Below are 101,061 nucleotides of genomic sequence, written 5' to 3' on the forward strand. Positions count from 1 at the left end.
TGAAAATGAGGAAGAAGGCCTGGGTCATCCAAGGGAGGAGTATTGCCCAAAAAGTAGTAGAGAACTGCCTTTTCTGCAAAAAGTCAAGAGCAAGAAGGTGCAAACAAGTAATGGCTGACTTACCTCCTGAAAGAGCCACTCCTGCAGCCCCGTTCGAGTTTACTATAGTCGACCTCTTTGGACCGTATCTTGTCAAAGATGATATCAAGAAACGGGTCTCAATGAAAGTGTGGGGTGTCATCTTCAGCTGTATGGCCAGCAGGGCAATCCATGCAGACTTGGTCAACGCAATGTCGACAAAGAGCTTCTTGATGGCTTACCAACGCTTTACTGCAATAAGAGGGCACCCAAGAAAGATCTGGTCCGACCCGGGGACAAACTTCATCAGCGCCAAACCTGTCCTAAGAGAGCTGTATCAGTTCCTGGATGCTCAGAATAGAACTTCAATAGAAGAGATGTCTGCTCAAAAAGGTACCAAATGGGAGTGGACAATTCATCCTGCTGACTCACCTCACCGAAATGGGGCTGCTGAAGCCGCTGTCCGTGTTCTCAAGAAGGCACTCCAGAGCCTGGGGAACAACACTGGCCTCAGCTACAGCGAGCTTCAGACAACACTACAACTTGCTGCAAACCTTGCCAACGAACGCCCAATAGACGCCAGGGTGCAGAGCCATGAAGAAAGCGTGCAGTATGTGTCACCCAACACACTTCTCCTGGGCCGAGCCTCTCCAAGCGGTGAGATCAGAACATTTGATTTTGCAAACTACCCTTATAAGAGACTCAGAGAGATGCAGAACCCGGTCAACAAGTTCTGGAGGTCTTGGAGCCAGCTTGCCGGCCCAAACTTATTTCTGAGAAGTAAATGGCACACTCTGCATCGCAATGTTGCTATCGGAGATATTGTCTGGTTGTGCAACGAAAATGCAGTAAGGGGTCAATTCAAGCTTGGACGGGTGGTGAGCGTAAACCCAGATGCTAAGGGCATTGTTCGAGATTTGAACATCAAAGTGGTCCAAAGCTCCTGCCTTCCTGTCACAAAACCCACACTAAACCGGCCGTCGGCCAAAGTCCTGAAAGAAGCTAGCCAAACCACGGTTCTGCACAGAGATGTTTGACGCCTGGTTGTCTTGCTACCAGTTGAGGACCAAACTCAGAGCTGACCGGCAGTGAGCAGGTGCTGATTTAAGATCTTTCCATCGGTTCCCGTGGGAAGATCGAGTGGGAAGTGTGGCTGACAAACTGCCTGGGAGCTCCTCCCATTCAATCAGTGGTGAACCAGGTGGAACAAATCTTCCAGGCAATCTGGGTGTGCCAGTAAATGTAAAGTAAATGTGCTGTATTTATATAGCGCTTTTCCAGTCTTAACAACTTTACATCTACAGGAAACATTCACCAATCACACACATTCATACACTGAGCTGGCCGGGGCTGTCGTACAAGGTGCCACCTGCTCATCAGATAAACATTCACACACACTCACACTCCGATGCATAGCACCGGGGGCAACTCGGGGTTCAGTGTCTTGCCCAAGGACACTTCGGCAATGACTGCAGGGGCGGGGATCGAACCACCAACCTTCCGATTGGCAGGCAACCTCTCTACCACTGAGCCACAGCCGCCCACAGTACCTGGCTCTGTTGTTGTCTTCAAACCACAGTGGAAGGAGCATTGATAGCACTCACAAGACCAAGGAAATGTCATCTTTGTGAACAAGGTGATTGTGCAAGACCAAGCCCTCCACAAAACTGTGAAGGACAGCCGGTAAGCGCCATATTGGCCATGTTTGGCTAGATTGATTTAAGCAGTGCAGTGCTAATGATGCTCTGGAAAAACACAGACTTTTACTTTTGTTGACTTTGATAGGACTTTTTTGAAGTGGTATTTGCAACTTTAAATGTTGTTTGGTTTTATCAAACAAGTGGGGTATAAAAGAAAATTAAGGAAGCCAAATTAATTGTTTGAGAAAGAATGTGTTTGAAAAGGTTAAAAGTAATTTAAACGTTGTGGACATCTTAACAATAAAAATAAAGGTATTTGGTAAAAGATACTTGGTTAAAAGACAAGAAAACATACAGTTTGAAAATTAAAATACCAACAGATGTTTGTTTTGGTACAACATATCTAGTTGTGTGGCTACAATGATACCTGATAATGATTCTTCACTAGAACAATACGGCTTAAAACTAATGATTAGGGATTAAATTTGAAATTGAATTTTGTACTATTAAAGAATATTTTGTATTGCATTTGGCTATGAATTTGGCTAAAAATACACTGACTCTTATCATTTAATTTAAAATGATGGGTATTTATTTTGATTACATTTGTTTAAAATTGTTTATCTGAGTTAAACGAGTTAATTTTGTTTATTTAATTTGGCTGTCAACTCAAATAATAATTTGTATTTGTCGTCTCTTTTTTCAGGTTTTTCACCTGTTTACTGCTCACCAAGGAATGGTTAATAAAAGAAAAAAACAATGATCCCATGGCTGTTATGAGTGAAATCCAGTTAAACTCTTCATGTGGAGGGACTGTCCTTTCAAGTGGGGAATTGCACAAGGAATACATCAGAACTTGACGTTGGAAGGGGCCCCTGGCTAACAGTGGGAAAATCCATTTGAGAGTGGCATCAAGGAGATTAAATATGCTTTTAAACCCGCCTTAAAAAATGTCAACATAGCTTACTTTTAAGCCTTAATTTTAAAACAGTACATCGGAATGCTCTGAAATTCCCTGAGAGACACAGTGGATAGGTGATGTCCCCCCAGACTTGGAAGAAACTGGAATAACGTCAGGATTCTTTTTAGACAAGCCTGAAAAAGAGTCAAATATGCCTTTAACAGCCTGAAAAAAATTTAAATTATCCCAAATTTACTAGACATTCAGGCTTTAATTTAAAATCCTACATCAGAATGGTCCTAAATGACCCGAGTGCCCCAAATGGACATGTAGTGTCTAACCCATAGTTGGAAGGCCCTGGCCTAACAGTAGGAATCCTTTTTTTTAAAAGTGGCATCAAGGACACTTAAATATGCCTTTAACAGCCTTAAAAAATGCCCAACATAGCTTTATTTTTAAGCCCTTATTTTAAAAACAGTATATATATACTAAGGGGAGACTTGCCAACAGCCCGATCCGGTTGGGAAGATTTTGGGCCCGACCGGGCGGAGTTCTTACCGTTCCTTTGGTTTTGTTGTAATAATATTTTTAGACAGCTGGGGCCTTTTTTTGATACACTGAGCCCCTCTAGCCATATCTTTCCATCTTTTCATTTATGTGCATCCATGTCCCAGAAAGGCTTTGTTACAAACCCTAGCTCTGGGGAGTTCTTTCCCCCGGAGCCCTTATGTTCTTTTTTCCCCTGCATTTTCCCCTTGGTCAGAGAGGCTCCAAAATCAGGGTAGAGATGTCGCCATGGTCCCGCTCATGTTCGTGATGCCATGTTCAACTGCTACACTGCAGTGCCCTGCTACGCCCTGCAACATCCTGCTGTGCCTTGTAATGCCGCACAGCGTCCTGCTATGCCATGAACTACTACAAAAAAACTGCTACAAACTACTAATTTTTTCTATTTTTGTTATTGCCCTCTTCATTAACCCCAACCGGCCCGTCAGACACCGCCTACCAAGAGCCGGGTCGACCGAGGTTCTGCCTAAAAGGAATTTTTTCCTCGCCACTGTCGCACGGTTGCTTGCTCTGGAGGAAACTACTAGAACTGTTGGGTCCTTGTAAAATTTTGGAGTGTGGTCTATCTGTATAGTTTTCTTGAGATAATTCTTGTTATGAATTGATACTATCAATAAATTGAATTGGAATTAAAATTTAGAATGCTCTGAATTACATGAAAGACCATACTGGATAGGGGAGGCTTCCACTAGAATTGGAATGAAGCTGGAATATCGTCAGGACTCTATTTTAGAGTACCCTGAAAAAGAGTAAAATATACCCATTTATTAGACATTCAAGGCTTTAATTTTAAAATCCTACATCAGAATCATCCTAAATTACCTGAGTGACCCAATGGACATGTAGTGTCTAACCCATAGTTGGAATGACCCTGGCCAACAGCAGGAATCCATTTAGAGTGGCATTGACGACACTTAAAAATGCCTTTACAGCCTTAAAAAATGTCAACATGCTTTTATTTTAAGCCCTTAATTTTAAAACAGTACATCAGAATGCTCTGAAAATTACTGAGAGACATACGGATAGGTGATGTCTCCAAAGACTTGGAATGAAGCTGGAATAACGTCAGGATTCTTTTTTAGATTACCTGAAAAAGGAAAAAAAAGCATTTAACAGCCTGAAAAAGATTTAAATTATACCATTTATTAGACAAATTTAAGGGTTTAATTTTAAAATCCCACATCAGAATGGTCCTAAATTACCCGAGTTTACCCAATGGGGAAAGTAGTGTCTAACCCATATTTGGGAAGACCCTGGCCTAACAGTAGGAAACCATTTTAGAGTGGCATCAAGGACACTTAAAATATGCCTTTAAAAGCCTTAAAAAATGTCAACTAGCTTTACTTTTAAGCCCTGTTGTGGAAGTTTCGTTTAGGAGGGAGGAATTTGTGAATGAAGAGGAGAGACCTTGTTGAAACAAAAATAAAACACAGGCTGTGACTGGATTAAAAAATTTGGATATTCGGTGAAAGAGTTTAGTTATTTTTTCGAGAGAACAATCAAAAAATGAGAGAATGGCCGTTCCCCAATGAAACAGAGTAACAAGTTTACACACCAAAATTCGGTGTCTGTGTAACACTAGACAAAAACTTATATCTCTCCTGCCCCAAAAGAAAACCCTATCATGTTTGGAAAAAAACACCCTTTTATCCTAAACAAAAACCCCTTCCCTCCATTCTTTTTAGACTTTAAAGGAGCCAATTTCTGTCCCTTACATTGGTTTTCCCCTTTAAAAGATGCCCAGGTTGGAAATTTTAACCTTAGAAAATTCAGGATTTATCTTTTCCCCCGATTAAGGGGCCGTTTCCCGGGCCTAGGTTTTGGCACGTGACCCGTTCCCCACCTCCCGGGGCGGCCCTTTTTTTCCCTGTGTTTTGGCCCTTTTTTAATTTCCCGGGGAAAAAAGGGTCACACTGTTTCTTTTCCCTAGAAGGGGGGCCCTGCAAAAAGGAGGTGGGCGTGGGGGGCAGGGAAAAATTGGGTTTTTAAACAAGGGTTTAAAAGGGAAACAAATGTTTTTGAAACCCAAAGTGGGGGTTAAAACCCAAAAAACGATTTGGGTTTTACAAGTAAAAAAAACTAATAAGCACAGAAAACAGTCCTTGCCTATGTAAAATCTTTTCTAGGGATCTTCCCCTCCCCCCTTCCCCCCTTTGATTTCCCAAAACCTTTAAAATCATCCCTTTTAAATTACCAAAAGCAACATGCAAAAAAAAGAAAAAGGGAAAACACTTTTCTGTGAGGGGTTTAAGCCTCGGGGGACAAGCTACCACTACATCTAGTCTAAAAGGAAAAATAGGAGTCAAAGGATTCTATGAAAACAGGAACTACTCAAAGTCAAGCTTTAGTCCGGTTTCCAAAAGCCCCAAAGGGAAGAGGGCAAATGAAAAAAAATTTTGGGCCATCATCTTTGAGGGTTTTAAGGCTTGATACTGAATTTTTTCCCAAAAAAACAAAAAAAAAAAAATTCATATTAATGGGTAATACAACAAAAAGGGTCAAAAAAGAAACAATCACGAATTTCTGGGAAACCCAATATTCCCCAAACCAATTTCCAAACCCCCCCCCAAAACCCAAAACGCCCCAATCCCCCCCCCAATTGTGTTAGGGACATCTTGAGCCCCAAGGGTAATGGCAGGGATTTGTGAAGGGCCCGGTTTTCCCGTGAGGTTTCCCTTTAATGTCTGGGGTGAATGTGCACAGACACCTAAAAAACAGAGCCCCCTCGACTGCTAACATTTAAAAACCCAGACCCATTGGTTTGAATTTAAAATTTTTATGCAAGTCGGAGGTTTTAGGAAAATCGCTGAACCCCCCAAAACATGGGGCGGGCGGTCAGATTTTCCAAACTTTCATGATTTCAAATATAAAGTGCTTTTTAACTAAACCCTCCCCCGGGAAGGGTTCCCGAAAAATTTTCTACTGTAATCATCATTTTCCCTTAAACTCTTTAAGAGAGTGCACAGGCACAAATGTTTAAATTTGGGTTTTTTAAGGGGGTGGTTTTATGGGGTGAAGGGCCCTTTTTGGTGGGGGAAACAATTAATCCTTAACAAAATTAATCATTTATTTCCCAAAACGCGTTTTAAATTTTCTGGGTTGAACCCCGTCATAAAGGGGTTTTTTAAAAGGAAGCGTTGTCTTTGTCAGAAAAAAACCCCATTATTTGCACAATGTAATCCTTTAAATTTTTTTGTCATTTTCGGACGGAAAATAATCGCATGGTTTTCCAAAAGAAAGGTAGTTTTTATTCATTAAAAACTACTACCATAAATCTGTTTTCCTAAGGTTATAGCTTTGTTTATTTTTTTTTGTACCCCGGGTTTTAAAACCCGTCCCAAGAGACAGGTGAAGAGCGCTTTACTTTTTAACCCCCTTTTTGATGATAAAAAGTGTGGTTGTTTTTACCCTGAATCTGGTAAATTTTAAAAGGGGAGAAGGGGGTGTTGAATAAAGGGTGTCAGATTTATCTCTATCCTATCGTTAACAACAAAAAAAGCTCCCCCCCCAAAAAACGCGGGGCAAGAGGGAAAAAGAATACATTTTGAACCCCCCCCAAAATTTTTTTCGGGTACCACGTCTGTCTTTCTTGTGCCCTTCCACGTTGCAAAAATCTGTGCTTCGGGGGGTTGGCGTGTGGGGGGACTGGGGGTAAGTGAGGCCAAAGGGCAGGCCCGTCCACCCGGCTGTCTGCTTCGGGCCGGGGGGAAATTTTTCTGGGTCAGAAAGGTTTGTCCACTAGACTGGCAAACCCCGGCGGAGGCAGTCCTTCCCACTGCCTCATTTTGGGTGTGGCTTTTTGCAACGTTGGTGCCACAGGGAAACCCCTTTTTGTCGGCCAAAGGATTTCCGGGTGTCTGGCGGGGGGTGGCTTTTCCCCTGGTCCCGGAAACCCCCTTTTCGGTGGTTCGTGGACCCGGGGGCCCCCTCAGCAACCTTCACGCGTTGGGGGCCCAAAACCGGGAAAGGGCCTTTCCCGCGTTTTTATTGCCATTTTTTTTCCTGGAGTTTTGTTACGACCCCGAAAACTCCTGGCTGCAGCGTTTTGGAGCTCCCCCAGCGGGGGGGGCAGGGCAGCAGAAACCCGGTTTTTTTGGCAGAGAGAGCGAAGACCCTTGTACCATACCTAAAAAATTTATGCTCACACAGAGCCCGATGAGGGAAGGGGTGCTCTGAATCTTCTAACCCCCACCACTGCGGGTTGTCTGCCAAAAGAATCTCAACACCGGACTGAGTTTACTGCGCGTTTCTACCCTCATTCACATGTCCAGAGTTTTGTGTCTTAACGTGCCGTTATCACTTTACAACCGCTTGATGTTATTAATACTATTCATTAATAATTTCTGTCCATTTAGAGCTTTTGCTAACACGAGCAGTTTGTTTTGGAAAGCGTGAAACACCTCCACGCCATTTTGGATCCAACCCCTCACCAAACAACCCTTTTTTTTCACCTGTGACGGGGTGAAATCTACAAATTTCATCATGATATGTTCAATGCCTGCTTTACAAAATTTTCTTTTCTGCAAATGATGGTGAAGCCCTTTGGTACCATGTTTTTCTTTAACAATAATAGCATCTCCGCCCCTTTGACACATGGGCCCATGGGCCCATGTGCAACCTTTATTTGAAAATGTGTGACAATGGTGGTTAAAGTGTGGTTGTTAAAGTTGCACGGCAGCCTGCTCTTTTCCACGTTTCTGCAGCTTTACTGATTCTGTCAGTGAAAGTCAGTCAGCTGCACTGTGTGTGTGCAGAACATTTGTATTAGCCTAGCTAAGATGGAAAATAAGACACTGATTCAATTGGTGATGCAAAAGGGCTTACCATAAGACTTCAGGAAGTGTCGGTGTTTTCCACCATGCCCCAAATCATGTACAAACCCCAAAAGGCGTACCTGTGAGTCTTGTAGTTTGTAACAGAACGAACCTCAGCCAGGTTTACATGCTTCCATGAGAGCAATGATTCCGCAGCCTGCATAGGCAGTGTTTTGGGGAAAGGTTAGCATTAAGGTTTCTGAATCTGATACTACAGCAAACCCTACCTGTCCCTGTCCGGTTCAGGGCAGCGTAGGCGACCATCCACCTACAAACCCAATCTGAGTTTTTGGCACCGGTGGGTGTCAGATTCAGATCTGGGGCCGCAATGAGAGCACAGGTGTGTTGCAACTCAGCCAACATCATGCTGCTTTCCCTTCCCTGGCACAGGCCTAAGATAACATGTTAAGCACTGTAAAATTTTTACAGTGACATTAGGCATATCAAGCAGACATTGTTTAACCATAGATAACATGCTGCAGATAAGTGTGAATATTTGTTGCTCCAACAGGTTAGAGAAACGACATGTGGCACTAACAATGTTCATGAATGCAAAATAGGCCACAGGCCCCGAGCCGGTCCCGTGAGGCTGCAGGAGACAAATTTCATGCAGACCCAAATGTTCACAAGGGGCCCTGGCTGGGTGAATGAAGTTTTGGGTTTGGCACCCTAAGGTTGAGGCTTGAAAGCCCCTTTTTTTCAAATTTTACAAAAACGCCTGGTCGCTTCGATCGTCCACGTGACGCGTCCCATGTGCAGATAGATTTTTGCCATTTATTATGTCGCTACAGGTTTACTACTGAGCAGAATTTGGATTAAAACACAACAATATGATACATCCCTAAATTGAAATAATTAGGTTCTTTGTTTCAAGTTTGTTGGGAGAAAAAACTAGTTCGCAATTTGAGATGCGGACATGTTTTCCCTGACGCTGAATGTCATGACCCAACAAAAAAAACTGCCTTCTTTTTTTTTCACAAATGCAGTTTGGCTAAACTAGCTTTGTGCCCTTCGCTCAAGTGGCATCAACAGTGCAATAGTGTAATCGTTAACTTTCAACGGCTCTCTCTTCAGTGCAATTCGTTTAGACAGTTGGGCTTGTCATAAAAAATCCTTATCCTAAACTGTGAAATGTGTCTGCCTTACCATCACATCAAGAAGGCAACCCAGAAGGCGTCTTTGTTTTGCACTGGACAACTGACAACTAAGCGTTCTTACAATAACACCGAAAAAATATTGTTGCCCCCCCTGGAATTCCTTGAATTTAGTGTACGGTTTTTGGCACATTGGGACACGTGGGCGTGGACCACTGCTTACTGCTTTGAGGTCCTGAACAAACCTCCGTCGACCCGGTTTTCCCTTATCAACGACTTTTTTTGCCAGGAAATAGCGTGCGAACAGGTGAATCAGGACTTGGACAATAACTCCTGCCTTTTTAATAGAGATTTAAAGACCGCCTGATTCCTTAATCACTTCTTGTTTCAGTGGGTACTGAGGTTTTTTGGGCCTGAAGTCATGGGCGCGGTGTGATGACCTATGCTGACATGTTTTTATGATACCCACGTCATAGTTATCGCTGCCCACAGGTGAGTCGGGCACTTGGGACAGCACGGAAGAGATATCTGAGGGTGAAACATCACCGAATTAATTCAAAAACGTGTGTGTGTTGTGTTTTTCATCTTCTTCTGCTGGAACACGCTGCTGTAGCTGTCACTCGATATGTGTGGTGGTGCACTCATTGTGCTGAGTTTGGATGTACACTCCCGGGAGGGAGGAGTTGTACACGTTTCCCTTCACGGTTATCAGTCCGTTAGTCCAGCTGGTCACAGTCTAGGACAACATTGTCCCAAGTTTTCTCCACTGATCTGTGTGCGATTTGGACAAGAGAGAAGAGCCTGAGGGCTGGCTTCGTGAACATTCTCTTCTTATAGGTGTACTTCTACTGCACATCTATATTCATGCCAGTATATGTAAGCACCTCAAGCCATCTGTATCGTCTTTGAAAAAAAAAAATCCTTCAACAAACATGCATCTTTTCCTGTAAGCCAACTAAGTGCCATGTAGGTTTAGTTTCTGACGTGAAGTCAGCAGGGTTAAATCACATATCTGCCTCATGCAGCAGCCTGCAGCCTGACCCGATAGAGAATATACCACTGAAACAATCAGTTCTGAGAATGTGTTTTTGTGTGGAAAAAAACCAATGCGTCAGGCTGGCTGTGACTTCTAATTCACAACCTGGAGACCTGTAGAGTTTGAGAAACTACCTATGGCCGAAACATTAGATCCCTACCTAACAAATTCCACAGACACAGGAGAAGCAAAACCGACATGTTTCCCTTCTCTCTGCTCCGAATTCATTTAGAGTCATCCCCATATAACCCAAATCTGAGTGTGTGAAACATCTTTCTGGGACAGACGGAGAGCAGTGCTCCCTGCACTCCTGCACAGACACATTCACCAGAAAGCTTTTGCTGTTCAATAAGTTTTTGAAGCACATAATTTGTTGCACCTAAAAACCCAACTACATACACTCTACACACAAACCCAAACCACAGATTATGCCTCTAAAACCAACTCTACATCCTGCTTCCATGCCCTTTTAAAATTGTATGCAGCATTTATACACTCAGAATAAAACCATTACATCAGTAGGCATACCTTCTAAATGTTTTCTGTTCTAGGTGCAATATTGCGTCTAGAATTATTCCCTATCGTGCTTGGAAGAGTGTGATGTTTATTGGCTGTAGCGTGTGAAACATTTACTTCTTGCAAAGCTGTTAGTTTGTGTGTTGTTTTGATTTTACTTCCCTTCCTGTGCAGACTGGCTCGACTCTCCACCACTCCCCGTTCCCCCTCCCCCCTGTCCTCCACCCGTTGCTGGCTGAGGTGCTGGTCCCCAGCTGGGGGGGACCCCTCTTTTGTCGTCTCCCTTACTGTATTTCGGGATGGCATTCGTCTGCCCAGTGACCTCTTTCCTCCGCAGTTGAAACATTGTCTCGGTTCCTGCGGGCCCCGCCCTCCACCTCTTCCTCATCTTCTGGCCTCCCCTGTTCCAGCCACGTTGACCACTGTCAAAGTTATTTTCTTCGTTTCTCGTCTTGTCGCTTGTCAGCTGACTTGTAGGCATGGGATGACGGTACCCCGATCCCTGTTATTGTCAGATTATAGGGGGGGAGAGGCCGTGGCGCTTTGTAGAGAGAGAGCTTTCAGCGAGGTGGGGGCTGTGTGGGATCTGGTCCGCTCCTGGTGCTTGCTTCTGGGGAGACACAGACGGGGTTTCTCCCTTCGGCCTGGATGTTGGAGGAGGGTAGGGTGGTGGTTTGAGCAGCTGATCGCCATCTTTAAGACTCGGATAGAGGAAAATGCATTAGTGACAGTGTTCATTTCTCCTTTCTGTGTTTCAACAGCATTGTCTGTTCCCTCCTTAGTTACTAGTTTTTTCATCTGTTTTCTTTCCCTACAAGTGGCTTCTTCCATCCACTGACTAAAACATTCTTTGTTTTACTCTATTTGAATTAAATCCTGGGTGCTAATTGTTTTACCCCCTCTCAATAATTTTTCTTCTTCTTCTAAATCCTGTTTTAGCGTTCTAAGTTTCCCTGTGCTCAAAGAGCCATTTTCAGGGAAGCCATGCTTAGTGGTCCAATAAACCAAACAATCTAAAGTTTGCGGACCATATTTTTTCACCATCTCATGAACCACCGGGCCTGAAGGAACGTGTGACTTTGTGCCCTTATTTCCCATTTCTAAAAGTGAAATGAACAAGTAATTGAAGTACTTATTTTTCGTATAATCGTCACTATACGGCCCAGTTTAGTCTCTCGGTAAACTTTGCGAAAAAACCTGAAAACAGCTGTAACTTAATTTAAGCTACAATGACTGTTTATCTGTGATAGATTTTTGCTCGATGAAAATCCAGATAGGCAGCTACGATGACTGTTTATCTGTATGATTTTAAAATCTATCCGTCACCCCGTCCTACTCCCGTGTTATAGTATAGTATAGTATAAAATTAATTAAATAATAATGCCAGTATATGTAAGCACACTCAAGCTCATCTGTATCTTCTTTGAAAAAAAAAAAAATCTTCAACAAACATGTCATCTTTTCCTGATAAGACAAAATAAGTGCCATGTAGGTTTATGGCATAATAAAATTAAATAATATATAATTTTAAAACTGTACATCAGAATGCTCTGAAAATGCGTGAGACACACTGGATAGGTGATGTCTCCCTCAGACTTGGAATGAAGCTGGAATAACGTCAGGATTCGTTTTTAGAGTAGCCTGAAAAAGAGTAAAATATGCCTTTAACAGCCTGAAAAAGATTTAAATTATACCATTTATTAGACATTCAAGGCTTTAATTTTAAAATCCTATATCAGAATGGTCCTAAATTACCCGAGTGACCCAATGGACATGTAGTGTCTAACCCATAGTTGGAATGACCCTGGCCTAACAGTAGGAATCCATTTTAGAGTGGCATCAAGGAGACTTAAATATGCCTTTAACAGCCTGAAAAAATGTCAATATAACTTTACTTTTAAGCCCGTAATTTTAAAACCGTACAACGGAATGCCCTGACATTACCAGAGAGACACACTGGATAGGTGATGCTTCCACTAGACTTGGAATGAAGCTGGAATATTGTCAGGACTCTATTTTAGAGTACCCTGAAAAAGAGTAAAATATGCCTTTAACAGCCTGAAAAAGATTTAAATTATACCATTTATTAGACATTCAAGGCTTTAATTTTAAAATCCTACATCAGAATCTTCCTAAATTACCCGAGTGACCCAATGGACATGTAGTGTCTAACCCATAGTTGGAATGACCCTGGCCTAACCTTAGGAATCCATTTTAGAGTGGCATCAAGGAGAGTTAAATATGCCTTTAACAGCCTTAAAAAATGTCAACATAGCTTAACTTTTAAGCCCTTGATTTTAAAACTGTACATCAGAATGCTCTGAAAATACGTGAGACACACTGGATAGGTGATGTCTCCCTCAGACTTGGAATGAAGCTGGAATAACGTCAGGATTCGTTTTTAGAGTAGCCTGAAAAAGAGTAAAATATGCCATTAACAGCCTGAAAAAGATTTAAATTATACCATTTATTAGACATTCAAGGCTTTAATTTTAAAATCCTATATCAGAATGGTCCTAAATTACCCGAGTGACCCAATGGACATGTAGTGTCTAACCCATAGTTGGAATGACCATGGCCTAACAGTAGGAATCCATTTTAGAGTGGCATCAAGGACACTTAAATATGCCTTTAACAGCCTGAAAAAATGTCAATATAACTTTACTTTTAAGCCCTTAATTGTAAAACCGTACATCGGAATGCTCTGACATTAACAGAGAGACACAATGGATAGGTGATGTCTCCCCCAGACTTGGAATGAAGCTGGAATATCGTCAGGATTCTTTTTTAGAGGACCCTGAAAAAGAGTAAAATATGCCTTTAACAGCCTGAAAAAGATTTAAAATATACCATTTATTAGACATTCAAGGTTTTGATTTTAAAATCCTACAACAGAATGGTCCTAAATTACCCGAGTGACCCAATGGACATGTAATGTCTAACCCATAGTTGGAATGACCCTGGCCTAACAGTAGGAATCCATTTTAGAGTGGCATCAAGGAGACTTAAATATGCCTTTAACAGCCTGAAAAAATTTCAATATAACTTTACTTTTAAGCCCATAATTTTAAAACCGTACATCGGAATGCTCTTACATTACCAGAGACACACTGGATAGGTGATGTCTCCGTCACACTTGGAATGTAGCTGGAATATCGTCAGGATTCTTTTTTAGAGTACATTGAAAAAGAGTAAAATATGCCTTTAACAGCCTGAAAAATATTTAAAATATACCATTTATTAGACATTCAAGGCTTTAATTTTAAAATCCTACATCAGAATGGTCCTAAATTACCCGAGTGACCCAATGGACATGTAGTGTCTAACCCATAGTTGGAATGACCCTGGCCTAACAGTAGGAATCCTTTTTAGAGTGGCATCAAGGACACTTAAAAATGCCTTTAACAACCTGAAAAAGATTTAAATTATACCATTTATTAGACATTCAAGGCTTTCATTTTAAAATCCTAAATCACAATGGTCCTAAATTACTCGAGTGACCCAATGGACATGTAGTGTCTAACACATAGTTGGAATGACCCTGGCCTAACAGTAGGAATCCATTTTAGAGTGGCATCAAGGACACTTAAATATGCCTTTAACAGCCTTAAAAAATGTCAACATAGCTTTACTTTTAAGCCCTTAATTTTAAAACTGTACATCAGAATGCTCTGAAAATACATGAGACACACTGGATAGGTGATGTCTCCCTCAGACTTGGAATGAAGCTGGAATAACGTCAGGATTCGTTTTTGGAGTAGCCTGAAAAAGAGTAAAATATGCCTTCAACAGCCTGAAAATGATTTAAATTATACCATTTATTAGACATTCAAGGCTTTAATTTTAAAATCCTATATCAGAATGGTCCTAAATTACCCGAGTGACCCAATGGACATGTAGTGTCTAACCCATAGTTGGAATGACCCTGGCCTAACAGTAGGAATCCATTTTAGAGTGGCATCAAGGAGACTTAAAAATGCCTTTAACAGCCTGAAAAAAATGTCAATATAGCTTTACTTTTAAGCCCGTAATTTTAAAACCGTACATCGGAATGCTCTGACATTACCAGAGAGACACACTGGATAGTTGATGTCTCCCCCAGACTTGGAGTGAAGCTGGAATATCGTCAAGACTCTATTTTAGAGTACCCTGAAAAAGAGTAAAATATGCCTTTAACAGCCTGAAAAAGATTTAAATTATACCATTTATTAGACATTCAAGGCTTTAATTTTAAAATCCTACATCAGAATCTTCCTAAATTACCCGAGTGACCCAATGGACATGTAGTGTCTAACCCATAGTTGGAATGACCCTGGCCTAACAGTAGGAATCCATTTTAGAGTGGCATCAAGGAGAGTTAAATATGCCTTTAACAGCCTTAAAAAATGTCAACATAGCTTAACTTTTAAGCCCTTCATTTTAAAACTGTACATCAGAATGCTCTGAAAATACGTGAGACACACTGGATAGGTGATGTTTCCCTCAGACTTGGAATGAAGTTGGAATAACGTCAGGATTCGTTTTTAGAGTAGCCTGAAAAAGAGTAAAATATGCCTTTAACAGCCTGAAAAAGATTTAAATTATACCATTTATTAGACATTCAAGGCTTTAATTTTAAAATCCTACATCAGAATGGTCCTAAATTACCCGAGTGACCCAATGGACATGTAGTGTCTAACCCATAGTTTGGAATGACCCTGGCCTAACAGTAGGAACCATTTTAGAGTGGCATCAAGGAGAGTTAAATATGCCTTTAACAACCTGAAAAAGATTTAAAATATACCATTTATTAGACATTCAAGGCTTTAATTTTAAAATCCTACATCAGAATGGTCCTAAATCACCCGAGTGACCCAATGGACATGTAGTGTCTAACCCATAGTTGGAATGACCTTGGCCTAACAGTAGGAATCCATTTTAGAGTGGCATCAAGGAGACTTAAATATGCCTTTAACAGCTTTAAAAAATGTCAACATAGCTTTACCTTTAAGCCCTTAATTTTAAAACAGTACATCAGAATGCTCTGAAATTACCTGAGAGACACACTGGATAGGTGATGTCTCCCCCCGAATTGGAATGAAGCTGGAATAACGTCAGGATTCGTTTTTAGAGTAGCCTGAAAAAGATTAAAATATGCCTTTGACACTCTGAAAAAGATTTAAATTATACCATTTATTAGACATTCAAGGCTTTAATTTTAAAATCCTACATCAGAATGGTCCTAAATTACCCGAGTAACCCAAAGGATATGTAGTGTCTAACCCATCGTTGGAATGACCCTGGCCTAACAGTAGGAATAAATTTTAGAGTGGCATCAAGGAGAGTTAAATATGCCTTTAACAACCTGAAAAAGATTTAAATTATACCATTTATTAGACATTCAAGGCTTTAATTTTAAAATCCTACATCAGAATGGTCCTAAATTACCCGAGTGACCCAATGGACATGTAGTGTCTAACCCATAGTTGGAATGACCCTGGCCTAACAGTAGGAATCCATTTTAGAGTGGCATCAAGGAGACTTAAATATGCCTTTAACAGCCTGAAAAAATGTCAATATAACTTTACTTTTAAGCCCTTAATTTTAAAACCGTACATCGGAATGCTCTGACATTACCAGAGAGACACACTGGATAGGTGATGCTTCCACTAGACTTGGAATGAAGCTGGAATATTGTCAGGACTCTATTTTAGAGTACCCTGAAAAAGAGTAAAATATGCCTTTAACAGCCTGAAAAAGATTTAAAATATACCATTTTATTAGACATTCAAGGCTTTAATTTTAAAATCCTACATCAGAATGGTCCTAAATTACTCGAGTGACCCAATGGACATGTACTGTCTAACCCATAGTTGGAATGACCCTGGCCTAACAGTAGGAATCCATTTTTAGAGTGGCATCAAGGAGACTTAAATATGCCTTTAACAGCCTGAAAAAATTTCAATATAACTTTACTTTTAAGCCCATAATTTTAAAACCGTACATCGGAATGCTCTGACATTACCAGAGACACACTGGATAGGTGATGTCTCCGTCAGACTTGGAAAGTAGCTGGAATATCGTCAGGATTCTTTTTTAGAGTACATTGAAAAAGAGTAAAATATGCCTTTAACAGCCTGAAAAATATTTAAAATATACCATTTATTAGACATTCAAGGCTTTAATTTTAAAATCCTACATCAGAATGGTCCTAAATTACCCGAGAGACCCAATGGACATGTATTGTCTAACCCATAGTTGGAATGACCCTGGCCTAACAGTAGGAATCCTTTTTAGAGTGGCATCAAGGACACTTAAATATGCCTTTAACAACATGAAAAAGATTTAAATTATACCATTTATTAGACATTCAAGGCTTTAATATTAAAATCCTACATCACAATGGTCCTAAATTACCTGAGTTACCCAATGGATATGTAGTGTCTAACCCATAGTTGGAATGACCCTGGCCTAACAGTAGGAATCCATTTTAAAGTGGCATCAAGGACACTTAAATATGCCTTTAAAGGCCTTAAAAAATGTCAACATAGCTTTACTTTTAAGCCCTTAATTTTAAAACAGTACATCAGAATGCTCTGAAATTAACTGAGAGACACACTGGATAGGTGATGTCTCCCCCAGACTTGGAATGAAGCTGGAATGACGTCAGGATTCCTTTTTAGATTACCCTGAAAAAGAGAAAAATAAGCATTTAACAGCCTGAAAAAGATTTAAATTATACCATTTATTAGACATTCAAGGCTTTAATTTTAAAATCCTACATCACAATGGTCCTAAATTACCCGAGTGACCCAATGGACATGTAGTGTCTAACCCATAGTTGGAATGACCCTGGCCTAACAGTAGGAATCCATTTTAGAGTGGCATCAAGGAGACTTAAATATGCCTTTAACAGCCTTAAAAAATGTCAACATAGCTTTACTTTTAAGCCCTTAATTATAAAACCGTACATCAGAATGCTCTGAAATTACCTAAAGGACACACTGGATAGGTGATGTCTCCCCCAGACTTGGAATGAAGCTGGAATAACGTCAGGATTCCTTTTTAGATTACCCTGAAAAAGAGAAAAATAAGCATTTAACAGCCTGAAAAAGATTTAAATTATACCATTTATTAGACATTCAAGGCTTTAATTTTAGAATCCTACATCACAATGGTCCTAAATTATCCGAGTGACCCAATGGACATAAAGTGTCTAACCCATAGTTGGAAAGACCATGGCCTAACAGTAGGAATCCATTTTAGAGTGGCATCAAGGACACTTAAATATGCCTTTAACAGCCTTAAAAAATGTCAACATAGCTTTACTTTTAAGCCCTTAATTTTAAAACAGTACACCAGAATGCTCTGAAATTACCTGAGAGACACACTGGATAGATGATGTCTCCCCCAGACTTGGAATGAAGCTGGAATAACGTCGGGATTTGTTTTTAGAGTAGCCTGAAAAAGAGTAAAATATGTCTTTAACAGCCTGAAAAAGATTTAAATTATACCATTTATTAGACATTCAAGGCTTTAATTTTAAAATCCTACATCAGAATGGTCCTAAATTACCCGAGTGACACAATGGACATGTAGTGTCTAACCAATAGTTGGAATGACCCTGGCCTAAAAGTAGGAATCCATTTTAGAGTAGCATCAAGGTGAGTTAAATATGCCTTTAACAACATGAAAAAGATTTAAATCAGACCATTTATTAGACATTCAAGTCTTTAATGTTAAAATCCTACATCACAATGGTCCTAAATTACCTGAGTGACCCAATGGATATGTAGTGTCTAACCCATAGTTGGAATGACCCTGGCCTAACAGTAGGAATCCATTTTAGAGTGGCATCAAGGACACTTAAATAGGCCTTTAACAGCCTTAAAAAATGTCAATATAGCTTTACTTTTAAGCCCTCAATTTTAAAACAGTACATCAGAATGCTTTGAAATTACCTGAGTGACACACTGGATAGGTGATGTCTCCCCCAGACTTGGAATGAAGCTGGAATAACGTCAGGATTCTTTTTTAGATTACCCTGAAAAAGAGAAAAATATGCCTTTAACAGCCTGAAAAAGATTTAAATTATACCATTTATTAGACATTCAAGGCTTTAATTTTAAAATCCCACATCAGAATGGTCCTAAATTACCCGAGTGACCCAATGGACATGTAGTGTCTAACCCATAGTTGGAATGACCCTGGCCTAACAGTAGGAATCCATTTTAGAGTGGCATCAAGGACACTTAAATACGCCTTTAACAGCCTTAAAAAATGTCAACATAGCTTTACTTTTAAGCCCTTAATTTTAAAACCGTACATCAGAATAATCTGAAATTACCTGAGAGACACACTGGATAGGTGATGTCCCCCCCAGACTTGGAATGAAGCTGGAATAACGTCAGGATTCGATTTTAGAATTGCATCAAGGAGAGTTAAATATGCCTTTAACAACCTGAAAAAGATTTAAATCATACCATCTATTAGACATTCAAGGCTTTAATTTTAATATCCTACATCAGAATGGTCCTAAATTACCCGAGTGACCCAATGGACATGTAGTGTCTAACCCATATTTGGAATGACCCTGGCCTAACAGTAGGAATCCATTTTAGAGTGGCATCAAGGAGACTTAAATATGCCTTTAACAGCCTTAAAAAATGTCATTATAGCTTTAATTTAAAAGATATGTAGTGTCTAACCCATAGTTGGAATGACCCTAGCCAAGAAAAAATAAAACACACTGTCAGAGGATCCCTGAAGAAATTTCATAAAACCTGGGGCCCATTCCTTTCTTATGCAAACCATCTATCCTGAGCCAATGGAAGTCCCCCCCCCCCATTTTTAATTTTTAATTTTTTTAATATACATATATTTTATGTATATTTATATATTTTTTTTTTTTCCTCTTCTCCTTCTTGAGGGAGGGAGATGGGATGGGCAAGTTTGACGAATGGAAGATACATGTTCAGTATCTGGTTAAAGGGTGGTGGAGGGAGGGAATGGGTGGGAATGTATGTGTTTTTGTTCTGTTTTAAAAAGCAAGAAAAATGTCAAACCCGCTACCTTTGTTATTCCCAATACAGCCTGTAATTATTTATGAGGATTGAGCAATAAACATTCTTTCGAAGAAAAAAAGATAATGGAACAGTGACTATGAATAGTAGTAGTAGTAATAGTAGTAGTAGTTCATGTCATAGCAGGGCATTGCAGGGCATACAGGGCGTAGCGTGGCATAGCAGAGCATAGGTGGACATAGCAGGATGCAGCAGGGTTCAGCCGGACACAACAGGACACTGCAGGACACTGCAGGGCATTGTAGAAAATAGCAGGGTATAGCTGGGGGTGTAGCAGGACCACGGCGACAGATAAGACATTTTATCATGCAGACAGGAGTTGGTGGGGACTGAACTGTCAACCTTGTGGTTAAAGGAAAACATGTAATAGTACAATAGTAAAGGAACAACCATTTCATAGTATTGTTAGTTGAAAATAGTCATAGTATTGTAAATCAGAAACAAGCAATAATATAGTATTTTGAAAAAAGTCATAAAAACTCATAGAATAGTATGTCAAAAAAAGTCATAGTATAGTATGTTGCAAATAGTCATAAAAAATCACAGCATAATGTCGATACAGTCAAAAGTTACAGTGTAGTGTGTCCAAAAAGACATAAAAGCCATAGTATGAAAAATATGGGATATTCAGTATATGTTTCTAATTGGTGCTTTTATGGTTCTGAGAGGTGTTTAGTGTTTTGCTGGAAGACACTTTATCATGAAACTAGGAGGAAGTGGGGATCGATCTCTCAACTTGGGTTATAGGAAAACATGCCATTTTTCCTGAGCCATATCAGCACTATGTTCAACCCCAGAACTAATTGTAAAACATGTAAAGGCATAATCATTTTACAGTATCATATGTAGAAAATAGTCATAGTAAAGTAAGCTAGAAACAGGTGCTAAATATACAAGTGAGTATAGCATGTTGAAAGAAATCTTTAAAAAAGTCCTGGAATATGTTGAAAAAAGTCATAGTATAGTATGCTAAAAAATGTCACGGTATGGTATGCCATAAAATAATTGTATAAAAAGTCATAGCATAGTACAGTCTGTCAAAGTCACATGGGACATGAATGCATACAGATGGAAAGAGAGAGGAGAGACGAGCTCAGTGTCAAACGTAGTCCGCCGGTAGTCTAGACCTATAAAAGCATACATAAGAGCTGGTCCAAGGCAAACCGATGACTATGAAGAGAAGCAAAGAAGAGAACGGGTGCTGTGTCTAAAGCTATACACCCCCCACCATAAAAGTCAGTATAGTCATGAAAGGTATAGTATGTCATAAAAAAGTCACATGACAGTATAGCATGTCACAAAAAGTCACAGTATAGTATGTCATAAGAAAATTATAAAAAGTAATTATAAAAGTCATAGTATAGTATGCCATACAAAATTCATAGTATAGTATGCCTTAAAAATTTATAAAAAGTCATAGTATATGTCATAGAAAGTCATACTATAGTAAAAAGTAATATAGTATGTCATACAGAAGTCAAAGGATTGTATGTAATAAAGAAGTCAGTGTAGTATGTCGTAAATATAAAAAGTTATAGTATGTTATCAAAAGGTTATGTAGTATGTCAAAACATACAGTATGCCATAAAAAGTCACTTCATAAACAAAGTCATAGTATGCTATTTAATGTAATAGTCTATTTGGTCATAAAAAGCCATACTGCAGTTTGTCAAAAAAGTCATAGTATTTCGTAACAGCATAATTCATAGTATGTCACAAGTGATAAAAAGGCACAGTACTTTTTAAAGTCAAAAAAGCTTAAAGTATGCCATAAAACAGAATGCCATAAAAAAAAAAGAATGCATGCTGTCATCTTTGTAGATCCATGACTAAAACTGTATGTACACTCAAAACCGCCTGCTGCATAATAACAGCATACTGCGTTCAGAGATGATGCTCACCCTGTATAAAAACATTAATTTTGTAGTAAGCTAGGTCAAGCTTGGCTTAGGTTTTGTCAAGCGTAAGTAAATGCTTTACATTGTGGGACACAATGGACAAGGTAGTTCTTATACATCCATGGGTCGTGTATGAGTAGATTGGTCCGATGCATACTGGAGAATTTGTGCGAATCAGTAAGACATCCGGGTTAGCTTTTACTATTGTTTACACAGACCTGGCCAAATCAATACGTACTGCTTTGCTGATGTAGTAAGAAGGTGAATGGTTTACGGAATATTCCAGTTAAATTTTATCAACAATCTGGCCACGGTACACTTAATGGTTGTATTACAAAAACGTAAAAGGACAAAGACAGAAGGTTTGAATGGAACAGCTAACCAATCATGGTTTAAAGCTTATGATTACATTTTATATATTACAATGCCCCATATCATCTGAAAAGGTTAAGATAATCTTTGTCCCACCTAGGGGCTAGTAACAGTTTAACCTCAAAAAGAGGCTCCACAGACCTTTTACATGCCAGTCAGTTTACCAATCATTGGGTTGTAGAGACACGGCAAGCTTTCTAAATTATATGAAAGCCTGGAGACAGGGTAGGTTCACTACAGAGCAAAGATACTATTGAGTTGCATGAGAAATAGTCATTTTAAAACTTGACCCATAATTATCAGCGTGAGATTTCCTTACTTCATTAAAACAACCTTTAAAGAGATATGTCATTGGTTGATAAAAGCGCCTTTTGAGACCAGAAATTCACATCTAAGCGAACAATTTTTTTGTTTGTTTCTGTAACCAAAGGAGACCATCCTGAAAGATTCATAGCAACAATTGTGGGAAGCCCTTTGGGCTACTTTACAGCACAGAGCCAAAAACAAATTTTATGTTCACACTCAGTGTGAATTACATATTAGCCAAGACGTGTATTTTTTTTTTTTTTAAAGCTCTCGGTCAGTACTCTGACAGAAAGTACCACATTGTAGTACTCAGACATTTAAAAATTCCTCTTTTAAGCACAAAGTTAGTTTGCAGTCCCATGTCTGTCGATGTTGAGGAAATGACTGGAATTTCAAAACTTCCAGTACAAATACATTCACAATTAACTGATTCATTGATACTTAAGATTAATGAAACGTCAATTAAACAGTCCATACATGTCCATTAATGCTTAAACACCTTTATTGTGCCCAATCTGAACATACTCCACAACTGCAAGTAGCAGCAAACTTGGCAGACCACAATGAGGTAGACTTTCAAAACTCTAAAAAGCAGCTGGGCTAAGGGACAACAAGCTCAGCATGACAAACTTAATGGATAAAGAAAAGACACTTTGTCTTTGGCACACAGCTTATGAGTTTATGTCCAACTGGAACAGGAAGGCAAAAATGGGATTAAGAAAGCGTGGAATCATTTACTGGGGTCTACTCAAGCTCTGATAGATTAAGTTTATCGTTAGCCAAGTGGAAGTTCTTACATTCAACAGGAAACAAGCAGCTGTTCAAACATAGGCGTGTCCCCGTGCTGATGTACAAAAGTGATTAAAAACCACTGCCACCTCTCCACACGTGCAAATTAAAAAGTGCAAAAATCAAAACTTAGTACAATCAAATGTTCATTTACTCTCAACAGGATCCATCAAGTGCTTGAGAAATGGATTGCCCAGTGTAAACGTACAATTGTTACACACAATATAACTGGACCAACAAAGCAAGTTAAAGTAGTACTTCCAACATTTTGTGCCCACTTAGCTGAAATTTGGAAGGGCAAATTAAAAAGAAAAGCCACAAAAGAAACTTATGAGAAAACTGAAAAAATAAAAAAGGGGAGGAGTTTTCCCATAAACAGCCGCCTGGTAGATCTGTTCAAAATGTTCATGTTATGACTTAAAACCGTTTGTGTACAAATTAGTAAAAAACTGCATAAAAATGTCTGAAATGCGACTGGTTAAATGAAGCCCAACATTCAACTCCCAAAAGTAAGAAACACCAGTTGGCTTGCACAGGAAAAACAGATGCCAACTGGGGGGGGTGGGGGGGGGGGGGGGGGGGGGGGGGGGGGAGGAAAATAAAAATTTAAAGGCACTGTATGGCATTTGCCAATGAACGGCAATGAGACTTGCGTGATTGCTCTTCACTATGCAACACAAGTAAACAAAACGAAAAAAAGAATTGGCCTTTTCATCCACTTTTTAACCTTAGGCTGACTCGCATCTTTTCATCGTCCGCAAGTCTGTGAAAATGCATAAGTGTGAAGGGCCCCTTGTCTTTCCCAACAAGGTCACTGTGCATAGTGCCACTGTGAACAGCAAAAATGTAGCAAGTGCAAAAGTGAACATTTTCTACAGTGATATCCCCAGTGCCTGGTGGAGTGCCAGGTGTCCTCATACCGAGGGACATCTGGCACACGTGCTCTCCTTGGCGGGCAGCCACACCCCTTCGAGAGGGGCTCTTCCTCTGGCCCTTGAGTGTTTGGCGCCATCTGCTTTAGCTTGAGTCTCTGTTCTTCTGGTTGCGCATGAGGGGCCGGTGGTTGCTCAAAATGTCCATGGAGTGCTGCCAGTGCCAGCAAGAGCGGCAGTAGTACTTAAAGCAGGCCTGTGTGTTGACAGTTGGAAAATTCATTTTGACAAGCAGACAAGACAGGGAAAAAAGAAAGCAAAGTTTTAAGAAATATTAAGAAAGGCTGCAAATTTGATTTTAGCGGTAGGATACAATCAAGGTTGATTCTTAAGTTTAGATACACTCAGGAGTTGAACATTTTATACTCCGGACCAAGAATACCAAACTTAATGGCAATCTAAGCGCAAGAAACAACCACTGCTAGCAGGACAGATTTGTTGAAGCACAAGTTCCCACTGACCTGGTCTCTGCAGAAAAAAGGCCCAGGTTGGCGAAGGCAAATTTGACACATGGAGTCTTCCAGGTACGGGTCAATCTGCACCTGAGGGAGAAACCAAAGCCATCTTACCAAGTTCACAGCAGTCACAGTAAGTGTAAAAGTAGATTTATAAAGAAAAAAAAAAAAAAATTAAATTTAAATTAAGTGAGACCTTTAAGTGAATCTTTAAAACTTGAGGCATTTCACAAGCAGATTTTTGTGTTTTTTCGCTTTCACTGGCATTTTAAACACTTAAATAGTCACTCCAAAGCTCTACAACAGGGATGAATTGTGTCATTTGTCACATTGTTTCCTCACACAGCCCTATCCTGGTTAGGATGGTAGAATTAACATGCTACGAGGACCAGAGGCTAACCCACGGCGCCACCTACTGCATCCGAATGAGACGTCTAGGCGGCGTGAGAGGAAATTTAAAAACGCAACAGACAAGCCGGTACTTTAGCCTTCTGCTAACTGTAGCCAAAGGGTCACAAGCCAACCAATTCATGTTTCCGTTGCAAGCTAGAACCTTGAATCACAGTACGCATTGGGCCATACAATCATTCTCAGAATTGCCGCTATGACATTTGGGATAAAAACTTAATGACTAGTACTCTTAAATGTTATTGTATGAAGCCAGTGCATGCCCATGCTCATCTGATGGGATGGGCTGGACAAAGGGTTGAGCTGCAGAAGGAGGTCTCACTCTACTTCAGTTTTATTTTGCCTCCTCAGCTTTTGTTTAAATCACTTTGTTGGAAGTGGGGCTATATTAAAACTACTTTATCTGTACACTGTTGGGTAGTTTATAATTTATTAAATTCTAAGAAAGTCTGGAAAGTAGGGCTGCACGATTATGGCCAAAATGATAATCAAGATTATTTTGATCGCGATTATTCTCACGATTTGTTGATTTTAACCAAAACAAATGTTAACGTCACAGAGGCATTTATAACTGCGAGAGGGAGTGTGATGGACGCTACTCACCGAGAGACTGCTGACTCATGAACGGGTCCAGCACGGGTCAAATGACGAGAACACACGTCGTATGTATGAAACGTCTGTATCGTCACTGCACTGCATTTTTATGAACTATGATATTCTGGCCATGGGTCACATCTCTGGCCCAGGTCCAAGTCCAGCAGCTCCGTCTCACGCCATTACTCTACGAACTGAAGTTAGTTGCATTCAATAACTTCTATGTTCTTCGCCGTGGCAGCCGCGATAGCAGTTACCAGCGGAAACACTGGTACAAACACAGGTTTGCCCCTCATATTTAACAATCTACAGCTGTGTTAATAAAAAATTAAAACTGTAGACAAAACAGAAGCGTGGACCAGCGGCCGCTTTGTGGCCGGGCTGCGCGGAGAGTAAGAGGAGAGATCCCACACGGGCACGGCTTTACAGACGAAATGGGTAATGTTACACAAAATTAAACCATATCCATATAAACATTGCAGCGGATGCGAGGACATTAGCACCGGTGCGTCCTAGAGGAGCTAACAGCTAACAGACGCTACTAGCACTGCTGTTGTCTGAAAAACAACAGACGGGACAAATGTTGCGTTTACTGGTAAACTGGTAAACCTTGAGACGGACTTATAACCGACTGCTTTCTGTTGAGTTTTCCTCCCGTTACTCTGTCCTCTGTGACCGTCTACATCTAGAAACTAAGCTGCACGGGGTGCAGGGAACTACTCTGACTGGCTCATGATCAGACGGGTTGACGGAGCGGTAGATTGGCTTTGCAAAAAACCCGGAGCGTTCTATGAAATGACGTTTTTAAAAACATTAATCGCTCGATCACGCAAATTTGATCGTGGGAAGTCAAAATCGTGATTAAAATTGATTAATTGTGCAGCCCTACTTCAAAGTACCTAAAGTTTAATAAATGCAGTGGGGCATTTCCCTCTGAAATTTGGTGCCGTATGTAGCATAACACTGACACACAGACGGGTTGAAACTGGACAATATTAATTATCATCATCAACATTGTAAAACATGTAAATACCGTACATATCCACACTCCTTATATTCATTTATATTTCTACTCTGATACTTCTAGTTGTGCAACTGCAACACAGAGTTTCTCTTCGGGGATCAATGAAGTATTTCTTATTAGTACCTCAAACATTGTACTAATACAGTACCTGTGTAAATGTACTTGTTCTTTCTATAAATAGGTGGTGAAAAGTAAATTTGCTACGGGAGTAAATTACTACCTTCTTTGTAAACTTTGGAGTTTTGATCTCCACAAACGCTGCGCACACAGCCTTCAGGTAACTGCGCTGATTGTTAAAAGTGACACGTCCAGAGCCTGCAAACAAGAAAGGTCAGGTAACACATGGCAAAAATATGCACAGTAGGTTTTTATAAAAACAGATATTTGATAGCTTCCTGTGTCATCAATAGTCAGCAGTGCAGTTTATTTATTTATTTATTTTTTATTATTTTTTTTTTTTTTTTTAAACTTAGTCATTAGTATGCCCTTAGTAGCTTACAAGATATCTACAAACTGTGCATATACAATTTTTTTACCTTTAGCATTTCCCACTTAAAAAAAAAAAAATGGAAAAAGTAAACCACCCGCAGTCTCACCAATGGGGTACTTGTGCTTGTCCGTGTCAATGCCAGCATACATGACACCTCCAAAAAGGTCGTTCATGATGCTGGCCAGGGCCTCAGCGTTCAGCATTCCATGGAGTGCACCAACAAACACAGTCTTACTGGGGTCCAAACGCTGGGCGGGGCAGCGCACGTAGTTACTGTCAGAGATCACCCAGGGGATCACCTGCACCTGAAAACAGAAAGGGGACAAGTCACAAGAGGTACTTTATATTCCTCAGACAAAAACCTTACCTGAAGAAGTCTAAAACTTTGTTTTAATTAAAAACAAAACTTTCAGATTTATTGTTGCAACAATTACTTCAATTCAAAAAAAATTGTATTGTTAGTTGGAGAAAACATTCAATTTACAATGACAAAAGCAGAAAAACTCCCTCGAGATGCAGCAACCAGTAAATGTTTGGTATGACTTGAATTAAATGGATTATAAATGATGCCAGAAATTCTCAGCTCAAATGTGATTAGAGAATCAGTTCACAAATCTGATCAGCTTGGTTCTTGGTCCTACAGTTAAGTCACATTCGTCTGTTCAAAGAAGCATTTAATTATAATAACTAGTTTTACTGTAAGGAGAGTCGCATGTGACAAACCAGCAATTCATTAATTTAGCTGTAGTACAATTTGAACCGGTTTGGGTTTCTGCATCTACAGCAAACTTCAGATTTTAGATATTCTCACCAAGCTACCAGTATGTTACATCCATCTACAATAATACATTAGAAGCTCACTCTTTGTTGAGACCATCTACAAGGTACGGTAATAAAGTGCAACTACACAATTCATTATACTAAAATTTGTAATATTTTGGGGTGGGTAAAGTATTAATTGCAAGGCTGTGAGCATTGATTGCAGAACTGTAGATATTGTAGTACCTAATAAAATTGGCAACTCCATAGATAGCTGTTTTCCAATAATTTTGTCAATCGTTTCAAATGTTTTTACATACCATTTGGTAGTTAAAATTTATAACAAGCTTTTCATCTTTTTGTTTGCAAAAAGATGAATTTGTAAGCATGTCAGATAAATGTAGTGGTAAAAGTAGTAAGTGGCATGAAAAGACTTGCATCTCAAATTTTCTACAAGTACAGGAAGTGTTTAGTTCCATACCACTGGCTGCCGAGAGCATGATTGGGCCTTGCATGTTCTACTTACATCCTTGCATCGCATTCTGCGGCTGGACATCTTAAAGTAGTACTCTCGGTTGTCCTCTGGGTGAAACGGGTCTTGGGAGCAGGCATGGAGCAATGCCCTCACAGACTTCTCGTTCTCGAACACCAGATAAACGTAGCCTTAACATACAGAATACTTTTAGGCTATTGAAACGTGTGTGCCCCCCCCAGTATTGAGAATTCAGACTTTGGGTAATGACTTAATATACAGGCAGCAACTACTAAAAAAAAAAAAAAAAAAAAATTAACAAACTTAACATGAACCACAGATCTAAAGCATCTTTTTTGTCTACATCTTGCATCTACCACCATGTTTTAGACTACACTTAAGCCCCAGCATCACCATTCAAAGTAGCCCTAAAAGCCAACAGCCAAACTCACCAGCATGCCATTTGCTCACCACAGTGCCACCCTGAAGTGGGAAGAAAAAAAATATTGTTTTGCCTACCAGCTTGTTGTTACCTTTAGCAACATTACCTTTGGGAGGACAGCGAGGGTGCTTTCCATCCTTACCAGGCCATTCTACAGTCAAAGGGCCATATCCACTGAAGGTGTTGATCAGGCCAGCTGAAATAAGATGAGTGATAATCCATTATGTATTGCAAAATAGAACCAGTATTTCAATGAGTCTTGCTCTTCCATCAAGGTATTACATTTCTAGTTTTAATGGGTGAAAAAAAAAAAAAAAAAAAAAAAAAAAGGTATGTTTATATCATGGTTCATTTGATAGGAACTTTTCAAAGGTTGAAATTTATGGCTAGCCACACAAAGCTTCCTGTAAACTTCTGGCGGTACAAGTTCTGCCAAATTAAGAGGAATTCAGGAAGCAATTCAGTCACAAATTAACATGTTTTACAGTAGTTGTCAATGTGATGGCCCATCTTTGACTTTTTGAATTTGTCCGATTTAAAAAAATTAAGGTTGTAGACAAATATTCTAAAATTTAAATATACATCACATTCTCACAAAAGCCAGCGTGTTAATAGCCATGAACTGCCTATGCTGCAGTGACAAAGCCAGTTGAAAATCTGCAAAGTTTCACTTTAAGACACGTTTTGGTTTAAATATAGCTATATTAGGTAGTCGTGTTCGTTTGCCCACTCTGATATATTTTGCAAAACTGGATCCAATCCACAAGTGTGCTAAACCTGCATTCTTTATGACTTCCAGCAGGGGGCTACACTACTGGTTCATTTTTATGGTCCCATTTGTTTTTAATAGAACATAAAGCAGTGCAAAAAACAAACCCAAAAAACCTTTGTATTGCAATTCAAGCTCTACAGATTCAAAATCATTTTAAAATATATAATATATTTCTAATATTTTGTAATGGCATGTATACTATCACATGGGGAAAGGAACTACATTTATAAATATATTTATTGATCCCAATGGGGAAATTACAATTTACACTCTGTTAGTACACACACCCCACACACCACACACACTAATGGAGAGATGTCAGAGTGAGTGGGCTGCCAGCTGAGCCGGCGCCCTGGGGAGGGGGGGGGGGGTACGGTGCCTTGCTCAACAGCACCTGGCAGTGCCCAGGAGGTGAAGTGGCATCTCTCCAATCCACACTCCGTACTTTTTGGTCCTTAACGGGGACTTGAACCAGTAACCCTCCAGTTCCCAACCCAACTCCCTATGGACTGAGCTACTGCCACCCCATTTACACACCCCACACATTTACATACTGAAGTTTATTTAAAATTGAGAATTGTTTTTGAATCAAATCTTGAGCCTGTAAAGCGATCTCAAATTGTGAAATTTTCTGACTCGTGCACCCCTATGCTCTAGGGCAGCGTTTCTCAAATGGAGGTAGGCATACCCCTGGGGTACTTTGGAGTAGGTGATCTTTTTGCAAAAATGCTCCTTTAAAAATAAGTCATGCATAATTCCTAAGACAACTATACTACAATGAATTAAGTGATGGATTCTGAACATTTGAAATATAGTATTTAAATGTTTCAGTTATAAGGTTGTTTCTTAGTAAATCTATTACTGCCAACACTATTGTTCCTGTTTATATAGATGTAAAAATGTTTTGCTCTCTGGTCAGAGGGTACTTTGCTTTTAAAAAAAAAAAAAGGTGGTACATTGAAAGTTTCTGTACCCCTGCTCTAGGACGTGGCTACACACCAACGGGTCAAACATGGCAGAAGCTTCACAATGCTAACCCTGGCAAAATCCACTGTGTGTGGCGATTTTAAAGAGATTCAAACATCATTTGGCGAATTTTGACAGCCTTGCATTGTCATTTGTGACACATCAGCAGGGACCGCTTGTGTTACATCCAGCTGCAACTTTACACCCAAACCAGAATTATGGAGATATAAGGCACATTAAGGGCTGCTCACTTGTTGCCATGTAAGCATTCATAAAATCAAGTAGATAGACACTAAAATTAAAATTAAAGCAGCAGTTACCTTCTGTGATGTCCCAGGGCACACCACCAAGAAACACCTTGCAGGAGTACAGAGGATCCTTGTTATTTCTGGGAGGCAGCTGACCGCTCCAGGTGAACGTTGCCTCATTCACAGCTGACGAAGTCCAGAAAACGGGGGTAAGACAAAATTCAGAGGTCAGTTCTATCCACAAAGCCACCACAACAACCATTTATACCATTAAAGTTGAGATATAGGTGATGTGATAAGTCAAATGAACTTTAGACCCACCTGCAGCCTGTCTGTGCAGGCGGGCCTCCCTCTCAATACTGAATGTATCATCCGACTGGTCAAGCATCTCTGCACCAGGCCAGGGAGAACCGGTACGCCAGCGGCGGGAAATGGCTGAGGCTGGGCTGGCACTGGGAGGTGGGGTCAGAGGAGAGCTGGAGTCCTGTGGGTCCAGACGGGAGCCCAGTCGCAACAGATCCTTCTGCATGTTTGACGTCAGATAAGGCAGGGGAGGGGAAATCCGCAAAGTTGACTGGACAAAAAGACATGTCCAGACAATTGACCTTAATATGGTTCTACAGAGTGCTTATAATTACTACAAATTCTCAAATAAAGACGGCAAACAAAGACAATTTTGCTGAACAAGGTCAGATAAAACAATGAGTGGAATCTAATACAATGTTACTCACATTATATACTCCTTGGGTTGCAACGGAAATGAAACTTTTACAATCATGGGAGGTGTACTAAAGCGGTTGATGCTCAGTTCAGTTTTGCTGCACGCTTTCCACTGATAACGCTTTACTGACAGTTGCGGTTACTGATGCCAGCAGCACTGCTGCCTTTGTACATTTCAGAAAGCCACATCTCCTACCTCGCATTAACCTGCAGGCTCAGACTCTTTTCTTAAGAGCCGGCGCTTAGTGTTGTCTTAAGGGGAACAATAAAGGTCTAAGCTTGGACTCAAAAATATTCTACATTCACATAGGTCAGTCTACATCAGCTAGGTGACTGAAATTCCATTGTCTTGTGCCTTTTTGTAGACTATTGTAAGTTCCTTTCAGCAAGACTCAAGACTTCCTCACATTAAAAGCCTAGCCCTTAGAGATGCTTTAAAGGATGAAATCTGTGTAGGAATAGTTGAGTTTTGTTGACAGGGAGGAAAAAAAAAAAAAAAAAACATGGTAGGGCTGGATAATATATTGCCCTCACAATATGAAACTAGATAGTCGATAGTTTTGGGATACATTGGAATATGGTAAGTGTTGTCTTTACAGGCTGCATTACAGTAAAGGGATGTCATTTTCTGACCTTAGACAGTTCTGTTATTTACCTTTACACACCAAGTCATTAAATCATTTCTGGAGAATATTTATCAAAAACCTCATTGTGTAAGTAACATTTTGTTAGAGCGCCAATATTCAACCACACATTGTGGCAATATACACATTATGGTATTTGGTCAAAAATATCCTGATACTAAATTCTCTAAACTGCCGAGCCACCAAACATTTCTGTAAGCAAAACTCAGCCCAACACAGTAGTGATTATGGCGTAACCGTATGTAGTTCATGTATTGTAGTGATAAAGTTAGTGCTGTAGAAATGTGCATTATCCAGAATTTATCAAGAAAACTGGTAAACACAGAAGTGCATTTGAATTAAAACTGGATCAGAAAAGAGCAACATTTTTGACTAAAATATACTTGCAAGGCGAGTTAGGAATACAGGGCCATCTATAGTAAAAGCCTGTTTTAAATCAAAGGCCCAAGCCTTAATTTTTTAAATATTTATGGCATATACAGGTTAGCATGCTGTGACCTGGCTTTCTAGTCAATGATGCCTCAATTTGTTTTATCATTATCATCATCATCATCATCATCATCATCTTCTTCTTCTAGGTTTGCAACATTTCCCAAATGACTGATTCTCCTCTCCTCCCTTCAACAACCTTAATCATAAAACAGAAGATTAATGGAAGTATATGCCTTACCAGCATGTCACAGAGGTGGTCTGAGCCAGAGCTGAACCCACTGGTCTCTGAGTCCTCAGGACTGCTGGAGCGAGAATCCAAAAAGGAACTTGAGTCCAGACGGTTTGAGATGCGAGCCATGCTGGGGAACTTCTCCAGGAAGTCAGCAGTCATGCTCATGGACTCAGGGGGCATGTAGCCTGGGGGCTTTCCAAGGATGCTACTGAAGGGGCTGTTCAGTATACCTAGCACTGGAGAAAAGGACAATTACATCATTTACAGTGTTTGTTAGACGATTCAGCCATTTCAGAGTGATCTGTACAAGTAACCATGGTGATAGTATCCCTTAGCTTGTTTGATGTAGTTGGTTTTGTAAGTGGATGAGCAAACTGAAGCTGAGATGTGTGCTGAATCTACAGAGCCATATCGATTAGTCAGCAGGCATTGCAAATTTCTACCCATCTTTGCTCATTCAGTTGCAAAACCGGTTCCCATAAAAGAACAAAGTGAAGACTGGTTTGTGTGCTGAATCTACAGAACCATACTGGTTTGAGAGAGCTCTCCCAAATATGTAGAAGAGGATACTGGATAAGCAAGCTAGCTGCCAAGAGGAAGAAAAAATGCTTAAGTCAATGCTTGAAGCATTTTCAATTTTTAGTTTCAGTTTATAACTTGGCTGCAACTAACCTGAAACACAATATTCTCAAATAAGCTCAACACCTTTCTCTTCAGCAAACTGGAGGCCAATTCACCTGACACCTTTCCCAAAGAAAAGTATAGTGACTGTTTAGCAGCAATTGCTTAATTGCCAGCAGCTTCCTTTCTCTGATAACGAAAGAGTCAGGTGGCAGCTGACAGACATGTACTGCATGGCCTGAAACTGAACATCAGGCTCTGAAGGGATTATTCAGCTGTAGGCCACATTCAAAGCTCTGTACCACTTTGTTGTGGGCCCAGTTTGGAGAGCTCTAAATTAAGTTATGCCTGGTTGGTTTGGAACTAGAGCACTACAAATGGGTCAGGCCAACTTACGGCCTGAGACACCTGTCCAAAGACAAACACTAATCTCAGAACTGTCCTACAGCTTCAACGTCAGGATTTACGTCATTATTATGCATGTTAAGCTGCTAACTGGAACAGTTTGTCTGGTTTGTATCCTAGCTAAACCTATGCACTCAGCCTGAACAATGTCAGTTATATCAACAGGTACTTAAATATTTAGAAAATTACTTCTAAAATAAATCTTACGTGCTATAGCTGTGGGTGAAAGAAATGTAGCTTCACTAAATTGTGTGTGCCTGCTGTAGTGCTAGAGATGCAGCAAAGCAAAACTGCCACATCATCCTCCCTAGTGACACTACAGCCAATGCTCCCACACAGACTGCTGTTAATGACAACCACAACATACTTCAATACAAATGAGGGCGACAAACTGCCAAGGCACACAACCTTAAAGGTTACAATATCCATAACTAAAAAAAAAAAAAAAAAAAAAAAAAAAGTAATGAGAGCTAATAAAGTCCAGGAAAAAAAAAAAAAAAACATCAACCTCACTCTGGGACATTATGTTGTATTAGACATACAAGATCGAGTTGCAGGTTTTGTAGTTATTCTTAAATACATTTTTGGTAAACCTCATATTTTGGTACTTACTGGAAGGTGAGCTGGTCTGAACCTTTGAGGGAGACGTGTGGTTGTCTGTCTCCTGGCTGCTCCAAGGTCTGTCCCAGCCGGACAGCCGGAGAGACTGGAGGCCAAGGCCCAGGTCTGTGACACCCGGTGGGCCCCTGGACGAAGGAATTTCCTGGGAGCCGGGTATGCCACCACAGTTGGGGAATAGCATCCTCCTGCTGCCCACTGCAGCCAGCTCCGACTCTTTCGATCCAAGATCCAGTTCAGGGATTTAGAAGAGAGGGGAGAGTAAGTGTTAAGACAGCTAAAGAGGACTGTTAGTCTGCGTTGCATAGAAAAGGGCAGGGAGAGACTAGTCACACAAAACTGTAAAGAAAAATCTCATTTAAAAACAAACTTCCTTGATCACCACCACATGTCCCCCTACTCTGGTTGACAGGGGAGCTAACCTGCTGCCTCTGTGCCCGGTGCAACTGCCATGCATCTCCGTCTGCATCACTGACCCACCTAGCAGCATGTGACATGGCTGCTGATGCACTCGCACACCCCTGCTAATGACATCAGCTTTCCCCCACCTCCCTGCTTCCTTGCCTAACAACTGTGTAATGAAAAATTCCTGTCGGAACTATTGGCTTGTTGATTGAAGTACTTCCCTCTCTGGTAGGCACAGCACGTCTCGAATCGTTAGAAAAGGACAGCTGCTGCTGCCACCGTTACTGCTGCTTACTCGGTCTAGCCTTGTATCCTGAGCTGACAGAGGTGGGAGGGAGAGAGGGGGAAGCAAGGGGCAGAGCTACAGCGGCATGGTGGGAGGCTGTAGGGAGATGAGAGCGAATGACTCAGCAGACTGGATTTAAAAATGAACAGAGGGTTGAGGATGCTTAATAAGCCATCATAAAAACAATTTAAATAACTTAAACCGCACCCATTGATTGTTTTTTTCTCCCCCCCCCCTTTTTTTTTTTTTTTTTAACACAAAACAGTGAACAAACACTTATGCAGAGGCACTCTGTAGCAGCTCACTGATCAAAGGACAGAGCAATTTTCACCTCCAGCTCCTCTTCCCCTCTCCAGGCCTGGAAAGCATCCAGCTGCAGCCCTGATTCAGCAACACCAGTGGTGGGGCAGTGAGGCCACAGCAGAAGCTCAGTTTGCATCAGGATAAAATTCACTTTTGTATCTCTAAAAACCTACAGAACATGAGTGTCGTATTGCAGCTTATGTCAAGCTGAGTGAACCCTATATTATCTGAAACAAGAATGCTGAGCAAATGTACAATTCAAGGAAACTACACTGAGTTAAATCTTGGCAAATCTCACGCTTGAGCTATTTATATATTTTTTTTTAAACTTCAAAGTACTGCAATGCTGCAGACTGTCTGTTGATGCAGCATGAATCAGCTGTTGGCACCCAAATGATAATGACAAGGTAAAGGCAGTCGGCAATTCTGGTTGAGAAAGTAAAGTAGCTTATTCTTTAACTAGTGGTATTGCAACTAATAATAATCTTATGGGTTTCTAGTCAATGGTAGATGTGTAGCTACAAACATGCAATTCAGAAAACCGCTGCAGGAAAATCCAACATCAGATTCAAAAGCTACTACTGAAGACACTAAGGTTGTGTGCTTTATTAAAGTCCTTAGGAAACTGGGAAGAATTTACATTCACAAATGAAACTTGCACATGTAGATATTTTAAGGCGGAGTCAAGCATTTTTAGAATTTGAAACATAAAAATGTAGCCCTTTTACTACACCTGAACTGTTACTCTACTGAAAAGTAATTTAAGATATGTTGTGGTTTTTGGACTGCTGGTCTGACAATGCAGAAACTTGTGCAGAAGTAACCTGGGTCCTCCAGTAGTGTGACCTTTGTGACATTTTTTAGGGGCTAAATGATTAATCCATTAAACATAGTTAGCTTTGGACCAAGAGTAAATACATGAAGGACTTCATTTCGTGGATCAACAATAAAAACTGTATTCCTGGCTTTGAAAAAGCAGAAAACACTACTTTCCCAATGAAAAGACAAAATAAGATACCAACATTTTTTTTAACATCTGCTCAAATTTTGTTCAGGAGGGGTAAGATTTAGTGGATGAACTTGGATTCACTTCAATGTTTCTTTAAACTATTGTGTTTAAACACCAGGAGTGTACCAAGAATTAATCTTTTCTTGCTTTTGGCAGCCAAGTCGACCTGCTGCAGAGTGGAAAATACTAAACAAGACTTTACCACACAGCAGGTCTGGCTTTCCCTTGGTGTTAGGTGTGGTGCACACACCGCTGAAATCCAGAGCGTTGCCCAGCATGGTGTTCATCCTGCGGAAGATGTCCGCGTTGCTGCAGGTGGACAAGGCCGGGGATTCGGAGTCCGGGCTGTCCGGTCTGCGGGGATCATTTCTCTGCAAGAAGAAAAACAAGAGAGGGGGTAAAATAACCTCTGCATCCATGCTAAAAGTTAAGCTCAAGGTTAGGACACATGTGGCGGACTGAAAACTGGGTTTCGGCCGTTATTAAACACCTCTAGTGAGTTATTTTGGGTAGGAATCAAAATGTACGCCTGAAAGAGTTGTCGGTGGTAGTTTAATGGTGCACAAAAGGTCAAATGTTAACGTTTAATTCACCAATTTAATTTAGTTTTTAACTCACCAGAGAAAACGCCATGATGTGGACTGACAGTATATAAGAAATGTCACAATAATAATCGTTGGTAGCAACAAAATGTCATATTTATGAAGTCTGCTCGCCAGCTAATTAGTCTAAATTTAGTGAACGTGCGCTGGGCGAATGAACTGAACCCACTGCCTCGAGGGCCTCTGGGTGAGGTCACGTGACAAACATCAAAGCGTACGCCGGAGAAAATAAAAATCACGTGTCAATATCATGGCCAATATAGATTATAATTTGAAAAGAGATAATTATGGATGTTTATGATTTTATTATTAATGTTTTCTGAATGGACAACATATATGTATACCTGCAGTTCATCAGGTTATTATGGAATTTGGAAGTATCCAAATATGTCCTACCCAATGTATTTTGGGATATGTCCCAGTATTTATAACAAATGCTATGTTATACTATACAATTACTAATATAATGTACAAGCATCCATGTTTCTTTTCTGCACCATATTGTTATTAAAAAATAAAACTATATTAATAAATATTGCATCTTATGACACCTGCTAATGAAGGGGTTTCCCTTCAATAATCAGGCTGAATTTCCATTTAATACACTTCAATAACTTTTTAAATCAATAAACGAAACTAAGATGTGTTTGTTCGATTCAGAAGTCTGAAACCAATTAGTAATAGGTCTCCTCACTCCCTTTGAGTATCTTTTGTTTGAACAATAAGCCGATTACAGTCATTCCAACCTCCATAGCACAGCCACTCAGTCACCCCCTTATCCATGTCTCCTGAAGTCTTGATCTTGAATCTTGATTTTCCTCTTGATTGCTCTTATTAGACTTTCTATGGGGAATGTTTTTTTTTCATGTCCAGTTTGACTTCCCTGTAATGTTCTTTGATCTTGTCTTTAACTTGTCTAATTGTTTTACTGTGTTCTTCTCAATTTAAAATTACAAAATATAGGAGCTGATGTAGTAAATGTCTTCCCTCGTTGAAATTAAGACAGATGGCTGCCCAAATATGAGCCCTTTTTTTTTAGGTTTCTTAACGTTATAGGGAGTTTTTGCCAGTTAACCTCCTGGGCTCTGCCAAGGTCCCCCTCAGCCAGGCAACAAAGTACCACCTCCTCCTCTTCAGTCATGTTGATGTTAGGTCAGAAGAGGGCGACAAAGTCCTGCATTAAAAAATCTCTAGGCCTCCTTGTTTTATTTCTGATCAAAAGATTCTTTCAACCTCATTCAAACACATCAAGTTTGCACAATTATAACATTTTTATTTCAACACAGATATGGTTATTTTTCAAATTATAACAATGACATGAAGCACAATTGCAAATAGTTAAATACTGTATGTATTGTGTACACAAGAAGCAACTATGTACATCTATGTACATATACTGTAAATAGATGTGTATCTGACAATTATTTTTTAAATAAAAAGGCAAAAGGAAATGCTTCTTTACCACACACGTCTCTCTGAAATCTAAAGTAAGGGCACACAACATTCACAACTTTATTTTCATTCGACAACATATAAACGCTTAAGATTGTATTGCACATCACACCAGGATCCTCTTCTTAGAAGATATTTGTTGTCAACACTCGTGTTTTTAAGAGACACAGGGCTTCATCCTTTTAAAGAAGGACAAAGGGAAACACAGAAATGCCAACATACAGTATTCATTAGGCTACATAAAAAGCAACATTTGTCACTTAAATTGATTTACTCAATGGGATTGCCTTCATGTTGTAAATAAAGACTACCATAAATACACAAGTATTGAAAAATGTTTTATACAGCACATGACATATCGTGCAAAGTTTCTTATAGGTCATTAACAATTTCAAGTTAGCGATTTCTGAGAGAATTAATCTTAAATATTCACATAAGGGCTAGTGTATGTGTAGGTTTATATCTGATTCTGGCATATAGCTTGTGTGTGCAGATGAAAACCGCAGAGAAAAGGAAATGTAGCATCCCCGTCTTTCCACTCTGTATTGATTTCATGTCAATTCAAATATTTTGTGTGAAAGTGATGTTAACTGACCGGTTCTTTTCCCCACAAAAGGGCAAATAGCCATTCCTTGAGAGAATTATTTGCTTCTGAACAGCCTGCTCAGGTTTTAACCCTCTACATTTAAAGTATCAGTTAGCCATTAGACCCTTTAGGGAAGCAATTGTCATTTTCAATTAATCTGTGGTTGGTTTTTCATGAGCGTTTACAAAAAGTTATGCCCCACCACAGTTGGACCTTGTCCCCTTGGTTCACCAATCTGAATTTTGTAAACAAAAATATATAGAAATCAGTACATTTCAAATCAAAATAACCTCAACGGTAACGCTGCAGTCTACACTCCTAGTACGCCGTCCTTCAACTCAGTGGACGCAGATTTAAAAGTCTAAATGTGACAGATGACAATTGCTGGGCCCTGTATATACACACCATAACCTAATTGGCATAATATGGACAAATATTAACAGTTACCCACCAGCACTACAATTAGGCAGCTGGTTGTACTGAGAACAGTCACTTAAGAGTCCCTCCAGGAGCTGTCATGGTTGGTTGAGCAGAGCATCTTATCAGGGTGGAGTGTGGAGGTCAGCATGATGCAAAGTGACACTAATGCAATGGTGCATTACAAATGAAAAGTTGGCATGAATTATTGATGTCAACATCTGATGTCCACAGAGTTCAATTCTTGGGAGTTCATACAGTGCGAGAGCATTTGTTACCTACAATTGGCTGCTGACTAACCGCAGTGATAAACGACAGATGCCGAAAAGGAAATGCATTCACTTCTTTTATTATTCATAAGATGGGAATTTTTTTACAACTTATGCACAGCAGATACAAAGACAAACATGTTTCTAAACCACAAACTAAATTCCTCCATCACTCTAATCCTGCTTCCCATTTCAAAATGGCCCCCCAGAAAAATCAACCTTTTAAGTTTGTAGTCCAGTTTCACATTCTGAAAGATTGTTTTACAGCAATCTCATTTTAGCAGAATGGCACAAGCCACGTTCAGAACACTTCCATTTTTTTATTTTTTTTTTATTTTTTTTTGGACAGGTACCCATTTCCCCTTAAACAAATTGCACTTTTTCTTCTTTAAAACTACATCAACAGGGTTATAGGATCAAAAAGTAACACCAAAAAGATGACGACTAAACCTCCAACTTATACACAGGTTCATTATTTTAGTTGCACAAATGTGCATAAATATACATCACGCAAAAAAGTACAAAAATATTAGTACTTTTCTTTGCTCAAATAATGACAGACATTGATATGATCATAAGGACTAGGGTTGAATTAGAACGTAGGGTTGCATTCACAAGGTCCATGCGAGATTAGCCATTTACACAACAGCCTAACTTTCACAGAGGTAAGACCAAGGTTCTACTGGAAAACAAAACATTTCGCTGTCTAGGCCAAAAGGCAAAGAGGTAACAAACACTAAGAAAATCAGGATACACAGAACTCTGCGTTCTAAATTCATGCCAAAAAGACTAACATGCAAGGACTCTTCAATGCCTCTAAACCTCCCAGGAGCTGCGGTAAACCATGGAAGGACTATCTTAACAGTAACTTCAATGAGTCAGTTTTCCTCAGAAATTATGATCCACTGAGTTTGTACTGTTTTTTTTTTTTTTTAATAAGTGCTAAGATGGTACCGCAATAGTTGCCAAGGATAAGCTTGGATTGTCGACAGCAAGATGGTTTCAACTCAGACCCCCCCCCCCACCCCAGAGACATTGAGGAGATATAAATACTGTTTGTTTATAATAATGCACATTTGTCCATTAAATAAACCTGATTAAATTAACCAAGAGCTTGGTAAACCTCACTTCAGCTGGATAAAGGTGTGGTTTCCATTGGCCTAGAGAAGACAGGGAAAACAAGAGTTAGTGTAAACAAGCCGATAAAACATTCACTAAAATAAAATGTAGCTGGTCTTTCTCTATCAAATAATCAGTGAATCAGTGAAGACCAAAAACAGTGTGGTCTAACAAATCAGCAGCTCTCGGCCCAAAGCCAATATGTTCCTAATACAGATGTAAATAATTAAAAACAAACCACAAATGTAAATCATTAAATAGAAATCTCCTAAACAGCTGGGCAGTGTAGTTTTTAAACAAACATTACTCAGAAGTAAATGTGTTTTTTGTGACGTTTCAGCTGCAGATTAATTACACAATTTGGTGCTTGTGTTTTGTGGCAACAGGATGGTGAATGTGGAGAACTACAGCGCTCCGCTTCATGTTCTAATGAAGGAACATGCCACCCAGTGAAACACTGACTCAAGATTTGTTTAATAGTTTCCAGCAATGGAAGTCTGTCAATGGTATAAAGACGATACTAAAAAAAAAACTTCCATTAGAATAACAGCCTACAGGGCACCCAGATAGCTCAGTGGGTTGAGCGGGTGCCCATGTACAGAGGCTTGCTCCTCGACGCAGCGGGCCCGGGTTCGAATCCAGCCTGTGGCCCCTTTGCTGCATGTCACCCCCCTCTCTCTTTCCCCCTTTCACTCTGTCTGGCTATCTATCTAATAAAGGGAAAAAACCCAGAAAAAATAACTTAAAAAAAAAAAAAGAATAACAGCCTACAAAAGGAACAGTCTGGGGATTATTCCTCATTAAATCTTGTGAAAATTCCAAAAACCAACAATAAATTGATCCTACCAACTGTATCCCACACCTCACAGCTTAATCCTCTTCCATTGTCAAAAAACACACTAAATGTTAAGCCACCACTGTTGCATTGGATGACATGTTCATTTATTACAATGAACATAAGCACTGTAATTTATTGTGCGTCAATTCAAGTGTATTAATCCGCAGCTGTAAATAGTCCAATAACAAGTGAATGTTTGATAAAAAAAAAAAAAAACTTTACAAATTAACTGTATTCATGACCCATTTTTAAAGATGTATGTCAACAAGTGGGAATGGGGCTGAGTGCCACAGACCGGTTGGACTGTTGGTTTTAAAGTAAAACTTTAATGAATGGGATTTAACAAAAACTTATCTGTTAACACTAAAATCAGTTTAAAGCCATTTTCATTTCCTTCTGGAGTGTTCGGTTAAACTTGGTGTTAGTCTCATTATGCAGGTTTCAGTTTGCATGGCATCAGGGATAGCAGATAGACGACTGGATGGGGGTTTGCAAATCTTAAAAAACAAAACAAAAAAACTGTTGTACCAAAAGTTACTCACGAAATATCTAACAAAACTGCCGGGACTTCCATCCAGGCTGGGAAGTCTCAGAGGGAGTAGGGTACCAGCGCATCTGAAGAAACACAAAACTAGTCAAGTACAATAGACCAACACCAGGCTCCAGTGCTTCAATCCTGCCAATCAGTAAACACTTTGAAATTTACTTTTGACAAACAGGTTTAGAAGGACTGTCCCTTTAAGAACTAGTCACTGAAGCCATGGGTATGTGGGTCACGTAGATGTTCATTGAGGACAATTGTCCTCTAGTAATTAACAGGCATGGAAATGTGGAGAGTTGAACCTCTCCATGTGTTAAACATTTCCACATGGTAAGAGCTGGTACCTTTCCATACCTGTGAATTAAACCTGTAGAAGAATGAGGCCCACATTTTTACACATGCACAGAGAGGCCACACCAGCTTAATACACTCAGGTTATCAACAAACACTTGATATTACATTTCTGTGTCACATTCAAAACAAGGTCAAGAGTCAGTGGGAAGAGAACTCTGGGCATTTAAGGGATCTTTCACCAGACTGTAATTAAAAAGGCTCCACCCCCCACCCACACTTTAATGTGGCTACACAGTCATCTTATGTTCCAACAGGAACGTGGACAGTAAGTTGGCACCTCCAGAGAAGGGCATCAGGTCTGACAATTTTTTCAAGCAAATACCTCACATTCCTCTTCCTCTTATGCCCGAATGTAATAGCGGTCTATTTTGCAGTGTAGCATTCCCCTGTGCCCTTACATTAGGCCTACAGGAGGAAGTTAGATCACAATGAACTTTAAATGACCCAACAAGGGTAATATTTTCCATTGCTATTGTTATCCAAAAGCCTGCCCACTGCTTCGTAGTGAGCTACACAACTGCTGTAGCATTTAAACCACAATTAGCTGCAATGTGAAACACTTGCACAACCAGTCGTCCCCCATTTTGCTAATTCCAATTTTCAGCAGAAATTATAGAACTTTAACAGAGTTTAGTATTTTCAAACCAGATCCAAAGATTGAATAAATGTTTTAAATTGATTTTATTCTCTAAATGCAAACGGTCTTAGTTGGTCTCAAACTCCATCTAAGGCCCAAAGTTTAATTTTTTCAAATTATTACTCTTTAGGTCCACGCTGCCCAAAACATGGGTATTTTATGGAGAGCAAGTTTCATCCTCCAGCAGACAGAGGGAACAGTTATGCACTAAGCTTCATTAAAAGAAAATGTAAATCTCTGTGCAAGAGACTAATCCACACACACACACAAAAAAAAGTAAGCCATGGGCAAAAATCAGCCAGATGACAACCACAAATATGGATTTATGCTAGGTGTGTGGTATTGTGAGGCTACACTACAGAATGCATGAGTCACTTAGATTTTTCCATTTCAACATTACATTGTTTTAAATTCCATTTTATAATATAAAGACTGGGCACAATATGTGCAGCAAAGAGCAACTTGCAGACTTGACATCTGGGTTGGCTTCAGCAACATAAGTCTTTGTGCTGTTATTGTAATAACAGGATCACCAGGATGGTTTCAAGAATCAACCTCTGCTTTTAAAAATGCACCATGCTGCACTACCAATTGCAGTGGTGCATCCTTAATCGCCTAATTTTAAGGTTACGTTTTAGGATTGGAAATGTACCTGCAAACAAAGCGCATGGCTTTATTTGGCCAGATGGAGGCAACACATGCGTCTCATTTGGAGTCTTCATTCCCAGCAGAGAAACATGTGGGATAATAACTGGGTTGCACAAAAAGATCTGCAGTTTGCAGGTACATTCATTCTGCGTCTCTACAAAAAGATTTCCTGTATTATGCCGAGTGTGTACTAGACAATACTCAGGAAAATAGGAGAAACGCACACACCGGTTGGTCCCTCACCTGGGCGTGGAGGGCTGCAGCTGCGGCAGCAGCTGCTGGGTAAGTGAAGGCTGCGTGAGGGAGACCTGGGGTCAGCTCCGTGGTGTACAGCGGGTAAGGAGTCCAGGCATCCGGAGATGCTGGGATCAGTGCTGCCCCGGTCAGATCATCTGGGGAAGCACAGGGCAGGAGGAAACAATGCTGACTGACCTACCTTTCAACATATAGACTTCAATAATGTAAGCAATTGGTACAGATGCTAAATAAGAAAATGTGTCATCAAAACATGCTGCAAAAAGGAGTTTTACTGTGTCGTCATGATGTGGATTTTAGGTTTACTGCTGACAAATCTTACTGTAGTAATAACTTGAACGGTCACTAAAATATGAAAGAACTTTTACAATCTTAAAAAGGTGCAGTCAGACATGATTTCACTTCCCATTCATTTCTAGGGGGGCTGGGACACATTCACTTCTAGTTGAGAAATTACCGTTTTTTTCCCCTTCCCACTGTTCAAAAACAACTCTACCCACATGGTTTCCTGTCACCTACTGCTTTTTGTCAGAACACACGAGTAAATTCTGCCCCTGAAATCTGGTCTGAATGCACTTTAAAACTGTATCCATCACCTGTCAGACTACTGAATCAAGCAAGTGTTTTGAGAATGAGAGCTGAGACAACTTCTGACTATACCCTGTGAGAGTGGAATTTCCTAGCTGTACAGAAGCAAAGCGGCTGTCTTAAAGAGTCGAGATGACATGCATGTGGAGGTGAGTTAGTCTTTAATTGGTTAGATACCGTTTTTAACCACTGCTCATTTGTCTTTAACACCACAATATCCTGAGAGACTTTTTTAAAGGGTTACAAGGGAAATTGAGTACTGGCATTGCCAAAGTGAGAGTGCATGAGAGCCTAGAGTGGTGCAGCCGTACAACTTACATGGGTCCCGTGCAATGAAGTGTGCTCCTAGAGCAGGGTGGATATTTGTGGGGTTCGGTGTGGCCATCAGCTTACTCTTTGCCATCTTCGTGTTGGCTTTAGCAAACTCTAAGCGCAGGGTCTGGGGACTTTCGGGGTCAAAACGGATACCCTGGGGGAGAGACGGAGGAGGGAGGGGACATAGTATTGTAAGGGAGGTGGGCTGAGTTTGAGGGGCTGTAGCTCAGTAGTCTCACACATGGCCTCCTCTCCTAAAGCTGTGTTCAAATACTCAGGATGTATCCTTCAAGCTTCCCTTGAGCTGAACACAGTTCTTAAATGCTCATAAAAAAAGATCATGTCTTCAAAACAACAAAAAGGGCAGACTGGAGGATACACTGAAATATTTCAACATGCTTGCATCTCTTTCCTCATGAAATCAAGAGCACATGCGGCTGAAGGAGGAGAGGGAGATGAGGAAAAAGGCTGATGGTGAGACTTTTGAGTGCAATTCCTTTTAGATGGCTGAACCCTGCTTGTGTTCTTGTGCTTTAAGCGTTGTGCCCACATGCAGGTGAGTAGTATTTTGGTGTGTGTGTGTGTGTGTGTGTGTGTGTGTTGTGTGTGTGTTGGTGTGTGTGTTGGGTGTGTGTTGGTGTGTGTGTTGGGTGTGTTTGGTGTGGTGTGTGTTGGTGTGTGTTGGTGTGTGTTGGTGTGTGTTGGTGGTTGTGTTGGTGTGGTGTTTGGTGTGTGTTGGTGTGTGTTGGTGTGTGTTGGTGTGTGTTGGTGTGTGTTGGGTGGGTGTGTTGGTGTGTTGGTGTGTGTTGGTGTGTGTGTGGTGTGTTGGTGTGTGTTGGTGTGTGTTGGTGTGTGTTGGTGTGTGTTGGTGTGTGTTGGTGTGTGTTGGTGTGTGTTGGTGTGTCTAAGAGGTGATGCTCATGAGGAAGGCTAGGGTATGAGAGCGAAGTGTTAGATACTGCCAGATACGTGGGCTATTTGGTGACAAGATAAGGTTACACTACTTAAGATGTGTCCAAATAACACTACACATGTGGCTACAGAACAAGAATTACAATAAGCAGTGATATGCAAACTTGGGAAAGCTATACCAGACTAAGAAGGGTTGTGTATCAAGGTCAAAGTAAACTACCGTAAGGCTACGGGATTCTGGCCTCTTTCCAAAAATGGCCCTGCCATTGAATTGTAGAAGACACAATGGGTAGACTTTGAGAGATTCTTATAGGGGGAAAAAAAGTTAAAGCTCCAACTTTTTTTTGTTTAAGCAAAGGTTACAACAAATTTTAATACAAAGCAACATTTAAAGATTTAAAAAGGGGGGGGGGGAATCAAAACAGCAAGCCAAAGGGAATAATAAAAACAAGGTAATGCTTACATTTAGAGCATTTTTGGCAGCTTCAGCTCCAGTACGACTGTCAAAGGTTACAAACCCAACAGGCTGGAAGGCAAAAGGGAAGAAACACACTGTGACAGACACTAACGGAGGACCATGTTAACATGCAAGAACCTTTGTCAAATATTAAATTAAAAGTTATTAAAAAGTGTTTCAAACAAATCAGCAAGAATAAGAGGACACTATAGGTTCATAAGTCTAAAGTATCATAAAGTTCATAAGGCTAAAGTAACTGCCTGGACATTTGTTTAGTATAGCATTAAAGCAGTCCTTTTTATGATGGAAGGCGTCTCACCTGTTTTGATGTTAACTTAATCAGTGACCCTTCATAACCCTGCGGGGAAGAAAGATAGCCAATTATCCACCCTGGAGTCACATGCAGGAAGTCAGGCATGAACGCTTCTTGCTATAAAGAGAAACCTGCTTGTGTGCACCTTCAGTTTGAGCTTGAAAGCAGCCCTTCACAGGTCCCTTCTGTCAGTGTTGTACTTGCATTTGTTGTAGTGAAATAAGTTGAAACACGCACACAGTCTCAACCAAAGCACCACTTATTGATTTGACTACAGATAGATAAAAGCTAAAAAAGAAAATGAAGACCATGTTTAGTTTAAAAAAAAAGGAGCGAGCACATATCAGATATGCAAGGGTTCTCTTACACATGAGATTAAGCATAGATTGAGCATGACTTCCAAATAAAGTCACTGTTTTTAAAACCAGGTTAAAAATAGCACAAGGGGTGGCTAAAGCAGGAGCAAATTCCTGAGAAACGAAGGGGATTTTTGCCTGACCAGAGTATTGATAGATGGGATCCCTTCTGATCCTGATTTACAGCCATGGAAATTTAAACAACTTTTACCAGCTGTCATAAATCCTTAGCAACAATCCAAACCAGATTTGGCTTCAGTAAGTCACAGGAGGAGACCAAGTAGTAGAATACAGTCAATATTAAAAAAAGTTTCTCTTGAAACAAAACAAAAAAACAGGTTTTGGACAAATGTACTGCAGAAGCAAAAACTAAAGCATTAAAATGACTTAAGGTAGAACATTTCAGTGGTTTCACAATGTCTGAATATTACAGGAGGAATAAAACATTTTCCTACACGGTGGGTGAGCTGGGTCAGAGAGGGTTGGCTGGCCAATCGCGAGGGCTACTCATTTACACATTCCAGAAGATCATCCATGTGCGAGGGATACCACTTCCAATTTAGTTAGGACACGGGTGGGAGGGGTGTTTATGGAACTGGAGTCCAGTCAAAAACAGAGCAATGGACAAACAATGCTGTGGCCTCATTTCCATATATGCAAATCACTCAACAGGAAGGATTGTTTGATTCAACTAAAAGGAGCGCTGATAAAGTGTTCTATGTGAGCTACAGGCAGGAATATTACTGCATCAGTAAAAAAAATAGTTTACTAAGAATTGCACACTGGATTACAGTTGCTTCCTTAATACTTTAATGCTTTGTTTAAACGCCTCATTTTTGAGTGTACAGATAACCCCCTTAGAAACTTTTCCGGCACCTGGCACACAATCAGCTTTAGGTGAGAAGTATATTGCATTTATATACCCCAAATCACAGGGATTTAAAATCTGTACAGCATGCATTGCCCTCTTTCCTTTGAAAAAACTCATGTTGTAACTTACCTTAAAAGGTCTGAAGAGAAGGTAAAGTTCCCGTGGTTTGATATCAACCGGTAGGCCACTGACAAACAGGGTTCGTACCTGCAAGCAAAAAGCAAAGCTTTATTTGGCCAGACGGAGGCGACATCTTAATACCATGGGTCTCATTTGGCGTCTTCATTCCCAGCACAGCAGCATGTGGGATAATAACTGGGTTGCACAAAAAAAACAAAAATGTTTGGTTATGGTCAAATATTTGGCTTATTAACAAATCTGAACAATGGTCCGCAAATGAAACCCGTGATCCTCCCAACATGTCACGTGATGGTCTTCATCGTGCTGGGGATCCCTGGATCCCGTTTAAGGACCCCTGGCCTTGCCCTGCCCAGACATTGCTGTGTACAGTCCAGTGTGGCCGGGGAAATAAACAGTGCAGTGGGAGGCCCATTAGTTTCCAGCCAGTGGGGAGGCCCTCACTACTACAATGGGGATGCCAGACAAACAGCAGTGGACAACAGTGCACAGCGTGGTACCATTTCCTTCCTCTGACCCGCGACCCCAACCCTCCGGTATTTTTCAGGTGCCGCACAGCAGCAATTCTCAGCCCTTTACAAGTCCGCACATACAGCGACTGAAGACCGGCTCAGCTGGATGCAAACTCAAATGGTGATGTTTGAATTTGTCCACCGGCTTCTTGTTGACTGAGTGCATGTATCGGAAGCACTATTATAGCTTTTAATAACATTCTAAATGCATCAGTTACATAATTTCAGGTGAATTATTTTAAGTAAAACTATTGTTACGAGACAATGTGACTGACAAGCTTCTGCATCTTGATTCAACACCTCTCTAAACAGACGTTTTGGGGCTTCTTAAGAAATTTCTCGTCAGTTTGTTTAATCTTTGCTCTTAATTCCAAGGGGATAAAGATACAAAAAGGAAATCAAGCTAAGAAAAGTCAAGTGGCCACACATGGCTTTGTTGTAAGATAATGGGAACAAAGGAGGAGCAACAAAAGGCCCAGCGCTCCCCTCAGTGCGCCTCCATAAGGAGTCATTAAAGATGAAATATAGCTGGCCACACAGAACTCACAGCTGGAAGAAGTCAACATGGATAATTTGGGGAGTCATTTATTTAATCGAGATCATTTGAAAATTATTATTCCAATTTTAATGATATATTTAGAGTTCCAAATTGTAGCTAAGGATTTCATATAACAGTTGACATTTATTTTTGGTTTCAGTTTTATGATGACTTGGAACCGCATTACAAATCAAAATACTGACGTGTGAAACGTGCAGCGTTTGTGTGACGCATCTGATTTTGTTTGTCACCTGAAGGCAAACAAAATGTCACCACAACAAACTGGGTGTCACTGCTGAAGAGACCAGAGAAGGAAATCGATATTTAGAAAATTTAGTAGATGTAGTACTCATTTAAAGCATGTTTTTGATATAAAACTATTTTTTAAATTAAACAGAGGCCTACATTTTTTCAACCCCAATTTAAAAAGATAGCCAAACTATAAGCCCCATTGCCCTTTTTGCAGTAAGTCACAAAGAAACAATATGAAGTAGGCTTAATTGTGACAATTGGGTCTTCAATAAAATAAAATCTATTAAAAAAAAACACCTACAAGGTTAATTACAGCTTAATTGGTTTATTTAAGTGTTTGTTTGCAGAAATTAGGATTCAACATTTGAATCTGTTAAAAAAAAAAAAATGAAACGTCATTGCAAGTTTAAGGAATAAAGAAATGCATTTTGAAATATAATTCTGGATGATACGCCTAAACTATGCCAACTTCCACTGGACGTGTTTAGCCCCTTTAAATTGCGCTATCCTTACTTTTAAAACCGTTCCAGGAGAACGAAAAGCCACCAGAAACTAAAGGAATTTCAGCCAACATATGACTGTAGCCCCATTTGTGACCGGAAATACATTTTTTTCCGGCTGTCATTGAACATGAACACCCTGGTCAAAGTCCGGAGAAGCGGATGAAAATTAAAAAAATTTAAAAAAAAAACGTATGCCAGCTCACCTCCTCTTCGATGGAAACGTTGTTATTCGGCTCTGCGTCAGCTTTCAGGCTCATGTTGGCGGTCGCTTCTGCGGCGGCTGCGCAAAATATCAAGTTTTTCTTCGTGTGATATTTCCCCAAAGTGCGTCTGAAGCTGGAGTGAAAGTCTTGGTGGCGTTTGAACTTGAGAGGAGATGTGCCGAGGTGAGGTCGTGCAGACGAGGACGGCGGCGTATCCGAAGATATCTTAGTATTAGAAGTGTTGCGAGAGAGAATCATTCATTAAAAGGGAGGAAAAACGAAAGAAAAGAAATGCAGACACGCGCCAAACTAAAGGTGAGAAGGTGGATTTGTGCTCCGTGTGTGGTGGTGAAAGACGGGGGGGAAAGAAGTGCGCGTAAAAACCAGAAAGCCTCTGCGTTCACATCAATGCCCTCAGCTGTGGGATTGTGCGGGGGAAGAACAAGTAAACTTTTCTCATTGGAGCGCGTCTCTCTCTCTCTCACTCGCTCACTCTCTCCTCCTGTCCGTGAGTATGCCCCCCCCCTCCCCTCTCTCTCTCATCCTCCTCCTGCTCTTCAATTAGGTCATCAATTATGTTGGAGTCCGCTGCGAGCCGTAATCAAGCTGCAGATCCGCCTCAGCTGTTGCAGGAAGACCCGGCCCCTCTGCCGCTGCATCATCGTTAGGCCTACTATGGGACCCGGAGAGCCAATGGTATTTCTCCCAAAACCTCTCCAACATATATAATAATAATAATGAATAAATAATAATAATAATAATAATAATAATAATATTAGTTATGGTTTTTTATTTATTTTTGTTGTAATTTGTTTTTGTATGTCTGTATCTGCCTCTGACTTCCTTCACCCCTATAAAATAAAAAAGGGAAAACAATAAAAAAAAGAAGGGGTCTAACCACAGAATTAAACTAGAAATAATGTGCCTATAATATCGGATATTTTACTGATTTGTGACGCTATGGCTTTGCATTGACAACACATTCATTTTTTTTTTTCATCTTCTAGGTTATAATCTGTGGCAAAACATTTATGAACACCCACTTAATAACCAACAATATAAAGGCTATAGGCCTTTGGTAAAGGGCCATTTAATGGTACACATTTCATTTCAGGTAAATGTGTGTTACATTAAAGCAACAAGGATTACTATTGATGACAGTGTTATAATTAAATTTGATCTAGTATGTCTAAAATAAAACCCATTTTATGTGTTAGTAGTTCAATACATTGTACAGCTATTTGAATTTGTTTGAGAAGATGTACACATTGATAGTTGACATGAATAAGCCTTTTTTACAGCAATATAACATCTTTATTTGTGCCATTACAAATCTAACCTAATACATTCAACAACAATACTAATGGTAATGACAATAATAAATCATACCTGTGTGTGTGTTTTAATGATTTGGATCCAGGCTGTGGGTGGAGAAACGGCATGTGTTGTGTATCGAGGCTGGGCCCTGGACGTGTGCCCAGCATGCAATGCGTTTCCTCACAACAAAACAGCTCTCAAAGGCCACTGAGTTTCCTGACTTTGTATAGGAACACAATCAGGCCTGCAGGGCGAGGAGGGGGGCGGCCGAAAGACGGACGTAGTCTCACCGTACTTCTTCAGTGGTGTGATCTAAAAATAGTGGAGCTCTGCTGACTTTTTAGTGTGCTTCTCTACCCAAGTGGTAAATATATACATAGCCTATATATGTGAAAGGAAACACAGACAGATGTTAGCACAAAGCTTGAGACAAGATGAGAAAGTAGTGAACTTTTTTATTTTATTTATCTCATTGTTGTGTGACCAATAAGTGACCTGTAATTGTATTTCAATGCAGCAGTAACATGTAGGCTACATTATGACAAAGCACTGATTAAATATATAGTTACATTTGATCTTAAATGATAATCATTTAGAATTTATTGCCAACATTTACGAGGAATATGCATTGGTGGTTGGTGTGTACATAAACAAACATATTAATCATCTTTCACAAAATAAAATGCCAAACATTCCCTGGTTCCAGCTTTCCAAATGAACATATTTGCTTTTTTCTGTTTTAAATCATTATAACCTGAAAATCTTTGGGATTTGGACTGTTGGTCGGACAACATAAGACCGTTTTAGAACAACACAATTTTATAGAACAACCAGTTAACCAATAATGGAGAAAATGATTGGCTCATTTATCAATAATTAAAAGAATCATTAATTGCAGCCCTACGTTAATTCAAGGGAAAATAGCAACTCTTGCTAAATTATAGATAAATAGATAGATTTTTATTGATCCAAACATGGGATATCACAGTGTTACAGCAGCAAAATATCAGACACACAGCACACATACAGAATATACATCAAATAATAGGATATAACATACATGAAATTGAACATATTTTAGAATTAAACACAATTCTGAATGATTTAATAAAACAGAATCTCCTTGAGTGTGGGAAATCATCAGTAGATTTGAATTAAAAATGAGCTTTGTACGCTGAATGGTAGGGGGGAACCGAAGGCCTCTTTTAGGAGCCAGTGATGGTACGACGATGAGGTTTTAACCGTCGATAATCAGGTTGGATGATGATGGCTGGATATACTCCAGGTTTTATGTTGTTATGTACATTGTTTTAAATGAGCATGTGTGGTGCGTTTTAGCCAATTTTACATATTGTTTTATATGATTTTTGTATGTTGTTGTGTTTTATATTCAAGTCTGTGCGTGTTACGTACAATAAACCAGAGTACAGTAGTGAGCTGTGGCACCTATATAATGCTTCAGCCAGCAGCTGTTCAGTTTTGAGAATGTTAAGGAATCAACATACATACGCTCCGTTTGCCATTGTAGTCACTGCCTATGAAATATTGACCGTGCCGCTGAGTGTTCATTAATTTATTCAGCACAGTTGGTACAGTCTGTACCATGAGGTTTTAATGCACAAGAGGCCACCGTCTTTATGCACACGTCCACGGATTCATTATAACCTCATCCACTCTCCTTGCAATTTACAAAAAGAAGACATTTATGCACATTGTACAATTATAAACGGCCAATAATTCAATATTATCTTTACTGTGACAATATGATCCAAATTTATGTTGTTCAAATGGATAATTCTTTGTGTCTTTTTGCTCATACACATAAATAGTTTCATTTTGTGTAATGTGTAACAGTGAAAACATAGTTCATTGCTTTAAACCGCAGTTTGATTATTTAATAATTGTGTACACTTCCCATTTAAAAAAGAATACATATATTGTTATTCATTTTGGGATCATTTTGTCTAGACCTTTTTGCTACATGATCAAAAACCTTTGCTTCATACAAAGGCAGATGATTCATGGTAAAAAAAACCCATAAATGTATGATTTTATATCATCTCTTATTTCTAATAATTGAGACTATTGAATTTTTTTTATGGCTTTGTTTGGTGTCCTGTCCTCTCTCCCCCCTTCATCCCACAACTCTTTAATGCAGCTGTCCAAAAATGATTCCTAAAAAATAATCACAGATTGGAAAACCTGGACCACTGGCAAACAATGGGTTAAGAAGCAAAATATGAGTCAGTGAAGCTCTGAACCTTTTATGCCCAAAGATGTCACTGCCATCTTCACTGCCAAAGATAGCTTTGTGTAGATGTACTGTGCAAACAATGTCTTATTTATATGTTTCTTTGGTTGGATTTATAGGAATGCTTGACATAGTTTGGAGCTAAACTCACAGACCTCTTCCCTCTAAGTGTTAAGGCTTTACATAATTTAGGGCTGAGACTTTTATAGTTAAACTCATCAGAGATGTTTCTTTTTTTAAATACATAAATTGCTTCAGAACCTCGGGGGCTGCAAATCCTTGCCGCTTCTCATTAATTGAAAAAGCAAGAGAAAACTGTCTTCTGGTTTTATATCACAACTAGTCCCAAATGTCTCAAACTAAACAGTGTCGGTTTGGGAAGCTGTCATGTCCATAAAATATTCTTAGAAATAGAAATGTTAATTTGCTGTCTCTCTTTCAAATCAAATGATTAGAAACAGTTGGACAGTAGTGTTTGTCAGTGGTTGCCAACATCTTTGGCTTGTGACCCCTTAATACACAAATATCACCTGTGACCTCTTGTCACCGGTTGAGTACAGTATGTCCATGGTCTGAACCAAACAAGGATTTTTCCTTCTAAGATTGCTAGATTTTAATAATTTTAGGGGCACAAACAGTTGAATCTATCATTTCAAAATAAATTTAAGCAAAAGCCAAATATGAGAAGTAAGTTTAAAAAAATCAACATAATTTTGTGGAGCAGAAAAATATATATATATATATATATATATATATATATATTATATATATATATATATGTTGTAATGTATGATTCTTCTCTAAATTATCAGATAATACTTATTACTCCGCAAGAGCAATGTCCTATCCAGTGATTTACTCCTTTGAGCCATCCTACATTTGTATCTTTCATATTTTTACATGCTTTTATGAATTCAACAATTTGACATTTTGCCAGACAGAAGAAGAATGTAGCCCCTTAACACCTCACAGGTGGGCTGCTGTTCAAACCACAAAACTTTATATCAAATTCTAGTGCAGATCTCAGAATTTTGAAGATGTAAATATGTTGACCTAAATTCTTCAAGTCTTGGGTTTTATTTAGAATTCAGAATAAGAGGATTTTAACAACATTAAAGCTATTCAATAGGAAATTAAAGTGGAAAAGTGGATGTTAAGGAGGTAATAGGATTCTGAGCATTACAGAAAAACAATGTTTCACTGAATTACCCTTCATTGTATCCACCACATAATCCAAACAGTTGAGGAGCATTAAATCAGATCTCCTCCCCCCTTTTTTCTACCCTCAAACACCTGACAGAAACAGAGACTGCACAGCTCAGAGGCTCTGGATAAGCCCTCATGTTTTATTTGCGAAAAGCGGCCCCATTGTCCCATAAGTCACCTCGCACAGCACTCTTCTGCTTCACGCCACACTGAGCCTGTCCTTATGCGTTAGCATCACCCGCTGCTAAAGCACTTAGCTTGTGTTCTGCGTGTCCTCTGTGGTTCAGCCAAACATCCATTTGGAGGTCCTAGGGAACTTTGAAGCTTTTCCACCCGCACAGTGAGCGAGGGAGGTGCGGGGTGCATTTATGACGTTTCATGAATACTTTGTCAAATAAATAGCCCTCTTCACGAATACATTAACGCTAATCACGGGCATGAATGTAGTTGCAGCCCAAACAGAAAGATGGGTATGAAATTAGTTTCCATCAACTGAAGGATTTTATTGATAGTGCCTAACCCAATAATATTTGTAATTGCCTATTAGCGAGTGCTAGCACCAGTTATCCATGTGGTTGCCACCTTTTATCTGTTGCCCTATATTTCTAACACTTGTCAGACGTTGTCACACATGCTGTGAGAGCCAACAAGGACAGAAGGAGGGCGGAGAAGCTTCCATGTCTGCTGGAAACCAATCCACCCTTCATATACTGCACCGCTGATACATGCATCAAACATACACCTGTTTGTTTTATTGGTAGAAAGTATATTAAAATGCTAAGGCAATGTCATTTGTGTCAGAGCAGTAAGGTAATTTCCCCTAAAGGGAGTTTAGTGGAATTGCAGAGTAGAGACAGTTGTTCCAGCAGATGACACTGATAACACTTTAATGCTTTGCTTTCATTTGATGTCACAGCTGCACTCTAAAGCAGTTTCACAGCTGCCATTTTTCATCAGCTCTTTCTTGTAGACAAAGTTATTAGGAAGGAATTTTCACAGGAGGTGTATTTGTAATAGATGATTGTGGAGAAAGTTGTTTCATTTGCAGTTAGATGCGATTCTCAACAAGCAACTCATTGCACCAATAATTTAAAGGGACAGTTCCCCCCAAAATTAAAAAAACACATTTTCCTTCTTAGTTGTAGCTTTAGTAGTCTAGTTTGCATGGTGTGAGTTGCCCAGTGTTGGATATATCTGTTGTAGAGTTCTCTATAAGAAAACTAAATGCCACTCGGCCGGACAAAAGGCTCATCCTTTTCGTCTGAGCTTTACCTGTGACTGACCAATACTGCTTGCTCACCTAAGCTAGCTAATGTTATAGCTCAGCCAAGGAAGATGCCATGAATGTTTCATTCTCGCGCTGTCACGAACATGAGCCTCTCGTCCATGAGTAAACTTCCTTTTGGATGGTGATACGGTTAGCAGGTGTAGTTTAATAGAAAGAAAATAGTTCCATAGTGTAGTTAGCCTAGCTTAGCATGAAGACTGAAGCAGAGGGAAACAGCTAGCTTGGCTCTGTTCAGGCAAAATAAAGTGCCTAGAACACCTCTCATTAACTGTTGTGTCTTGCTTTTTGAATCCATCAACAAACAAAAGGGAACAATGGTTGGTTTTACATAAATAAATAAATAAATAAATGAAAAAGTTGGGGAGTTAAATAGTTAAAGAGTTAAAATACTATTTTGTAGCGATCAACAACCAAGCGCAGGTACTGTGCACAGCTTTTCAGCACACTCTTAGAAAGAACAAGGTACTTTCACTTGCCTTTTTTTAGTTGGAACAACTTCACAAAATAGTTAAATACAACTAAATGTTAAGTAAACTTAAAAAGTAGAAAGTAACGTAGACATAATGTTAGATTAATAGTTATATTTACTTATCTTTTTTCAAGGCAATCGGTTTCCTAGATTCTTTTTTATTAAGATTAACTTTTCTGATTTTACATTGAGGTTTCCAGGTTTGGTGCCATCATACTCTAATAGACAACAAAACCAAAGTGTGTGCTCACTGGCTGTATCTGGCAGCACATAACTTCCCCTGCCAACACAAGTTGTCAATGCGGACAACTAACATCACCGGATGTTAGTTTATGTGCTTTAGAGGCATTTTGTTTCACTTAGCTAAACTAGCTAATTTGTCTGGTCCATACTTAACACACAAATATAAGATTAGTATTAATCTTCTCAATTTATTTAAATTTTGTTTAAGAAATTGCAAATAGAAAACAGCAGCAACATTGTTCTCAAAAAGAGTCTCACAACGTAATCTTGTAACGTAATTCTAAACTATCCAAATCTGCACCAATAAACTAAAACCACTTGTTTCTTGTCCTATTGCCTAACTCCCTCTACAATCTCTAAACACAATTTTGATCTGTTTTGAGATGTTCAGATAAATGAAAAAAATGAAAAACAAACAGTTCCACCATGAAACGGCTCTCAACCAGGTCTGTGAAGATTGTCTTGAGTAACCAGGTCATGAATTCTAAAAAGAGACATTGCTGTTGAGTTTTTCAAATGTGTTTTTTGGCGCCTTGAGCACCACAAGCCGAGTGCCATCTAGGTCCATTATATACATATATATATAGAAGGTAGATCTCTCTACAACAGATATCTCCAACACTGGGCAACTCACACCAAAACAATCTCAATTGATAAATAGCACTACAGCTAAGAGGAAACGTCAAAATACCTGCTATGAAAATTACAATCCAGTAGAGTAATCTAAAATTTACACAACTTCCATGAACACAATGTTGTTCTCATTTTAGCTTTAGATACCAAAGAAACTAATCTCCATCCATCTATCCATCTTCATCCGGTATCGGGTTGCGGGGGCAGCAGCTCCAGTAGGGGACCCTAAACTTCCCTTTCCCGAGCCACATCAACCAGCTCCGACTGGGGGATCCCGAGGCGTTCCCAGGCCAGGTTAGAGATATAATCTCTCCACCTAGTCCTGGGTCTTCCCCGAGGCCTCCTCCCAGCTGGACGTGCCTGGAACACCTCCCTAGGGAGGCGCCCAGGAGGCATCCTTACTAGACACCCGAACCACCTCAACTGGCTCCTTTTGACGCGAAGGAGCAGCGGCTCTACTCCGAGCTCCTCTAGGATGACTGAGCTTCTCACCCTATCTCTAAGGGAGACGCCAGCCACCCTCCTGAGGAAACCCATTTTGGCCAATCCAAACTAGGAAATTAAAAACCTCTGCACAACAGTTGGAGTAAACTATTTTCTTTCTCAATCACCTCTTGGTCCAGACGAGCACCACTGACCACATCAATCAGTTCCTACCAACAGTTCTTGGTGGTAACCTTTGGGTTTCTGTACATTACATCACAGAGTACGGTCTAGACCTGCTCTTAATGGAAAGCGCAGAGAGATAACTGTTGTTGTGATTTAGCGCTATATACATAAAATTGAATTGAATTGAATCTATCAGGCCTTACTATGAGAAAACACAATGAGAAATAGTTCACAGCTTTACTGCAGAGGCCTTTGGGTGACGGTTTCTCACTGACACTGGTGATGTAAACCATCCAATGCATCTAAGCAAGCTGTGTTTGTGTTTTGCACGTCAGCACTACTCATTTGTAAGAAGAAAAAAAAAAAGGTCTCGGCCACATCCGAACTTCAATGCTACAACACAACAAAAATATGTTCAGTCTGTCGTTCGCCGTCCTGTTGAACACAGTAACCCCAGTTCATTGCCTCCACCTCTCCTGGATCTCAGGACTGTTATGTTTTCCACAATGACAACAAAGTCAGTGCCAGCAGCAACTGTGTTTATTGTTTCGCACAAAGCATAGAACAAAACTATGGGCCCTAAAATGTTCTGAAAGATTTGCCAGATCAACTACTGTGAGATTGTGTGTTACATATTGTTCAAATATGAAAACAAATCTTGTTTTCTGGCCGTCTTGCTGTTTTTCTCACACACATCTTTTTGGTGGATCTTGAAAAAGCGACAGAGATGATCTTGTTCTTGATCTTATAACTGGTTGAAACAGACTTAATATCAAAGTGTTTCCTATTACACTGAAACACTCCCACTCTGAGCATTCCTCACAAGAGGAAATGCTGCAGAAACAACCCACTGGGACCATTAAATAGCCATTTTCTCATGAAGTGAAACTAGCAGATAAAAAAGAAACTCCACTGAGATTTTTTTCAAAATGGGACATAAATGTGGGGGAAAAGGATTGTCTGAATTTGTCTTAAGATATTTAAAGTGGCTATGAACTAAATGAACACAACATACCAGCGGATTTCTTCACATTTCAGTAGTGGTGTCGTTTGAAACGCAACTGTGAACTTGGTGAAGAATAAACACTTTCACAACAGCCTCTCTCAGCATTAAGGTCTTCACTTCCTGTTTGTGTATGGAATATGGGACACAGAGGGTTATGCTATTCAAACCAAAGGGCAGCAGATTCCCAGCTAGCAGAGGCTAGAGTGATCTGAAAGTCTGCTGCCAGCTTCTCAAGGGGACGTGAAATGGGTGGGAAAAGGCAGGAAGCAAACAAGATAATAATGCAAAGGAGGATGCAGAGGATAATTAAACAGGGGTAGTCGAGGATGTGGGTCATGCAACTGTGAGGTAGAAGACACAGCATGATATCAGAGTTACAATTTAAGATTACGATGTTTGCACACATGCAGGCCATATCATAATAATAATATTATACTCATTACACACACAGACCCAAAATACACACACTCAAACAGGAATATACACAAGCATTAAATGAGGAGATGTCAGAGCGAGGGGGCTGCCCATAGACAGGAGGTGAACTGGCACCTCTCCAGCTACCAGTTCACACTCTGTACTTGGTCTGTACGGAGACTTGAACCGACGACCCTTCGGTTCTCGGCTACTTCTGCAGTTGCCGCAGCAGTCAGGATGTGGTTAGCCTAGCTTAGCATAAAGACTGAAGCAGAGGGAAACGGCTAGCCTGGTTCTGTTTAGGCAAAATAAAGTGCCTATAACACCTCTCATTAACTGTTGTGTCTTGCTTTTTGAATCCATCAACAAACAAAAGGGGAACAATCGTTGGTTTTTATATACATTTATTTATATAATTATTTATTTATTTATAAATAATTTATTTATTTATTTATAAATAAATAATTAAATCATTTGGGGATAAATAGTGCATCTATTTTGTTGCGATCAACATCCAGGCGCAGTTACTGTGCACAGCTTTTCCAAATTCTCACAAATTAGGTAAATACACTGCTGGTTCTGAACAACTGGCTGACGAGCTGAATGGATTTTACTGTAGGTTTGAAAAGCCCACAGTCACACCCCTCCCCCGCACCAACTCACACTTCAGTCAATCACCTTCCCCCACCCGTACGCTGTCACCTCCCCCCCTCTGACCCCTTACTTGCACTCACGATCTGTGAAGTGGATGGACGCCAGCTCTTCCAGAGGCAGAAGAGCAGGCTCCTGGCCCAGATGGTGTGTCACCATCCTGCCTGAAAATCCGTGCAGACCAGCTGGCCCCCATCTTCACACAGATCTTCAACAGATCACTGGAGCTATCTGAAGTTCACCCCTGCTTCAAACGCTCCACAATCATCCCAGTGGCCACAAAAACCCTCCATCTGTGTACTAAAGTCCTTTGAAAGATTGGTGTTTGCCCACTTGAAGGACATCACAGTCCTCTTGCTGGACCCCCTGCAGTTTGCCTACAGGGCTAACAGGTCTGTGGATGGTGCTGTCAACTTGGGACTGCATTACATCCTGACTCTCCAGTGGCTCATGCAAGGATCCTGTTTGTGGGCTTCAGCTTAGCGTTCAACACCATCATCCCGGACATCCTCAGCACCAAACTCTCCTAACTCACTGTGCCAGCCTCCACCTGTCAGTGGATCACAGACTTCCTGACTGAGAGGAGTCACCAGGTGAGAATGAGGAACATCACATCCAGCACACGGACCATTAGCACTGGCGCCCCCCAGGGATGTGTGCTCTCCCCACTGCTCTTCTCCCTCTACACCAATGACTGCCCCTCAGGAGACCTATCTGTTAAACTCCTGAAGTTTGCTGACGTCAACAGTCTTCGGTCTCATCCGGGAAGGGGATGAGTCGGCCTAGAGAAAGGAGGTTGATCAGCTGGCTCTCTGGTGCGCTCAGAACAACCTTAAGCTTAACACGCTCAAAACTGTGGAGATGATCGTGGACTTCAGGAGGAGACCCCCCACTCTTCCCCCCCATCACCATAATCAAAAGCCCTGTGTCTGCTGTGGAATCCTTTAGGTTTCTGCGATCCACTATATCCCTGGACCTAAAGTGAGAGCCCATCACTGACACCATCATTAAGAAGGCCCAGCAGAAGATGTACTTCCTGCGCCAGCTCAGGAAGCTCAACCTGCCTAAGGAGCTGCTGATACAGTCTTTCCTCTGCACGACCAACACTGTCTGGTTTGGATCTGCCACCAAAAAGGACAGGAGCAGACTACAACGGACAGTTAGGACTGCAGAAAAGATCATTGGTGCCAACCTGTCCTCCATTCATGACTCAGCAAATGGGCAGGAAACATCACTGCAGACCCATCTCACCCCGGACACGACCTGTTCCAGCTTCTCCTCTCTGGTAGGCGCTACAGAGTACTGCACGCCAAAACCAACAGGAACAGTTTCTTTCTACAAGTCATAATTCTGGTGAACAGCTGACTTCTTACTCACAGTGCCAGGTTCAATTCCTGTGCAATAACCCAGCAACACTGTCTAATCAGTCTGTTTACTGGTTCCACTTATTATTTATTCATCATTCTCATTCTCTATTTCAGAGCTGTTCATACCGTTCATATTGTAATGTAATACATATATAAGAACATAAAATCATAATAACTATCATAATTATAATTTACTCCTGCATACTTTGCACTCTTCATTGCACTATTGCCTCAACCTGTCTATATAGTTTCCGTTTATAGTGTGTATATATTAGTGTGTATTTATTGTTTGTTTTGTATGTGTAAGTGCTTAGTGAGCAATGAGGATCCAAAGCAAAATTCCTCGTATGTGTCCTCATAGCTGGCAAATAAAGCTGATTCTAATTTGGATTTAACTAAATGTTAAGTAAACTTAAAAAGTAGAAAATAAAGTAGACATAACATTAGATTAATAGTTATATTTACTTATCTTTTTCCAAGGCAATTTGTTCCCCACACTGTTTTCAATAAGATTAATATTTTAGATTTTACATTGAGGTTGCCAGGTTTGGTGCCATGATACTCTAATAGACAACAAAACCAAAGCGTGTGCTCACTGGCTGTATCTGGCAGCACATAACTTCCCCTGCCAACACAAGTTGTCAATGCTGACAACTAACATCACCGGATGTTAGTTTATGTGCTTTAGAGGCATTTTTTTTCACTTAGCTAAACTAGCTAATTCGTCTGGTCCATACTTAATACACAACTATAAGATTAGTACCTCATCTTGTAATCTAATTCTAAACTATCCAGATCTGTACCAAAAAACTAAAGCCACTTGTTTTTTGTCCTATTGCCTAACTCCCTCTACAATCTGTAAACACATTTTATATCTGTTTTGAGATGTTCGGATAAATAAAAAAAATAAAAACAAATGGGACCTTAGTGGAGATAAGTCAAAAAAAATAAAATGATGTGAAAAGTAGACCTCAGTGCTGGACCTGCAAACAGAGGAAAGACATGTTTAACTCAATCTCTTTGTTGCTTCCTCAACCCAGGATCCCTGGCCTTGTAAATAAAGTATGTAAAAATGCACTTGATAAAACTGAAATCAAGACAAAATTGAAAAGAAGAAAAACTGCCTGATTTCTCTCTCTGGATGCTTTACTGTGAGCGCTCGATGTAATTGTGTTCGCATGTAGCTGTAATCTCTAAACCCATTATGAGGCTAGTGTGTAGCAGCGTGTAGATATTCAACCATTGCAGGGATTTCAAAGACAGGAAGGCCTTTTGATAACAATCAGACCCACCAGTGCCTGAAACGCCCTCCGCCTGCAGGCACTTTCTGTAGCACCCAAACAGAGCAGACTATCTCCTGCAGCAAATTTAAACAATGTTTGGACACTTTTAGCTCAGCTGTGAGACGCGGTCATGTTCTGGTTTTGGGCCGTGTCTCTGGAATGTAAACTCCCCACTACCCATTCAAAAACACATAGGACTTCATAACAACTAATGAAATACAGTGGAGAGCTCCATTTCCACACCATTACATCATCACAAGCCTAAAAATCTAACTGAACTATACATATACATTTAGACTCAACTAGAGCTGCAAAGATTAATCGATTCATTTTTCTTTAATCACCAAGTATAATCGATTAATCGCTTTGAGTTCTTTTTTTATGAATGATTCCAGCCTCGTAATTGTGAATATTTTCTAGTTTCCTCAATCCTTTATGACAGTAAACTGAATGTCATATTTAGACCAAAGAATTAATCGATTAATCAAGAAAATAATCGTGGCCCTAGACTGAACAATAACAATCACTGCTGCTGAATATTATGTCTCATGGGGAATTGTTCTTTTATTGAACCGTGGCCACTTCCACTTATTAGATTAGCAGTCTGTGTATTTGTGTTAGTTTTATCAACACAAACATTGTGTTTGAGGTCATCGCTTTGAGGCAGATGTGTGTTTATTATTTTTAGGGGAAGATGATGTGTGTTGTACTGCAGATTTTAGCCACTGGACTCAACGAGTTAATCTTTTCTCAGCATATGTTTCCTATCTATTCTTCATCTTTGTGGATTGGACAAATTCTTAGACACCACATGGTTTGCATATTTCTGATGACACCTGACAGTGATTAAAACCAAACAAACAAAACCTTCTGCAACTTTCTGTAGTTATTAAAAGTAGCCTGTTTGATAAAGAATGCAAGTGAATTGAGCTGATAGATACGAGCAACCCCAGACATTTCGATTACAGATTGTTGTGAGAAAAAGCAAACGTAATTGGACCTAAAATATCACTTTAAACCACAAATACATCATTACTATGATTTCTTTTATTTTTACAGAGATTGTATGCATACTAGAGGCTTAAAGAGCCCTGTGATGACAGCCCGACGTCCTTCTGTCTACCACTAGAGCTGAGAGCTGCAGCATGCTAATTTTGTAGAGGGGGACGAGGCAACAGTCGAGAGGATATTAATTTTAGAATTACAGGGTGGACTTTAACCTGTGATGTGACCGTTTGCATCCAGTAAAAATGCAAAAAATATAACAAATACCGCATGGCTATCTACAGTAGCTCAATATGTCCATTCTTGTTCTATTAAATTGATCAACACCATATTTCAAACATTAGCTAAAGAGAGAGAAAGTCAATTGCACATTATGCTCTCTGGTGTATTCATTTACTAAATATGAATTGTAGCTCTGTCTAATATCCCTATCTATAGTTAAAAACCTGCTCATCTTCTCCCGACTTAATGAAGCAACGACTGTGGGAACTATATTTTTGAATGGAATGCCATGAAATATGTTCAATACATAAAAATTTCCCCCTCTTCTGGATTAATTATAATAACTCTGGTGATCCTTTTGAATATTCCTCTCAGCTCCATCATCGGGTAAAAACCTCAACATGTCCAAAACTTTGGTTTATGACCAAATACCTGCAAAGCTAATGCCATTCCCATCAGCCTCAGCTGTACTTAGTGCTAATTAAGACATATTACCATGCTAATGTGTTAAACTAAGATGATGAACAAGGTAAACACAATATACTTGCTAAAACCATCAGCATGTTAGCATAATCATTGATAGCTGACTTTAGCATTTAGCTCAAAACACTGCTGGGCCTAAGTAGAGCCTCACAGAGCTGCTAGCCTAGCTGAAGATGTGCATCGGATATTGGTTTAATTTTTATAAAAGTATAAGAAACATCATATTGTGAAACAAGAGATTTTGACTCATGAGCTCAGATAGATAGATAGATAGATAGATAGATAGATAGATAGATAGATAGATAGATAGATAGATAGATAGATAGATAGAAAAATTGCATAAAATGTATAAAGAGTACTGCAAAGTCTTTGTGCTGGCAAATTAAAACACAAAACATACTGAATTAAAACATACTGTAGACTTTATGTACGCCTTTGTGTTATTTCACATAACATATTGGTAAGAGATTGACTGGACTTTTGTCAGGGAAGTCACAGCTTTTCATTAAAGACCCTGCAACAACCTCACATCTTCTTAAACAACACACTAACTTCCTCTCTTCCAAGTAACATTTACTATGTACAGTATGTCCTAAAGTGGCGTCTTCAGTGAACTGGGACCTTTGTAAGTGTTGGTAGGTAAATCTCACAGAGCATCAATCACTGGACTCCAATCCAAACACATGTTAAACACACATTGTTCCCTCTGCCTCTACAGATCCGAGGCATGGCTCTCATCTAATGGACAATAACAAGGCAGTTAAGAGCAGCAGGACGTAGTTCTGTCCCACTCAGAGACACTAAATCAATTTGTTTCAAATAAACATCAGGCTTTTACACCACTTGCTCAACCTGAAACCTGAGTTAGAAGTGAGACATTTCTAATTTATTACAATTTAGTGAGAAACAGATGAGTTTGGTAAAACAGCTTCGCTCATCCTCATATTTCTGCTGCTCATCGTTTATCGTCTGCCCGAGCTCTGAAATGTAAATATTTCTTCCTGCATTTAAGAGGAGCTATTTCATGAATTCAGATTGTTCTCTTATATCAACAAAAAAGACACATTTCACACACAGAGACGAAATCTAATTTTGCACAAGAGTTTAAACTTTTTGAAATTCACTTCAATATAATAATTAGACATTGATGACAGAAATTTCTGGGCCGACAAACACACTAGACAACCTCAAGTTATCATGCATGCCGGGTTTACATTATCCACACATTTATAGACTACTAATTTGCAACAGAATGTTTTAAGAGAAATGCAGTGCTCCCTGAAAAGGTTTCTTATCAACATAACGAAGAAACATTTTAACGAACATATCAGATGTAGAATTTTATGATTTTTGCATAAGTTGCATCATGGGAACTGTAGAATCCAGCATTTCTTCGAGCTTAACCCATACTAGAGATTAAAAAGTCAGGATATCATATAGTTTATACATTTTGAGATGGGGTTGGGGGGGCAGAATGGGTTAATACAGCCCTAAAGACTGATGTGGTATAAATCCTCTATGTTGAGAGTGTAGATACACCACAGTTCAGTACTAACAGTGAACTAACGTCAATGCACTTTTTGCCTTAGGAAAACTCTAGCTTTTTGTTAGTTGAAATCAATGATAATTTATTATCTCTACAAAGTGCAGGTTATTTTTAGACACATCTTTAATCTGTGAGGCACTTAAGAGTTTATTCCAGAGACAGTGATCACAAACTTGCAGTATCTATTTGGCTTGGTCAAAAGTACAATCACATATGACATATGAGAAAAGGATTAAGCATCAGTAGTTAACTAAAGATTCTTTATTGTGTTGTGGAAGGTTAAAAATCATTTAAGTGCTGTGTTGTGGTATAAAATGATTACTATATACTGGCTTCATGCGTTATCAAATATAACATGTTTAGACTATTTACACACACAATTGCTATTTCAGAAAACCTACTTTGTATTATGTAGTACATTTTCACAGGTTGAGGAGAGTTGTACATTAAATATGTTCCAAAAAGCAAATGACCCAACACTGAGGCTGCTGCTTCTAAAATCAATATTTTCTAAAAGGTAGAATTGTCTTTGCAAATAGCTTTACATTGTCACTCATTACAAGTGCAACACACCAAACCTAAACTAAAAAAGCAAATCCAGGTTGCAATTTAGGACTGGGAGGCATACAGCAGAAGTAAAGAGTGCAGAAGCAGTGAGCAGAACTAATTTCATCAAATATTAAAACTTGGTTAGGAGACTCAGCGCAGGACTCCACTGGGATTTCCCTTCGGTGTGGCTGCATGAGGACAGCTAGATGATCATGGGACATTTTGCATAAGAAGTGGACATGATTGGTAGCCATTTTGAAAAATAACTTATACAAAGTATTGTGAGAAAATATCAGATCCAGTGGTGCAGTCTATGTGATAAGCAGGTATATAACACATTGTATACCCACAAAGGAAGCTCCTGGATTTCCATATACTCACTTAGTAATGCTCAATGACACGCAACGCCATACTTTGCATTACATTTTTTACATATTTAGAAATGTCATCTTTGTTTTTTTATGTTTGCGTAGGCTGAATAAAGGTAGGCCTATTTCCACAGTAAATTGGTTCAAAAAAGTGTATCAGAATTCAAGAAATTAAGTCTTTTACGCTCAATTCCCCCCCCCCCCCCATTATCCCATTCTGGCACATATATACATGTTTAGTATACATGTGCCCACTGCAATACATTAGACTATACCACTCATCAGATCTTCACCACACTGGTAGAGAAACCTCACTTTCAAAGCTTTTAGCCCCCAAATTAAAAAACAGATGTTTTAATATAAGTGATCAAATATTCTAGTCATGTTATGTTCCAAATTTACTTTATTTATTTTTTAGGAGCTTTCTGATCCCATGGCCTTCTATTTTTTGATTTGATATTTTAGTGATACTGACGGGGGGAAAATAATCTTTTAAATCTTGAGAGAAAATGGGCTTGGGTCTGTGGGCAGTGCTCGCTTTTAACTTGACTTGGTGACAAACTTTCTCTATTTTACAGCTAAACCGTACACTATAATATGTTTCTGACAACAGCTGAGACAAGAAATAAGCAATACAGTAACAGAATCATGATTCATTTCTTTAATCAGCGCTGCCTAGTTGACCGTTTGACCCCAGTTCACGAGCAGTCATTGACACTGCATCAAGACTCCTTGGCTCTTATTGATAGCTTTTTTGTTGGGCGCAGCGGACGCTTGCAAATGCCACAGAGCACTAATGAGGTAGGGCATTTTTTCACAGATAATCTGTCTCATGTGCTTCTGTCAGGATATGGCGACAGAATGAGCAAATCTGATATAAGGTTATTTTTTTATAAAAGTAACGTAGGCTACCGGAACTTTGAGAATAAAAGCAATGAAAATACAAACAAATATAAAAGCAGTTTAAAAAAAAACCAGATACAGATCCACACACACAGACCCTGCACTACGTAGAGACGAGAGTTAGAGAGACAGCTTGTATGTCTCTCTACAGAATCAACAATAACATGACAACACAAGGTTAGGCCTGGTGACTTGTGGATTTTTGTGTGCAGAGCCTACGATAAGCAGGAACAGAATAATAAGAATTATAAACAACAAACGGCATGAAAACACTACATCACTGTCTACTCCCATCTACAGTAAGTTAAAGAAGTTACCTTGCCAGGTAAATAAAATGCAATATCCACCAAACACAGTGGATAGTGTGGAGGAGAATGGATTATAAAGCAAGTGGGACACTGTACATGTGCTGAAAAATATAGCCCGACTGCAACCGCAACAAATGAAAACTACAATTTGAATGATCAATCACATTTCTGCAATTAAAAAAAATATATTTCAACAGAAAATGGCAAACGAAATGACGAAATGTACTTGAATAAATGCTTTCAATAAAGCTGTAATATTTGTCTTTGTTTTTATTATCAATATTGTCTGAACACAGAGCTGCATGTTAGCAGAAAGAGGTCGTGAGGCGACTTCTTCCTCTTTGTATTTAAAACAGGTCCATATCCTGAAATGACAATATTTTCCAAGCACTTGTCAACAATCTAATACATCTAAATATTAAAAGAAGAAGTGACACATTTCCGATGAATGTAAACCAGAATGAGTAAATCATGTGCAGATACTGTCCATGCACTCATACGAAGTAGGAACACACTGAAATATAAAATGTCTGCTTTTCCCATTTTTGTGCTTTATCATCAGTGGAATTACAAAAATAGAAAATAAACAGAATCTTTCAATGTAAGAGGCCAATAAAAAGAAAGTAAAAAGTAAAAGTTATCCATTAAAGATTATCGGCTATTGACTGTCAACGCAAACTAAAATACAATCATCCCCATCAACACTAAAAAAAAAAAAAAAAAAAAAAAAAAAAAAAAAAAAAGTATTTGGAAAAACTTCACTTAAATAAACTCTTGTTTATTGACACAAATGAAAAGTAAAGCAAGTGCAATCATTCTTTTATATTCTGCTTTCAAGAGAAACTTCCTGCAGATGCCAAAAAGTGAGTTTTTAGACTGGTTCTGTATTTCTCACGTCAACGAAGAAAAGAACTTAAGCTGAGTGCCTTCAGCTTTACTTTTTTTGTGAGACATTCTCGATGAGTTTCAAGAATGCTTCAATGCCTAAAATATATGGATATGATGAAAGTTTTAAGCATTTAAACAAAAACAGACCGGCTTCATAGTTGTAAAGAACATCTTAAGTGAAAGTTATCTAAAGAGCCTATTTAAATCATTTTGAAAATCCACCTCACTCCCACTCCAAGTGCGGTCTATTGGAGCCTATTAGTCATCCTCTGCAAAGCGACTGCATGCATTTTATTTGAGAAAGTGGAGGATCTGTACTTCAGGTGGCCATTTTAAGGCCGTGGCAGGTGCAGTGTTGAAAGGCCGGGGCAGTAATAAGGGAACTGAAGGAGAGAGAATGTTTTTTGGGGGTAAAGTGAAGTGCATTACCCGCGGGCAGCCAATAGGTTGGCCCTATCCCATTGCCTCCACTCAGCTCCTCTAGCTGAGGCGTACTTAACACCATTCATAATGCATGGTCACCACCCCTCCATGCACAGGCCTGTCATGGCTAGTTCCCTTCGACAACTCAGCCCAACTCCACTTTTTCCCCTAAGAGGATGCGAACAGTTGCATAATTTAGATGCCGCCCGCTGTTTTTAAGGCTCATCTCTATCAAAAATGTAACAGACTGAGTTTCTAGGGGAGTTTTATCTAAAGGGGGCTGTGGAAGATGTTCCAGTTGAGACAATGGATGTAAAACTTCCCCAACTTTTCTTCTGAAACTTTTCTGAAACATGGTGACTGTGGCAGATTAAACATTCTCCCTAAGATATCGTTCAACGTCTAAATATGAAATGATGTGTCCGAGCACGTGTGCGTAGTATATCAGGGAGGATCAAAGTAAAGCATATTTAATAAATCAGAGCATTGTTTCAGTGGAGTTGACAAAGAGAAACAAAAGGCCCATTGAAGGTAACTCATGCAGCCGGCGTGGCCAGCTGCAGTCGGGCAGGTCAAGGTGACTGAGGTCCCGAGGAGAAGAAAAGATATTTAAGAGAGACGACAAACACCTGCAGAGAATATCCCTTTATAACAGATAATTTCAGTTAATTCAGCTAACTATTGTCAAGTGCATTGCAAATGGTAAATGCAGTATGTGGCAATATTATGGCAATACTTAACAAGCAATCCTTGATATACTGTATATTATAAACAACTTACTGGAAGCACATATCATTAGATACAGTCTACAAATAAATTAATACATGTATGTTACTATATAAGGTCTTTTATGCTAAATAATTATTACTGTGGCATTTTGAATATTTGCTGTTTTCACCGTGTTGAACTGGTAATTTAGAAGAACATACAGCACACAGTGGGGAAATTAAGACAGGCACAGTTTTACATCATGCTTGGCTTGTTTCTCGTGGACACAGAACAGTTTTTTGTTGATCAAGGTGCTGCTGTGGTGCTCTTAACGGATCTTTTTCACTCTTCTGTGACTTTTGCTTAGCATGCTACAGTCTATAAAGCATGGGATTTATATTTTTTTCATGTTGAGTTCTTTTACAGAAGTTCCATCTGACAGTAACAACTACTCACTTCCTTACGAGCTGTAGCTGAACTAGTTTGGGCTGCACGATGCATTGAGTATGTTTACATGCACACTAACCTGGTTTTGAGTCTTGAGTCTTTGTTGTCCACATTCAGCCACTGAGTGTCATTTCTGTACTGAATGAGTTTCCTCAGCAGTTGAAGATGAGCCCAGTTTGGCTTCTGGCTGTCTGGACACCGCTGCTTTTACCTCACTACTGGATTAGTCTCTCCATCTGAACAACAATAGAAAAAAGAGAAACAAAAAAATGTACGCTACCCTTAAAGAGTTACCCTTAAACTTTACTTTAACATTACCTGAGTTGTCAGTGCACCTGTGCACGTGGCAGACAGTTATCAGATACTGAAAGGACAATTGAGGCACAAAATGAACATAGGGGTTAATAACACATGGGCACCAAGTTCAACCGTTCTCTGGGATATGTTTTCATGCTAATTGAATGTGACCAGTTTTAGCGCAAACCCCTAATTGGCTTATAACATTAGTCGTAAAGTAAAATGAAATCGCTATTTCTATACCACTAACAAGGCTCAAAATAACACTTCCACGGTAGCATAATGAGGGTCCCTACTTGTAAACCGAAGCATTGAGAACTTTGTAAGTGTACAGACAGTTTATTAAAAAGGTAGTTTATAAATACAGTACCGTTCACGTAAACAGGCAGGAGCCATCTTGGGAAAACAGTCATGACCACTGTTCAAGACCAGTCAAATGGCGGCATTCGTCGTTTGACTGGTCTTGGAACATTGGTCGTTAAAACATATTTTGGAGAACGGTCAACTCGGTATCCATGTGTTATTAAACCCTAGGTTCATTTTGAGCCGGAATTGTCCTTTAAAATCAGGGAGCTTATTCAGGGTTCTGAAATCAGGTATTTTACCATGTTTATACTCAACCCGTATACAAGTTTGCATGTTAACTTGTAATATTGCTCTTTTGAAAATCTGAATTGTGTTGTAGATATTGTGCATAGCACACAGGTTTATGATGAGATGCATGCGTCACAATCTTACAACAGTTACACTCTGAATGCTTAAGGACTGCTTTCTCCAGGTGTGAACTGGATGTAAAGTTTTGTTTTTGTTTAGAAATCAGAAAAGTGTCACATAGCTGGACAGAGGTTGTAAATGTGCTGTATTTATATAGCTCTTTTCTAGTCTTAACAACTACTCAAAGCGCTTTTACATCATACAGGATACATTCACACACAGTGCCTGAAACTGCCGTACAAGGTGCCACCTGCTCATCAGATAAACAGTCACACACATTCACAGTCCGATGCGCAGCAACTCGGGGTTCAGTGTCTTGCCCAAGGACACTTTGACATGGGACTGCAGGGCCAGGGATCGAACCACCAAACCTCCGATTGGCAGGCAACCGCTCTACCACTGAGCCACAGCCCCTTGTGTGGATTAAGAGACGTTCTGTAAACTTTCCATGCCTGATGTTACTACTTGATCGCGGTTGTCACACAAGAGTTCATCCCCACTGCCTTTTTAGGTGAGCAGTGACGGGTTACCATTGTTCCAAGCAGAAACAGAGCAGCATGTCTGTGAGAACAAATGAGAACAGCCCAGCTAAACAGACTACAGTTTTAAAATAAATAACCACTGGCAATCATAACAAACTGCCTCTATGGTGTTTGTTGGGTTGAGAGTTATTATTGTCTGTGGGATAAAAACCTTGTCTCCATAACTTAGTTTTTTTTTTACAAAAAAATGTATACCAACTTTACCTCATGTTTTTATTTTGTTTGTAAAATAAAAGATTTTAAAAGCCTGCGAGGTTTGAAACAGAAGTTAGCCAAAGTGAAGAAGAAGAAACTGACCATGTAACAACTGTTTTTCTTGACAACAACAATGTAAGAGGTCAATGCCACGTGAATATTTAGCCCCCCAAAAAATGTGACCATGCCAATATAATGTACCATACCACAAAACCTGCTATTAGCCAGCAGCAACAATAGCTTCATATACCTCTCCATAATAGGTCATATCAGCAGCAACAGCGGCTTGTAATTATTGTTTACTTCAACTCGGCTCCATTTATGGTGAACTGTCCTGATCTGGTGGTGAGCAGTGAGTCTGTAATCTCAAGGATTTGCAGGCTGCTCATAAAATGACTGTCATGGATGAGAGGATTATTTAATTCCTGATTCCCAGTAAGGTCAGGGTTTCACACACCAGTGAGTGACCTTGGCTTTAAATAGGAGCTTGATAGTAAGTGTTACAGTCAGAAAAAGAAGTAATGTTGAATGAAGACACTCGCTCTTCTGACTGCAGGTGTTGCTGTTGAGAACGCCATGGTCACATTCTCTCTCTTACTTTTTTCCCCCCAGGGATTTAGGGTTTTAGCACCCTTAAGTTCCGTTTATATTTTATAAACGAAAATTACACTTGGCACCGCATGTGTAACTTTTGATAATGTCAACATTCCAGTAGTACCACAGGTCTGTTATTATGGCTGTTATCTGTAAAAAGCTCAATGTGGATGCTGTGCAGTTGGTGGTCCAGATCATTGCCCAGTAAACAACTGACTAAGTAAGTGTTTTGTAGCCACCACAAACTTTGGGGGGGGGGGGGGGGGGGGGGGGCAAAAGCATCAAAAAACATTTGATCCAGAGATGTTTATTAGGTCTTTATAAGTTTCTTAAATCAAGGCTACTAAACACCTGTTACTTAAGTTTAACTTATGGCTGTAGTGGGGCACTGCAATGCAAAGTTATGACAAGGTCAATACACAGTACAAAATACTGGTACTTTACCTGAGTGTTTCCACTTCATTTTTTAGAAACATTGAAAATAGAAATATTGTTCTTCGGTATCTGAAGGTTACATCTCTATTAAGATTAAGAATTCACAATGCAAAACATATGATATTTCTGCTGCAACAGTTAGCTATGGGGTTAGACCTAACACTACTTGGACCATTTAGACAACATTGCTAAAAAAATACTACTACCACTTGTTTACATGTTTAAATTCTTAGTACTTAAGGAAAATTACCAATGAGTCACAATACTCTAAATAAAAGTTATAAGACCTGGAAGCTTTAAGTGAAAAAAAAAATATATATATATGCTTTTTTTCTTAAATGTATTCATCTACTTTATTTTATCCGACTGAATGTGAAAGCCTTCATTTGCTTTTTGTTTTTACAATTTGGAGTTAAAGGTTTTGTACCCAACAATAGCATTCTGCAGTAATAACAATTCAACAAATGTGTGCCATCATGGGACCGATAAACCATATTTGATACCGATTGTGATGAAGATAATATGCAAAACAAAAACATGCCCAGTGGACAGATATAAAGGAGGAAATGGATGACCTGAGTAGATCTTCACAGCCAGTAGTCACAACAGATCAAATAGACACATGGGCTCAATGCAACACAAGTACACATTAAGCAACAATGTTAGTTAACGAGGAAGGGCAGCTCTTGAACATTTACTGGGTGGATTTCAACATGCCCGTAAAGCATGTTTCTACTGTTTTCAAAACCATCTTGGACATGCTCCCTGTGATAGTGGCTACAACTTTCAAGATCCGTTACAGGATCAAGATCAAGGGCTCATGTCATGTTTAGCCTTGTTTGCTTACTGGTGTTTGTCCCCTCTGGGAATGATTGAGAGATGGGAAGATGATTGGATTGTAGGGACCCCCCTCAATCCTGTCTGCTTCAGCCCCACACACTCCCACCTTTCCTCTGTTTTCACCCTTCCTTCCTCCTCTATCTCCTCCTCCTGCTCCTCCTCCTAGCAGGATAACATACCGCCTGCCTCTTGTTTGGATAAGTTAATGCTGAGATGTCAGCCTCGATTCTGATGTATACCACCTGCCTTGGCCTGCGGCTGACCTCCAGCTCCCACTGCAGAGACATTCCAGTGCTTTTCTGGGGCTGTGTTTACACTGCAACAGATTGCCCTGCTCTCCCTATCTGCCTCATCACGGTGGACAGTGGTGGGCCTCTACGCCTTTTTCCAGAGTTGTCCCAATGTGCTTGTGTTGTTCTAAAGGAGCATGAAAAGTAAGCTGTAAGGAAGTGTTATGATCAAGAGCGTCGATAGGAAGTTTGGGATACGGAAATTAAATTTGCACTATCTATATGCACACTATCCTACAGTAATTCTCAGTAGACTGGACATCTCTTTTAGGCTGAGCCTCAGGAGGGGAGGCCTGCGAGCGGCTCTAGTCATTCAGATGCCAAGATCCTCCCACTCAACTCTGTAAGAAGCTCATGTGAACACCATGACCTCACAGCGTCTGCCCTTTAAATGAAGTAGCGCTGTTGATTTTCAGTTTTAAGTCCATGTAAGATCCTAACTGAAAGATTGACGTCAAATGAAAAGAACTTCTCATCTCAGGAGGCTGAGGGTCGCTGCCAAGTCTTTATTTTGGATGTAAGTCAAAAATCTCAATCGTTAATGGGGCAACGTCACTTACAGTCTGCTAATAGAAACTTGATAGGGAAAAGTGCCTTTTTTACTTTGTTAGTTTTTACAAAGGCAGACATGTCACTCGCTGTGGATTACAATTGGTCCTTCTGTTGCTATAGCAACACCTACTGACAGAGTTTCTTCACATTTGCAGTTTAGCTGACATCATAACTGACATTGTTGCAAATCTGTGACCAAGCAAATATTGAAATATCGACTCCCTAAATGCTCTTGTTGGAGAAAATGTCGTATTCAGGAAATAGTGTCCTAATGCTGGGTGGAAGCTACCATTAGCCTCTTTCCGACCAAGTAGTTACAGAAACGTAGTTATAAGAACAGTCCACTTCTAATCCGTTCTACTACCTACTCTCCCACAAAACCGCTTTTTCCATTTGCATTTGCACTGACCAAGTGGCCATGGGAACTGGTAGGATGGGTAAGGGAGTGACGTATGCACAGTAACGGTCTTTATAGCATCGTCACTTGACTTTAGCGCTTAGACCTTGCACTGAAGTTGGAGCTGAAAGAGTTGGGATGGCGGTTATAGGAACGATATGTTCTAGGAACTGCAAAAATCCCTCCCTTTGGAAAGTGGCTATTGAGGACACTGAGGTCAAGTCCAAAGCATTGTCTCAGGGAATGTGTGGGCTTTAAAAACTGAGGAGCTGACATTCAACAATTACATGAAAATGACATGATGGGTTTTCAAATTTCAAATATGTTGGTGGCAAAAAAAAAAAGTTTACTATTTCTTCACCAGAATTATTTTCCTTCTGGAAAAGGCATTGAAAGATCATACTGTAGGGAGATTAAATGTAAAGAAAATATAACTGAACAGTCAACTAAATTAATAAAAATCTGTTTGGGTCATGCTAGGAAAAGTCATTTATGAAATCCTGGCCGCTGCCCTGCATTCATGTACTGTAGCTGGAGCTGTAGTATCACATATTGACCAACCAGAATTCTCTGTTGCAGTTACTTGCATCTTCTTTTAGGTTAAAATGAATCATGTTAATTTCTTTTCAAGATCATTCCTATAAATTGTAAATATCCTAAAGTTAACCATGGACATTTGTCCAATACAATACATTTGGTTTAGTGGGTTAATATAAAAAATATAGGTGTGGAGATTTCACGTATTGAACCTGGTAGGGGCCATGGCACTATAGCACTTATGTGTGCTGCAGCATTAACAACAGCTGGTTTCAATCCAGTCATGACCACCTACATAGTGTGTAACTGAGTGTCCATTACCAATCACACTCCGTTACAACAGACACTCAATTGCTGTCACATTTACCACCTGCTCTTTGACTCCAAAACTCCCCAAATGACATTTGACCCACTATCTCCAACACTGCTGACTGTTTGAATATGCAACGTGGAATTTATATCACACCCCATGACATTACCATTTTACAACTTTGGTGATTATGTACAATTACAGTATGTATTAAAAACTAGACAGAGATGACATTTAATGTGACAAAATATCAATGTCTTTACATGTCTTTACAAGTCTGCATGTAAGCGAATCTGCATTGATCAGCTGTAGTGTTAAGTAGTTCTTGTTCATCCACTGGATCAAATGTAACTGCAGGCCCTAAACCAAAATATAGTCTCTATTTTTAATAATTTATGGTTCTATATATAAACTATTTGTAGATAAAATGCCACTTTGCTCCAACCAACACAGAACAGAAGAAATGTTATCAGTGAACACTATCGCCATCAAGTGGTAGGTAGAAGGAAAAAACATTTAAAAGGCAATCGTACACATGTGAGACTGAAGTGATGCTAACTGGAACTGTCAACACAAAACGCTGTTTTATTAACAGCCAGATTCAATGAGGCTCAATGTTACGGAAAACTGGTTTCATCTGGTCACAGTCCATAAAAGTATATCAGATATACAGTAAATTAATTTCTCTTTTCTGGGAAAGGCTTTATATTTTGATTTATACCAGAACTAAATTACCTGTTGTAGTTCTCCTAGTTTCCCCCTTTTGTCTAGAAATACGGCTTGAAATTAATTATTTGATTGCTTTGGGTCAGTTCATTTAGTTGCCAGGTAAAATTCACATGTTGTGCTGTTACCATTTTTTAGTACTGTATCACAAAAAATTGATTCTAATCCAACTGGAGGTTGCATGTGAGATATATTATGAAATACATGTTGAGTTATAACTTTTAATATTTTATAATTGCATTGAGTAAAATTACAAAAACAAACAGGCCCTGCTTTGATAGATTTAGCCAAAAACTTACTGTAAAGCTGCATCCATACCAATGACGGCTCCATCATATGGCGATGAAAAAAACTTTCACTCCGCAGTAAGTAGCATCTTTTTAGACAAACTGGCTACAATATGTGTGCCTGTTTTTAAGTAATACAAGCAATTTTGGTAAAGAAATTCATTTTGGCAGCTTCAGTTTGTTGTACGGTTGAGTTGTCTGTTTTGTTTAGCTTTGCTCAACATAAAGACTAGAACCAAAACCATAACCAAAACAAAACATAATCCAGGACTGGTGTCAAGCCTGTTGAGTGTAATCACCACCATCACAAAAGACTGAATCCTGAACAGCTGAACATTAGGCTCAACAACTAGCTAACCCCTGAACTCCCTCTATCTATCTATCTATCTATCTATCTATCTATCTATCTATCTATCTATCATCTATCTATCTATCTATCTATCTATCTATCTATCTATCTATCTATCCATCCATCCATCCATCCATCCATCCATCCATCCAACCATCTATCCATCCATCCATCTATCTATCTGAAATATTTGAGAGTTTAAAACAATATTTTGAGATTGTTTTGCTATTGGTTTGAAAACTTTTGAAAAAAAAATTGTCACTCATAAAATGCTTTTTTGCTATCAGTGACAACTTTTTCTCTCAAACATTTTTATTTTCTTCAGATCATTTATTTTCTCGCATGTAATAAAGAAAAAAAATGTAGCTCCATAGACAAACTGTATGTCACAGTGTTTCTACAGCATGCTGCAGAGATTCTATTGCATCTGAGCTGCAGTGTAGGGGCTCCAGTGATGACTATGATGAAGGATCTCCTTTTTAACAATATTTTTTATATTTTAATCTTATCTTATTTATCTTGTCATACGATCAAATAGAAAAAAAACAAAGGAAGTAGGCAATATATAAATAATTAAATACTTTTATAGTTCATGTAAATAAGCATATAGTTTTGTTATTGATTGCGACTAGTTTACCACTAAAACAATTAAGAAAAACAATGCGTTTGCCTCCTCATGGGAATCTATAGGATAATAGCACCATTTTTATGTCAACACAAGTCTTTGAACACAGGCGTATTTCTAAGGTGGCAATCTGAATGATTCACAGGGGCCTATTTGCAAAAAAGACAAATATAACTGAACCATAAAAGGTTACCAAAAGTGTCCATTTAACAAGCTGCTTGTTAGTCCCTTTGACTTTGCAAAACAAGGTATTATCAAGAATAGTTCAGGCCAAAGAAAACCAACTGTACTTTTGACATCTTCCCACTTTTATATCATTGCCTTATTTCCCTTAATTACACTTCCTCTGACACAGATGTTCACACAATTCATAGCACCCCTAGCTACACTTCTTTAAACAAAGAAAGACAGCTATTGAGGTTTCTGATTGGAATGCAACCCTGCATACATTTGACCACACAAATCTCCCAGCATCCAATAGCCTTCTAACAATAGACATTTTTTACAGATTATAAATGTTACTGTTTTTATATTTGGTCAAAAATACTTCGGTCAAAGGTTTTCACACGTGACCAAGTATGTATATTTTTATATGTATTAAGAACAGCATGGAGATAAAAGAGTCAAATAATAATGATCTTTAGTAGATGATAAGTTCAAGGGGTAGAGGGGTAGAGTGTTACGGGTGTGCAGTGCGTTCAACTGATCAAAAATCCCAATTTAGATCACATGCCGACACCTAGGAAGTGAGTTTTTGAACTGACAACAGTCTTACCATAAACTCTAAAATTACTAAAATAACTAAATATATCACAGTCAGTAAGTAATAAGATGCAGCAAAATATGCGGTTGTATTGAAAATTCCTGTGGAGATATACTGTACGTATGTGATTAAAACGTGGTCTGGATGGATGACACATTTAGCCACAATAACACACCTTGCCCATGCACGTTCACTAGTACATCTTACACTTTGAAATATATTTTTATAATCAAACTAATTCTCTCTGAATTTTCGGACACAGTATTGACGCAGTGAAGTTAATATTTTGGAGGATAGGAAACACTAGCTCCGGCCAAAAAGTGTGAGCCCGTTACTTCAGTGTGATGGGGTTTGACTGACGTGTGGTTAATTTTCTAATTATCTTTAAATTGCAGAAAAAATTAAATAGAACTATATTTAAAAGGGGGGCATATTATATACTGTCAATGGACAAAAGACAAAAATTAATAGGTGATAGCAAGACAACAAATTTTATTTAATTGATTTAGAAAGTGACAATGACACACAGGTCCTTGTGTCTTCCTCGTGCCCAGGACCTTTTTGGCCAAGGGACCTTTTGGGCCCTCCCTTGGCCCGGGGCCCGGCACATCGGACCAGGTGTTTCCCACTGACGGCGGCTCTGATGACGCATGCTTTGTGGGTTTCTTCTGCCTGGTGGTCCATATCGCTCTTTTTTGGGAAAAGGTCTGGGACGGTTAACTGGGGTGCTGGGGTTTTTTGGGCCAGTGTTTCCCCTTTTGTCAAAGCAAGACCTGTGTAACGAGAATTTATTCCACAAGTGTAAATATAAAAGCATAAAGGAACAAAATTTACAAGTATGAAGACATCTGAGATTCAATTTCATGTAACACACATCAAAGTGTTAAATTGAAACTGTAATTTCCTGATGATAGCAGAGCCATCACACTTTTAGTTTATTCTAGACCAGATCTAAGGATTTTGTGATGTGCTGCAAAAAAAAAAAAAAAAACGATTCCCAAGTGTTTATGTGTCTTTGTAAAATGACGTACCTCACGTCATGCTTTGCCTTCTTGCTCCCTCCTCTCCAGGTCTTTTCTCCAGGTCCTTTGTGACCCGAGCATTCTGGGTGTCTGCATAGATTATAATTTAATACTAATTATAATTATTATTTCAATCTCTTTGATATAAGAAGTAAAATATAAATTTAAAATGTAATCCCTAAATAATAAAAAAATGCAACCACGGTCTGTGTGTTGCCATAGGAGGACTTACCGCCATTCCTCTGCACCCTGTACGGGCTTCAAATGGCATCTCCTGTTTCTTCTTCTATTTCTCTTTTTTGGCATGGCAATCATGACAATCTCACCATCTGCCCGAACACGTTTCAGGACCACTCTTCTCCTCTTTCTCTGTGGACCGAGGTTGTCTGGCCTTTTGCATAAAGATAAAAAAGTTGTTTGAATCTAAACAACTACAGTAAATCATCAATACAGGAAAGTGAAAACAATACGTACCTTCTGATACCGGCTGAATTGAAATCTTCCCATTTCCTTTTATAGGAGGGTTTTCCTTTGTCCTTCAAGCCTTCTTTTTGAGTCTGATTGGTTCTGTTGTAATTTTCACCAGGGCTCTTTAAATATGTGGTGGGACTGGGACTCATTTTGGTTGTTGCCATCTTCTTTTGCGCCTCAGGTGGCAAAGTCTGCTGGACCCTCACAGATGTTTCTTTAATGGCCCTGGACTGAAAAGCTTTCACAGATTTCCTTTGAAAAGCTCTGGCGCAACAAATACTCACCCAGGAAGACTTCTTTATTGCCATTTTGTCCACTCTTGTCCTCTTCCTCTCTGGACAGAGGCTGTCTGTCCTTTTGCATAAAGACAACAAGTTGTTTGAATCTCCCGAATCTTAACAGAAACAGTAAATCATTAACACAGGGACGTGATATAACCCTTACCTTCTGATACCGGTTGATTCCAGATCCTCCGAGCTCCTTTTAGGGAAAGGTTTGGAATGGCCTCCAAGCCTTCTCTCAGGGTTTGCTTAGGTTTACTGGTTTTGTCTTGGGCCTCAAGTGGAATCCTCCATGGCAAAGTCTGCTGGACAAATTCCCCTTCAATGGCCCTGGAGGGACCGGTACCTTTGGCCTCTTTGATTTTGTTGGACCCCCCATTATTGGCTAAGCGGCTAGACTCCAGCTCAGTCTGTCCATTAGTGAAAGTCTGGCCAGAGCTTTGCTAATCTCTTTAATGAGAGGATCCTCGTCATATATATCATACTAAAAGAGAATACAGGTTGATGAACATGAGGGTTTGACTTATTGGAGTACAAAAAGACCTTCAGAGTAGACATATGTGATGGTTGGTGGGGACAGCCATCACTCATGAATAAATGGGGCACCTGGTTAGCTCACTTGGTAGAGCAGGCGTCCATATATAGAGGTTCCTTGACGCAGCGGCCGCGGGTTTAACTCTGACCCGCGGCCCTCTGTTGCATGTCATTCCCCTTCTCTCTCCCCTTTCATCTCTAAGCTGTCCTATATAAATAAAGGCCTAAAATGCCCTAAGAAATAATCTTTAAAAAAAAATAAGGGTCAGGTGTTTTATATTTGGCGTGCAAGTAAATAAGATGTCCATCACCGCAAATACCGTCATAAACACTGGTGGGGTTATGATGGTCCATTATGTGCCTACTTACCAAACACTGATCAGTCAGTGGAATGATTGAATTTAAAAAGCTAAATACTTCCTAATATATTCAGTAGACTGCTTTAAATGAAATTGATATCATTTCTACATCATTAGTGGAAGAAAGAAGCTCACATAAGCTGTCAGTAGTGATGTCCAAGGCAAATCTTTCAGTCAACTTTAATAGCCACAGGGCTTAAAGTGAAAAAAACCCTGAGCCTGCAACTTTTTTGGAAGGGGGGGGGGGGGGGGGGGGGGGGGGGGGGGTGGGTTTTGATATGCACTCAATATAGTTGATTTGACTGGCATAACAGTCAATGTCCTACTTACATTACACAATAAGTCATAATTTTTAAGAAGTAAAAAGTTTTGAATACATTTTTACTTATTCCAAACATATATTAAATAAGAGTCAATGTAGATTTTTATATTGCAATAATATCATAATCCTACATTGAATCATTGTGAAAACAAAACTTTGTAGATGTTGTGTTGTTATGTTGTTATGTTTGGCCAGGTCATTATAAAAAAAAAAAAATTAGTACATTCATGATTTTGTCCATGTTGACATTAGCTGCGTCATGTACATTTATTAAAAACTTCGCTTTGTTTAGCTTTTCATATAACTAGACGTCTAAACTCTGGGACAAGGCCGTTATGTTTAAATAACAGGCAGTTAAATAAAGACAGTGGCCATCGTTAATGACAAATCGTGTTCCGCTATGAACGTGCACACGTTTTGTTTTTATCCCAAACACGGTCGGTCAGTGAAGGCGGGCCCCCTACAGTCACAAAATGTGGTGTTACACCGGTAACGTGCTCGTAGGACAGAGTGCACGAACCGAAGCTTTGCGACTAGCATCTACTGACTAGCAAGAACGTTCTTACCGCTGCTGCCGTACAGTTAGCATCTTCCTTCAACATATGCTGCAGACGGGTGCTCAATTTGAGGCACCAAGTGCTAAACGGCTTTCCGTCTCCACCCTTTTCATTTTTCTTGTCCTCTATTCATGCCGAGCGACATTTGTTTTAACTCCTTTCTCAACTGAAGCTCTACCTACATTTTTTTAGCCGCTTTCCCACGGAGACCACACTCTGCACTCTAGCATTTCGGCAAGGACCCGCCCTACTTTGCATCTGATTGGCTAGAACTCGTTTCATTGGTAGGTGGAAGTTCGATGATTGGTTAAAACTAGCGCATCAAAAACAAATCCCGCATGCAAGTTCCCAAATTTATTTATTTTTCCTCATGCCGGAGATCCGGCACGGTGAATACTTTAAGCCCTGTTTATTACTTTTTACTTTAGGAAACACGTAAAATTGGTTTTGGAAAAAGGTGTAAATAAAATCATGACAGTTCATTTTGTAACAAGGATACAGATAACAACCATTAGTTTCCAAACTTTTAATGTAAAAGACAAAACACTACAGAATTTGGTGAAGAGGCGAAAACAAGTATTTTGCTCATTTGTCCTTCTCTTTCTGCTCCTTCTCCTTTTTGTCCTTTTCAGCCTTGGCCTCCTCAGCCTCATGTCGTTTGATGAGTTCCTCGACTTCTTTCTGTTTCAACACCTTGATTTTTGTTTTCCCGTCTTCTCGAGTCAGGGTGGCAATTTCCACTGAAACAGTCAATGCAATACAGCATTGTTTTATTGTATACAGCAAGCAGTTATTATTAATGTTTATCTTAAAAAGGCAACGTTTTGATCAAGAAGATCTTCCTCAGGCAAGTGTGAATAACAAAAACAGGCATTTCTTGTAGAGGCAGCAATCAGCTGAAATCACCATCTCCTGCTGATCAGTAGCCAGCAGGAGAAACACAATCTCAATACAATGTTAACACAGGATACAATGCAGGCATGTCTTAGTAGGAAAAGCACAGGTGTATTCAAAACCATTAATGATGGCTGCATTCCACTTAGGAGAGGCCCTGGTGTTGTGCATGTTGACTTACTGAAATAGCTTACTGGGACACTTGATGGAATTGAGCCTTCGTTAAGGTTATCAATTTTCAGCTGTGCCTACTATGACTAGTCAAAACGTCTGCAGTGAAAAAGGTCAATAGTAATATGGCTGATGAGCAGGGGAAAGTGCTTTCAGAGTATTACTGCCTCTACGAGAAGTACCTGTTTTCACACTTGCCGAGGAAGGTGCCTTTTAAGAGAAATCCAATTAAGTATTAATATGGAGTGTAACAGTGTGCAGACCTTTGTGTCCTGCGGTAAGTATTTTAACTGTTAACTGTTATATTACATATATGGAAGTTGGATGCCCTTACTGACTGAACCCCAAGTTGCTCCCCGGAGCTGCTATGTGGCTGTCCACTGCTCCTAATTCTTAGGATTAGTGAAATGCAGAGATTGCATTGCATGACAAAAGACATTCATTTTTTTTCTTAAACAATCTTTTCCCAATTTTGCGCTAATGTGGTGTTATTCTCCCAAACAGTATACTACAGTTTTACCATATTTGGGGCAGTAGAACATTCCATTTTTGACAGAGCTAGAAAAGCTCATAAACTGCTCCAATCTCACCTTTCTCTGCTGAGAGCTTGCTGACATCCATTGTCTTGTTGAGGACTTTGACAGCCAAAGCCAGAGCAGAAGCCAGACTCATCTCACCCTCTTTGAAGTCCTGCTTCAACATGGACACTGCAGCCTGAGGCCAAGAAGTCAACACATCAAACAGCACACAGGGGAAGAGTATAGCACACATTTACCATGATATATGGATACATTTATTGTACATTGCACTGGCATCCGAGGATTTTGTATTACTACCGACATTTAATATAAACATTAGACCAACAGTACTGGCAGTTCACCATACATTGATATATTTGTGGTGGCCAGCCAGACTAGTGTTAATTTTGTCAGGCGAGACTAAATGTTCATCAACGACTCCCCCCCCCCAAGACGAGACGATGAGGAGACTGTACCAATGCCGAAAAACGCTGACTTAGACTAAATTTACATGCATTATTGTTGATTATATGTTTTGCATAAAATAAAAACTAAGTTAAAATCTCTCTTCAGAGAACAGAACGAGTGCAGTGGCCGTTTGGAGCATGTGCCTGTTCCAAACAGACCAATTGCTTGGTTCACAGTATTTTTTTTTTTCAATTAAATGTGTTTTTTCTCACAAAGTGTAATGTTTATTACACACATGAACCATGACAAAAAACAAATTGGCAGTACCAAACAGATTTTTTTGGCACCTATAGCACATTGCTCATCACCACAAGCCTGTAAACACAGAGGCTTCAATGAAGAGAATGGAGAGCACTGCAGAGCCCGGGAGCGCTTTAAAACCTATTTTATACAATCTGTTTAAAACTCTCAGAAGAAAGTAGCGTTTGATGCAGTTGGCTCGTAAAACCAAATGAGAATTGAAGTTATTTAAAAATTAAATTGGGAACAGGGTGAATTGAGATCACAATTTTATAACGATTAATAGTGCAGGCCTACAATCCCCACTAGGGTAATTTAATAAGTTGCAAATATTTTGTTTTCAATTTTGTTCAAGTTAACATATACAGTAACATTTAAATTTCTTGTCTTGCATGCAGAAGGTCACAAAGAAGGTAACAGCATCTGGCTGTTTAATAGAATTACAATTTGTGATGTCTTGTTTGTTGAAAGATTATGTTGTGTGCTGTAACTGCCCCTGCACCCATAGCATTGAGAATGGGTGGGCAGATTGCGTATGTAAGCTGTTGTTCAAAGTTGCCAAAAATGTTTGCATTGAAATTATTACACCACTGAAAATATAATCTAATTCTGTGGGAAACACTGTACTGGCTACAATTTTGTTGTTCACAAAAAGGCCCTCTATGACCAGATCAAATCATCTAAGCAACAACCTCAGACCAACTAAGGTGAATATTGTATGCTATTCACATTCACTCCAATATGACACCGTCTGGTGTGTCTGTTAAAATCATCACTTATATTTCATTATACTTGTCATTCCAAACTTACAGCGCTGTTGTTTCCAATACAGGTTGCCTTCCAGCCTCCATAGTTGCCACTGGGGTCACTTTGGTACAACTGGAAGCCGTAGTGTTTGTCCCAGCCCATGTAGAGCAGAGAAACACCAAATGGCCTCTTACCTTTCAAGACAAAAGAATACCAAAATCTGTGGTTTTACACAAAGACGAGAATGTTATGTCAATATTCTTATAGCTTGTATACCAATATGACATTCAAACACATTTTCTTATGTAGCATTAAAGGACAACAACTTGCATTGTGTGCAACCCTTTAGTGCAGAATGAAAAATGAACCGTTGAATAATGTGTTGATCCCAAAGGTGATGTATAATTCAACTGAAGGGATACAGGCAATATAGTAGACAAGCTACCGTGCAACTTACCGCCAAACTGTGTATATGCTTGTTTGATGTCACACAGGGCTGTCACCAACTGCTCGCAGGGGATTGGCTCCTGGTACTGCAATAAATATCTGAAAAAAATGAAACGGGTCAGCAGTTGGTGGTGAATTGGACAAATTGGTAGAAACTGCTGCATTTAGGAAAGTTATCAAATATCTGCAAATTCAGATTACCAGTCGACAGGCTGGTAGTTTGGCAATTTCAGCGCTGAGATGGTTCTACAAATCTAAAGCTTGTACTTAAACTGTATACTTATGCCTATTGTTTTGGAAAAACTGCTCCTTTGGTTATTGGAAAAGTATACTATGGTGTTTTCACTTTGTTTATTAGTTACCATTAAAATATTTTAAGGGAACAAATGGCTGCATTCACTTTTGAGCACATTGAGCTTATAATATTTTACATTCACTGCTATTGGCCAACTAATTAACAAAAAAAAAAAAAAAAAGGAGGAAAATACGAGAACACCACAACATTAGAGGTTTTGTTATGAAACTCACCTCTGTGCAATTAGCCGCAGCTCATTTGTCAGTACATTAGCATCTGATGTGATCCCAGCAACACTGCAGGCCAAGTCACTGAAAAAAAGATCACACACAAGATCACAGACAGTACAATGTTAGCTTGAAAAAAGGATTACTAAAAGGTTTTCATGAGAAGAATGGGCCAAGTATTGGAGACCCCGCGTATTTCAGTTCACTCACTCATTGAGCTTGTAGATCTTCTCAGAGAAGAAAACCTCATCAAGCAGTTTGTGAATGTTGCGTCTTTCTGCTGCTAAGAGCACTCCGTCATTGGCTAGAATCCCCAGGCATGTTCCAGCGTGACCAATTGCTTCCATTGCATACTCCACCTGATACAGGCGTCCTGTAAAATACAGTCAAAGGTTATGTTGATCAAACCCGGCTAGAAACAACGGAAACCTTATACATCTAAAACACATTGGCCAACAGAAGAAGTTAAGTGACGTAGTTTGACAAAATAATTGTAACTTGAGGTCCACTTACAAGTTTTACCAGAGCTTTTAACTAGATGTCATGGCCTGCATCCCTGAACGGAGTTTGCTCAGCCACCATTCACTGATGAGGACCATGAAATGCAATTGAAAGCTTGAGGGACCTCAAGTTCAAAATATTTTTTTTTTTTAACTACTGTCACAAACTTTAAGAAGAAAAAGTATGTTAAATGGTCTAAATTTAACCCTAACCTCTTAACCTTCACAGACCCAAACCCACTTAAATCATGGAAAACAACGTTAAATTTGACTGAAGATTTAGAACAAAACATAATCCAAATTTCAAAATATATTTACCCTATCAAATGCCAAATCTCTATGTAAATGGCATATAAGAAAAAAAATGCAGTTGTTCATTGTCATGTAACGTTAGTGATTTGGGAATAAATGTAAAAATAAAACAAGACTTGCCTTCAGGGGAAAATATGGTTGTTCGGGAATCATACCTACGAGACTAAACAACAGAGAAAAATCTGCATTAGCTGACTGAAACAAGCAGTTATGTAGCATTTTATGAAAAAGAACTTGAGATATATTTGACGAACACAACAGATAGGTAACGTTACCATTTTTTCCCGTCACTGAAACTGCCCTGCAAAAATAAAACACAAGATATAGCTAGCTAGCTAAGATGATTGAGGAACCAGCAGAAACTAAACAGCAAGACGAAAAACAGTTTACCTTTTACTACATGGCGTTATACAAGTTGTAATATGATGTTTCCTAAAGAAAATATCCCCTCACCTAGCTAATTTGACAAATATAAAACTGTTAAGTCTCTGTTAATTTATTTAAACACAATCAACTTTTCATGCATGACAGATAAGTTAGCTAACGTTAGCTAGCTAGCTGCTGCTAAACAGAATGAATCTGCAATATCTGAGCATGCTAGTTTGTTAGCAAGTTAGCCAGCTAGTTACCGGTAGTTCATAATAAGGAAAGTCCTCTGACTGGACACAGTCAAACTGTAGCTAGTTATTTAGCTATACTCTAACACTGTGGTGGAATGAAAACAATACAGTAGGAAATAGTGAAATACTAATACATTACCTTTGTCAAAGATAGCGTAGTTTTCCACAGACTGAGAGGTCCACTACTTTCAGTTTGATGTTTCCTCTAACACGCTAGGGATCCTGTGGCGGTGAAGTAGTAGCTCAGCAGCGCCGCCTTGCAGCGGGAAGACCAATTTGTCTTCTTTGGAGTTTGACGGCAGCCGACATCTGTAAAGTTGCCTTACTGCCACCTTCTGGAACTAATATTTTACTGTTCCACCTGCAAGTCAATTTAATTTACAGTGTCCACCAAAATTGAGCCAATTGTTGTGTCGATAGACAGGTTGGGTCCCTCAGTGGTCTACACTCGATATGTCCAAAACGTTCAAAAATCCCATAGACAGTTAAAAAAAATGGACCAACAGATCCCGTTGCTCTGTCTCTCTAAAAAATCCTCGGAAGCTTCCAGCACCATCTTTTTTTCTGATTTGTATCTCGACAGACGACAGTACAATGTATTACTTATGTCCAGTTCGTTAAAAGAAGTGGAAAATCAAGGACTTTAACACTTTTACTAAAGCGCTTTGTAGATCCCTATACATAGCCACGTTTACAGAAATATGAATCGTTCTAAATACTCTATCTTCTTGTTTAGCTTTATTTTAGCACTTTCTAGTTAAAGTTCTCTTTTACTATATTTTAACAAAATAAGGACAGTTATGTTAATAAATAATTATGTATGATAATAAAAATGGTGCTGTTCCTTAATTTGTTTGTTTTGTGATTGATTGATGTGAATGCAAAGTCCTCTTTTTCTCTCTCTATTCAACTAGTATATTGGGCATTTGTCATTATTTCTTGACAATTTACAGACTAAATACAATACTGGGGGTGGTAGTAGCTCAGTCCATAGGGAGTTGGGTTGGGAACCGGAGGGTCACTGGTTCAAGGCCCTGTACGGACCAAAGTATGGTGGTGGACTGGTAGCTGGAGAGGTGCCAGTTCACCTCCTGGCCACTGTCAAGGTGCTCTTAAGCAAGGCACCAAACCCCCAACCGCTCGGGGCGCCTTTTTACATGGGTAGCACCCTCACTCTGACATCTCTCCATTAGTGCATCAGTCCTGAGCATGTGTGTGTAATTCAGGCCTGTGTGTAATAACAACAGAGTGAAAAGTGTAGTTTCCCCTTGTGGTCAAAAAGGGGGGAAAAAAACTTTTTTTATAAAGTATAAAAAAAATAAAAATAAAAAAAAGACCTTACGAGATACAGCCATTAGACAGGCTGTAGGACATTCAGCTAAACAAATTCAAGAGTAGCCTATACTGAAACTGCTCATAATTATATGAAGGGTTTATTTGAAAAAAAAGATGTCTCCCGTCATCATTTATTTTACAAAATCTATATTTTGCAATATCAATCCTACTTGTGTTGGTTTGTATTGGGCTTTTGTCTCTTTTTTTTCCCCTCAGATGAACTCATATGTATTTACTTATTTTCCTTCTCTAAAATAAATAAAAAAATCTTTTACTTATGTAAAATCACTAATACTACATTGTATAAATACTTTGTTGCAAGTAAGAATCCTCCATTAAAGCAAAAAGGTATTAGCATCAAAATAATTACACAAATAAAAACTCATTATGCAGTATGGCACATTTATATATAATATTATATTACTGGATTATATTTGTGGATGCATTAACACTTAAGCATCACTTTAATGTTGTAGCTGGTAAAGGTTGGGGACATTTTAATTATTTGATACACTGCTGCCTAGCTTAGCCTATAATAGTCAGGATGAAAAATTAACTTTTTTGTCCACCCGTCAAATGACTAGTGAACGTTCACATTTTACCAGCCACTCAATAGACTACAATTGCCAATTAGGTTATACACCCTGATAATAATACATCATTATTTATTCATTTGTTACATGTTGTTTTATAATCTAAAACTAATGTTCTCAAATACATATAGTGGAGTGGAGTAAAAAGTACGTTTGCTTTCGAAATGTAGTGGAGTAGACGTATAAAGTTACAGTGGAAATACACGTAAAGCACACGTACCTTTCCACCACTAGTTACATGATGGATGTGAGACGTGGTGTTTCCCTCCAGGCCTGGTAGACGGCAGTAAGGAAATAACTGAATGGATCATAACGTGTCAAATAAAAGAAGAAGAAGCTCTGCTGTGTCGGCCATTGGTTGTTTCAGCTACGTGCCCTTTGAATCTGAATGGGATGCGAGTTACGTAGCTGACTCGCTAGGAGGTGGCTAGCTAAGTACTTACCTCGTTATAATATATTTAAGCAACTGAATGACGACACGTGGAATTGCATATTTTTTGACTGATGACATGCTATTTAAAGTCTAACCAACATCGCCATTACCTTGTAATACACATCTGTCTGAACGAGGTAAGTGCAAGCAACCCGTGCCGATGCTAGCGCTAGCTACATAACTCAGGCCTAGCTCAATGTAGCTAACACAAGTTTAAATCACATGCAATGTCCAGCAGATTGATTACGCACGTTTTTATTTAACCGGCTTGGGGTCAGGGCTTGCCAACTTCACCATTGGCCGTGAGACACACGCTTGATGGTTCCACACGCGCATGCGCCACACCCCATTTCTACACGCTGACGTGTCACCGGTCGGTCAATTTCTACAAGAATATTATGTTGTCAACTGTTGAGCCCTTGTGTCTACTAGTGTGCAAATTTCAGACATGTAGCGGCTTCAGACGCCCACTAGTCATGTTGAATTTCAAATTGCCCAAAATGAGGAACATTTTATTTCACGAGCCCATCCAGGTGCTTTCCCCGCTTCGTTATGAGCTCTGAGTCTCACAACGTCCATCTTCGTGACCATCTCTCTGTAACATCAGAGGGTTAGCACGCGGCTGGTATGTAGCAATTCAGGGTTCATTGTGTGACTCGCTCTGCTGGGGCGGTGACGCGTTGCACCATGCGTGACCTCGATAAAGAGCAGCGTACGGCCACCTCTAAACTCTGTCAGAGACCAGAGACCCAAAATGGGCCTCTGCGTCTGTCAGACGGTCTAATGAGATCCACCATATCAGCGAGAGACGAACAGCCAGACTGTATACACTCTCCAATCTCGGACAACAGAGAATGGGAGGAGTTATGTGCACAAAGTTGTAAATATGAGCAGAAATCTGGTGAAACACACCTGAGCTATACTAGCCTATATATACTAACTATATATAATATATTATATATATATATATATATATATATATATATATATATATATAATACGATACTGCAACGTTGGGCCACTATTGTGCATCTCTCTAACCTCTGCATCTCTAAATGTAACTGTAATAATTAATTTGATGTTTTTAAAATGAACAAATAGTCTTTATTTTCACAAAAAAGTAAAAACAGTAAGTGGGGCCAGAGGATGAGGCCAAACATTACTGAACATTGGCACAAAGGTTAAAGGAATAGAACTTATGTAACTCAGTGGTTCTCATTCTTTAGAATTTCAGTGGTCTAAGTTGATCCCTCAACATTATTTAACTTTGGGTCCCTGGTCCCTACACCAGGGACCCCTGGACCTGTTCACCACAGACCCAAATTTCTCAGCTGTTGCTGACATATGCTACTGTCTCTTCATGTGGTTCATTATGTTTGGCACATTGTGTGGGTCAGTTCTTATATCATAAGAAGTTAATAATGTAAATGCTGAATGCCCTAAAACCTGTTGATACAACACAAAGGCTCCTAACCCTACAGTTTTTGCACATATCATGTAAGACTTGATTTCTCCTTTTTTTTTTTTGCAAAAAAACTCTCCAGAAAGTGCCATTTAATGGTTTATTTTTCAAATTTTTTCCTGGGGGGGGCATACCCCAGACCCCCCTAGGGAGTCCCCCATCCACCCACATATACCAAATCCCAATTTAAACCCTAAAGGATAAAGACCAAAAGAAATTGCTTTGCACGCGGCAAAATATGGGTTGGCCCCCCCCAAATCTCACTCCAAGGTTTTGGAAAGTTGGCAGCCCTGCGGTGTTGTCATTGTTTGACTTGCTTTGTTGGGTTCATAACGTTGGGTTCATAACGTGTTATAACCGTTTACCAACACGACTGCTGCTGCTTCCGTAACACTACCGTAACACGGTGTCCTCTGGCCGGCCGGTGTGTCCACTAGGGTCAAGTACAAACCAAAGACTGTATGTACAGTCCAAACGGGTGGAGTTGTAATGGTGTTTAGCTAGAATGCCAAAAGCTCATCCATGCCTAAGATCAACGTCAGCAATGGCCATAGACAAACAATAGTCAAACAATTGCTTGGTCTGTCAAATGCCATAAAATTGTGGGGAAATTCTCAAAATCAATTAAGACCCAAACATGACGCCATCACGTCTTGTTTTGTTCCTGATGTCAATATTAACAGTCTATTTGGAAATTGTGTACAGGTGTTCTCATTATTTGCATACATCAGAGGGTTGATTTCACATATTATTTGGAGAATTCCAGGTCGATCTCAACATTGTTTTATTTGTTTTTTAATTTGTAGTACAAGACAAATAAAAACAATCAGTGCAGTCTACTCCAAGTTATCCTCCTGCTAGAGTTAGCATCCAACAGGTTTAAACAGGGCAAGTTTTAAACATGTTTTTAGCCTCTTAACATGCTAAAAAAGTCATTACCAGTGCTTAGTCATGTGCAGTTATTCCTTCCAAGAGAGAACCGTGACTTTGACTGCAGTAGATGTGACACACATTTAAAAAAAAAAACAAAAAAAAAAAACAGAGCTACATGTTGAAATTGACCGTAATTCTCTTTTAATGTTATTTCCAATTTAGTTTGTCTTTGTTTGTAGACCTGTCAACAGGATTCCGGAAAGATGTACAAATTTGGGGACACTTGGTTGAAAGTTGTAGCATGGCCCACGGAAGAAGCCATTAACATAAAATTTTTAAGCAGATACCCAAACTATTGTGGGCAGAGTTGCAAATCAAAGGACAATGACAATTTTGGATTTGTTGTAGGATGTTTCCATTAATACAATGGAGCCACCATCCAATATGTAAGTTATTTAATATGCTATTTATGCTGTCAGGCAGGAATCAGTCTGATGAGGGGTCACCTACAGCTGGCAGGATGCAAGAGAAAAGGAACATCCAGATCATCGAGTGGGAGGACCTTGACAAAAGGAAGTTCTACTCTTTCGGGGTGTTCATGACGATGACCATCCGGGCCACCGTCTACCCGGCCACACTCATTCGCACTCGGCTGCAGGTGCAGAGGGGCAAGTCACTCTACAGCGGCACTTTTGACGCCTTCTTCAAGATTCTGGGGACAGAGGGCGTTCGAGGCCTTTATCGCGGCTTTATGGTCAACACCTTCACACTCATCTCAGGCCAGGCTTACATAACCACCTATGAGCTGGTGAGGAAGTATGTCTCCCAGTATTCTGAGGACAATACGGTCAAGTCACTGGTGGCGGGCGGCTTCGCCTCCCTGGTTGCTCAGAGCATCACTGTTCCTATAGATGTTATCTCTCAGCAGCTAATGATGCAGGGCCAAGGGGAGCACCTCACCCGCTTTAGACTCAACTTTAACACAGAGACTGGAAAGCCCAAAAAAGTGTTCGGCCAAACCAGAAACATCATGGGTCAGATTTTTGCGGCTGATGGATTCAGGGGCTTCTACAGGGGATATGTGGCTTCTTTACTCACATATATCCCAAACAGTGCTGTCTGGTGGCCTTTTTATCATTTTTATGCTGGTAAGTTTTCTAATATAAAAGTAAAGCTAAAGACAGCTCTGCACTTCCTTTTAAAAACCATAAGCTTGTCCCTGTCTTATCTCTGGATGTCTATGTTCCCAGTGCATTTGTACATCTGTACTGTGAGAATGAATACACCAGTCCTTGCCATGTGGTTAATCAAGTATCTGTATACTATGTGTAATGTTCTACAGAGCAACTTTCTCAACTGGCTCCCAGTGACTGCCCTCATCTAATTCTACAAGCCATGGCTGGACCTCTGGCTGCCGCTACTGCCTCAACTGTCACCAACCCAATGGATGTGGTCAGAGCCAGAGTGCAGGTAACTCATTTACTGTGCATCTATCAGGCAGAGTTTGGGGCTGCTGTCTTAAATGACCGTTACACAGCCCAGTAAAACTCAATACACATAGTTATTGTTTGATTTTCAAATTTTTGACATATGCCAGTATCCTGAGATCAATGGCATGTAGCTTGTAAAAGCTGGCAGAAAAGTTCCCTAAAGTGCACAATCCATTAGGTCTAGTTAGTGACAGGTGACATGGCCAAAACATTTTCCACTATTATTTAGTGCTGTCAAACAATTAAAATATTTAATCGCGATTAATCACATTAATGTCATGGTTAACTCGCAATTAATCGCACATTTTAATCTATTCTAAATGTCCCTTGATTTGTTTTTGTCCTATTTTTTTTCTCATTTTAATGCTCTTATCAACATGGAAAAGTGGATTGGCAAATGATTTTTTTATTGAAAACAACATTGGTATATAGCCTACTGTCCTGTTCAATTTCAAACGTAACATTCTCACACAGTGTAACACTGTCCATCAATAAAAGGGTGAAAAAATAAACACACAGATCACTTTGGTCTTGTTAATGGAACATTTAGCAACTTTTAAAAAGCAAACTTTTCATCCAGAATCTTACTGGCATCCATTTCGCCGTCTGGCGCTCGCCATCCACTCAAAACGGAACGTTACTACTCTTTGGCCGGCTGCCAAGGCCAAACAAGTGTGGTCGGCATGCCTGTTGTTTTGTTTCCGGTCTAGCTAGATCCGGTGGGTGTTGTAGTTTTTTCTAACGTTACTAGTTGTTGCAACAGCAAGTGTAAAAAAACTACAAAGTTTGCTTGGCCAAAAAGAACATTAATCTCGTGATAAAACAATTGACGCCATAAAAATGGGTTTGCGTTAACACGTTTAAGTGACAGCAGTACTATTATATTTTCAAGATGTGTGTAATTCTTTGACTGAAGATAACTAATTGTGTTTGTAGACATTTCACATATCATGCAAAAACTAAAATTTTAATTAAAGAAATGTTTCAAAATACGTCATCCAGCCCTAGGATAAGTTGTGATTCTAGTTTGTGGTTTGAAATAGGAGCATGTACTGTGTGTGTTTTGTTTAGGTTGAAGGGAGGTCTTCAGTCATCGAGACGTTCAGGCAGCTAATCAAAGAGGAGGGCTGCTGGGGATTGACCAAAGGACTGTCGGCACGCATCATCTCATCCACACCCACTGCCCTTGTCATGGTGGTCGGCTACGAGACGCTAAAAAAACTGAGTTTGCGGCCGGAGCTGGTGGACTCGAGACACTGGTAGAAGAAACCTGGACAGACGATACACGGACCATGTGCCATTTTTCCTAAGTTAGACTTCCTGGGAAAACACTGGATGAAAGAAAAGTTAGTTTTCAATAACAATGTGGGGAACAAAATTGTATCAAGCCACTTCAAAACACGCATTGCCTGTGTATAAGACCATGAACATGTGTCCATACCAACAAATTAGTATCAGGTTTACAGTTTACATCGCTGCTTTCATTCACTTTAGATGAGACGGAGCGGCCATTCGCTGCAGGAGAAAGAAAGAGAAAAGGGACTGTGCTTAAACTTGATCAAGGAAACAGTCAGCTGTGGCACAAACTCCTGGGCAGTTAAGTTATTGTGTTCCTTATTTTTACCCTCATAGTTTTTTTAAAACTTTCTTGTTGCCCCGATAGAGGCAGTGAGGTTTACTGTACAGGGTTTCTCACACCGCCTCAACACGGACTGCCCAGTCTGATACCTATTACATGATTGGCCACCGCAGGAGGACAGCGGGTTGCGTTTCTCCATAAATTGAATCTTACTCAACTTTGCACCACAGGCCGCTGAGATTTGTTTTGGCTCCTCCCTGCGGCCCCTACCGCTGCAGCATGAATGGAAAGACCTGGGTTTTTCGCCAGACTGCCTGACAACCGTGTGAACGCAGCCTAACAGGGTTGGCATTTATTTTATTTTTGTTTTTTTACACAAGTTAAAGTGTTGACTAAAATGTTTAAACACTGGAAGATACGGACCTTGCAATGACTCATTTTACACGCTCTACAAACATGTTCCAGCATCTTTGCAGTGGAGAAAAGTGGAATTGATTGCTTGCCACATGGTTACTGTTAGAGCCCGGCCGATAAAGGATTTTTAAGGCCGATACCGATACGAATATTTGGTTATTTAAAAATCCGATATGTCGATATATCGGCCGATATATAATTAAAAATTTTAAAAAAAAAGAATCCAGAACATTAACAGATTTCCCTAACATTAGTTATTTGTAGTTATTTATGAGTTCTCACTAAAATAATATAATAATTTGTTTTATACACACACACACACACACACACACACACACAAATATATATATAATGTAAAAAATGTATAGAAATACAAATTTAAGATATGAAACTTAAAGTTCTTTGAACAAAAACACTAACAAAAAAATGAATCAGTGTTGCCAACAGGGATGTTGTAGAACGCCCTCTGGTGGACAAACTATGCAATGGCAACACTCAACATGGTTGACAGTCTGTTTTTATTTTTTAAATAATAATTTAAAGAAAAAACTTTTTATTTAATTAAAGAAATTGGCCATTATAAATACCAATCCGAATAGATCGGGAAATGCCTAATATCGGTTGGGCTCTAGTTATTGTGTTCGTGCTCTCTCAAAGCCAAACGCTGTTGGTCCACATAAAAAGTAACTGGTTTGGATCAGGGTTCAGAGAAAGGTCATATAACTTATGATGACACATTTTTCCAAAGCGTGTGTTTCCTTCTGCGTGCTATACTGGCTTCTCTATGTAGTTCCTTTCTTTTGGCCTTTTTAAAATTGCTGCCTTCATAGTGTAATCAAGACCATCTGCTTTTTGTTTTGTGGAACGTGTGTAAGAAGAAGAACAGTAGGAATTAGAAGCTGTATATCATGGCAGCCTTTGTTCCGTATTTTATTTACAGTTGTGTTGTTTGCTGCACAAACTGAGTCAAAATAAATTGACAAATTCCATGCGGGCAGTACAATAGTTTATCAGCATTTTTGTAACTCACTAGCATGCTGTCTCTTTAGCACTGTGGAGCATAATGTAGTGATCAAGCTGGGTATTATGTGCCTAATTTGGTGTACTACTAACTTGGGAGTTGAGCACAACGGAAGTATTTCATTTAAAAAGTGAGGGAAGAAAGATTAAAGGACAGTAAGCACAACTAATGCTGTTTTCCTCTTGTGACCGTAAACGTTTGAGTGCAATAATGTAAATGTTTTATCCTTTTCGGCACAAAATGTACTTGTATGTTTCTGGTAAACTGTGTAAATAACATGTCTTTAAAGAATGCTGTATACCTAATTTATTTCCGTCACATTTTCGGGGATTATGACCACAGAATTGTCCCAACTTCAAAATATCATTGTTTATTTTAAACGTGTTTAGGATGATTAACATGGAGTGACTCATTTAGTTAGTTGCTTTTTTATTTTGTTTTTCCAAATGGTGTTTTAGAAAAGGGGAAGATAAAATGTCACTGTGGGTATTACTTTGACAGAGAAAGGAGAATGGCAATGAGCTGTTTTAGTTTGATTGGAGGCAAATTCCTTAATCTGAGTTTATTGAAATGAAGCCATAACGTCCCATAAAGTTTTTTGACATTATAAATAAATCTGCTCAGGCCATGCCAAGATGAGTTAGGAACTGAAATTGACACCTGATGAGTACATGGTAGATTCCTTCACACTTCTTTAGGTCAATCATCCAGAACACAGTGTGGAGTTTCCATTTTCTTTGCACAACTCTCCGTAAATCAAAGTGTGATTATGTTCTCAGAGATTAGTATTGTAAATCACGAGTCTACTCACGTACAGAATACCATTCCTATCACCTGCCAGTTTTAGTCTTGGTTTATCTATTTGGTAAATAAAACATCAAGGCTGCTAAACAAAATGTCAGTTTGTGTTTCTACTGCTTTCTACCCATTTAGTCAATGCTGTTTTTTTCTAATTCATCGTTGGCTTTAAAAAAAATATTACTTTGATCAGCAGATGTCTCATCAAGTCATTTTCTTTGAATCTGTGAATATCTTTCTAACTATCCTCACATTTATAAAACCAAGGACACAGATTTGTATTCTGTGCGCAGGGTTTAGTTTTTATTTTTATTTGCAGTGTTAAACTATTTTTTATCTTTTCAACATGAACATAGACTGTGTGAACCCCGCCCACTCTGCCTGCAGCTCAGTCTGGAAACCTTCAGTTTAATTCTCCTACTTTAGTTCACAATTTTGCGGGAACCAATCACAAACTGGCTTATCTACCTGGCACGCTATTGGCTGGTTTAACACGACGACAATAGAAAAGTGACCAATCAGCTTCTTTTTTACACTCAACATGACAGCAGCCACCGAACGGTACCAAAGCACAGCACAGTTGATGCTGCTGTCGCTCATACCCGATCGTTGCTCTGATTGGTTGAAGGACTATCCAATAGCGTACAGAGTCATTTGATCTATGCCTGTTGGTCACGCCTCTTGCAGAGAAAATACAGAGCAGACTCCCCAGACCAACGCTCAATCTCAAATCTATTGAGCTGACTTGGTCTAGACCAGACTAACATGAACACATACCATAGACAAAGCTATTTGAGGAAGAGCCCTTAAATTAGGTTTAGTAAAAAAAAAAAAAAAAATGTAACCAGTAAATGTGCTGAATGAGACTTATCCTGTTGAAAATTAAACCTGGCATCCCTATCTGGTGGACACACTGTTCTGGATAAGCTGTTCCTCGTATCTATGGCAATTTCTTCTAAATTATTAGCCAATGTATAGGATATGCCAATATTGATATGCGTGTGATAAGATCATCTGACAGACAGCTACAGCTGATCAGACATGAAAACAATAATGGCAAAGCTTTAGCAGACAACTTTTAAAATTTGTGGTGCAGTGATAGTTTAGACAAGACAAATAAATAAATAAATATTGGACTAAATTAAAAATATAAAAAGCGATCAGGGGGATGTTTCTGCAGTAGTCTTGATGCACAAAAATTACATAAGAACATTATATTCAAGTGGAGCAGCATGTGTGTAAGATGAGGCTTTGTGTGAACTAGCATTAAGAAAACGTGCGTTCCTCAGGGAGTTGATTGGGCAGTTTCGAAGCTCTGGGAGGACCAATGCTTTGCTTATTAGGTGTGTGGCCTTAGGGAAGTGGTTTAAATGCAGGATAGCACTTAGCGACACCGGAAAACTAAAGGAGATATATCAGTGAAGGAAAGGATAAACAAAATAGCCCAAATATCCTGCTATGTAAGATTATGTTATAAGCTAAATGGGGCCCTTTGTTACAGTTACCTGTCAAGCCTCCTACTCACCAACAACAGATACATATACTATATGACTAACTTGTTATGTAATTTACAATATGATGGACTATTTGCTACATATATAATGTAGAATATAAACTATATAACGTTCTATCTCTGTTATTTTATGTATGTAGGTTTTTCCTTTTGAAAACCCCTAAAAATTAAGCTTTGGGGGGAGAAAAAGGCAAAAGTTAATATGTTTCCTTGATGTTCTCGTAACTGTAGGGCGTCTATATGTCTTACTGAAGGTGACATTCTGACACTAATGGTCCTATGTCATTATGTCAGTTAGGTAATGAGATGAAAGGATCTACTGAGGCATAGTTTTGTCTGATGATTGCCCATAAAACAGGGTTAACTCATATATTTACATGCATTTTACGTCACATTAAACCTTTTAAATCCATCAAAATACCAGAAGAAACCAACATACACATTAAAAATCCTATGTAATTTTCATAAACATGCGAATGATGGCAGCAGACGATGCTCTCACATCCCACATTTACCCCCCCCATACTTGTCACAAATCCTCAAACTTTTCCCCTCGCTTTCCCTTTTTCAAATAAAACCACCCAGAGACCAACAGTCAACTCTTCTGATAAATGAGACAAACAAGGAGGCCTATTAAAGCGGCCGCTTCACGTTGGGATGACGGAGTGCTCCCTGCTCTGCTCTACACATTAATTATCAAGTTGTGTCTGGAAGGCACTTTGTCAAAAAGAGTGATGAGGGGCTGTCAGAGGGGAAACAAATCTGACTTGGCCGGGGTTAAAGGAAGGGCCTCCCATTCTCATGGGATGTGATGGCGGAAGATGGGCGTGTGCGCATGCAGGATAAAAGGTGGGATACAGAGGATCGACAGAAGAAATGCATTGAAAAGACGGTGTTGTGTAATCTTCTTTCCAGCTTTGGACAAACAATTGAGTAGAAAAGCAGCAAAAGTACAATGAAGTTTTAGAAAGGAGCTTCCACTATCTATGTCTTCAATAGCAGTGAAAAAGACAAGAATGGATTCACTGCATACATACAAAAATGTCATCTTTAAAGAAGAACTTCACATTATTCCAACTATGGCTTTAAACAGTACTCATGTATGTTGAATTTTTGGTTGCTGCAATTGTTCCTCCTCTCTAGAAGTAAGCTGTATCCTTTAGCTTCAGCTGAACTTTAAATACATTTTTACACAGAACTCTGTTCTGTGTAAAAACTGTTCATCATATCTGTGTGTGTCTCAAACCAGTAAAAAAATGACTAAAAACATCTGCACCACTGTTTCCCCATTAACACTGTGGATAGTTTTTTTTAAACTGTTCTTTCTACCAGCTAAATAATTCCTATGAAAACAAGGTATGTGGATTTTCAACACTGTTTCTGGAAAAACAGTACTGGGGTGGAGGCAGAAAACTCAAGAGACGCATATTTCAAAACTTGGGCAAATAAAACCAAAAGTATATGCATGGCTAGATATAATTGGAGGTATCTAGTGGAAGAGAAACTATGTTTTGTCTTTTTTTTTCTTGTCCTAAACTG

The 101,061-nt window shown here is 39.5% G+C and overlaps 5 protein-coding genes and 1 long non-coding RNA gene across 11 annotated transcripts; 1 reads left to right on the forward strand and 5 right to left on the reverse strand.

Moving 5' to 3' along the window:
• Positions 1-22,768: 22,768 nt before the first annotated feature.
• On the reverse strand, positions 22,769-37,098 carry cpeb1b (cytoplasmic polyadenylation element binding protein 1b). 5 transcript variants are annotated; one of them, XM_032517576.1, is made up of 12 exons: positions 36,929-37,098; positions 36,561-36,681; positions 34,302-34,523; positions 32,670-32,899; positions 30,957-31,209; positions 30,708-30,821; positions 28,741-28,845; positions 28,262-28,398; positions 27,083-27,281; positions 26,707-26,801; positions 24,467-24,547; positions 22,769-24,201 (listed from the first exon to the last, which is right to left on the reverse strand). In XM_032517576.1, exons 1-12 carry the CDS (start codon positions 36,941-36,943, stop codon positions 24,091-24,093), a joined length of 1,683 nt encoding a protein of 560 aa, XP_032373467.1. In that variant the 5' UTR covers positions 36,944-37,098; the 3' UTR covers positions 22,769-24,090. The 5 variants fall into 5 exon arrangements, with proteins under 5 accessions (XP_032373467.1, XP_032373478.1, XP_032373458.1 ...); XM_032517587.1 differs by having other exon boundaries at positions 30,957-31,158; positions 36,513-36,681; XM_032517567.1 differs by having other exon boundaries at positions 28,756-28,845; positions 36,513-36,681.
• A 2,602-nt stretch (positions 37,099-39,700) lies between these two features.
• Positions 39,701-50,483, reverse strand: LOC116689315 (RNA-binding protein with multiple splicing 2). 2 transcript variants are annotated; one of them, XM_032515828.1, is made up of 8 exons: positions 49,987-50,483; positions 47,970-48,047; positions 46,620-46,658; positions 46,307-46,369; positions 44,935-45,085; positions 44,002-44,165; positions 42,136-42,208; positions 39,701-40,796 (listed from the first exon to the last, which is right to left on the reverse strand). In XM_032515828.1, the coding sequence occupies exons 1-7, from the start codon at positions 50,242-50,244 to the stop codon at positions 42,143-42,145; spliced, it is 819 nt and encodes a 272-aa protein (XP_032371719.1). In that variant the 5' UTR covers positions 50,245-50,483; the 3' UTR covers positions 39,701-40,796; positions 42,136-42,142. The 2 variants fall into 2 exon arrangements, with proteins under 2 accessions (XP_032371719.1, XP_032371725.1); XM_032515834.1 differs by having other exon boundaries at positions 44,017-44,165; positions 49,987-50,480.
• A 7,267-nt stretch (positions 50,484-57,750) lies between these two features.
• Positions 57,751-75,474, reverse strand: LOC116692930 (uncharacterized). The gene is made up of 3 exons (XR_004332813.1): positions 75,322-75,474; positions 67,930-67,931; positions 57,751-57,762 (listed from the first exon to the last, which is right to left on the reverse strand). It is a non-coding gene; the product is annotated as an uncharacterized LOC116692930 (long non-coding RNA).
• Positions 75,475-79,531: 4,057 nt separating this feature from the next.
• LOC116692912 (uncharacterized) lies at positions 79,532-82,906 on the reverse strand. Its single transcript, XM_032521517.1, has 6 exons — positions 80,964-82,906; positions 80,804-80,873; positions 80,523-80,710; positions 80,281-80,439; positions 80,058-80,138; positions 79,532-79,799 (listed from the first exon to the last, which is right to left on the reverse strand). The coding sequence occupies exons 2-6, from the start codon at positions 80,825-80,827 to the stop codon at positions 79,532-79,534; spliced, it is 720 nt and encodes a 239-aa protein (XP_032377408.1). The 5' UTR covers positions 80,828-80,873; positions 80,964-82,906.
• A 179-nt stretch (positions 82,907-83,085) lies between these two features.
• Positions 83,086-88,412, reverse strand: LOC116692907 (proteasome subunit alpha type-4). Its single transcript, XM_032521502.1, has 9 exons — positions 88,151-88,412; positions 87,667-87,692; positions 87,512-87,554; positions 86,790-86,952; positions 86,586-86,663; positions 86,068-86,156; positions 85,674-85,804; positions 84,228-84,351; positions 83,086-83,312 (listed from the first exon to the last, which is right to left on the reverse strand). The coding sequence occupies exons 2-9, from the start codon at positions 87,667-87,669 to the stop codon at positions 83,158-83,160; spliced, it is 786 nt and encodes a 261-aa protein (XP_032377393.1). The 5' UTR covers positions 87,670-87,692; positions 88,151-88,412; the 3' UTR covers positions 83,086-83,157.
• Positions 88,413-90,257: 1,845 nt separating this feature from the next.
• LOC116692902 (solute carrier family 25 member 44) lies at positions 90,258-96,288 on the forward strand. Its single transcript, XM_032521489.1, has 4 exons — positions 90,258-90,509; positions 93,187-93,855; positions 94,050-94,177; positions 95,269-96,288. The coding sequence occupies exons 2-4, from the start codon at positions 93,228-93,230 to the stop codon at positions 95,458-95,460; spliced, it is 948 nt and encodes a 315-aa protein (XP_032377380.1). The 5' UTR covers positions 90,258-90,509; positions 93,187-93,227; the 3' UTR covers positions 95,461-96,288.
• The last annotated feature ends 4,773 nt before the right edge of the window (positions 96,289-101,061 follow it).

Source organism: Etheostoma spectabile, chromosome 1, assembly GCF_008692095.1.
Source record: "Etheostoma spectabile isolate EspeVRDwgs_2016 chromosome 1, UIUC_Espe_1.0, whole genome shotgun sequence".
NCBI lineage: Eukaryota > Metazoa > Chordata > Actinopteri > Perciformes > Percidae > Etheostoma > Etheostoma spectabile.

Coding starts and splice junctions, on each gene's coding strand:
- cpeb1b (XM_032517557.1), bottom strand. Junction 31,210..32,669: donor ACCACCTCTGTGACATGCTG/GTAAGGCATATA, acceptor CTTTTTGTCCAG/TCAACTTTGCGGATTTCCCC. Junction 27,282..28,261: donor GCAGAATGCGATGCAAGGAT/GTAAGTAGAACA, acceptor TTCTGTTTTCAG/GTGCAGGTGATCCCCTGGGT.
- LOC116692907 (XM_032521502.1), bottom strand. Junction 86,664..86,789: donor AAGATCTACAAGCTCAATGA/GTGAGTGAACTG, acceptor TCTTTTTTTCAG/TGACTTGGCCTGCAGTGTTG. Junction 86,157..86,585: donor CTGCGGCTAATTGCACAGAG/GTGAGTTTCATA, acceptor CATTTTTTTCAG/ATATTTATTGCAGTACCAGG.
- LOC116689315 (XM_032515828.1), bottom strand. CDS start 50,244: ATGATTCTCTCTCGCAACACTTCTAATACTAAGATATCTTCGGATACG. Junction 48,048..49,986: donor ACGTTTCCATCGAAGAGGAG/GTGAGCTGGCAT, acceptor TTTTGCTTGCAG/GTACGAACCCTGTTTGTCAG. Junction 42,209..44,001: donor CCCAGGTGAGGGACCAACCG/GTGTGTGCGTTT, acceptor GTGTTTCTTCAG/ATGCGCTGGTACCCTACTCC.
- LOC116692912 (XM_032521517.1), bottom strand. CDS start 80,827: ATGGCAATAAAGAAGTCTTCCTGG. Junction 80,711..80,803: donor CAATAAAGAAGTCTTCCTGG/GTGAGTATTTGT, acceptor AGGGTCCAGCAG/ACTTTGCCACCTGAGGCGCA. Junction 80,139..80,280: donor CAGGGTGCAGAGGAATGGCG/GTAAGTCCTCCT, acceptor TAATCTATGCAG/ACACCCAGAATGCTCGGGTC.
- LOC116692902 (XM_032521489.1), top strand. CDS start 93,228: ATGCAAGAGAAAAGGAACATCCAGATCATCGAGTGGGAGGACCTTGAC. Junction 93,856..94,049: donor TTTTTATCATTTTTATGCTG/GTAAGTTTTCTA, acceptor AATGTTCTACAG/AGCAACTTTCTCAACTGGCT. Junction 94,178..95,268: donor TGGTCAGAGCCAGAGTGCAG/GTAACTCATTTA, acceptor TGTTTTGTTTAG/GTTGAAGGGAGGTCTTCAGT.